Source organism: Lepidochelys kempii, chromosome 8 (genome assembly GCF_965140285.1).
Source record: "Lepidochelys kempii isolate rLepKem1 chromosome 8, rLepKem1.hap1, whole genome shotgun sequence".
In the NCBI taxonomy this organism is placed as follows: Eukaryota; Metazoa; Chordata; order Testudines; family Cheloniidae; genus Lepidochelys; species Lepidochelys kempii.
In genome coordinates this window covers 73,524,074-73,668,252 of record NC_136387.1, presented here as the reverse complement: position 1 = coordinate 73,668,252, position 144,179 = coordinate 73,524,074, and the positions used below count along the sequence as shown (strand labels likewise).

The 144,179-nt window shown below is 42.1% G+C and overlaps 2 protein-coding genes across 11 annotated transcripts in view; one reads left to right on the top strand and one right to left on the bottom strand.

The window, feature by feature from the left end:
• The window catches only part of ARHGAP29 (Rho GTPase activating protein 29), a 94,221-nt gene extending 68,269 nt beyond the window's left edge, over window positions 1-25,952 (bottom strand). For 3 of the 6 annotated variants that reach the window (XM_073357006.2, XM_073357012.2, XM_073357013.2), the window contains exons 1-2: window positions 25,803-25,952; window positions 22,368-22,713 (exon numbers count right to left, since the gene is read on the bottom strand). In XM_073357006.2, the coding sequence (XP_073213107.1) occupies window positions 22,368-22,629 (262 nt within the window). In that variant the 5' untranslated portion in view covers window positions 22,630-22,713; window positions 25,803-25,952. Of the gene's footprint in view, window positions 1-22,367; window positions 22,714-24,244; window positions 24,509-24,894; window positions 25,316-25,356; window positions 25,604-25,802 lie in introns of those variants that run through there. The other 3 variants (XM_073357009.2, XM_073357010.2, XM_073357008.2) reach the window with 3 other exon arrangements.
• A 41,201-nt stretch (window positions 25,953-67,153) lies between these two features.
• ABCD3 (ATP binding cassette subfamily D member 3) lies at window positions 67,154-137,639 on the top strand. Of its 5 annotated transcripts, XM_073357002.2 has the most exons (24): window positions 67,237-67,320; window positions 67,630-67,736; window positions 95,022-95,058; window positions 106,807-106,905; window positions 108,712-108,800; window positions 111,980-112,049; window positions 113,082-113,179; window positions 113,400-113,523; window positions 116,675-116,731; window positions 120,777-120,919; window positions 121,284-121,353; window positions 125,625-125,694; window positions 125,828-125,925; window positions 126,020-126,111; window positions 126,851-126,942; window positions 127,035-127,107; window positions 127,799-127,862; window positions 130,049-130,126; window positions 130,234-130,299; window positions 130,408-130,497; window positions 131,177-131,296; window positions 132,641-132,745; window positions 134,171-134,227; window positions 135,801-137,639. In XM_073357002.2, exons 2-24 carry the CDS (start codon window positions 67,654-67,656, stop codon window positions 135,876-135,878), a joined length of 1,953 nt encoding a protein of 650 aa, XP_073213103.1. In that variant the 5' UTR covers window positions 67,237-67,320; window positions 67,630-67,653; the 3' UTR covers window positions 135,879-137,639. The 5 variants fall into 5 exon arrangements, with proteins under 5 accessions (XP_073213102.1, XP_073213104.1, XP_073213103.1 ...); XM_073357001.2 differs by lacking the exon at window positions 67,630-67,736 and having other exon boundaries at window positions 67,154-67,320; XM_073357005.2 differs by lacking the exons at window positions 67,237-67,320; window positions 67,630-67,736 and adding an exon at window positions 80,538-80,651.
• Window positions 137,640-144,179: the final 6,540 nt, after the last annotated feature.

Here is a 144,179-nt window from a genome sequence, read left to right as displayed (position 1 = left end):
TTGATGCAAGGCAGCTTACATCGAACTAGCTGTGCATCAACCTGACTCCTGCAAATTTAAGAACAAGCTATCGAAATGTAATAAAAACCATGTATGAAAAGATTCCAGAGGACGCATTACAGTGTATTGATTTCAGCACAAAACAACACTAAAATAATTCATGGACAAGTTTTCAAAAGCATGGTCATCTTAGGCATGTACATGCTTCAATATCATGCTTGTGACATTTGCACAGGTATATGCATGTATACTCAAAGCTAGGATCACACAGAAGTGTGTGTACTTGAACATTTGGCCCTCATTTTGTCTATAAAATTTAACATGTTGAAGTGTGTCATTTAAGATCTTTAAATAATTTTTGAAGATAAGGCTACTGAATTTAAGTGATATGCAAAGACAAAGGATTGCATTCTTCTGCACTTCTGAATGATCTATAAGAAGGCCTGAACAGTTTGCTTCTGTCCACAAATCTCCTTCTGCTCCTTTTTATTTTATAAATATCATAATTATCAAATCTAGCATTCCTAGAAGGATCCAAGAGCTGGAGGGAGTGTTCTCAAGCCTCAACTCATTGAGGTGGGGATACTTGAATATTTAACAAATCGTTTCCCCCAACTGCTTGTCAGCCTTTTTCAATTAAAAAAAATTAAAGCAAAAACAAAAAAAAACCCCATTTGACTAAAAATCCTTGCCCACCCAGCTGGTCAGGTTTCAACTGTTTAACCTCCTTTGGTGTTGGTCCCACTAGCTGTTCAGTCCTCTAGCAACTACAGGAAAGTAAAGATCTACTATTTTTAACAGAATAGAGAGGAACTTTAATAACTAATATTTAAAGTCTTCTCTGTACATCATGAAGATGCAAAATATAAATAAAAATACCCCGCCCATCATTTTCCCCATTTTTGCAGATCATCTTTAAGTGCAACAAGTGTAATATAACCTCTCTAAGAGTGCATACTGGTATTTTCTTGATGAAAATATTCTAAGTAGGGCTGTCGATTAATCGCAGTTAACTCACATGATTAACAAAAAAATTAATTGTGATTAATCGCACTGTTAAACAATAGACTACCAACTGAAATGTATTCAATATTTTGGATGTTTTTCTACATTTTTATATATATTGTATTCTGTGTTATAATTGAAATCAACCTGTATATTATTCTTGATTACAAATACTTGCACTGTGAAAGAAAAAAATAATATTTTTCAATTCACCTCATACAAGTACTGTAGTGCAATCTCTGTGTCGTGAAAGTGCAACTTACACATGTAGATTTTTTTGGCTACATAACTGCACTCAAACACAAAACAATGTAAAACTTCAGAGCCTACAAGTCCACTCAGTCCTACTTCTTGTTCAGCCAATCGCTAAGACAAACAAGTTTGTTTACATTGACAGGAGATAATGCTGCCCTCTTCTTATTTACAATGTCAACAGAAAGTGAGAACAGACATTTGCCTGGCACTTTTGTAGCTGGCATTGCAAGATATTTACGTGCCAGATATGCTAAACATTCATATGTCCCTTTGTGCTTTGGCCACCATTCCAGATGAAATGCTTATGACGCTCGTTAAAAGAAAAATGTGTTAATTAAATTTGTGACTGAACTCCTTGGGGGAGAATTTTATGTCCCCTGCTCTGTTTTACCCGCATTCTGCCATATATTTCATGTTATAGCAGTCTTGGATGATGACCCGGCACATGTTCATTTTAAGTACACTTTCACAGCAGATTTGACAAAACATAAAGAAAGAACCAATGAGAGATTTCAAAAGATAGCGAAAGCACTTGACCCAAGGTTTAAGAATCTGAAGTGCCTTCCAAATCTGAGAGGGATGAGGTATGGAGCATGCTTTCAAAAGTCTTTAAAGAGCAACACTCCAATGAGGAAACTACCGCACCTGAACCACCAAAAAAGAAAATCAACCTTCTGCTGGTGGCATCTGACTCAGATAATGAAAATGAACATTCGTCGGTCCACACTGCTTTGGATTGTTATCTATCAGAACCCGTCATCAGCATGGACGTATGTCTGCTGGAATGGTGTTTGAAGCATGAAGGAACATATGAATCTTTAGCACATCTGCCAGGTAAATATCTTGCAACGCCAGCTACATGAGAACACCTGTTCTCATTTTCAGGTGACACTGTAACAAGAAGCAGGCAGCATTATCTCCTGCAAATGTAAACAAACTTGTTTGTCTGCGTGATTGGCTGAACAACAAGTAAGACTGAGTGGGGACTTGAAACCTCTAAAGTTGTACATTGTTTTGTTTTTGAATGTAGTTATTTTCTGTACATAATTCTACATTTGTAAGTTCAACTTTCATGATAAAGAGATTGCACTACAGTATTTGTATTAGGTGAATTGAAAAATACTATTTATTTTTGTTTGTTTTTTTTACAGTGCAAATGCTTGTAAGCAAAAATATAAAGTGAGCACTGTACACTTTGTAGTTTGTGTTGTAATTGAAATATATTTGAAAACGTCGAAAACATCAAAAAATATTTAAATAAATGGTGTTCTATTGTTTAAGTGCGATTAATTGCACAATTAATTTTTTTAATCGCTTGACAGCCTTAGTTTTAAGTTGTTCTTAAAGACAGATATGTAAATTATTTTAAGTCAACAAAACTGAACTTTCCCATAAAAGTTTATTTTACATTTTGAACATCCACATGTGCTCAAGACACACACCCCTACTGACTGTTGATCTTAGACTCTATAGCAACAAGTGAACATTTGGTCTGAAGGAATGCAGACTATGTGGCTGGGTGAGGGGAAATAGTATCAACCACAAACCAGTTTGCTAATCAAAGGGTCCATTTGGTTGTTATTTAACTTTAAAACAAACAACAAACTAGTTGAAAGAGTAGTATTTGATATCCATAATTAACAATCTGCATTAGACATTCTGCAGCCAACTGTACAGACCCAAAAAAACAACTTCGTTGGAAGTGAACTTCACAATTTCTTTTGTTTTCTGAGTAACAGATACAGCAGTATAATTTTTCCATACATGTGATATTTTACAGTTAAGATAAGGAGTTCTGCAATGAGCTAGCAATATTAATATGGCAATTATTTCCTGCCTAGTTAAAGTTTTGGTCGCAAGATTATTTTTTTAAATACACTTATTCTTGAAACTCCATCCCCATCTTCACCTATTTTTGACAGTTCCATACCACTTTCTCTTTGACAGCCATTTAGAAATCTATATATATGTCACACAACACACCTTAAAGTGAAGTTAAAAATGCAGGCACATCAGTGGTTTGACGGTATATTACCTTTCAAGAACGTTATTGTTGATAAAAATCCAAAAGTTAAAAATCCAGAAAACAAAGTTAGCAAGTTCTATGCCTGTGTGTGTTTTTTTAAAGTGGTCTTAAGGCCTGCTGCCCAACAGATGAGCAAGGAACTCTGCTCCTCTCTAGCAGATCTTAGGAGCCTGATGAGTGTGGGAATATCTATTTGGTCTGATGGCTATGAAGACTCCTATTAGCCACCTTGTAAAGGAGAGTTCTGATGGTGCAGATCTGAAATCTACAGAAAGAACCCTACTCTCACGAATCTCTATAAGGTTCTAAAGTCTGAATACCCAAGAGTCTGCAATAAATGGGAAAATATGACAAGCAGGATGCTTGGGAGTCAGAACTACAGGTACTTTGCCGGGAAGGGATGGCAGACCACCAAGAGGGATATTAAAGTCTTAACTCACATTCACCACCCCAGGTTTAAGTTAACATGAGTTCAACTATTAGGTACAGTATTGGTGCTGCAGACCCCAGAATCACTGCAGGCCAGGTGGTCACTCATACATAAGGCTACGTTTTAGTCACGGGTATTATTAATAAAAGTCATGGACAGGTCATGGGCAGTAAACAAAAATTTACAGCCCGTGACCAGTCCATGACTTTTACTAAAAATACCCCTGACTAAAACTGGGGTGGGGTGGGTGGGTACTGCAGGTGCTTGGGAGGGGGACACAACCCAGGGAAGTGCTGCGGGTGCAGGTGGGCGCAGCCCAGCGAAGCAGCGCGGGTGCTGGGGAGAGGGTGGGTGCTGAAGAGGGGGGTTGGTGGGACTGGATCAGGCTCCTTACCCAGCTCCTGGGCAGCAGCAGCCCTAGCTCCCTAGAGCTCCATGTGCTGCCTACGCTCCGCTCCAGCCCAGGCCCCGGTTCTGCAGTTCACATTGGTTGGGAACCATGGCCAATGGGAGCTGCAGGGGTAGTGCCTGGCTACCAGCAGAGGCTGCATGTGGAGCTGAGGGAGAGGAGCCCCCCCCCAGGTAAGCAGCGGCCCCAACTCCCAGCCCTCCCACACCTAAACTCCTGCTGATGGGGAGAATGTGTGTGGTGGGGGAGGGGTGGGGAAGGGAGGGGGAGATAGATAGAGAGGCATGAGACTGCCCCAGCAGCAGGCAGTGCGACTGACCTGGGGACTGCCCGAGCTGCTCAGGCGGCTCCTGGGCCAGCCACACAGGGCTGCTGCAGACGTCACAGAATCTGTGACTTCCGTGACAAACACAGAGCCTTACTCATACACAAATGCAGGCAAATGCATTTAAACATACGGTTAGTCCGTTATGGATTAAGTTTGGGCAGCAGTTATGGAATATAAAAAGGCATCTGAGGCACCATGTTTCAAACCCAAATTAGTTTTTGGTATAGCTATAAAACCATCAGAGAAATGAAACAAACTAATGATCCTAGAAGTGATAACACTAATAAATATTGCTGTAGTTCAAGAGCATCTCTACACTGCAATCCAAGACCCATGACATGGCTGCGGTTGGCCCAAGTCAGCTAACTTGGACTCATAGGGCTTGGGCTGTGGGGCTATAGAATTACAGTGTAGAAATTTGGGCTTGGGCTAGAGACGGGGTTTTAAGTCCCAGCAAGGAGGGAGGGCCTCAGAGACAGGCTTCAGCTGAGCCTGACTGCCTACACTGCTATTTTTTGTCCCACAGCCCAAGCCCCATGAGCAACTGTCATCTGACTTGGGCTCTGAGACTCAATGCCACGGGTTTTTCGTTGCAAAGTAGACATACTCCAAGTTGCCAGAGTCCTGAAATTCTGCAGTTATTGTAAGAGGATTCAACCATTTAATGGTAGATGTTAGTTTATTTTTCCCCTTTGTCCAGTGTTGTCCACCATGGCAGAATCAACATGCCATTCTTTACCTCAATTATTATGACCTTTCCCCAAGATACATGAAGGTTTCTTAATGAGCAAATGAACTGCTTAGGTATATGACAACATTATTTTATGCTCCTGTGACCACCGTTAAAGATAGATGCTCTCTAATAAAGTAATGATTTACTTTCTGTACTTCCGTAAGTTTCTTTAAGAATTTAATATAAGATATGATCAAAGAGGAGGTCAACAATGGCAGTCTTAAAACAGTCTGAGAGGCAAGAAATGTAGCTTATCTTGCCTCTCGTGAATTGATATGCTGCCTCCATAATTGCTGCTGGGAAAATTCAACACTTGGGGGAAAAAAAAAATATATCAAAAAAAAAAAAAAAAAAAAATCAAGAGCTTGGCTCAGAGCAGCTATCCAAGTTACCTGCCACTCTCACGCATTCACATCCTCAGTTGCGATTCAAGGGACTCTCAGATGTCTTCAGACCAATCCTCTTATTGGGAAAGCAGTAGCTTTCACTGACATGCCAGAACTATTCAATTTGAAAGGCACTGACCAGAACAACAGATCTGAAGATGTTTACTAAAGGAATACAAACTATTCTTGATATTGTAACAAGTGATCATTGTATTTTCTCTTTAATTAGCCCCTGCATACTACAGCTAATGGTTGCTGTCAGATTCCTGCATTGATTCAAGATAGGCAGGCTTTCCAGTCAGCAAGTCTCTAGGAAGCAAAATGTGGAAATTTATGTTTTGGTCTAAGAAAAAAATGTCCGTAAAGAAACAAAGTGGAATGCAACAATGATACTACAATATTTTAAATTTGATTAAGACACTGACCACAACAGGACCATCAAGGCCAAGAACTAAAGGGGATGCAGGAAGCAGGGGATCTTTCATCTTTGACTCCAAGGCTTCATCTACACTAGATTAAGAGTGGGAAGAGTTTTAGAGTTGGTAGCACTAATAAAAGGTTTTCAGACCTTAAAGGGGCCCAATTTTTCAAAAGAGCTGGACATCCTCACTCCGAAAATCAGGACTCAGATATCTGAAATTAGGCAGCTCTCAAAATGAGGCACTCAATCACTAGTCATTTTAAAAGTCCTGGTCCCAGTGTAACTAGAATGCAGGATTTCTAACCAGTGTCATCCAGCTGTACAGATGCTGGATCAATGGAAAGTCCTAACGCACATGCTCCTTTATGGAAGTCATCTTCCCAGTTCCCAAACACAAACAGGAAAGTAGATGCTCTCCCTCTTATATTATTTCTTTTCCTGCCCTGCAAAACCCATCTTGTCTTCCACTTGTTTGGGGGCAGAGGCATCCATAGGCATCGTTCCCTCATGGTTGATCCAGCAACTCCCATAACATGGCACCTATTCTGCTCTGTCTGACTGAACAGGAAAGAGCCATAATTGGTGCTTTAATCTCTCTGGCAAGGCTGTTTGCTCTGCTCTGCCCTTGGCTGGCTGTATGACAGCAAGCCAAGACATCTTATAGAGTGCACAAGAGTTGTGATCTGCACATATGTAAGACACTTGATTTTACATCAGTCATAAAATATGCCAACCTTGACCAAGGCAACTCCGCAAATACCCCAAATTAACACTCTCACTTTTCACCGGGACATAAAATACATGAGCAGAAGAGGTACCTTCCTATATTTCCCCTGCACTGAGAGGAAAATAGCCCCTGTGCAGTGCCATACTTTTCCTAACAAAGTATTTATTCTGTTACATATAAAAGAGGAAAGCCTGCTACTCATTCTGATCCGAAATGTAACAACACACTTCTTTCCAGCGCTATGGACTCAAGTATTCCAGTATCTACTTCAATGGTAGCTAGTATCTGAGACCAGGGCGTTATCAGACTCTTAGGCCTGGTCTACACTACGAGTTTAGGTCAAATTTAGCAGTGTTTTCTCGATTTAACCCTGTACCCGTCTATACAATGAAGCCCTTTTTTCAAAGTAAAGGGCTCTTAAAATTGATTTCTTTACTCCACCCCCGATGAGGGGATTAGCACTGAAATCAGCCTTGGGGTACTGTGGACGCAATTCAATGGTATTGGCCTCCGAGAACTATCCCAGAGCGCTCAGTTGTGACCGCTCTGGATAGCGCTCTCAACTCAGATGCACTAGCCAGGTATACAGGAAAAGGCCTGCAAACTTCTGAATCTCATTTCCTGTTTGGCCAGCGTGGCGAGCTCACCTGCACAGGTCACCATGCAGAGCTCATCATCACAGGAGACCATGCAGCCCCAGAATCACTGAAGAGCTCCAGCATGGACCAAATGGGAGGTACAGGATCGGATTGCTGTATGTGGAGATGAATCCGTGCTGGCAGAACTCCGTTCGAAAAGATGAAATGCCAAAATATTTGAAAAAAATCTCCAATGGCATGAAGGACAGAGGCTATAACTGGGATCCGCAGCAGCACCGCGTGAAAATTAAGGAGCTCAGGCAAGCCTACCAAAAAACCAGAGAAGCAAATGGCCGCTCTCGTTTAGAGCCCCAGACATGCCGCTTCTATGATGAGCTGCATGCCATTCTAGGGGGTGCAGCCACCACTACCCCAATCCTGTACTTTGACTCTGTCCAAGGAGTGGGAGGCAACACGGAACTGGGTTTTGGGGGCGAGGAAGATGATGAGGAGGAGGAGGTTGTAGATAGGTCACAGCAAGGAAGTGGAGAAACCAGTTTCCCCAACAGCCAGGATCTGTTTCTCACCCTGGACCTGGACCCAGTACCCCCCGAACCCACCCAAGGTGGGCTCCCGGATCCTGAAGGTGGAGAAGGGACCTCTGGTGAGTGTGCCTTTTTAAATAGTATACATGGTTTAAAAGCAAGCGCGTTTAATGATTAATTTGCCCTGACATTCGCAGCCAGTACAGCTACTGGAAAAGTCTGTTAACGTGTCTGGGGATGGAGCAGAAATCCTCCAGAGACATCTCCATAAAGCTCTCCTGGATGTACTCCCAAAGCCTTTGCAAAAGGTTTCTGGGGAGGGCAGCCATATTTCATCCTCCGTGGTAGGACACTTTACCATGCCAGGCCAGTAGCACGTAGTCAGGCCAGTAGCACGTAGTCGGGAATCATTGCAGAACAAAGCATGGCAGTGTATTGTCCCGGTGTTTGCTGGCATTCAAACAACATCTGTTCTTTATCTCTGTGTTACCCTCAGGAGAGTGATATCACTCATGGTCATCTGGTTGAAATAGGGTGGTTTTAGTAACTGGACATTCAGAGGTGCCCGTTCCTGCTGGGCTGTTTGCCTGTGGCTGAACAGAAATCTTCTCTGCTGTTAGTCACGCGGTGGGGGGAGGGGTGAAGCCATTATCCCAGAGAATTGGGGGGGGCGGGGCGGGGGGTTAGTTGAGTTTCTACTGCATGTGAACCCGGAAACTGCACCCCCTTCTTTTAAACTGCCAACCCATTTTTAATGGCCAACCCAACAGCTACTTCGTATGGGAAATGAGGGCGCTACTGTTTGAAACTATTCCCACATGTTATGAAGGTTAAAGAAGCCAAAAAACTGTGGCTTACCATGGCTGCCTGCAAGCCGAATTCTGCTGCCCGGCCCTGTGCGAGTGATCTCTCACACCAAACTGGCATACCCTCAATAAGGCAAAATGCAACCTTGTAATGAAAGCACATGTGCTATGTAATGTTAACAGCAAGGTTTACCGTGAAAGAGTGTACCCATTGTTCTATAAAATGTGTCTTTGTAACTACCACTCTCCCCTTTTTTCTTTCCTCCACCAGCTGCATATGTTTCTCCTTCCCAGAGGTTGGCAGAGATTAGAAGGCTAAAAAAACCACACTTGTGATGAAATGTTCTCTGACCTCATGCTGTCTTCCCACACTGACAGAGCACAGCAAAATACGTGGAGGCAGACAATCTCAGAGTGCAGGAAAACGCAATATGACTGCAAGGAGAGGTGGCGGGCTGAAGATGGTAGGTGGCGTCAGCTTGCTGAAAGAGGGCAAGAGTCAATGCTCAGGCTGCTAGAGGATCAAACTCATATGCTCCAGCGTATGGCTGAGCTGCAGGAAAGGCATCAGGAGCACAGACTACCGCTACAGCCCCTGTGTAACCAACCGCCCTCCTCCCAAGTTCCATAGTCTCCTAGCCCAGAAGCCCAAGAACGCGGTGGGGGGGCCTCTGGCCACACAGCCACTCCACCCCAGAGGATTGCCCAAGCAACAGAAGGCTGGCATTCAATAAGTTTTAAAGTGCTGTGTGGCCTTGTCCTTCCCTCCTCCACCACCCCTCCCAGTGCTTCCCTGCTCCATCACCCCTCCCGGGCTACCTTGGCAGTTATAAGTAATGCATAAATATGAAGCAACAATGACTTTATTGCCTCTGCAAGCGGTGATCGAAGTGGGGAGGGGAGGGTGCTTAGCTTACAGGAAAGTAGAGTGAACTGGTGGGGGGGGGGGTGTTGTTCCATCAAGGAGAAACAAACAGAACTGTCACACCGTAGCCTGGCCATTCCTGAAACTGGTTTTCAAAGCTTCTCTGATGCGCAGCATGCCCTCCTGTACTCTTCTAACTGCCCTGGTGTCTGGCTGCGCATAATCAGCAGCCACACGATTTGCCTCAACCTCCCACCCCACCATAAAACATCCCCCCCTTACTCTCACAGATAATGTGGAACGCACAGCAAGCAGCAATAACAATGGGAATATTGGTTTCGCTGAGGTCTAAATGACTCAGTAAACTGCGCCAGTGTGCTTTTAAACACCCAAATGCACATTCTACCACCATTCTGCACTTGCTCAGCCTATAGTTGAACAGCTCCTGCCTACGGTCCAGGGTGCCTGTGTATGGCTTCATGAGCCATGGCATTAAGGGGTAGGCTGGGTCCCCAAGGATAACTATAGGCATTTCAACATCCCCAACACTTATTTTCTGGTCTGGAAAGTAAGTCCCTTGATGCAGCTGTTCATACAGACTAGAGTTCCTGAATGCGAGCATCATGTACCTTTCCCGGCCATCCCATGTTGATGTTGGTGAAACATCCCTTCTGATCCACCAGTGCTTGCAGCACCATTGAAAAGTACCCCTTTCGGTTTATATATTCGCTGCCTTGGTGCTCCGGTGCCAAGATAGGGATATGGGTTCCGTCTATTACCTCATCACAGTTAGGGAATCCCATTGCAGCAAAGCCATCCACTATGACCTGCACATTTCCCCAGAGTCACTACCCTTGATAGCAGCAGCTCAGTGATTGCGTTGGCTACTTGGATCACAGCAGACCCCACAGTAGATTTGCCCATTCCAAATTGATTCCCGACTTACTGGTAGCTGTCTGGTGTTGCAAGATTCCAGAGGGCTATTGCCACTCACTTCTCAACTGTGAAAGCTGCTCTCATCTTGGTATTCTTGCGCTTCAGGGAAGGGGAAAGCAAGTCACAAAGTTCCATGAAAGTGCCCTTATGCTTGTGAAAGTTTCGCAGCCACTGGGAATCATCCCAGACCTGCAACAGTCTGTGCTTGTTTCCCGGGCCCAGAATCGGCATTCCCCTCCATGAACCTGCCCAATTGACACCATGATGTGCACACTGCAGGGGCCCGTACTTTATGAGATGTCTATGTCCATGTCCTCATCACCCTTGTCACCGCGCTGCAGTCTCCTCCTTCTCGCCTGGTTTCGCTTTTCTTGCAGATAATGGTTCTGCATATCCTGCTGGATAACGTTCGCAGTGTTTAGAGTACTCATAATTGCTGTGGTGATCTGAGTGGGCTCCATGTTCCCAGTGCTATGGCGTCTGTGCTGAAAAAAGGTGCAAAACGATTTTCTGCCGTTGCTCTGCCGGAGGGAGGGGCGACTGACAACATGGCTTACAAGATTGGCTTACAGGGAATTAAAATCAACAAAGGGGCTGGCTTTGCATCAAGGAAAAACAGAATGACCCCCTCAAGGGCAGAACTCAAAACTCTGGGTTTAGCAGGCCGTTGATTTCATGGAGGGAGGGAGGGAGGGAGGGAGGGAGAGAAGGGGGAGAAAATGAATACAAAACAAATCTGGTCTATTTCTTGTTTTGATCCACTTCTTCTATCTTTATAGATCTTATTCATCTGCAGATGGTGCAGTATGACTGCTGGCCATCATCATCTCCTCGCTGCTCATTAGAAGACGGTGCAGTACGACTGCTGGCAGGACTGAATCACCATGAGACGAAACTTAAAAGGGAAATATCCTGGCCGAGTCACTCCCATGTTTGCCCAGGCGCCCTGACCGACCTCACAGAAGTTGGCTAAAAGAGCACCCTGGAGTACGGCGACGATGGCTACCAGTCACTGTCTGCTGCCAAAAGGCAATGAGCTGCTGCTGTGTAGCAATGCAGTACTGCGTCTGCCAGCACCCAGGAGACATACGGTGATGGTAAGTTGAGCAGGCTCCATGCTTGCCGTGGTATGGCATCTGCACGGGTAACCCAGGAAAAAAGATGTGGCATGACTGTCTGCCATTGCGTTCACGGAGGGGAGGTAAGGGGGGGGGGGCTGATTATATGTACCCAGAACCACCCAGGACAATGTTTTTGCCCCATCAGGCATTGGGATTTCTACCCAGAATTCAAATGGTCAGCGGAGACTGCAGAAACTGTGGGATAGCTACCCACAGTGCAATGCTCTGGAAATCGACAGTTGCCTCAGTACTGTGGACGCACTCCGCCGACTAAATGAACTTAGAGCATTCGTGTGGGGACACACACAATTGACTGTATAAAAAAAGCTTTCTACAAAACCGACTTCTATAAATTCGACCTAATTTTGTCGTGTAGATCAGCTCTTAGAAGCCATACTGCAGATTTTGATCTTTAGAGACATTTGATATTTAAGGGTGACAATTCTGTTTTGTAGTTATACAAGAAAGCAGAATTCCAAGATACTACATTTCCATTTTAGAGCATAACTACATACATTACTTAAAGTGACTGGAGACAGGAAGAAGCTATGATGAATCCAGAAAAAAAGAAACCATTGTTCATTAAAAGAACCTAGAACCATTCATACAGCATATAAAACTATACTCTGAAGTTCACTTGTTACTCTTCGAGGTAAGAGTTGTTATTCTACACTCGAAAGTACATTCAGATATATTAGAATTAAAATCTAAGCACATAGTATAGCTAATTCAGCATTTTAATACCCAGACGCAAATTTTACCCTTGTAATTACTCAATGTACCATCAGGATACTGATTAAAGATGCAAAACAGTGAATTTCAGAAGGTATAGTCACGAAAGAGCAGTGCACTACACATTTCTAAGCAGTTAAAAAGGCTGAAATGTAAATCCATCAACTACTACATCAAAGCCAAAGAGCAAAAAAAGCACTTCTTCCTTCTCTAATTTGATACAATTAAGGATCGCTATTGTAACAAAACAAAACATGGTTCTAGTAGAGTTTCCTGAACATTCTATATAAGCCAAGTTAATGGAACTGGACTCACACTAGGAACAGCTATAAGCACTCCCACCTGGTCTCCTGAAGTCAAACTGATGGGGATCAATCTAAATGAGATAATTCAGAATGATGTCACCAACATAGTGCATGGTGGGGCATATCACAACAAAACAAAATCATAGTAGCACCAATCTGCATAAGTTTTTTTTTTATTTTAAAAAATAGCATACTGTATGAATTTGCAAAGTTAAATATTTTGGAATTATTTTGGTCAATATTAAACTTTGCAAGTTCTGTCCCATACTTTTGGTTCCAAAAGGTGAGAACATTCACTTTAGTGGCTATACATTTTTCCTTTACAGAATGAACAAGGTGGCTTTTTTTTTTTTATCTCCTGGAGAAATTGGATAATGTAGGGCAATCACTTCTTTTCAGGAGCAATCAATCCTGTGCCTCTAAGGAATCCTATTCTGTCCTCCCACTTGCTCAGCATGTGAGAAGCAAATGGGCTAGTTGCATGGGTTACATGAGACGCCTTCAATAGGTGAAAACCACCAAATTTGGTTCCCAATAGTACAGCTCATCACCTTTCTCAGAGTCTATTTGAGACTAAGGCATGGATGAGAGCAAACTGGCTGAAACTCAGTCCAGACAAGAGGTGATGTTGGAGGGTTGAGAAAAGCAACTGGATGGTATAGTAAAGATTATACTTGTTCCTCTGGACCAAAGGGGTGTGTCTGTAATTTGGGTGTTCGGGTTAGATCCCCTGATACCTGCTTTCAGAAGTAGCCAGAATAGTCTTTTTTCATTTAAGCTCATTGATTAGGAGCAGGGTGGATAAAAATCAATGATTTTTTTTTTTATACAATGCTTTTTGAGGGCGGGGGGTGGGAGAGAACCACTATCTAAAGATACATTATAGCTCCAAAACATGTCATCATGGAATAGTGATTATAAATTCTAATTCTACAGTATGAGAATATATTCATGTAATGTTTAAGAAAAGTTTTGTAAATGAGTTCCAATAGTCCATGGATTAGGGACCCAATTTTATGGGGTTCCAGGGGCTTCTGTATAGATTATTTAGGTTAATCTTTCTATCTACCCAATGGGACTCAGTGCTCAGTCTAGAAGATACCATCAGAGATGCTTAGTTTTGCAGTTCTCAAACGGTGGATTTGTGTCTCCAGAGATAACATGTTGTTAACAGCAAAAATGTTTTTAAATAAAAATAAATAATATAATATATAGATGTGAGAAACAACAGACCTCAACCCTACTGTCCCTCTGCAAATTCGTGTACACAGAGTCAATCCCTTACCTCTCTCTAAAAGTGCAAAGTTTCAAAAAGTTCAATGAATAGAAGACAGTTGGGGGCAGAATAGATCTGGACAAGAAGTCTGGAGATAAATGGGAAAGGGGAGGGACAGGCAGTAGAAACAAAAGTGAAACTGTTTGAGCAGCATATTCCAGAAGTCTTGAGGTCTGAGTGTAGCCTTCATTGATTTGAGATCTACCATACCATTCTCTCATTAGAAGGGAAAACCTATAATGGCAGCAGGACATAAAAGAGACCCAGTTTGGGAGTATTTTAATGAAGTTCCTCTACCTGTGGGTAAGACAGGCATGTGTGCAAAATGCAAACAGTGCAACAAAGAAATGCAAGGCCTGGTTGCCTGAATAAAACAACATCATGAGAGACGTTCCTTCTCAGGAGGAAGCTGCGTTGAAGATGATGAAAGGAACATGTCTGAACATGCAGGATCTTCAGGTTGATAACAACCAACAAGAATGTGTTTTTATGTAGAAATTCATGATTAAATTGAGTCTTCCTGACTAGTGATTTAAATTATGATTTAAATAAATTTGATTTAAATCAAATCCACTCTGATTAGGAGATTGCAGTCTTCTCTCCCAGATGCAGACCTCACTACTATGACTCATAACTAGGTTTGACAGAATTTAATTTTGACAATTAACTTTTATTTTAAAGAAATTTCTTCTATTTTTAACCACTTTAATGTTTACAGTTGCATGAAATGAAAGGGGGGTTTGGACAGTGCTGAGAGCAAGGCTGCAGAGAATTCCCAGAACCAACAGCGGGGCTACAGGGGGCTCATTTTATGGCTGAAGGGCCCAAAACACCCAGCCACAAGGAGCAGGGGAGACTGCAGTCCTGGCCAGTCAGGAGTCTAAGGAGGATGAGTTCCCTGGCTACAGGGGAGGCCACCTGCTGCTGAATGACTCCTGCCCAGGTACGGCGCCTGGACTCCCAGATGGTGAGAGGGTGAAAGAGAGCGCACACAGCTGCAGAGGGCTCCCTGTGCTGCTGCAGTACTGATGACACCCGATCCCTGCAGGCACAATTGCAGGGGGAAGGCTGCACTTGTGCAGGACTGCTACCCATACATTTTTTTCGTCAATTTCAGTGTCTCAGCTGAAAGACACTTACCAACTTCCATTTCAATCAAATTCTGCCAAGCCTACTCAGAACATTGTCAAGCCAAGATCAGATTACTGCAATGTGCTCTGCTTGTGGCTACATATTAAACACATACTGAATCTGATACAGAGTGCAGCAGCCTAACTGTTAAAAGACATCTCTCACTTGTGAACCTACAATACTTGTGCTATGTGAATTGGTCATCTGCAGGTTACTAGGTGTAGCTCAGTGCATTGGGCTCCACCTCCATCCCCACACTACACAAAAAGCACAACAGGGAGATTTTCAAAGTCAAAGGACAATCAGGCATCCAATTCTCATTGATCTTTAATAGGTACCTGACTGCCCTATGCCTTTGAAAGTCTCCCCCTAGGGGTCCCAGAAGCCGCCTACTCAAGAGATCGCCACCCTCTCCAGGCATTACTGCTGCAAGTTACAGTCTGAGGAGGCAGCTTTAGGACACACTTCAGGGCTGACCACCATACAGGTGCTTTTGAGAGAGGGATGTGACTTACGTGTGGGTCATTTTTACATTTGCTAAATGGCCTAGTGAGTTATTTTTTGTATTTAAAAAAAAAGTGTTTTGCTGTGCTTTTAAACTCTTATTAAAACTGTCTGGAGTTTAGGCTTGCCACCTGTTTTGGTATGTTTTAAATGTAAATAAAGAAACCTGAAATTTGAGGCACCACTCAAGTAAGAATATAGCATCTCCACTGCTTGATGCACCTCTAAGTAACCAGATCTGGTCCCAGTAAAGATGCATAGAAAAGGGTTACTTATATTTTTTTAATCACTAGAGGAAAGGGATTCCTCTAGGTCACTAGTAGACTTTAGAGTGTCCCAGGAATTCAAAATGTAGTGTGATAATTTCAAATTAGATTCACAGCAAATACTGAATAGCTCATGTGTCCATTTTCATCCCATTGTGTAAGAAGAGTGTTGATGTCTTTATACTGGGCTGGCCCATTATTTTGATTCCCTCAATGCAGGAGAAGTATCTTTAACCTCACAAGACCCTAATGCAACTGACAGTGACCGTAAGGGATGACGGAATCTATTACTTCAAGACACCTGGGAAATGTAGGTCAAATCTGGAGTCTGCTGTTTCTGACAATACCCAACAAGGATAAGGATGCCTAAGCCTCATTTTGAGCTATGTGAGAACAGCTGTTTTCACCAAGAGATCTACTAACTTTGATTAATGTAATTTAGCCAAAATAGATTCAGTCTTGAAATTCTTACTCAAGTGCAGAACTTAGACCAGGGGTCTCAAACTCAATTTACCTTAGGGCCAGTGCCAGTCCTCAAATCCTCCCAGTGGGCCAATAATGTCACTCATGCCGCCCAGAACTCTCCCCCCCAAAACTCCACCTCCCAAAGGCTCTGGGAGGGAGTTTGGGTGGGGGAGGAGGTCTGGGGTAGGGGATTGGGATGCAGGCTCTGGGAGGGAGTTTGGGCGCAGAAGGGGTGAGAGGTTGGGCTCTGGGAGGGAGTTTGGGTGGGGGAGGGGGCCTGGGGTGCAGGGTCTGGGCTGGGTCAAGGGTGGGGGTGCAGGAGGAGGGGGTGGGGTTGCAAGCTGTGTGGGAGGAGGGTGGAAGGGTGCAGGCTCTGGGAGGGAGTTTGGGGATGGGAGAGGGTGTGTGGGAAGGGGGTGCAGACTCTGGGAGGGGGTCGGGGGTGCGGCGTGACGCTTACCTGGGGCTCTAAGGCGGGGCTGGCCAGGGGACCTCCTTGCACTGTGCCCCCAGGCACTGCCCCTGCAGCTTCCCATTGGCTGCAGGGGCACTTGGGGTGGGGGCAGTGCGTGGAGGCACAGTTGTGCCCCGCCCTGGGGCCGCAGGGAGGGGCCAGCAGACACGTGGAGCAAGCAGGCAGACGCCACTCAGCTACGCTGCACTGCTGGAGCCCCGGGCCATTTTAAATCGCCCCAGGGTGGGGAGAGCACCTGGGGGCAGCGAGCGCCCGGGGGCTGCAGGTGCGGCCAAGGGAGAGACCTGGCCCCAAAACTGCTGGAGCCCCGTGGGCCACATTGAGACCCCCGACTTAGACCGAGACTTTCCCCTTTAGCCTCACTGATTTATTATCTGGCCAGAGAAACAGAGAAAATTGATCTTTTAACAACTTATGGACAATGACAGATCTTGGAGTTGGGTAAAGTCCCTCTCAGGGAGAACCTGCTTCAGCTGATCCTCCCATCTCAGGAGCACAACACTCACTTTGAACTTAATGCCTGGAGTCAAAAAGAAGGGGTATTCAGAGAGAGGGATAGACACCGGTTAGTCTGCATACTTATTTTTTTTTTTTTTTGCCTTATAAAGTTTGACGATTGTGCCACAAGAGCTATTCAAAACCCTCTTCTGATGAATTTAGAGTGAAGGCTCCATTTTTGATCCACTCAAACAAGCTGCCATTTTCAGTTTCTCCACAGAGGTAAACTATTTCTCTAGCTTGGTGCCTTGGGACTTAAAAAATGGACCAGGTATCTGCTAACTGGAAGACTAAACCTACTCAATAGAGGCAGACACAGAAACAAGAATGGGACCAGTCCCACCAGTGAGGTCCCTGGGCACCACGCTGATGAGCATATCAGCCCCCCAGAACCAAAGCTTCCGAAAAGGAAAGAGGCCTGAGCTTACTTCCCCCAACTGTTGTAATTTTTCTTGACAGGTATCCCCTACTCTATGGCTACTAGGCTGCTATGAAGGGTGGAAAAGAAGTCCAAAATTACTCTACTCTTTCCCTCAACTACCATTTTTTGGTTCTTCTTATTCCGTGAAGAACTCCAGAGGCTAGCTAGCAGTGCTACTGCTCGCAAAGCAACATGAAACTGACATGATTCAAAAGTTTCAAAGCCTCCCAAACAGCCATGCACTCATCAAAGTCTGGTTAACATTGCCTTGGTGTATCACACCTGATACAGCTATGAACCAGAGCGAAAGTACAAAAGCTGTCAGCATGATCAGAAAAATGGCACTGGATAGTTTACACTCTGTTCATGAGAGAACCTACCAAGCGCTATCCATAAGCACTAGAAACAATTTTGCAAGAGATAAAACTTCCCACTCCTACCAGCGGAGTGGATTTCGCAAACTCTATTTAAGTCTCACTTTATCTAACAACAACAATTGCTAGATAGGACAAAGTTCTGACTAAAGCTTATTAAAAACCATGAAGAACAGTACTGCAGAGATTGGCCAATGACTTTACCTTAGGTTAAAAGCAGCACTCTCCCTGAAGTCCAAGCAGCAAAAATACATCTTTTAGGAAAGTCTGTATCAAGATTCATTTAATCAGTGCAAGTGGAAATGCCACTGCAGTGGACATAAAAAGTGAGAAGACCCAAACACATAGCATTCTCCCCTCTGGAAATCTCTGCAGTTCAGTATTCATGTAATTATTTATTGACCACCAGTATGTTTGCTGCTTTACAAAGCATTAGATAAAGTCCACATTCAAAAGGAGTTTATAATCAGACACAAATACATTCTTCAATGCAAGGTAACTTACCTGAATAGTTTACCCAGGAGTACACCACTAACTCAGAAGAACCAGAAAAATGATAAAACTGAACCATGGAAAAAACTGCCAAACACTTCCAACAGGGAAAATAAATGCTAATCCAGTTGGAAATTTAGGACCTATTGAAATCAATGAGACTTTGGATATTGACTTCAATGCGAGAAGGGTCAGCCCCTGAAGATTAGCTGAAGCAATCCGTGCCAGATCAGGGTACTGGGTAAGTGGAGCCTCTGCGTTATATAACCTTCCTCCTTAGGCCAAAGCCTGCAATATTAGCACTAACAATAACAGCTGCAAAAGAAGTTGCCGATCTGCATTGAAAAGGCAAAATATTTATGGAGTCAAGACATCACACTTAATAGAATCAGGTAACGTTTGTCAGATAAATGAAGACTTGTAGGTAAAACACAGCAATGTTGAAGTGGCAGAGGCCAATGAATGGTTGCTTGTTATCAACTTAACATACCTATGTATGCTACTGAACACAAATTTTTGTTTGGCAAAATTAACATTTTGCCCAGGTCTGCCCTTCCAAGAGAATTCTGGTACTTCTTAGCTTATAACTTATTTTAACTTTTCAATGCAAAATTGAGAGATCCATCGGCAGCAACAGGGGAAATAGCATAAAGTACCTACATCCAGTGTCTTTTGACTTCCAGTATGAGATCATCAGCCTTTCCATGCACAACATGAGGTTGTTCTATTGATCGATGTGCATCGATCCACTGTATGACAGAGAAATAGTTGACAGTACTACAGAAAACTTCAGCAAGTAGACTTTGGGTTCTCTGAAAAACTGAAGTTTTCCAAAGGATAAAAGTCTGCAAAAATAAAGCAGCTCTTCTCATCCTCTCCAGGAAGACTGGTAGAGAACTGGAGGAGGCTCCTTAGGAACTGGGGCTCCATAGTACAATACTGTGGTTGAGTGCAGTACATAAATTCAGACAAATGGCTTCAGAGAGCCTGGACACAGCAAAGAAGAGCATGTAGGATGGTACACACTGACCAAGGTTTGCCAGCTGTCTGCTGGAAGCCCTTAACCCAAGCAGGAGGAGAGACATTGACTTTGGTTGCCCGCTTTTAAGTCACATTATGAGGTCACCTGAGGAAATAGAAAAAGCAGCAGTTGAGAGCTGCATCTCCAACTGTGCGGTTATGTGCTATAAATGCAACTGCCTGTCCTCAAGGGAACAATGTTTTGGTGAATCTAGGCACAGACGACCACATTTTTAGAAGGTATTTAGGCACCTTAGGCACTTTTGAAAATCTCAGCAGGCACCTATATACCTTCAAAAGTCTGGCCCAGTGATCTTAATTAATCTCTGAAGACAGCATCATTTTGAAGAAAGTTACACCAACACCTCCAACAGATTGCTTTACAACTGTTTGAAGGTGAACACAATTGGAAAATTATAAATTAATTGCAGCTTTACTGCTAGTTGGAAAGATATGATTTAACATACTAATCATGAAGTCCTGTATCCTGACTCTGGCAATACTAATACCAGACAATGCAAAGGAAAGTTTCAAATGTATATATATAAAAAAATGCACCAAGTCACTGAAGTAATGATATCCAAAGAAGTCAGGAGAAATTCCTTCCTGGCCCCTCCAGTTGATTGTTTTACACTCAAACTTGAAATTAGTTGGATAATTTCAGAAGGTGGTAAATCATAAAATATTATTAGCGCCAAGAGTTATCCATTCTTTTATATGTAAACAGTTTGTTGTCTCAGTGACCTCCTGTGTCAGAGATTTCTACACGTAAGTTACATGTTGTGTGAAGTTGCTTTTCCTTGTTTACACTGAAATTTGCCAGCTGCTAACTTCAGCCTAAATGCTGAGCCAATTTATTGGTCAGCAGTACAAAGAAGAGCACCTCAGTTTGAAAGAAAGTTTGCCTTTGCATTATTCATTTTCTGAGATTCTTATATTTACTGTTATACACGTTCTTAGTCTGTGTTGATATATTTTAGACAAAGTGTCAAGTAACAGCACCCAATAGCTGCAGAAAAATTTTAAAGAGCCATCCTTTTTAAAGATTGTTAATTTCATAAAATGACAGAAGTGAAAACAGTTTAATAAAGTCAGTGTGTGATCCAGACTAAAAGGAGATTGCATAACCTACCTTCCACACTATATCTTGGGGCCTTTGAGTTTATTTATTAAAACTGCCTCTGTGGCTGCTAGAATACACTTGTGTTCTTGCAGTTGTTTCCTGCGAACTGTCCATTCAGATATTAAGAGGTGCCAGACAGACATGTTTGACCACATCAACCCGTGTGTCTAGCTACAGTGAACCATACTGACGCTTAAGTCAGTATTAGGCTTCAAAGTTACCTGTACATTTAAGACTTGTTCACCACTTTTATGGCGCAACTCTTTCACTCTAACGGCTTTCTGGTGCAACTCTTTCACTCTAACGGCAGACTCAAAACAGTATATTGTTTACAATATGGTGGCTATAGTCACATCCTGAATCTCTTTTTTTCCTGTCTAAATAAAACAGATTCTGGAGGCCACCTCGACATAGGTGGGAATACCTCAAATGACAGTAGAGTAGCATTTTCCATTCCGGCTTACGTTTATTGTCTTTGTTTGTGACCAAAGGCAGTTATTAGGGTGATCCTAAGTCCTCTAACCCAGAAATCCTCAGAATATTTATGTGAGAATTGTAACACTGATCCAAAATCTAAAAAGAGTAAGGTAGAGGACGCCCCACGCCACAGATACAAATATAACCAAAGATCAGATTTAAGAAATCATAAGCCACATTAGCAACAGCAATAAGATTTTTTTCAAGTGGTTTCTCACCGAGAAGCTGCAAGTATTAGACCATATCCACAAACTAGCTCTAGCTATTGTACAGACTACTGTGTCTACTAAAAGTGTTTAACGTGCTACAGGCTTCATGAAAATCAGGACTTCAATGGATTTTTCCTTTCCTAAAAGTAGATAATTAAGTCAACTTGCTCATTACAAGTCTAGAATGGCAACTAAGAGAAAAGGGGACAATTGGATGGTAGTGGTGGAAGGAGGAAAAGGAGTTGCAACTATCTACAGGTAAAAATGGGTGGTGGGAAAAACTGCTATTAGCAGTCAATGGATCCCATACCAGACTAGTTTGGACATAGCTCTTATAGTATTAACAAGAGGACCCCTCTTCAGAAAAGCTTTCCTGCTGTTAACCAAGAAAAACTGATAGCATTTCCCTTTCAGGAAAAGGAAAAAAAAGTGATGTGTTCCAAGGGGACAGACTAAGAAAGCAAGTTTGTAGTTTTCACCTGCTAGCAGAAGATGGTAAACAAATACCTTGGCCTGGAAAAAGCGAGTGTTACAGAAAAGTTAAACTCCATTAAAATTAGACCTTTTAAAGCTCCATTCAAATTATTAACACATGAGCCTATTAAACAGTAACAATTGTAATAGCATGGAAAACTGGATCTTGGCCAAAATATCAACAGTATTCTTTGTAATTACAGAAACATCAGTCAGTTGTTTAAAGGACTGATTTAAAGTTTAACTATTTTTCCAGTGTCAGTTCAGCCAGTCTGATGGGAACCAGACTTTCCCCTCCTCCCTTTTACTCAAGTCTTACCAACTGTATCAGCTCTATATGTTATGTCTCATTAGGAAACAGAATGCACTGTGTTTGCTGAGGAAACGTAGCACCCAAAGTAACATCCACCACTTCCTGTAATCATGCAAGTATTTGGCAGAAAGAAAAAAACACAAGTAAAAACCACAGTAATGCTTGCTTCTGTTCCTACTGAGTACAGCTATGTGTGTGAATTTCAAATCAGCTAAGAAATAGGATAAAGCAGTTGACGCACCTTCTGAAAGAATGGCTTCTTTCAAATACAGTAGCACATCTGCAAATTTTCTGACATCATTCACCAACTGCATGATGTATTCTGGATCCACAATAGGACTGTCATAGCAATCAGAGTTGGAGCTAATACTGCTCAGAGAGTTGCTCTTGGTGCTGCGCCCCATTCCCCAGTTTCCTGAATTGGCGATGGTGAAGAAATTGGATGTAGACAGTCGGGCTAATCCCAAACCACGCTTGTTACTTCCACCGTTCTGTCGCAACATCCCAGCTGATGCAGTACTTATAAAATTCTTGCAGCTAACATTCAATGTCACTTAATGTCCATTTGAAAGGCCAAAGACGAAGTCCTTAAAAATAAGGGGGGGGGGGAGAGAAAGAGGGTGATATTTAATGGAAGAACAACATTTAAAAGGTAAAACTTACATATTTTCATGCATTGTCAGTATTTTCAATGTTAAGTTGTTGGATATTGAAACATTTAATAAAATAGTTTTAAACTCCTTTGATTATAAGAAGTTATAAAGCAAATAACTAATGCTAGCATTACCTGAAGACCAGGTGGAGGTGGTGCATGAAGGTAGTCTATAAGCTTTGTCCTGGAACTACACAAACTAATTTCTAAATTTACTCCAAAGAACTGTTCTCTTTCCTGAACACATGTTCATGAATCCCTAATTGTAATAAACTCTATAATGCATACACTGAGGCCGGGTCTACACTATAAAATTTTACCATGGCTGAACAGTTGCCAACAACCATGAAAAATTGGCATAATACTAAACAAAAACACATGGACCACTAGGCCATGTTCAATACCATTTCAGTTAATAAAATTGTTGGTTACACATGGTAAAATTTCATATTGGCCTACCAGAGTTCGATGGAAAAAGGAAAACAGTCTGAAAAAGACTAAAATTTAATTGCAACATGGGATTTTAAGCCAACTGCCATTTTTTTGTTTTTAATAACAGTAACTCACATTAAAAACACAAAGGAAGGCAAAGAAGCTACTGAGATTCCAAAAATGTAACTTCTTTAGTGTGTCAGATATTGAGATTCAATCTGTAAAACCTACAGGAGTTAATTTCAGGGAGTTCTATTTTATTTTAGTTTTAGCACAGCACTTTTTAGCAAGTTCACTCCCAAAGAAAGTTTATACTTTGGAATGAATAAATTGATACAACTAAGGAGCCATCTGTATTCATTTAATTTAAGAAAACCAAAGTCATTCCTACTTCATTGTGCCAAGTGAAGTAATTCACTTCAAAGCATAAGCCTCCAGGAAGCAAAATCAGGTATGGCTCCATTTTGATAAATGACTATCCGCTCAACACTAAAAGAAGAGAATTTATGTTTACAATGTATGTTTAGCTCAGAGGAAAAAATTGTAAACTGCATTATAAAGACTTTGAATTGCAGAGATTACAATACATTTGTTCGCACCTCAGTGAAGCTGCTAGTTTAACTATTTCTATTATAAACATGAGAAAACAAGAATTTATTATAACACAATCGTAGGTATTTACTGCAGGTTGAAAGCATTATTGCATACATTTTTAATAGACAATCTAAAGAAGCCAGTAACTCCTCTGTTTTGAATACTCCCACCATATGTTCTGACAGATAGTATTCTCATGCATTTCCATTACTTTTTTCCATTTTGTTTTAAAATTACCAGGAATAATAAAGATGAGGAAATTACATAAAAAAAATTATGCTACAGCATTTTGGTCAGATGCTTAAAAAGAAAGAAAATTTAGAGTTTAACTAACCCAGTTTAACTGCCTTGATAATATTTGCTGTTTTGAAGTAGTACGAATAATACTATAACAAAATATATAAACAATGCTGAAAATAAAGTAAGTAATTCCAACATACCTATATTAATAGAAAGCTGCTAAAGTGTGTGGAGGAGGTGATTACAGGTGAAGTTTACATTAAACAAACATACCGTTGAGCAAAACATTTGTGCAACCTTTCTCAGTTCCCATTCCCTACCCAGAAAGCTACTTTGCAATCCTGTCTTTCACATAACCAGTCCCCCTTGATATGACGATGCTTTTACATTTCCCTCTTTTGAAAATGTTTTTCTCTCCTCTACTATTGTGTGACTAACTCACACAAAAAGGGAAAGATAGCAATGACTATTCAGGGGTCACAGTAAGACATATATAAACACTTTAAAATACACAAAAATTGAAAGATACAAATGAAAGAGATTATAGAAAAAAGTAATATTAGGAATTACATATTTATCCCCTTCAGTCAAATTTTTGCTGTAGATACGCTCTTCTATTTTTTCCCTCACTTGTACTGGTCATAAGACAGAGGGAGGAGGAAAAAAAAGAGTGTTCCTCACAGAACACAGGTATTTCATTACTAGAAAAAGTTTTTTTTTAGGCTAGAGTCTCTTGAAGGAAGTCCAAAACAACTGTTATAAATATCTCCAGACTTCGGATAAGAGCAAGTAGTTCCCATCACAACCGCCCCCCCCCCCGCACACAAAAAAACCCAATACACACACACACCCCAGACCAACGATTTCAGAAATCTGCTCTCTCAGCACAATTTTCTCTCGCAGGCGATAAAGTTCCTTTACAGGGTCACGTTTTGAAGAGTTCCTTTGGAGCGAAAATCTACAAATCTGTTTTTTAAAGGGACAGTAAAAATCTCTCAACCCGGATTGTTTATAAAACGCAGCCAGAGCACACAGGAGTGCTGCCGTGCAGCTTCAACTGGGCCCGATTACAGCGAGGGTTTGCCTCCCACACGGAATGTCTCGCATTCCTAGCAGGACTCTGTACGGCAGGCAGGGGCCCCCTCGACCAGCCGATGCAGCCCGCTGCCAACTCGCACGTCCTCGCTCTCCTGCCCAGGATTTACATACAATGGAGAGGAGCCGCTCTCGCCGCAAACACACCGCAGGGGACGGGGGAGGCTGAGCGGAAATGGGCGCAGGTAGCAGCCCGCCGGGGGGGGGGGTGTCTCACCGGGGGGCGAGCCGAGGGGGACGGGGCACTTCATGGGGCAGAAGACTTAGGGGACGCTCCTAGCCGCCCCTCGGTCCCCTTCGCTGGCCGCAGACACGGAGGACGCCCCGAACAGAGGGGCCCCCAGGCGCTGAGCCCAGAGCGGATGGGGACGCAGGGGGAGACGGGCCCGCCCCGCCGCGGGCGCACGTCGCCCGGCAAGGACTGGGAGCGGATCGCGGTAAGCCCCACTCTCGCGGCGACAGCCGAGTCCCGAAGCCCCTCAGAGCCGCCTGCCGGACCCCACTCCCCGGACCCAAGCCGCGCCCCCAGCTCCCCCGGGCCCGCCCCTCGCGGCGCCTGGCATGGCCCCTGCAGCCCCATGTGGGCGCCCAACGCTCCGGACCGACAGCAGCCGCCCGGGCCGGACACCGGGGGCGAGACGCGCTCCCGGGCGGGGTCCTTACCGGGCTGAGCGGGACGCCGTGAGATGGCAGCAGAAGCGAGTCCCCGAGCGCAGGCAGCAGTCGGGCCGCGACGGGCCCCTGCGCATCCCTCCGCGCTGCCCATTGAACTCGCACCCTCCGGCCAGCGCCGCAGCCGCCCGGCCCCCGACCGCTCCCGGCCCCGCCCCCTCGCGCCCGCCCCCTCCCATTGGGCAGCTCCCTATCAGAGGCGGGGCAATGGAGCAACAGGTTGGGAGCGGGACGGGGAGCGAGGACGCGACGCTGAGCTGGCGGGACTCAGCGCCGCCCGTGGGGGACGGGCCCGCCCTGCCGAGAGCACCGCTCAGAGGGGAGCAGGCAGGGGGCGGCGTGGCGTGTGCCTCCGCGCGCCAGGCACTACGCCGGCCGCCGCTACGCCGCGGCGTTCAGCCCGTAGCCCCATGCAATGGGCCAGACGGCAGCGGGCCGGGCGCGGCGCGGCGCGGGGCGGCGGCGGTAAACTCGGGAAGCCGGTGGCGAGAAGCTCGGGTGTGAGGGGGCTGGACTGGGGCCGCTGCGACTTGCGTGCAGTGTCACAACTGAGGGGGCATGTTCATCCCCCAGGTGAGGTCGCCGCCCCCACCCACCTCACAGCAATACTAGACGGTCGTAAGAATCTGTTGGCCTCTTTCCAGCCACAAGTTTGCAAACCCAGCCACAATAATAATAATTACTGAAAAAGCCACGTTGTGCAGCAAGCCCCTCATCAGGCTTCTCCATTCCCAAGCCAGGATCACCGTCATCTCTGCTGTCACCTCTGAAGCCTGACTCTCCGAAGAGAGGATGCTGGCATTGTTTCAGTGCTGTCCCACTCCTCCTACTCATTCCTGATCTCCATTGGGGTGATGGAGACATGGTTTTCTTCCTTCTCTCTCTCTGACCATCACAGTACAGATGCCTTGGCGCTGTCCTCAGTATTTCAGGTGGCATTGATGGGTAAATCCCAAGAGTATGGTTTAGTTCCTCATAAAATAATCAGATTTTCCTGACTGCCTTGGGCCTTGCTTGGGGCTCCAGCCCTTTTAATTTTTTTCCCTGGTACTGATTAATGGACTAAATGATGCTGTATTCAGCATCCACTTGGACATTTGGTCATCGGCCCACCAACAGTTCAGCCGCAACTGGATTTTCTTGTTGCCCCTGTTGGTCATCGCTGCCAAAATGTCTGCCTCATACCACCAAGCATAACTGGAAAACAACACTGCCAAATCACCAGGAGAAAAAAAAAAGCTGCACCACATGTGATCGTAAGGAGATGTCTTCTGAGACGCTGATGAAGAATTGTCTTGCTACATCAATGGAGAAGAGGTCAATGCTATGGCGTGTACAACACTATTTGTTTGGAAAAGGGGCTTCCACAAAACTTTACCCTAGGCCTATAAAATTCAGAAACTAGACCAGACAGACCTCCTAAGAATTAATTGGTGCACTGTTGGATAACAATGGGAGGAGTATTAGTACTATGCAGGGTACTAAATTAGCATTTGTTATTTATGCTGGTTCTGCATTAGTGTATACTGGGATGGAGGAGGACTACAAGGTGGTTAGCCTTGCTTGAAGCAAGTCTACTCAAAATGTTGGTGTGTGTGCCTGGGCATTGTTGGAATCATAAAGACATGGTATATTGCAGTCATATTAGGAAGCTCAAATAGTGGTTAACATACCAAATTTCTCCAAAAAAAGAAAAGGAGTACTTGTGGCACCTTAGAGTCTAACCAATTTATTTGAGCATAAACTTTCATGAGCTACAGCTCACTTCATCGGATGTAGCTCACTCCTTTTCTTTTTGCGGATACAGACTAACACGGCTGCTACTCTGAAACCTCAAATTTCTCCAGTGTATACAAGGCTTCAGACAAGAACTTATTTTAATGTAGCAAACTACTATATACAAATATAAGTTAAATAAACATTTATGTTGCAAAGTCAAGCACTCAGAAGTTAGGAAATGTGAGAATTAAAGCGGTCTGTGCCAGGTTTACTTGTGAAGAGTTTAAGTGGTTTGCCCAGCATCACCAGGGAATTCTGTGGCAGAGGCAAGGATAGACTCCAGTCTTCCAGGGAAATATTCAACTTCCTAAACCACAAGAACATCGCTTCTGTTCCTGTAATTCCCTGTCTCATTCACTACACATCTTCCAACATCTGCAGCATATTATGTCAGTGTCCTAAAAACAACAACTTCCTTGACTACACAACCCTGATTCATCACCAGAGCATTGTCCTTCCTGTGCTCTGAATGAAGCAGGGGCATTTTGGAAAAATATTACGTGATCATGTAGTTAGAGACTGTATCATAATGCATATGCAAAAGATAGCCAAATTAATATTGCATGGACAACTTTAACTCTAGCATTCCCTAATTTCTGAGTACTTGATTTTTCAATCTTAATTTTCTTTTAATGTTTCCTCATGTGGCATAATATTGAAACCCATATGGTAAATCAGCGAGTTTGTAACCTTTAGATAAACTGCACAGACCTCTATCACTGGAGCTAAAGGAATAACGGATAGCAAATATAAATTGTCATCCTCTATCTGGTCCAGTGATTAGAGGGGAAAGACACACATTTTGCTAGTAGTGACAGCTATTTGCTGACAACAGAGGAATGTTTGGACTTAGGAATTTTGGGGTAAATTCCAGGGTCTGGAGGGGAGTGTGCCCTAGTGAGCACACTAGATCACTCCCCATTTTACCCCCACACAAGCTCGCTCTTCCAGTCTCAGTCCTAATCTCCTGGCCTAACCAGTCCAAGTCTCCACCTCCCAAAGCTCCTCATCCCAGTTCCAGTCTCCTTTTCCAGGCTCTGAGTTCAAGGGCCAACATTCCCCCCACCAGGGTAGTCAATTATTTTTGCCAAGGTCCAAATTTTTTGGTTAAGGTATAGTCAAGGTCCAGACTCCAGATAATATATATATATATATAAACTCCAACAATAAACAATAATGATAATAATAAGTAAATAAAAAGATGTTGGGGTCCTTCCAAAAGCATCTGGCAGTCTGGATCTGGCCCATGGTCTACCTGTGGACTACCCCTGCCCCACACCCTGGTGCCCAGTCCCAGTCTCTCTCCCTGTGCTCCTCATTCCTGTCTTTCCCCCTTGGGGCTCTATGTTGCAGTCTCTTTGCCCAGCCAGTCTCAGTCTTCCCTTGCCAGCTCCTCATTCAATCTGTCTTTACCTCCATTCCCACAGACTAGTGCCCAGTCCCTCACCTCACCTGAACCCTGGTCTCCGTTTCCTCCTCTGGCTCCCAATCCAAGTCTCCTTGTCCAGCAGTCCCAATATCTCTCCCCAGCTCCAAGAACCAGTCTTCCCCCAGGCGACTGGACCCACTCTACTCCATCCATCCTCCCCCCATCCTCCCTCAAGTCCCAGCTCCTCATCCTGTATTTCAGTCAGTCTGCTTCTGACTCCTCCATGCTGCCAGGGCACCAGCAGGGGGAGCACTAAAAGCACAGGAGAGATCGTCTTCCTCCTCTCAGTTCCTGTGCCAAGTACCACAGTGGCCACTGGCTGCTGAAAGGAGCAATTGAAGGGAAACTCCTGTTCCGCCATTGCAGTCGTAGGCTGGAGCATGTTCAATATAGGTGGAATCTTCAGAGATATTAAGTTGCCAGACTTTAACAAGTCTCTACTGAGCATGTACAAAATGATTTTTTTCAGAACCTTATAACTAAGCCAAATTTAGGCAAATTGTCATGGAGATGACAACAAAGCTAGCCCTGCACCCCTGCCAAATTTCAACTCCCTGTTCCAAAGCATGGGGATGCTAGTACTCAACAAAATTGTTGTAAGAATTTTGTTTAATTTGGGCAAAACAACATATTCTACCCTAATCTTATTCTCAGAAATGGTTGAACTATTTTAATTGAAATTAAAAACAAAAAACAGCCTGAGGCAGACACCCAGCATGGAAAATTCAAGCCCAAACAACAGAAGTTTGGCAAAGTTATAAGCAACTGGAGGGAAAAAAGGGGTCTTGTAATGGGAAGTGTCAGGCACACTTAACTATAGGAGGCATTACCAGCTCCAGCCGTAATAATGGAGCCTAGAAAAATTAGAAGAGTGACATTCATAGATTTGTGCAGAATCAAATTGTTTTGGTTAGAAAAACCCACTCCAAATATGATGATCCTGTGGCTGCAGCGCGCACTGTTGAACTCTGTGGACTGTGGTCTGACACTCCTGGAGCAACAAACCAAATTATGACATTACTTATCTCTCTAATTAGCAGTCCATCAGCATACGACAAATAACAAAGTCTTTGAAATCACTTAATAACAATAGTTTTACTGGGTTAAATTTCAGCACTGTTAATCAACATTTTGTTTCTTTCCTTTCCTGTAACCATTTGCCTAACTATATGTTAATGTTAATTTATAAATCCACTAAATGGTTACAAGCTATCCAAGTCTGCTGATACTAAATTTAGAGAAAAAGCAAACAAAGAAGAACAATGCAATGAGGTTCAAAAGGATTTGGATAATTCAGGGGATTGATCCAGCAGATGCCAAAATCATGGAAGGGTAAACAACCGTAAAGTAATTTAGTGGAAGAGCAAGAAACCAAGTTAGGGAATATGTGCTAAATGCTACAATGATCCATCATAAAATAAGGAAAAGGACTTGAGGAATTATGGATAAGTCATTGAAACCATCAGTTTAGAGCACAGCGGTAGAAAAAAAAAAGGCAAACAAGGAATTCCACCTTTATTCACCAACAGATAGGACCCAAAAAATTTGAGACTGTTACTCTCTAAGGCCAGGTCTTTGGATGGTTGTGGGGGAGATGCCACAGTGAGGGGCAAAATATATATTTATTATCATATTTAGCCATGATAGGCTACATAGAACTAGTGGCCCTGAAAATCATGAATTGTCCCTCAAAGGTGATGCAAGGCTAGAGGTATTTTGTGAGAAATGCAACTGGACATAAAATGACCCAGTCTGCAATCAACCTCAGATAAAAGGATTGCAGTGTATGTGGCCAGTGCTGTGTTTCCAAAATTTTAACAAGTCATTTCTCAAAAATGTTACCCTTCAGTTGGTGATCAGCTGCAAAGCCGGTGGATGGTCAGGAATAGGAGGAAGGATTGTGTGAAGCAGGCAAATCCCAGCACCTCCTTCAGTTGCCAGAAGTTCCACTGACTAGTATAACTCACTCAATTCCTGTCTTTCAGCTGCCACAGCCCTTCAGAATCCTCCTAGAAGTACCATTCCCTGCTTTAGTTATTGCCCTTAACATTAAAACAAAGTGCCATTTGGACACTGTGCTGATCAGCTTTTGTTACCTTTATGCCAGATAAAACAGTTATGAAGCAAAAATTCCACTCTAGGTTAGCAACGAAACTGATATTTCACAACGATGATGAACATGGATATGGTGGCAGCTACAAAATATGCCTTTTTAAGTGTGAAAAAAGATCCATCATATCTTTTTACAATAATTGAAGAGGGGTCTCTATAGAGAGATGGCTTGTGGCAAAGGTTAAAAAAATTAATAAATTGAAGAAAGAACATATGGTGCTTTTAGTGTTAGGGGAGATCAGGTGATGAAACAGGACTCTTAGCTTTTGTGCCAATCTCAAAAATGTTGTTTGGCATCCAAAAGCAGTTTTATTGCCAGAGCTCCCAATTATGCTGGGGACTGCACTACTATATCAGTAACAACTGCTTTTGGATGCCAGCAAAGGCATGCAAAGATGGCTTTTGGATGCACAGATTTTGAGCAATGTAACTATTCTGGTTAAGGGTGTGATATTTTTATCAAAATAATTACAGTATACTAGTACAACCCCTGAATGCAATTACTTCCTTGTAAAGGTTCTTTATTATTCCCCTCTAGTGCGGGAATAAACTGTTGGTATAATGCATCCTTACTAGGAGGTTTGTAGTGTTTTAACTGTACCAGTATAGTTAAAGCAGTATGTCATAAATAGAGAGAGAAGGGGAGCGTAAAATCCCTCCTTGGCAGCTATACTGAATCGCCTTACCTGTAAAGGGTTAAGTAGTTCAAATAACCTAATTGGCACCTGACCAGAAGAACCAATGAGGAAAGAAGATATTTTCAAATTTGTGGGGGGAAGGTTTTGTTTGTGCTCTCTCTTTGTTGTTCCCTCTCCGGATGGAGGGAGAAGCCAAGCAGGTACAACGTCTCCTGAAAATATAATCCATCTAAATTCACAGAAATTGTATGTAGGGCAAGGAAATGCATTAGATTATCTTTTGTTTTAGCGTGTGAATTTTCCTATGCTAGAGAGGTAGTTTTATTCCTGTTTTTGTAACTGTGAAGCTGAGCCAGAGGGGAATCCTCTGTGTTTTAAATCTTTTTATTACCCTGTAAAGTTACCTCCCATCCTGATTTTGCAGGTGTGATTCTTTTACTTTTTCTTTATAATAAAGTTCTTCTTTTAAGAACCTGATTGTCAGTGTCCTGAAGACAAAGGGTCTGGTCTGTACCCTCATTGCTTAGGCAATTGGTTGGTATATTATTCTCAAGCCTCCCCAGGAAAGGGGGTGAAGCAGCTTGGGGGGGATATTTTGGGGGGATAGGGATGCCAAGTGACCCTTCCCTGAATTTTTGTGTAAATCACTTGGTGGTGGCAGCAATACCGCCCAAGGACAAGGAAAGGAATTTGTGCCTTGGGGAAGTTTTAAACTAAGCTGGTAGAATATAAGCTTAGGGGGTCTTTCATGAGGGTCCCCACATCTGTACCCCAGAGTTCAGAGTGGGGGGAGGAACCCTGACACAGTACACTTTCTGTGTTTAGGTAAAGCTTTAGTTTTGACTCTATTACAACTGAAAAACTAGTTTAAATTGGGCCCCTGATTTAAGTTGATGTACCCTCTGGAAGACCTCAGCGTACCCTCCGGGGTACATGTACCACTGGTTGAAAACCGCTGTAATAGAGCCATACTACAAATAGTATTATGTAATCCCACTCACATATAACCCAATCCTACCATCCCTTACTCACTCAAGTAGCCTTTGTCAGAGGGTGGCTGACCCCTGTAAATGAAGTAGTCCATCACCCCTGAGCCAGAACAGATGCTCCCAGTTTGGTCAATTGGGAAGGTGGGGTAGCACCCAGAAGCTATAAACGTCCAGGAAGTGATGCACAGGGTTAGAGAAGATTGAGTTAGTCAGGGGAGGATGAGAGTGGTTAGGGCCTGGAAACTATACAGTTCCTAGGAGAAGGCAGGAGGAAAATAGTAAGATGGCTTCCTGGCTGGTGTCTCCAAGCCAGACAAGCAGTGTCGGAGGACCGAAAGCCAGTGACCAGCAGATGGAGTTCTTGTCTCTAAGCTGGAGACTTGGGGATGAGGGCTGAATGCAGGAGAGCAGTGGAGGAGTTTACTTGCCAACATCTACTGTTCTGGAGAGCTGAACCTAGAGGAACTGTGACTCCAAGGGGAGTGAAGGATGTTTCCCTAGTAAAGATGATCTCTCAGCAGAGAGACTGGGGGACTTCCTGCTGGGAAGAGTAGGATGGAAGGTCTGGGGGGGCTATCCGAGTATAAGGACAGGAGGGGATTGCACTGGAGAGCTAGGACATGAGGATGTGCTCAAGAGCTGTAGTGGAAAATCAGGATATGGTGAGAGATGCCAGAGATAAACATTGCATGTAGTGTTTAGACCATGGTAGTAGAACTTCTGTTATGATTTATATATGCATGGAACTCTTAATAAATTAAGCCCACAAGGGCTACCCTTAAACATGGTGGACTATTTTTTGGGACTCTGGAGGAGGAACCCTGTGCTAGGTGTGCCTGTCATACTGTGGCCTGCTGATAGAAGGTGCTCCAGTTGGGGTTGCCCAATGACTTTATCTCACAAAAGTAATTGCAGTGCCAGGATTGCAAGATCAGACTCATAAGACTTTCAATATCAGCTCAAACCAGGTATCTGTGATGTCCTTCATTATTCAAGAGGTAGTGGCCAACATGTGACACTCAGGAGAAAGTTGGGGGTTGGGGGAGTGAACAGGTAACTCACCTCAGCAGTTGTGCAAGGATGTACATTGTGGGAAAAGGCAAATCCTCCCTTAAACCCTGCACTAGTTCTTACTTCTAACAGCTAATCATCCTTTTTAGTTGGTGGCTCTTTAATGTGGTTTGACTAGGATATTGGGTAGAGCAGTTCTTCTGAATTGCAGACAAATACATCAGTGTATTGGCATGCAGGAAAGATGTGTGTTCTATCTCAAGCCAAGTTTTTATATTTTAGCAGGTGCAGAATCAGGATTATTATGTCCATTATTTCTAGTGCAATGGTAGCCAGAGATCCTAGTAAGGATCTAGATCTTATTGTAGAAGGTCCTATACAAAACATAGGAAGGTAAGTATCCTCTCATAAACGGTTTGTCATCAATGAAGAGTTAACTCAGGCTCTTACTCAAGAGTGCTTTCAATCTGGACTAGCTGGGGGTATGAATCAGAGCAACGGTTCCATTTTCAATCAGGTTGGTAACCCATCTACTTTGCAGTGAGGATGCAGTCTAAATTACTTGAGTGCTGATGGTCCTCCAGTGTCTTCCCACAATTCTGTCTATGCATCCAGAAGGACAGGTAAGTTTTAGAGACAATCCTCTATGCCAATGTGGGCAGCCACAAACCATGACACACATTGCTGAGGACTGCAAAATAACTCAACATCCTGGAGATCTTCATGCCTTGAACATAATTGATAAGAATGCTATGGCTTGGCTTGACCAGACTGCATACGCCAAATAATAAATAAATAAGTTCTTCCACAATTCATTGGGAAAAAAACATACAGAAAACCATTGCATGTGCCCCAAGAAGTCCTAGGTACACACACAAGACAGCACACTAGTGAGGATGCAGTAACTCAGGTATGACAGTGTAGTGTGATAGCTCACACTGGGCTAAATTAACTTTCATGCTCAGACTCAGGTACCAATCATCTGGGCTAACTCTTTAGTGACAACATACACAAATAGCTTGTAATCTAAGACCATGATCCTGCAAAGACATTACAGAAGCCTAACTGCATGCTGAAAGTAGTTCCAGACCTCAGCTGGATTATTCACTGTGCAGAAAGTTAAGCATGGGTGTAAATCTTTGCATGATAAAGACAAGCAAGATGTGAAGTGTTGGGGAGAAGGATATAATCAAATATGTAAAAAGGGATGCTGAAATCCCTGCCAAGAAAATATTTTATTGGTAGCTCTATAGAAGACAGAGCTGGTGTTTCACCAAGGAAGTAGAATTGTATTTTCAGCTGTTTGGTCACGATTGTAACAGCATCATCCCTGTCATCTCATGACTACTGTTGAGTCAGATAAACAGATAGTGGTATTACTATTTTCAGAGAGTATTCATTGTGGGATTGCTCCTTAGAAGAATTTTAAATGGTAAAAGCAGCACCTCTGAAAAAATCACAAAGTTGCTACTCCAAAAGCAATGCTGTCTTGGCTCTCTCTTGTTTTGTTTCTGTTAGTTTGAATTGCGATGATGAATTTGACTAGTCTGAGGACAGTAGATGCAATGCTGATGTCAGATTAGAATAACATGGGAATAGAATCTGGTGGCCTCAGTTTTAAATGAGATCTTTGTTGCTTAATACTATTATTTAATATTTTGTTATACAACTTGAGCCAGCTCCTTTATACCTTACTGAAGTAAAACTGTCATAGATTTTAGATGGATTTCTGCCTGAACAAGTACAAGATCTGGACCATTATTATTAACTAATGTACGGAAATCAAAGATTATTTAATAGAACAGGAGTGAGTAAATAAAATTCATACTTGAAAACATGACTGGGAGCATAAGAAGGAGTCAGAAGAATAGGGGAGGATAGCAAGATAGTGGAACTAATCCATTTTTGGTTAGTTTGCTTGAATTAATAAATCCAATTTGATTCCAATGGGCCTGATCCAAAGTCAATTGAAGTGAATAGGAAAACTTGATGTAGTTTCAAGAAATGTACATGGCATAAAAATATATTGAGTATGAATCTATTCTTTTTTGAATAGTGCAGTAATTAAAACAGATTTTTGAATGGATTTTATGTTTAAATGGACAAAAATTGCATTTGTATGCCTCTCACTAGTAAAGTTGAAAATTAACTCCCCTCAGTTCTTGATTGATATAAATTGATAGGAATGAGATATTAGTTCTACAGCATTCTTAAAATAGCAAAAAAATAGTTGTATTCAATAAAAAAACCCACACAAACAAAAAACCAATTGTTTGCTAAATAGTGTTAACATTTTGTCACTTGTACACCAGCATCACAGTAAACAGTGCGGTTTAAAAGTGAAAAGAATAGTTTACAAACTCAAGCCTACAAACTCATGTTAAGGTGTGTTTTTTTAAACACAGTAGTAGTAATATAACAGTGGTTAGAGGCCCGAGTCAAGGATCAGAGTCCTAAATGCCCCTTAACTTGCCCAAGCCCAACTGTGGGATGCAATGTGTGATGAAGACCCAAAGTGAGGGGCACAAAAGTGTATTTATGCAGGAAACTTAAAATCCTGTGAATTAATTCCTGTAGTATAATGAACTATTGTTTAACCTCAACCTTTATAAGTCTTTATTTTTATGTAAGTTCAACAGTTAAAGTGAGGACACAATTTATGTAGAAGATAGGTAACTTTTGGATCGAAATTGATGACATGCTTCAGAATGAGGGAACTGAGAGCCATAGGGTCCCGATTGTGCTAAGTGCCGTATAAATATTTAGTTAGACATGTCCTTTCCCCAGCTTACAACATTAGGTCCCTATCCTGCAAGATGGTCTCTGGATAGATCCCTGTACCTTTTCTGAGCAGGTGTCAGGCCTTAGTTAATGAGAAGGTGCAACAGTTGGATGCAATGATCAGTCAGGTTGAGAAGAGGGTAATGAGTAATATGACCTTGTTTATGGAGTAGTAAAGTGCTTTCCAGAACAGTTTTTAAAACTTTCATGTAGCACACTATAGCGTGTTCAAAATTAACTTAGCTTTGTGCCAAGGTAGACATGGCTTCATTCACAAATCTTAACAAATCTTTGTTTAATTTCATTTGGAATTTAAAAGTTATAATAAAAACAAATGATCTAAAATACAATTCCCTTAATAGAGTTTAAAACTTGCAATGGCTGGGAGGTAAGACTTCACTATTTGCCACTGGGGAAAAAAAATGATTTCTAAGGACCTCTGACAGGTTAGCAAAGAAAAGCATTTAAAGAGTTTGTGGGAGGTGGTTGTGCTACATCAAATAATTGTCCTGCTTCACAGCCACACAAAACAATACAACAGTTAGTTAGTTTAGGGTTTAAAGGGAATTTTATGGTCTATTGTCACATACACTAGAAAAGGGTTAAATTGTTCAGATTACCCTTCTCCCAGGTGGAACATAAAACCACACCTTTTCTCCTGGGGTGGAAAATAAATATTTCCCTTGTCTTCACTGTGATAACAAGCCCCAACAAGGAAAATCAGGACACATTCCTTCCTTGCTTTATAAGCAGTCAATTGATTGCTCCCAGCACATTCCAGATCTGCTAGGAAACCTTAATTGTCTTCACCTGGGGGCCCTTGCCGGAATTCCTGTCCACTACTACAACCTGATGGAATGGAAAATTCTTCTCTTTCTCCCAATCCCTCACTGCCAAGTCCTGAATTGGGTTATACACCCCGCTCCACAGTCAAGTGTAATTCCATAGCTTCAATTATTATGTAAATATGTGTGAGCTCTGTAGGTGCAAATGGCTCTCTAGAAGTACATGTTTATAGGTGTGGTAAAATATTTTGAGTACAATTTATCATCATAGATTTAGAACTGATAAAAGATAAATAAGGGAATTTTGACCATAATGGGGAGAGGTGATAGGTGAGGTTATTTAGTTGTTGATTTTATAATTAATCGTAGTTATTTCATACAGAGTTGTCTGAGGACAGAAACAACTAAAGGCTATTTTTGCTTGTGGTTTTGCAGAAGTACAATAGAGCATGACAATGCACCATTTGGTGCACACTATTATTGCAGAGAGTAAGCCAAATCTCTCAAAGCCCTCTCCACAATCCAGACACCAGTTAATCCTTCTCATAGGATGGATCTATAAAAGACCAAATTCAGTTCTCTGAAGGTGTGAGTTGTCTTAATGGCAAAAAAAATCACACAGAATAATTTGGGGGAAGTCATGAGATCTAAATCACAGTGGAATGTAAATAACTCTGGAATCAGTAATGTACAAGACAGTTTATACTCATTTCTAAACAAAACTAGAAAAAGGGGATAACGAGCAGACTCCAGTATACACACCTAATCAAAGTAGCAGATCAGGTAGTAGTCCATGATGAGTCTTGAAATTCTCCAAGAACTCAAAGCCTGCCAAGGACAAGGAAGAAACCTCTGGGGCTGATCTTGATCTCATGCTGGTTTTACACCATATATGATTTTACTCCTGATTTACACCATTGTAAGTCAGATCAGAAGTAGGCTCACTATTTTTGAGATTCTCTAAATTTGGAACAACTGCATTTTTAGAAGCTCTTGTCTGTTTTTCCTTTCCAGATTTAGTTATATAACTGTTTGTGATGGCATCAAAGTGGTATTAATTATTTGAATGAGCAGTTGTATTGAGCATATAGCATGGTCTTAATATATTGCTTCATGGAACACAACTTTCAGAGACCAGATGTGTGCCTGAAATGCACAGCTAGAGAATAGGGTAAAAAAAAAAATCTCTTTTGCACACTAACATAACTGACCAGTACCTGAGGGATGCCACAAATAGATGAGCAGAGCCCAAGACAGATGCACAGACAGTCTTGTAAAACTGTCATGAGAATGAACCAGTCCAGGCACAAAATCTACTCGCTCTTACAATGATGATGAACCATCAAAAGTTATTCACCCCATACAAGCAGAATTTTGCAAGGGCATGGCATGGGTACTCTGGCAGAATGGCATACAGGTGCCAGCAGGTTTGCAGCACTATCTGACCTTTACTAGAACAGGCATGTTATGGAAGATGCAGGAGTTGGAACTCTGTGACTGAGCTTGGAGCTCTACCCCATGCAGGACAATCAACAGGAAATAGGATTAGAAATAAGAAGGTGGCAGTAGCTCTGAATTCCTTACAGAGCCTGGTAGACTTCATATTATGCTGTTGCATTCCACAGTCTGGAATGGTATGTTACTCTCCATTGTACTTCTTGGATGATCAGAATGGAATCAAATTGTCAGCAATGGAAGCGGACCGTCCAGTGGTCATGATTTATAGTAGAATTAACCAAATAAACAGGTAGGACTAAGGTCCTAGTGCACAATTGCAGGAAGTACAGATAGGAATTTTTCAGAAAAAAAAATCTATCATTACTATACCAGTGCAGCTCCACCACTGGCGTTTTAACTATTATATAATCTAACTCTGCACAGATCAGATTTAGGAAACATTGTTATGAGGAATAAAGGCTTTGGAATAGCTTTGAAAACAACTGCCTCCACCTAGAAAAGCTTTCTGGCATTTTGTGTAGGTACCTAGAAGTTCTCCAGGACAAATCCTGGAGATACCTGTTGCCAGCATAAGCTTCAGCATAAACCATACCAATGAATAACAGTGTCAGCTCTTTATTCAGGCATCCAGTTGCATAAGAGAGTAGATGTTGACAAAGCTTTTGACAGATATTGCAAGCCCAATATCTTTGGGACCATATATATTAATGTTATGAATGTTTATATATCATTGTGGACTGATGTATCAGAATTTGCAAGATTGCAAACATGTGGATTAGCAGTGAATGGAGGGAACTGATAATATTAATGTATCCACATTTTCTTGCTGACTGGAAGTCTGATTTTGGTTCAGAGCCTCAATCAACAAATTGGGGCGACATTATAATTCTAGGAGCCTTATGTGACAGTAAGTGGATAAAATACTTCTGAACGAGGAAGGGCATCGTGCCTGGCTAGGACATCTGGAATGAGTTCTTTATCCTGAGTTTGTCTGAAACAGCACACTCTGCAGTGATTTCTCCAAAGTGCAGATAGCAGACAGCAATGCAGCTAGCCCTGCTCAATTGATTGCACTAACTCTATCCCACAATGCAATGCCTTCTGGCTTCCAGTGAATGTTCTGTACTAGGGTCACGTAGTGTACTGTGTCCTTTCCCTAAGCAATCTATGGGTCAATTCTGCCTTATATAAAAGTGTGTTTCTACCAGTTGATAGGACTTGATCCAATGCCAATTAGAGTTAATGGAAGGCATGGCCTTGAGCCAGTTTTTGCTTCTTTATGGTGGATATTAGAGGTGTTTTTTCTGGTTTTTTTTTATACTAGAAACTCAGATGTTATTCATCCTCACTTTCCTGAGAGATCATAGATGACTGAAAACACCATGGGATCATGACATCGGCAAAACCATGCAGGTCCTTTTAAAAGCAGCAAAACGATGCACTCACAACAGTGAGAAAATTAAAACATTGACTCAAAATACTCGTGCTCTCTTGGGAAATGTAGCCTTTGGGTCTCAGGCTAGTTCTGAACCTCACCACTCAGACCCATTTTGAAGATGAAAGAGGGTCAAAACTGATTGTCATCTTTAACTTAGTGAGTGGCAGAAGGGGGGAACTAAAACAATGACGCTTTAAATGCATAAAATGGAACTGAATGACCAGAGAAGCTTCTGACAACTAAGGAGCAGCAAAAACAAACAAGTTTATTTTGCTTGTGCTCATAAAAAACAAGATGGTCAAAATGGAATTAAATGTGATGGGGGGGGGGGGAATGACAGTGAGAAATTAAGGACATTAGCAATTCCACCTGAGCAAATCTTGATAGTCTTTTCAAAGACAGATCAAACTGTGAATGGAATGGGTTACACCCTATAATCCTGAAAGAGATGGCTGAGAAGATTACTGGTGTATAATGGATACTTCTGATGGCTCTTTGGAGAGGGGGGAGGAACTCTTTGAGCAAGACAAAGTACATGTTCTATTCACTCAGAAAGGAATTACAGTAGGAAGAACCAGGAAATTAAAGACTAGTAAAACTGGCCCTGGTGGGACAGATTCTAGGAGCATTAGTAAGGGATAAAATCAGATAATATTTGGAGCAGTATGAACCCAATAAATTTTCTAACTTTGATTCATAATAGGTAAATCTGATCTGACTTGGTGATAATTTTTTTCAAATAGATAATGTGGATCAGATAAGATTGAATGATCTACTTGAATTTCAAAAAGATGTACTGGTCAGTATCTATTTATTTTTAATTTTTATATTGCGACCCCTCACTATAGAATCTGAGCTCCATCCATGTAAAATCCATAGTAATAGTAAAATCCCTAGTGAATTTCATGGAATCTCTTGCACTTCTCCCTTTTCAGAGTCAAAACACTGCTTGGGATAGGTTTTTTTGTTTGTTAGTTTTGCTTGTTTTTTTAGGAGGTGGCAGTGGAGGGGTTTAGGAATAAAAGGAGTAGTCAAATAGTGAACATTACTCATGGTGAAAAAGCAACATTTCCTAAAGTTGGTCAGACTCGGGATCACCTAATCTTTTGAAGACTGTTCCATAGCTGGATGCCCTTGATCGAGAGTGCTCTGTCCTTAGCTCTCGCCTGCTTCATCCTGAGTTTAGTGATCTCTGCATTGTCTCAGAGGAGTGCAGTTGTCACAGCAGTTCACAGTTCAAAATTTGGCCTTCAGTGTAGCTGGCATTTGATCCATTTTTTGCTTTGAAAATGTGCACAAAGGCCTGAAACTGCCATTGGAAGCTGACTGGGTGCCAGTGGAGGGACTTGAACTCACACCTGATGTACTTAGGGTGGCCTGAACCACGGAAAAGGGGTGCAGCTGCATTTTATATTAGCTGGAATCTGTGCATCATCTTCACATTCAGTTTTCAATACAATGAGTTACAGTAATCTAGCAAGGAGGTAACAAATGCATGGATTACTGTGGATAGGTCCTCTTCTGGAATGAAAGTATGAAGTTTCTTAGCAAGCCGTAGTGAAAGAAAACATTTTTTGGAAAATGACGGTACCTGGTCATCCAAGCTTAGTGAGGAGTCAAACAAGATCCCAAAGCTTGGCACCACTTTGACAAATTAGGACTTCATGCCTTCAGTAGAATGCCCTTGGGCATTTATTGGAAGCATTTTCCCGGCTTCATTTTGGTCTTGCCTGGGTTTTGCTTGAGCCAGCTACTTTTCACCCAAGGGCTAATTTTTTGTAGGCATTCTAACATTTTGCAAAGGAAGCACTGCACACCTCAAGAAAGGTTGCAGTTTTGGTCAACCAATGTGACCCTCCAATACTAATTTACTTTATCATTCCTTCTTCATAAAATCCTTCCTCATTTATTTGTTCATTCTCAATATTTTATATATTATATGCACTCCTCATCTCTCTCTCAGCATGACATTGTTGAAGAGCAGCACTGTACCAGATTAAATTAAAGAAACAATCGTGTTGGCTGGTAACCATTTTGTTCGCCAAGTTTCCACTGCATGGAGGAGTTTAGTTTGAAAGAACAGTTACTACTACCTTTGCCTTTTCTGCACATAAATAAATTCAACATGGTTTTAAAGAAAACAGTTTGTAATACACTTTAAAGCTAGCTAATTGCTCTGTAACAAAAATGAAAAGTATTTGTGTATAGTATGCAGACGTTTAAAGAAACATGGAAGGGTAAATTTAATATAGTTTTTTTATTCTTTACTTGTATTATAACACTTTATTATAATGAGAAGAACTTTAGAAATGTAGGGTTTGGTACTACAAATCTTAACTCAAGCATGTAGTCCATAAGGATTACATGATTGAGGCTGGGTTTGTGGGTTGGGGCTCGGTTTACTTGTAACTGGTTATTGCTTGTAACTGGTTATTGCTGGGCTTACATTTTGGACTTCTTGTAGTGAAAATAGATTAGTACATTTCTTTCTAGTTCTCATCAGCTTCAAAAGAGTTTAAAAATCAAACAAAATACTGGTTCCATTTGTTTTACTTAGTAACAGTACCATAGGTTTTGTAAAGCTTTTTTTTAACCCCCCCCCCAATCTAAATTTTCTATCTAAGCTATCTGACAATGTCTCTTTAAGTAGATGTGGTCCAATTTCTGAGGGCTGCATAAATGATTAATATAGTTGTCACTGTTTATAAGTTTGATTATACTATTTTCTTTTCACTTCCTGCAGCTATAAACAGAGTAGATAAATCTTTTAGAAAAAGTCTTAGTTTATGCAATTAACATGTTTTATGTTTTTGTTAATAATGTTATATTTTTATCTACGTTTTGGAAAATAAAATTGTAATTTTTTTTGAAGTCAGGAAAGCAAATTAAAAGCTGCATGGTAGTTCACAATGTCAGGAGCTCAACAACCGGGAAGCCTATAAAAGCATGCCCTCAACTAATGGGTTTAATACTGGTGTTGATCACTTCCTTTACCATTAGCTTTTTCAAATAACTATTCTCAGATTCCCTTTGAAAGGTTTACAAAACTAAATTGCTGGCACCATCCTGTGGCACACTCAGGAACTACATGAATTTTGGAAACAATCCTGCTGCTGCTGTAACTGACTATGGCCTTTCCCCAATGAATGTCTAGAATCCCGTAGTCATGGGATTTGTGTCTTGCACTCAGCCTCGCTGCCCTTCCTTGTGACCAAAGGTCACACCAACTACTCATCAGAAGAGGAAGCTCATTTACTGGCTGCTGGCTGAGAGGAAGCTTTCTCTCGTACCATAAGTGGTAGCCTGTGACCCTCTTCCCCCTGTTACAGCGTTAAACTTGACCTGGGGATTGTCCCAAAAACAAAGGCACCCATGACTATGGTTTTCCAGATGCAAAAAAACATTGCTTATTTTTTTGTCTAGACAGGTTCTAATGTGGTTGGTAAAATCTGATATTTTTCTTAAAGGCTTATGGTATACTTTAGATAGTCTACAGATGACGTGACTTGTTAAATCCTGATCATACAACCAATATTACTCAACTGAAATTCTGTCTTTGACTTCTTTGGCTGCAGGATCAAATTGTTATTTTCTACACTTTACATATCAACCCTAGGTTTCTTTTCAAAATGATATTTATTTTCATAATATGATACTATGAGGTTACAAAATTTAATTTAAGTGTTTGTCCTAAAGTAATTTATGCAGTTACTTTAACATTTATAGAGCCCCATCTTAAACATATTCAACTTGATTGTAAAGTGATACACCTGCCACTTTCCAGGTTAATACTACAATAATTTACAATATGACAGTGCTTTGCTATTGAATCTTTTCATATGAGATGCACATATTGTATGATGTTGCAGCAGATATCATGTTATGCACACTCACTTGGTGTCTTTTACAGCCCCAGCTGATTATAATACTGTAATTCTTTGAGTCCCGGTTTCCCCATTTGTCAAACAGAGATAAATTAGCTAAATTCACAAAGAGGACTTAGGCATTGCAACACTAAGCATTGGACTGCTACCCATCTCTGGCTCACCTCTCCCCTTCACTATCTTTGTGGCACCTTTTCTTTCTCTCTCCAGCCTCCCAGCATTCCCTCTTCCTATTTTTTTTTTTAATTCTCTCCCTCTTCCCTCTGAGATCTTAATTACTTCTTTCTTTCCCTTCCACACCCCAGGTAAGATTAATTTTTCTCCTTCTCCACTCCCAGATCCCACTTCACCCAAAGGTCTGGAATCCTTCCTCCCCCCAGGTTTTGGCTCCCCAACAATGGGGCAGCTGGGGTCATTGTTCTGGTTTCTATTGCTAGACTGTCTGACAATCATCCTCTCCTTGGCCAGCTGTGGCTCAGGTTTCTCTCTGCCTTTGCTGCTTCCTCTGTGAAGTCTGAACATGGAGAATTGAGGAGAGCCTGGGGAGGAGCAGAGACAGATTGTAACTGGGAGAGAGAAGACTCCTTAGTAATCAGAACAGCTGCCTCAAGCTGCTAGGATGGGACAGCAGGACAGGTACCTCTGCTGAGCTTCCATCCTGAAGGTCATGTGATTTCAGGGCTGGGTGAAGTAATCTCTGTACAAACTGCAATGCACTTTAGGACCCTTTAGGTTGAAAGGTACTTGTAATGGGATGCCTTTAGAGTCTTTCTGCTAACTCACCCTGGAAGCCACACCAGGAAAATCCTCTTATTTCCAACCCAGGATTGTAAAAAGATTAATAATTTCTATGAACTAGGGTTAGGACCAGAGAGTTCTTGCAGAGAGAAATATGACCAAGCTCAGGAAAAAGTTTAGGATTAGGTTTATGTTTCTTGTTTAATGACAAAGGCAAACTCCAGGAAGGCTTGACCCACAGCCATTGTGTGATTATTGTAGTAGGAACAGGGTGGGGATACTACCTGCTTATTATATTATTTATTTTATGTGCTCTGCACCCATCTGAACAGTGAAGAGGTTAAACCAGGGGTGGGCAAACTTTTTGGCCCAAGGGCCACATCTGGGTATAGAAATTGTATGGCAGGCCATGAATGCTCATGAAATTGGGGTTGGGATGCAGGAGGAGGTGAGGGCTCTGGCTGGGGGTGCAGGCTCTGGGATGGGGCCAGAAATGAGGAGTTCAGGGTGTTGGAGAGGGCTCCAGGCTGGGGTGAGGTGCGGAGTGGTGGTGAGGACTCCATCTGGGGGTGCGGGCTCTGGAGTGGGGCTGGAGTTGAGGTGTTTGGGGTGCAGGAGTGTGCTCAGGGCTGGGACCAAGGGGTTCAGAGGGGGATCAGGGCTGGGGTAGGGAATTGGGATGGTGGGGCGGTGGCTCAGGGGTGCAGGTTCTGGGCGGCGCTTACCTCAAGCGGCTCCCGAAAGCAGCGGCATGTCTCCCCCCTGGTGGCTTTGCTGCACGCTGCCCTGTCCACAGCACTCCTGCACTCCCATTGGCTATGGTTTCCAGCCAATGGGAGCTGCAGGGGCAGCGCTAGGGGCAGTGTGTGGAGCCCCCTGGCTTCCCCTACATGTAGGAACCAGAGGGGGGACATGCTGCTGCTTCCGGGAGCTGCACAGAGCAGCCCCCGCCGCTCCTTCCGGTGGCTGCGTGGAGCAGCCTCCAACCCTGCTCCCCGGCTGGAGTGCCGGAGTGGGACAAGCCCCAGACTCCGCTCCCCAGCGGGAGCTGGAGGGCTGAATTAAAACGACTGGTGGTCTGGATCTGGCCCTTGGGCCATAGTTTGCCCACCCCTGGGTTAAACTCACTAGGGTGAAGGAGGAAATCCTTCCCTACACTATAAATTTTGATTTAGCTGTTGGGCATGAAGGAATGAGCCTTCAAGGGATAGCAATCAGAAGGGTGGGGCTTTGGGGGTGTTTGTGGGAAGGAGTTGAATGTCTTTCCACACTGATTACAGAAGACACATCACCATATGCTATGAACCTGAAATCTAGTATTTTTTCCCGCTAGAAAGGAGTATGCTGAGCAGTTATTTTCCTCTAGTGAAAGAAAGATTGATGTATTTATTTTTCCTGTATGAGAGAGAGCAAGGGGTGTGTGTGTGTGTGTGTGTGTGTGTGTGTGTGTGTGTGTGTGTGTGTGTGTGTGTGTGTGTGTGTGTGTGTGTGTGTGTGTGTGTGTGTGTGTGTGTGTGTGTGAGAGAGAGAGAGAGAGAGAGAGAGAGAGAGAGAGAGAGAGAGACCCTGCCAAGAAGGAAAGGAAAAGTTGTTTGACACTGAGAAGTAAATCTGTCTGCTTTGACAGCCTGAGCATGGAAACTCTTTTGCTTTTTTCCTGGCCCATCTAGAATAAAATTAGGGTCACTAAGTAGGGTTAACTGTTATTTATAACAACTACTAATAAACTCTTTATAAGGGAGAACTACCACTTTCTTGTGTATTTGGGCCCTTAACAGTATAGCTCAGAGGAACTGTAGAATTCTATTTCTTGAAATATTACTGCTTCTCTTTTCATTTCCTCTTTGAATTTTTAACAAATATTACTTGGTATAAATAAAAAAAACTAAGAACATATAAAATAGGGGCCCATTTAAAACTCTGGTAGCCTATTTCTGTAACTTTGACCTCTTTTGCTCTGCCTTTTTCCTGGATTGCCTTCAGTTTTGCTTATGTTCTGTTCACTCTTTCACATAATGAAATCTCTTTCTACCATCTCCAACAACCTCTTCCAGCCTTAATTGTTTGGCTGCCCTTCATATTGTTAATCATAACCTTGTCTTTTGGCTTCTGTGGTCTTGTTCTTTCATGTTTCTCTGACCACTCCTTCAGCATCTCCGCCGCAATTACTGCTCTCTGGCACTATCCCTCAGGATTTTTTCCTTTGTCCCCTTCTTTTCTTGTTCTATGTTATACTCCTGGGGATCTCCTCCATCCATTTGCGTGATACTGAAGTCTCGATCCCTATGTTACATAAATCTAGGTGTGCCCTTGCAGTGTCACATGTCACCAAATCTGGCTGGTTTTCCTCTTTCTATGACATTGCCTATGCAATCTTAATTTGGTCCTCTTATGTGTATGCATTATGATTACATGATCACATACTTTTTTTTACCAAAGGACTCCTGCTTCATTCAGTGAATGGGTAGTCATTAATATTTATTTTTATCCTCCACATTCAGTGTGTGATTCCAGGCCTTAAAATATTAATTTCCTTCTGGGTATTTCTGTGGTGTGCACATCATAATGTTTGTGAAGCACTCATATTAAAGAATTTATCTTCACAATACCCCTTTCAGATTCAATGGTATTATTGTCCATGTTTTACAGCTGGGGAACTGAGACAGAGAGATTAAGGTCAAAATTGTCTAAAGTGTCCACAGATTTTGGGTGCCCAAATTGAGACTCCTACAGCCTGATTTTTTAAAGTTCTTAACATTTTTATAGCACTTCATATGTTCAAAACAAAGCTTCAGTCAACTTCAGTTCAAGTTGCAAGAGCTCTAAACATTTATGTAAATCAGGTCATATGCATCTCATGTTGGGCATCTAGAAAATGAGGCATACGCAATTATGAGCCAACTATGAATATTTTAGTTTAATTGACTCACCGTAAGTGGCAGAGGAGGGATAGAATCCAAATCTCCAGGATGGCATTCAGCTTCCTTAAACATGAGACCCTCCTTTCTCTCCCACTGCAGTTCCCTGCCTAAGTCAACACACACCTTTCAGCTTCTATGAAAGCAGCAGGGATGCTATTTAGGGAGAGGGGGGAGGCACCTGTCCCCCCTGAGTTTTGTACCACAGCGGAACAGGGGTGTCATTTCAGATTTTGGTTGGGGTACACCCCCCCTCCCTAAATGGCACCCCTGAGGGCCAGCTCTGTGACACAGCATGTCAGGCTCACACTGCCAGACCCTGTACCCCTTCTCTGGGGAGTGACACCAGCAAGGGCTGAACTTTGCAGTGTGGGAGATGATCACCATGCTGCAGATGTCCGACAACGTCTGGTGGGAAGGCCAGAAGGAGAATGGGCTGCGCGGCTCATCCAGGGCAAGCTGCATGATTAGGGGAGAAGGGGCGCAGGAGGGGAATGCAGGGGTTAGGGGAGAAGGGGAGCAGGAAGAGAGAGGAGGGGTTAGGGGAGAAGGGGACACATGAGCATCAGCATAGGTACTAGGAGGGCAAGGGGTTTACAAGTGGGGTTATGTGATGGAGCATACATGAAATGTGCTAGGTGCTGTATGGATCTGTCATAAGGGACTGTGTGGTCGATTAGCCCAGGATGGGGTTGTTGCCTTCCCCAGACCCGCTGTCTGGCCATGCTCCACTGGCTGTGCTCATGCTCCCTAACCTGTGTGTAGGGCTGAGCCCTGGCAGAGCCATGTTGCCAGCCTGGGGCCTGGCCCTTCCCAGCGCTGGGGGAGAGAGGGCACCTGAGGTTAAGGATCTCATTAAAGTTGCTAATCACCAGTTGTACCTGACTAGAGGGTGTTTAAACAGTTTAAATAGACTCATCCCCGGCCAGGGTTTCTCTGTTGACAAAGCCAGGGTGCTGAGCTGTGCAGCTGTGGCTCTTGGGAGGCCTGGCTGAACATCTCACTGACACACACCCACGGGGCACTGCTCAGGCCACTCACAGAGTCATTGTAGTCCTGGGGCCTTTGCTGCACACAGGGCTGACCTCTGTCCCTTGGTGTTGACAAACCTTTGACCCTGACAGAACTGCCTGGCAGTGGCAAGGAGGAAAGGCCTCCTAGAGCCCCACATGGCAGCAAGTGCCCCCTGGCACTCAGCTTCATGGAACTGGGGAGTCCCAGGCTGGGATTCCAGCTGAGGGGGCTCGGGAGACTCAAGTTTTTCACAGCTACTGCTGAAATGATGGTCCATGTCACTCACACATGGATTTCAAATTACAGTGGCCAGCTTTTATTTGACCTTTTGTTCTGTTTGTAACAATCTTTTCTCTGCACTGAACAGCTCACTGGGCACTGGGATGGCAAAGGAGTAACTCAGGGAGGTTCTGCTCCGTTGTAACAGTTCCATAGCCATTTGGAACTGCCACATGCCACTGTGCTGCACACAACAGCCTTGGAGAGCTTCACAGCTGCAGCTGAGGCAGAACCCCCATCACTTGCACCAAAGCACCAGGGCCCTGATGCCTGAGCTAATGGACAATCTCTGCTATCTGTTAGCAGTAGGGCCCATGACAGCTATGGGAACCACGAGAGGTACATGGTGCATGTACACACCAGCTATTCATTACACACTTGCCTAGATAGACAAAGCTTGCCCTCAGAACCAGCTGTTCAGAACTTACTTCTGACATCAGCATAAGAAATCTCTGTGCACCAAGCGCTTCCACTCTGTAATCTCCTCTGTCTTTGCTCGGGCTTGTCTGAGATAGGATCTTGGGCCCTGTCATTCTCAAATCCAGAATTCTTCCCAAAGAGCAACAGGCCACTCAGTGGCTGTAGCACCCCCGCCTCATATGGGTCTTTATCCTGACCATGGGGATTGAAATGGACTCCTCCCATTCCCAAAGCACAGGTTCCTCCCCACCACCGAGTTGAATGAGGGTCTTAATGGTTTAATAGCAGGACACAGCTGACCAGTTCTAACTCAACCTCAAGGCTTGGGATTGGAAATATATTGTTGTATTATCTCCTGATTGTTCTAAACTTACATATAAACTTAAAATATGGCTTTAATTGGAGTGTGTGTGTGTGTGTGTATATATATATATATATATATAATTTCTTTATATAGGAATTAGATACAGTGCTCCTGTAATCTAATCGAAGTTATTATCTGCAAAAAAAACCTAGAGTTTTCAGGTGCCTAAGTAGCCCCTGGAATAACGGTTAAAGTTGTACCCCTCCCGCTAAAATCTGAATTGGCACCTTTGCAGGGGTCCTACAAACGCCAGCCTCATTCACTACACAACCCTGATTTGTTCACAGAGCACTGTCCATCCTGTGTACTAAGTGAGGCAGGACTCTTGTGGAAAAATTAGTAGGTGATTGTAAAATTAATTATTATCATAATGTATATACATAAAGGGACCAAATTAAGATTGCACAGCAAACCTTTATTCTGGCATTTCCTAACTTTTGAGTGTTTCATTTTTCAATCTTAATAGTCTTTTAACTTTTTTTTGTAATTTCCTACACTTTAAAAAAAGCAAATTTAAAAATAGAAATTCCATCTTGTGGCATCATATTGACACTCACAGAGTTCATAATTAGGATTGGAACATTTAGAGCCATCACACAGACTTCTGCCACTTGAGTTAATGGAGTAACTGACGGCAGTTATAAGTTGTCAGCCTGTATGTGGACCAGCACTAGAGGGAGATAAGACATACACTTTGCTGTAGGTTTCACAGATAGTCACTTAGAGCAGTGGAATGGTGAGACTCAGGATTGTTGGGTTCCATTCCAACCTCTGGAGGAGAGTGTATTCTAGTGGGCACAGACTCTTCTGTTTATTGCCCCCAAACTTGACTCCTTCTGTCCCATCTCCTCCAACCTGTCCCAGTCCTTTTTTTTTCTATCTCTGGCTCCTTGTTCCTTTCCCATTCTCCTTCCCTACCCAGTCTCAACTCCTTAGGCTTCTCTTTCCAGTCCCACTGTCTTTGTCCAGCCAGTCCTAGTCTTCCCCTCTGGGTTCACTGTAGTTAAGGTTCTGTTGTAAATTTCATTTCAATTTCTGTTTTATATTTTAATTATTAAATCTAGTCTCTAAATATGACACATTAACTCTTAAAAGGACAAGTGAATTTTCTATTTTTTTTTTCAGTAAAAGATCTTACTTCAGTGATAGAAACATTTAAATGCCCCTTAAAATTCCCCAACCCCTTTTTCTGGGTTCTCTAGCTAAACAACATTTTTCTTTGTGGCAAAAATAACAGTGGGCTACCTCAGAGGTTCATACAGAGTCTAATGTTGTTTTATATACACGGTTTCTCAATGGATAAACACCCATAAAGCACCTCAATACAAAATAAATAAATAAATACATGAAAAAAATTAAAAATCAGTGTTCCCCTCTTCTAGAGCTATTTATTTATGTAGGCAGTATCTCTGCTCCCTGACTTTTATCTGAAGGCTTATCTACACAGAGCAGGGGTGGGCAAACTACGGCCCACGGGCTGCATCCTGTCTGCCAGCCATTTTAATCCGGCCCTTGAGCTCCCTCTAGGGAGCGAGGTCTGGGGCTTGCCCCACTCCAGCACTCCAGGCGGGGAGAAGGGTCGGAGGTTGCTCTGAGTAGCTCTCAGAAGCAGCGGTGTGGCCCCTCTCTGGCTCCTATGCATAGGGGAAGCCAGGGGACTCTGCTCTGCATGCCGCCCCTGCCCCAAGCACCACCCCCGCACCTCCCATTGGCCAGGAACCGTGGCCAATGGGAGCTGCAGGATGGCACCTGAGGATGGGGCAGCACACAGCAGAGCTACCTGGCCATGCCTCCACGTAGGAGCCGGAGAGGGGACATGCCACTGCTTCCGGGAGCCACTTGAGGTAAGTGCTGCCCCAAGCCGGCACCCCTGAGCCACCCCCCTGCACCCCAACCCACTGCCCCAGCCCTGATCCTCCTCCCGCCCTCCAAACCCCTTGGTCCCAGCCCGGAGCACGCTCCTACACCTCAAACCCCTCATCCCCAGCCCCACCCCAGAGTCTGCACCCTTCCTCTCCCTGCCCCAGCCTGGAGCCCCCTCTCCTCATTTCTGGCCCGACCCCAGAGCCCGCACCCCCCAGCCAGAGCCCTCCCCGCCCTCGTGCACTCCAATCCCAATTTTGTGAGCATTCATAGCCCACCATACAATTTCTATACCCGGATGTGACCCTCAGGCCAAAAAGTTTGCCCACCCCTGACATAGAGCAATAATGTGGACCATGCGGATGTGATTTCTAAAGCATACTAATGTGTTGTGCGTTAATTAGTCTGCGTAGACCCTGCTGCTGAGCACTAAAGAACCCCTAGTGTTCTTTAATGTAGCCCTGTTTGAAAAAGTACTACGTATACATACAAAGAGAAACCCCAAATCCCCTGATTTTTTGGCATCTACATAGAACTCAAAAACTGCAGAAAATAAACCCTGAAAAATAAAAATAAACCCTGAAAAACAGAAGCCCTATTTATATATTTAATGATAATATATGTAATGATCTGGAAATGGAGGTGAGCAATGAGGTAGTGAATTATTTAGTTTAGTCAAGACCAGAGAGGTCTGTGAGGCAGTTCAGAGATCTAACCAAGCTAGGTGACTGGGTAGTACAATGGCAAATTAAGTTAAATGTTGATAAATACAAAGTAACGCATTTTGAAGGGGGAAAACATAAAGTACTCTTACACACCACATAAGGTTCTAAATTAACTGTATTAACTCAGGAAAGGGACCTGGGCATCATTGTGGACAGTTCAATGAAGACCTCTCCTCAATGTGCAGCTGCCATCAAAAAAGCGAACAAGATGTTAAATTCCATAAGGTATGGGATTGAGAATAATAAGAGAAAGTATTACAATATTTGTATAGGTTTCAGAGGAACAGCCGTGTTAGTCTGTATTCGCAAAAAGAAAAGGAGGACTTGTGGCACCTTAGAGACTAAATAAATAAATTGGTTAGTCTCTAAGGTGCCACAAGTCCTCCTTTTCTTTTTGCGAATATTTGTATATAAATCAATGGATATCTGGAATACTGATTGCCCCATCTCAGAAATGGATATTGCAGAATTTAAAGGGGGTTAGAGAAGAGACATAACTATTACGGGCATGGAATAACTCCCATATGAAGAGAGATTGGAAAAACTGGGATTGTTTACCTCAGAAAGGAGACATATAAGAAGGGACATGATAAAAGTATATGAAATAATGAATTTTATAGAGAAAGTGGATCAGGGATATCTCTGTCTCATAAGTATGGATGTGATTTTGTCATGGTAAAATTATGCATAATTCATGGTACTGTCATGGCAAAAAAATAATGCATGACACAGTCATGGTAAAAAAAAATTATTTTCATACTTTGGTCATGGTAAGGGCATAGACCATGCTGAGGTGCATTAAAGGTTTGTTAGTTTGCTTTGATCTAGTCCTCTTTGGATTAGATGAAAGTGTACTAATGAACTGTTAATGTGCAGCACCAGGGTGCACCAATGTACCACCTGCTCACCAACATCCTGAGAGCCTAGGACTACGAGGTCCAGATCCCTGGTCGTGGGAGCCCTGGGCGCGTGAGACCCCCACAATGAACCGGTGCTGAGAGTGTGCAGAGTCGGTTGGTGCTACGCCCGGCTTATGAGACAGCTCAGGGTGTCCGACACCATCAGGTGGTCCAGTGACATCTACACAGAGCACATCACAGGACACCGTCAGTACTAGGATGAGTAAATGAGACCTCCGGTCAGGGATATCACCCACTTTCTTCCCTGACGAACCAAGGGACACACCCCATCCATGTACCTATTTGCTACACCAATACTGACTTGGACTCTAAATTCATTCTATGGGTGACTTATTCACTGACACTTTAAAAACTACCGCACCCCAATCTGGGTCTATGCTGGTTATGTACTATGTATGTATCTTGTGAACCTTGTAACCGATACTTGTAATCTCTCATAACTCAAGCCTGACCCCAGATGTACAGTACCTTCCTTCTTAACTTGTGTAAACTTGATTTTAAACATGAACTGCTAATGTGCAGCACCAAGGTTTACATGAAAATTTCATTAGTTCGCTTTGGACTTGATCAAGGCAAACTATTAAACTGTTAATATCTGGCAGCAGGGTTCGTATAAATCAGGGTTGGCCAACCTGTGGCTCTGGAGCCACATGCGGCTCTTCAGAGGTTAATATGCAGCTCCTTTCATATTACTATGAAAGCTACAGGCACCAACTTTCCAATATGCTACCGGATGCTCACTGCTCAACCCCTGGCTCTGCCCCAAGCCCCAGCCTCAGCCCCATTCCACTACTTCCCCCAAAGCCCCCGCCCCTTCCCCTGAGTCTGCTGCACCCTTGCTCCTCCTCCCTGCCCCCTCACCCCGAGCCTCCTGCACACCACAAAACAGCTGATTGCGGTGGACAGGAGGCGCAGGGATGGAGGGTTAGGTGCTGATCGGCAGTGCTGCTGGTGGGTGGGAGACACTGGAGGCAAGGGGTGGGAGCTGACGGGGGGGCTGCTGATGTGTTACTGTGGCTCTTTGGCAATGCACATTGGTAAATTCTGGCTCCTTCTCAGGCTCAGGTTGGCCACCCCTGATATAAATGGCAACATTCATGGTCACAGAAGCTGGGAAGGGGCTCCTGAGGGAGAGAGACTAGCTAGCATGCAACAGCCTGCATGAGGAAGGACACTCTGCCCTGAATGGGCCAGATGGTTCCTCAAGGACTCACAAGGGAAGGGTGAGATAGGAAGTGTGGGATATTGCCATTTCAGATGTTTATTATTTTGTATGAGCTGTGCTCTCCTGTGCCTTATATAATTAAGTATAAAAGAGCATAAAAGTGTTGGACTGTGTTTAACTACTTCACAACTGTTGTGTGTTCTTGAAAGAGTTAAACTGTAACCCAGAAGCTTCACAACTGTTGGGCAATAACATAGCGCTGGAACTGTCTTGTGCTCCCAGCTTCCATCTCTACACCCCACATCATACCTGCTCCCTGCCCCTTCCTCCCCACTTGGCCCTGGCCCTGCATGCTCTGGTCTACACTTGCCCCTTGGCATAGGTGTCTTGTGGATTGGGGGCTCAGAGTAGGGGAGGTTTTAAGATGTGGGTTTATTGGGGAATAGGGCTTGAGGAAATGATGAGCAGGGGCAGGGTAGGGATGTGGGGCTTCGGGGAGTGCAGATATTTTAGGGGGGTGTTTATTTGGTGTGTTGCAACAGGGAGTTGGTTTATTTGGGGAGATGGGGATTGGTGTGGTAGTGAGGGGGATGGGCGGGTGGCTAAGGCAGGACGAAGTTTTATGGGGCTTGGGGTTATTTGCGGGATGTGAGTGAGTTGTGGTGTTTATTTGGGGATGGGGTAGCAGGCTCTGTATGGGTTTAAGCAGGGGCTAGGAGGTTCAGTGTGGACTGTGAGAGGAGGTCAAGGGGAGGTGGGTGAGCTGTGCGGGGTGGGGTGGAGGCTATGGTGGAAGCAGTGGAATGGGACTGTTAGCGCAGGGAGCTGTGTGGTGTGGTGACTGCACCTGGCTGTGTCTCGCTCCCTCCTCCACAGCCTCTTCCCTGTCTCCTCTCCTCCCTGTATCTTGCTCCCTCCCTTGCTGACTCCAGCTCTACCCTCAGGCCCCAGGGGAGGATGGATTCACCGCCACTGCACCAGGGACAGAGCTGGCTCGTTGGGTGCTGGCAGCAGCATGCCAGAGCCTCACATCACCAGGAAAGGTGGGAATGGGGCAGAGTTGGAGGAGGAGGGAGAGGATTGGGGAAGGAAGGACAGACTTGCCACCAGGCTCTGAGGACTCCCTCTCCTCATCCTGCTGCTGGACAGCCCGGTGGCTCAGAGCCAAACTGGCCCTCATGCTACCAGTGGCAGGGTTTCACCTGCTGAGCGTCAACCAAGCAACAGACACAAGCCAGGCAGCACAGATACCAAGGAGCAGCAACAGAAAGCGCAGCTGGTGGGTACTCATTGCTGCTGCTGAATGATATCTGAATGGCATTCTGGCATGTTCCGGCTTGACTACACCACTGCTGCTGGGTGGAGTTGTGGGAGAGGGCTGTGTGTAAGTAACTAGGGTATCTTGGGGGGTCAGCACTGGTTCTGGAGGCCTGAGGTGGGCTGAGAAGCCCCATTTCAGAGAAGGAGTGGCAGACTGAGTCATTGCCCAATAAATGTGCCAGAGGCCAAGGGAGGAACCACTGCTGAAGCCTGCTAAGGCTCTAGAAGTTTACCACTCCCCAGGGCACAGACAACACCCTTCAGCTTTCTCTGGGGGTGCTCCATCCCCACTCGGCCCTGCCCCGACTCTGCTTCTTCCCCCAAAGCTCCACCATTGCCCTGCCTCTTCCTGCCCCCACTCCGCCCCCTGCCCTGAGGTTCCACCCCATCCGCCTCTTTCCGCCCCCGCTCTGCTCCCTCCCCTGAGCACACTCCACCCTTGCTGCACCTCTTCCTGCGCCCGCTCCTCCCCCACCCTTCCAGGGCCTCTGGACCAGTGATCTGTTAGGTCACTCCAATCCCTGACTCTGGGAGCCAGCTTTACCCTGCTCTACTGTGAGAACCCCCACTCCCGGGTTGTTCATGCACAGACTCTAGCATGTAAGCTGCTCCCAGCTACCGCTGCTTGGATCGTGCAACCAAATTACACTAGCCAATATCTCCAGTCCCAGACACAACCCTAGGAACCGCCGACTTGCAGTGTCCATTTATGCTTACTGGATGCTGCAAGCTTATAAGAGTTCGTCAATTTAACAAAGAAATTGATATGTACCAGGCTTGTTATCCCAAGGGGAGTCTCTGACAAGCTTCAGATCAATCTCACTGCTTCAGGTAGAATAAGCAAACAAAATAACTACAAAAGAAGCATGTGGCTTCCCCCTGCTGCAGAAGAATCAAGGAGACTCTCTCCCATTCTCTCAGCAGTTCCTGAGACCTTACCCTTTCCCTTGGGGGTCCCAGCATAAAACTTCCTCCTGCTGCAGGCAAATACTTTAACCTGAGCTACATGGAAAAAATCATTAGAAGAAGCAGGTCGACTAGGAGGTGTTCTATTACCCCCACAGTCAAAACACTTTCTAAACTTTCCCACACCACATGGATTTTACCTAGTGATACGAGGAATCTGCTTTTGCCCACCCCCACAATCTCTGCCATTTGGCCAGATAGCATACTGGCCTTTGGGACCACATTCTGCTTAACCAGAGAGATCTGGGCCCCTGTATCCCTCTGCCCCAAGCACTCCCTGCCATTAATTTGGACAGCCTTAACATGCTCCATATCTCGTTCTGCAGAGGCTAATCTCACAAAACCAATATGACAGGTTTCAATTGCTTGGGGCGTTTCTGTGTTGAGGACAGCAGAACTAACGTGAGCTATTGGTTGCCTGCTTCCTACTAGCACTGGGCATTTATCCCTCTTCTGATCAGTGGAATTACACTGATAGCACCTTCTGGGCTCTTCTGCTTTTACAGGAGATTTGGGATGAGGGTTAGAGGAATGTTTTTAGGTAAGAATGTTTAGGCTCCCAACCCCTTCTCTCTTCCCGGAGCAAAATGGGATCGTCCCTTCCCACCAGTTTTGAACCCCTCTTTCTATTGCCTGCCCTCAATAGACACCTGAGTCTGTTCAAAGGCATCAGCTAAAAAAGCCATCTCACCCACAGACTTTACATCTTTATCCCATAGACACTGCTTTACTTCGGCCTTACATATGCTTAGGAAATGCTCTTGAGCAACAAGATCAAGCATTCCTTCAAAACTTGCCACCTCTTTACCCCTCACCCATTTTCCCAACAAATCTTTCATTTTGTTTACACTCGAAGGAGTGGGTGAAACTGGGTGAGAAGAGGCAGGGCAGGGGTGGAGCCTTGGGGGAAGGGGTGGAATGGGGGCAGGGCCTGGGGCACAGCTGGGGGTCAAGCAACCCCCAGCACTTTGGAAAGTCAGGGCCTGTGGATCAGAGATTTAAGATTAGCTTTCTACTCCTTCTTTCATGTACGTTGAAAGGTCAGAACTGACTTGAGATTTCAATGGTACAGCATAACAGCCCTTTTTTCTCTCTGATCCTGTTCACCTATGGTTCTGCATGTGAGCAGCAAAGTAAAATTGACAAGATCTTGACAAGATAACACTAAATTTCTTATTAATAAAATAGGCTTAACCTATTGATTATCTTGCAAACTATGTGTGACCCATACGTAACTCTATAGTTGGGATACACAGGAAAAGATTGAGGGCTTGGCTACACTTGCAAGTTAGACGCATTAAATCAGCCCCAGACGCCCTAACTCCTGAGGTGTCCACACTGGCAAGGCACTTAGAATGCCTGGACTCCGTGGCTGGAGCGCCCCTGGTAATCCACCTCCACGAGAAGCATAGAGCTTGCTGCACTCTGGCTGAAATGCCAAGATGTCAGTGTAGACGAGGTGTTCACAAAAAATGTGAATTAAAAATCTTTTAGTCATTTTGGTGCAAGTTAGTTTGTGTGACACTTTTACTGGAGGGGTGGTGGGTTAAAGGGGATTTTGTCAAAGTTAGCTTTAGTTAGTTGAGGGGATAGGTTAAAAACCCCTGTAGTGTGGGCACAACTATATCCGTATAAAAGTGCATTATACTACTATAATTATTCCTGTACAGGAATGGGAATAACAATACCAGTATAAAGCCATGTCTACACTAGAAAGGGTTTGCCAGCATAGCTATATCAGCAAACCCTCCTGGTGTAGGCCTAGTTTGCCAGCAAAAAAGTGCTTTTGCTAGTATAGCTAGTACTGTTTTGGCAAGCAAAATAAACTAGATTGTCCAAACAGCTTTCATGCTGCTATAATTGCATCTACACTAGGGTTTTGCTGGGTGGCACCTGCGGATGGGGCAGCGTGCAGCAGAGACGCCTGGTCGCGCCTCCGCGTAGGAGCCGGAGAAGAACATTCCGCTGCTTCCGGGAGCTGCTTGAGGTAAGTGCCGCCCGGAGCCTGCACCCCTGAGCCACCCCCTGCCCCCCAACCCCCTTCCCCAGTCCTGATCCCCCTCCTGCCCTCCAAACCCCTCGGTCCCAGCCCAGAGTGCCCTCCTACTCCTCAAACCCTTCATACCCAGCCTGGAGCCCCCTCTCTCACTCTGAACTCCTCATTTCTAGCCCCATCCCAGAGCCCACAACCCCAGCCAGAGCTGTAACCTCCCTGCACTGCAACCCCATTTTCGTGAGCATTCATGGCCTGCCATACAATTTCTATACCCAGATGTGGCCCTTGGGCCAAAAAATTTGCCCACCCCTGCCTTAGTCTCTGGCTAGTCCCCATTCTATGTTAATCTTCACTATTTTGCCTTCAGGGTGGTGCTTTGCATACCTGTTGTCAGTCTTCTCCTGTTCCTGACTCTTGGCTAGCCTGCTACTTCTGACTGACTGTATCAGGGAAGGTAGAGAATGCCAGATTGCCATTCCTATTCCCTACAGCCACTCTTAACTGACACACAAACTACAAAATATTCCTCTTTAAGGACATTTCAAACCCACAGTGGCTAGGAGTTTTCTAAACTACCAATAAATTAGCTGAACTTTTCCCAAGTCTGATTCCTTTCTTAGTTATTACAATAGTAACTGGTCATATAGGTACATGCTTCCTTGAAATCCTCAGCCCAGAACCCATCCTGAATAGCTGGGCTGAGAACTCTGTTCCACCTGTTTAACAGGAAAACCTCTATCCATCCTGTCTCTCTCACCCCCCAACCCCAACCCTGAGTTCTGGGCATGTTATCATTTTCATCCCCCACCAACATAGTATAGGCATTTTTGGAGTGAGGCGCAAGAGAAAGTGGTAGGAAGAGGTATAGGCAATCAAATGGCTTCATAGTGCCCCAAATTTTTTTCAGTTGGCCCTGCCTCCTGCACTCTTTGCATCTTCAGTGTGTCTGCATATGCCTTTTTCTGTATTGTCAGGCAGTGCACATATTTTTGTTACATTTGTGATGATCTAGTCCCTGGAATCTCATGTTCCTGTATAAAAGTAGAGTCAGCATACAGAAAGACAAAGCATGCATTTTCTGGAGTCAGGACTACTTTATCTACTTTTGTTTCTCTGCCACTGACTCACTATATACTTTGGACAAGTTGATAATTTCTCTGTGCTTCAGTTTCCCCATATGTTAAGTGAAATCTCACAACAATGTTTTGAGAAATAATGCATTAATATTTTAAGGGCATGAGATCCTCAGAAGAATAATGCTAGAGGTATTATTGTTGCCCCTCTTATTATTCAGGGCCATGCGGATGTTCCAGTTGGTAGCAGAAATTGATGCAGTCTGATATTTTCTTTGATGTAATCTTGTTTACGAGGAATGTACAAAGTCCTGCTTTTCCAAATGCAAGAACTACCAAGAACAAAAGGAGCAATTTCTTAGATTACAACCCTAAGCCTCTTCAGCCAGCAGACACAGAAGCTCTCTCTCTCTCGCTTTTTCCAGGATCCCAGTGTGTTCACCAACTACTGCTGGGCTTTCTTGGTTTTTTTTCCCTCTGCCCCTCTCTCTGTTCTCAATTTCTGTATGTTCCATCTTCCCTCACATGCAAACATACACCCCAACCTGGTGACACTAGCCAGTGGAACCACCTGCCCACGCAGTGCTAGACCTAGTGTACACTTAAAATTTTGATTGACCTACCTATGTCAGTCAGGGGTGTGAAAAAATTCACACCCCTGAGCACAACAGTTAAGCAGACCTACACCCTGCAATACATGCAGCTAAAATTCTTCCATCATCCTAGCTACCACCACTCAAGGAGGTGAATTACCCACATCGATGGAAAAACCCCTTCTGTCCATATAGGCAGCATTTACACTATGGCGCTGAAGCAGCATAGCTGTAGTCCCACAGCTGTAACACTCATAGTTTAGACATAACCCTAGCCATCAGTCTGAACAAGGTTGTAATTTAACCCATAACACATTTTCACCCAGCTCATAACAATACCTCTCCCTGGAGTGTTTTCCCCAGGAATTGAAATTAGGGGGGGGTGTCTGAATTTATGGGGGGGAGGAGGGAGGGACATGGTCAGGACCTATGAGGGGTGAGACCGTGAGGATGAAGGTGGGCTGTATGGCACCATAGTAAAAACTGAAAAATATTTCATGACCATTTTATTAGATTTAACTCATGTTTCAAAATCATCACACAAATTAAAGTTGGCTACTCAAGTCTTCTATGAAGTGCTACATCCACACCCTTCTTGGATTTTTGTTATAATTTTGCGCAACCTTGTTAATGAACTTCTTGAATGCAATGCGTTCATCTTTGGTGGCTTCTCGTGTGTCCGGTACTTCCATTCTTTCAATTGATATGCTCACTAGTTCATTAACATGATCAGGTAGAAGATGACTTCTTTCAGAACACAAAATTCTGTTCCATGATGAAAAAGAATGCTCAATTGTAGCTTTTGTGACTGTAGCATGAGATGAATTCCTACTTCTTTCATCCCAGAAAACATAGCATAAAGATTGGGTCAAGCCACTAGTCGTGATAAAAAAGAAGTTGAAGTCAAATCTTCATTCATTCGTTATATGATATTCCATTCTGTGTTCAAATTCTCTCTTCTGTCCTGAGCACATGGCAGTCCCATTGCTGGTAGTGCCTCACTCCACTCAACTGGAGGTGTTTTATAGGACAGGGATCTGTAAAAGCTACGCAGAGGTTCAGTAGAATCTAGAAGTTGCTGTCGTACATTTGTAAGAGACAAGTCTGTGTACTTTTTTAGTTGTCTTAACAAACATTTCTTGTCCTTTTCACGTAAGGATTCAGTATAAATGCCTTCATTAGTCAACTTCTGGACTGAAGTCTTTGCTTCTTGCAGTACTTTTTCAATGGATAGCTCTCTGATTGATCCAAATGTACCTTCTATTGCTGGACAGAGCTCTACTACTGTTGTAGCAGGTGCCTGCATGGCATTGTTTAATGACCCAAGTGGTTTCAATAGTAGACTTACAAGAGAGCCAATGGCAATAGACTTCTCTGAATGTAGGAGCAAAAGTAATCCACCAGCCTCACTACTTAGATCTATCCCATTTTGGTAGATACTTTTCAAAGCCAGTAACAATGGCTGGAGTAATTTTAAGACAACAGCCAAGGATCTCTCATGAGAAAGCCAGTGGGTTTTCCCAGGTTGGACTAATTTGAACTTCAGTCCCAGTGTATCTTCTGTATTTTCCAATATATTCAGTCTTTTTGGACTCTTGCTGAAAAAATAACATAACGAAGACATTAATTTTATAGCTTTTTTAATGTCTTTTGAAGAGTCTGCAGCTTGTACTAGTGCTAGTTGGAGTAGATGGCCTCTGCAGTGTGTATAGGAGAGATTAGGGTTACACTTTTCTCTGAGCAAAGCTTGTACTCCACCATGTCTTCCAGAGAAGTTTGCAGCTCCATCAAATGCACAAGCAGCCATCTGTTTGGGGTCCAACTGACAAGCATTTAATTCTTCTAAAATGTGGGTTGTCACAGATGCAGCCAATGTGTCTTCTATAACTTGAACATATAGAAATGCATCTACTGGCCTACCACTGACATCAAGATAATGTACACAATGACTTAATACTTGATGCCCATTTGCATCTGTGCATTCATCAGCCATGTACGCAAATGTTTTGAATGTGGTGAGAGAGTTCTTCACTTTTTCAGCTGTTGAGTCTTTCACTGTTGCACCACATCCTTCTAGCCAGTCAGTTGAATTTCTTGTAGAAAGATAGTGAGCATTTGCTGGTCTTGTTTGGAACCAGTGTTCAACTTCAGGATGAACAAGTGACAATGCACTTAACATTGGCCTCCAGTTTGCAGTGTGTGGTATCTCTTGCTTAAATAGAAAGTACGATGCCACAGCCATGTTTGTTCGCATGAACTGTGTTGTGTCTCCATCATTCTTAACAGCCTCATTAACAGTCACCGGTGTTGTACTTGGTCAGTGGAGACTCAAAGTTCAGAGGTGCTTTCACGTGAGTTCACCTCCCAGGTTGGGGGCAAGAAGGCACCTTACTTGTTCCTCCAGCTGCTCACTGTTCGCTCTGGCCACTGTTTGTTGTGCCACTGTTCACTCCATCGCTTTGTTGCCAATGGCTCTGCGCCATCACCTTCTGCTGCCACCTGCCACTGTGACCTCTGTGAGTTGGCCTCTGGAGGTTCCATCCAGCTCTCAAGGATTTCAGCTGAGCTCTCAGTGGGGGAACCTTGCTGCTAGTACAGACTGGGCCATCTCTTCCACAGAAACACTGTCTCACAACAGGTCTAAGCACTTAGACCCGATTATCAGTGATTTCAGCTGCAGTGGTCACTTAAGAAAACAAAAGACTATCTATGGAGCCTAATCAGCTCTGTCTTTAAACAGCAGAGAGGGTGAAATAGTACTTGTGACTCAGGCAGACCATCAAGCAAAACACCTGTCCCTACCCTCTCTCTTGATGCCCTCAGTGAGCAGAGGCTACATACAGTTCTACTGCCCTTTACTCATACAATAAAAATAACATTTCATTACCCCCCCCACCCCGCATTCAAGTGATTTGTAACCCAACCCCAGCCAAAATCTATCACTTGGGCAACACAGCTCTGTTTGCTGGATACCTAGGTAGATTAGGTGTAAATGTAAATACAATCTGGTCCTGAAGCCTTTCCCCCCAGCCCCTAGCTCATCACTAGCTGTCAGGGAGAGCTCATTTAGACTTTGCTTACAAATAATAATTTGAAATTGTTAGGTTGGCCAACATCACTGAAATGAATGCACTGACATTGTCCTAAAAAACAACAGCTGTATAAGGAAGCTAGCCTATGTTCATACTTTTCAAATCTATTATACTTTTTCAGATACACGTATTTTATCATACACTTTATATACTTTTAAAGTGTGTATTAATGTTTCAATTTCAATTAAAATGTCCAAACAATCACTAAATTGGCAATACTGCATGTAACTAGTTCACAAAACTGGGGGGGGGTGGGAAAATTCGGGGGGTGTACACCCCCCAAGGAGGGTGTAGGGAAATCCCTGTCTCCCCCACCCCTACTGCCCGCCTCAGCTTCACCCTTCATCCTGATGAGGCCTAAAATGGTGATGTGCCAAATTCACATTCCCTTTTTCCTACACTCAGGCTATGTCTACACTTGCAGCTGTAGAGCGCTGGGAGTTAAACCAGCCCTTGGAGACTGCAGCAGGGAAAGCACTGCTGTGTGTTTACACTGTCAGCTGCAAGCGCAGTGGCGTGGCCACATTAGCAACTCTTGCAATGCCACAGAGAGCAGTGCATTGCGGTAGCTATCCCAGTGTGCAAGTGGCTGCAGCGTGCTTTTCAAATGGGGGTGGGTGGGGGTGGAGCGTGACAGGGAGTGTGTTGTGTGTATGTGGGGGGAGAGACAGTGTGTTTTGGGGGGCAGAGAGCATGTCAGCATGCTGTCTTGTAAGTTCAGACAGCAGCAGGGGGAAACCCCATCAGCACCCCCCCACACACAAACATGTCTGCCTTGGCAGCAGCAGCATTCCACAGTAATGCTTTGCTTTGTGTACCGGAGCAGATAAACATGCCGACTGTCAGAAATGGAGCTTTGAAAGGGGATATCTGCATGCCTGCAGCTGAGTTCAAATCAATGACCAGACAATTCACATCTTTTGTTATTCCATGGCAAGGCTGTATGTAGCTCTGCTTTTAAACTTGTGCAACTTTGCATGTAGACAAGCTCTTTACATGCAAACAAGGCCAAAGAGAGGTTGACATTGGAAGATTAAAATAGGAACTGGAGTCAGAACTAGAAAATACGTTTCAGAACGAAACGTATTTCTTTGAGCTAACTTTTCCACTGCTTAAAAAAAAAATTCCCCACAATCAGTGGATAGAGACAAGAAAAGAAGAAAAAATCTTTTAAAATAAGGTGGTCAAACGTCACAGTGGTGAACGCAGTTTAAATACCACAAGTTCTAAGGGCAAAAAGAGAAAGAAGCTAGACAAGCAATCTGAAAGCTACAAAAGCAGATATTGTCTCAGATTACACACACTTGTTTTTGTACCTAAGGCACCACAGTCCCTCCCTGCTGCCTGGAAATACAGAGGCATGTTTCAAAGAGTACAGTTCCCAGCTAGGTGCCAATTTTTCAGCAGTTATTTAGGTGTCTAAATAGAAGTTGGCCTGTCATGTTCTGGGGTGCAATCTAGAACAATGAGGCATTGTATCACCACTTGCCCTGCAACGTAAGGTGCCTCATAGTGCATTGCTTTTGTAGCACTCAAACTGGGCCACTCATAAACAGCATGCAGGTCACACCCTGAGTATCTGGGTATAGCTACAGCCCTGGTCCAGCAATGCAGACTCCAGTGTCAGCAACATACCAGCCACATTCTGGCTTCCAGCAGCCTTGGTTACTACCTGTAGGATGACCTCCACACACGCCCAGTGCAATTTTCCCAAAAGCATGTGCTCTGCACTGTTCAGCCCTCTCCTAGACTGTTCAGCTATTAGCAGTCTGTTGCTCCCATAACACTGAATTAGTTTTGATTAAAAACTAAAACAAGTTTGTTTAACTACAAAAAGAGATTTTTCAGTGAGTACAAGAATAAGGTATTAAAATCAGAAATGGTTGCAAGAGAAATAAAGTTAAAACAGGTTTCAGAGTAACAGCCGTGTTAGTCTGTATTCGCAAAAAGAAAAGGAGTACTTGTGGCACCTTAGAGACTAACCAATTTATTAGAGCATAAGCTTTCGTGAGCTACAGCTCACTTCCTCAGATGCATATCGTGGAAACTGCAGCAGGCTTTATATATACACAGAGAATATGAAACAATACCTCCTCCCACCCCACTGTCCTGCTGGTAATAGCTTATCTAAAATGATCATCAGGTGGGCCATTTCCAGCACAAATCCAGGTTTTCTCACCCTCCACCCCCCCACACAAATTCACTCTCCTGCTGGTGATAGCCCATCCAAAGTGACAACTCTTTACACAATGTGCATGACAATCAAGTTGGGCTATTTCCTGCACAAATCCAGGTTTTCTCACATCCCCCCCTACCCCCATACACACACAAACTCACTCTCCTGCTGGTAATAGCTCATCCAAACTGACCACTCTTCAAGTTTAAATCCAAGTTAAACCAGAACATCTGGGGGGGGGGGCTTACCAAACTAGACTTGGTTCAAGGTAAAATCCTTATTACACGTTCCCAGCAACATTACTAACCAAATTCTCAGATCAGGAACTCCCCCAAAGTCAAACAGCTAGGCTGATTCCTTTGTCTTCTTAGGTGAAAGGGAGCAAGAGAAAGAGACACAGGTGTGATTTTGCCCCTCCCTTTTGTAGTTCAGTCACCTTTGAAAAGCATTTTCCTGAGGATTTCTCCTAAATAAAGTTCCATCCCACTGAGATGGCACAGAGTCTCATGGGGAAAGAGGTTCCGTGCTGTTGCTTGCTAGAATGCAGATCCATCTGTTCCTGCCCTCCTTCTTTGCTAAAGAATGGCCACTTGACAGGTGATTGTCAATCAACTTTGATGATACCTGGCTAGAGGCCTTAGCTTGTCCTTTGTCTTTGACTTGTCTGGGAAACACGACAGTCATAATTTCAGTTTATGTTCATATAATGTAGCTGCACATATGTCACCATGATAATATTGACCAGCGAGCTATTCATTTTCAAATGATACCTCACAAGGCATAGTTTGTACAAAGATTATTGCAATAGTGTGCAGGGTGTGAATGCAGGGGTGAAAATCTGGCCCATCTGTGCTGTTCCAGGCTCTTGCAACTACTGTGTCTTTATGAATGCGTCCACTGAACTCAGTTTCTCAGAGATAAGGTGCAGAAGCAGAGGCTAAGGGAAGAGCAGGGATTGGGTGAGGTGCAGAAGCAGAGGTGAAGGGACTTGCCCAGCAAGATGGCACTGGAAACCCCTCACTCGCACACGCCCATCCTCCGAATCTATTGCAAACAGCCGCGCCCCAGCCGCAGGTGAGGGGTCTCTCTGGGCTAGAGGGGAGCCGCCAAGGCCAGGAAAGCACTTCGTGGTCCCCTGTGTCTGCAAAGGGGAATGAGTCGTGGGGCACTCGGCCTAGGGCACAGGGGCCGAGCTGCCCCACGGCAGACGGGGCCCCCCCCCGCGGGGCCAGGCCGGCCGCATAACGGCAGCTCAGCACGCGCGCCGAGCACAGCCTGGGCCCCCCCCCACACCGCCTTTCCCTCGGAGCCTGCCTGAGTGACAGGAGGGGCTGAGCCCGCAGTAGAGGAGCCGGCCTGAGGGGGCGGGGCCTCTGCCCTGCCCCCCCCTCCCCGCTCCCGGCATTCCCTGCGTCAGCCTCCTTGCCTGGGCTCGGTGCGGGTCAGTCCCCCAGCCGCTGCGCTAGCTCTATGGCCGCCTACAGCAAGTACCTGACCGCGCGCCACTCCGTCGTGGCCGGCGCGGCCGCCTGCCTCCTGCTCTGCCTGCTCAACAAGCGCCGGAGAGCGGCCACCAGGCACGGGTAAGGGGCGGCCCAGGCTGGCAACGCCGGTCCCCGGAGTGGGGGGAGGGGAGAGAGGGGGTTGGGCTGGCGGGGGGGGGGGGGTGGAGAAGTGGGGGGAAGGGTAGTTGTGGCTTTTATGGAGACGGGAGGGGGGCGCAGGAGAGGCAGATGGGGTGGTTGAGGGACTGAGAAGGGGAGAAGTGAATGATGTTTGCGGGATGAGAGAGAGAAGAAGGGCAGAAGTAAGATGCGGAGAGCCCTGCTAGTCTCCCACCACCCCTAGGCCTGGCCAGGAGAATGCTGGGGTTTATTTGTCTTTAATTGCAGAGCGTGATCTCCTCCCCCCTGTGCATGACATGTTCTGCCAAGAAACCCCCTTCTGTTCGGCAGACAAAGCTGTCTTTCTCCCTCACCATTCGCTCTCCCTCAGTCTGGTAAGTGCTGCTGGAGAGAGAATTCACAGACATACAACTTTGAGAGTTAAGGTAAATTATATCCATCCTTAACAAATAATGGGCCCTGTTGCACAGAACGGTGATTGGGCTGTGAATAATGTACCTCTGTTCTATGCTATATGTTAGAATAGTGAAGTATGTTCCATCAATAAGAAATTCAGGGAGAGGGAGATCAGATTCTGTATAGGGTTACCAAGTTTGGTTGGACGAATTCCTGGAGGTTTCATCACATGACTTTATCTTTAATTCCTGTAGACTCCAGGACAATCCTGGAGGCTTGGCAACCCTAGTTCTGTAGCATATGAGGTTGAAATTTTGGTATATTTGTTTTCATATGTCATTGTGTTAACTAATCTGTGTAATTGAAGAGTGAGTTGTGTTATGAAGTTTTTCCTGTTGGGGAAATGTAGGAGAAGGTGCGTGATATGTTAGGAATGCATTTTAAATTCAACCTGCCCTTTGCTGTCACTCTTGCTGGACTGAGTAATTGAACATGTATTACAGGCATATGGCATACCTAACACCTACACAGTACTTAACTTCAAAGTGTTGAATAAACATAAACAAATCAGGATGGTGGATCTAGAAGATGAAATGGTTTGTAGCAAGATATACTGTAGTAGGTGTAAATAGCAGATTTAAGTAAGAATTTAGCAATGATTGAGCAATAACTCAATTTTATTTTGATAAGTGTCTTTCATACAAATGATCATAAAAGCTTCACAATATTAAAAAATTAATTGATACATTATATATTAAGAGCTACCAATAGGGCAGGTTCTGAAAGCTGCTTCATGATGGTGTGTTGCACAATGACAGAAACAGTAAGAAAGGACTCCAACTATTGTAGGAAGTTGTCAGTTTATCAGAATGACAGTAAAAATGGTATTTCTCAGGCTATTTTTTTAATTCAGCAAAATATGCCAAAGCAATTTGAGGTGAAGAGCCAAACCTGTGTTTCAAAATTAAAGGGTTTGGGGTCTTATAGGATTTTTGTAGTTATTTCTTTCGTTTGCTTGGACAAGTTAGGCATAATATTGCTGTGCTGATTTTGTTTGAGGACCTGGAAGTGGTGAGATTGGAGAGGCATTCAGGTACTACAGTCCTAGGTTTTCATACTGTACCTATCTAAATATATTATACTTCTGCTGCAAGTGGTAAGAAGAAGCTCTGTGTCAAAAAGATTTATTTTCATAGGTGTCAGTGAACATGTAGAAGTGGGAGTTTAACCTTAATTTAAGAGACTTGCATATGGAGTGTGTCATTGTGTGTGATGCCTTGGGTTTTGCCAGGTGTAACCCTAAAAATACTGTTCCTAATGATCAGTTATATACTTTAGAGAGGAGCCCAAATGCTGTTATTACAAGATGAATTAGAATGGTGTGGAGAGTGTACACATATCTGGGGAGAAGAGATTACTTCCAACTAATTAAACAGGCGATTTGAATTAAAACTGCCTGACCTAATTTGGCCTTCTTTCTGTGTCCAGACTGCCAAAGAAATTTTCAAGGCCCTTACAAATGTATCTTGATTGCTGTAATTTCATTCTCCTCACCTTTGACTGATACAACCTTGCCATCCTCAAATCTAATCCAAATGCTTCTGCTAAAATAATTTTCATTGCTTGTCACTTTGGTCATGTCATCTTCTCCTCAGTGTTCCTCCACTGGCTTCCTCTTCTCCAGTGCATCCAATATATATATGTCTCCTGTCAGTACTTTTAAGGCTCTCTACAACTTAGTTAGACCCTATCTAGTAGTTCTAGTATGTTTTTGTGCCATCATCTCCAGTCTTTATCACATATCCAGCCTGTCATAAATATAAGGGAAGGGTAACCACTTTTCTGTATACACTGCTATAAAATCTCTCCTGGCCAGAGGCAAAACCCTTTCACCTGTAAAGGGTTAAGAAGCTACGGTAACCTAGCTGGCACCTGACCCAAAATGACCAATGAGAGGACAAGATACTGTCAAATCTGGAGGGGAGGGGACAAAGGGTTGGTCTGTCTGTGTGATGCTTTTGTCGGGAACAGATCAGGAATGCAGCCTTACAACTCCTGTTAAGTTAGTAAGTAATCTAGCTAGAAATGCGTTGGATTTCCTTTTGTTTAATGGCTGATAAAATAAGCTATGCTGGATGGAATGTATATTTGTTTTTGTATCTTTTTGTAACTTAAGGTTTTGCCGAGCGGGATTCTCTATGTTTTGAATCTGATTACCCTGTAAGGTATTTACCATCCTGATTTTACAGAGGTGATTCTTTTACCTTTTCTTTAATTAAAATTCTTCTTTTAAGGACCTGATTGATTTTTTTCATTGCTCTTAAGATCCAAGAGTTTGTGTCTGTGTTCACCTGTAGAAATTGGTGAGGATTCTTATCAAGCCTTGCCCAGGAAAGGGGCTGTAGGGCTCGGGGGGGATATTTGGGGGAAGACGTCTCCAAGTGGGCTCTTTCCTTGTTCTTTGTTTAAAACGCTTGGTGGTGGCAGCATATGGTTCAAGGATAAGGCAAAGTTTGTACCTTGGGGAAGTTTTTAACCTAAGTTGGTAAGAACAGGCTTAGGGGGTTTTTCATGCAGGTCCCCACATCTGTACCCTAGAGTTCAGAGTGGGGAAAGAACCTTGACCTGGTGGCAGAGCAGTGGGATCATTTTGAACCAGAGACCATTTTGAACCAGAAGCACAGCAGGATTTTAAAAGGTTTTGTAAAAGGTGATTGCAGCTATAGATTCTGTCTCTCTGCCTGCGGGACAGAGCAGCAGGCATAACAAAAGGATTTTTCTGTAGGCTGAGAACAGCTATCAAGAAAAAAAAAGGTGGGGGGATATCAGGTTACAGCACAGCAAAATTGTACAAGCCAGTTTTTTCTTGTTTTGTTTTCTTTCTAATTCTCGGGTGTAAAGTTAGTTAAGAACAGAGAGGTTAGGATGAGAGACTGCACTGTTCAACAGAAGTTGGAATTAGCCTGATTTGAGGTTGAGGAAAAACAAAAGGAACATGAAAGGCTGGTAGAACTCAGACAGATGGAAATGGAGGCAAAAGAAAAATAAATGGCAGCCAAAGAAAAAGGGAGGCTGCCCACAGGAGAAAAATGGAGGCAAAAGGAAAGGAGAAGGAAAAAGAGAGGAAGCATGCACTGGAGATGGAGATGGCAAAGGCTCATCAGAATATATCGAATGACCTTAACAATCCTTCCCCAACAATCCACAAATGGGAGCGACTATGTCCACAGTATGATGAATCCAGTGATATTGCTGAATATTTTCTCACCTTTGAGAGACTGTGCACACTCCATCAAATTCCTGAAGCTCACAAGATGACCACATTGGTCGCAAAATTGACTGGAAGAGCTCTAGACGTATTCGGTAAGATGCCTATTGATGAGGCTTCTGACTATAATAAATTCAAGGATTTGGGTTTAAAGCAATTTCCAGTTACACCTGAAATTTATAGAGTAAAATTTAGAGCCCTTAAGAGAGGACCTGGGCTAAGTAATGTGGCTTATATAAACCAGATTCATAGATACTAAGGTCAGAAGGGACCATTATGATCATCTAGTCTGACCTCCTGCACAATGCAGGCCACAGAATCTCACTCACCCACTCCTGCGAAAAACCTCACCTATGTTTGAGCTATTGAAGTTGTCAAATCATGGTTTAAAGACTTCAAGGAGCAGAGAATCCTCCAGCAAGTGACCCCTGCCCCATACTACAGAGGAAGGCGAAAAACCCACCAGGGCCTCTTCCAATCTGCCCTGGAGGAAAATTCCTTCCCGACCCCAAATATGGCAGTCAGCTAAACCTTGAGCATATGGGCAAGATTCACCAGGCAGATGAAGGATCTGTTAGATAAATGGGTGAAAGGAAGGGGTGTAACTAGCTTTGAAGGAATGTGTGATTTGATGATTTAGGAGCAATTTTTGAATATGTCCAAGGAGGATATAAAACAGTGTTTAGGGGATAAGAAAATGGACTCCACAGAAAGTCTTGCTTCTTATGCTGATCAATACGAGCAGTCCCAGACTGCCAGAGACCTGGGGCAAACCGGAACAAAAGGGGTGGAGGGAGGAGAGAGAAACAGCCCTGGTCGCAGTTGGAGCAGATACCAGAAGGGACACCCTCAGACCACACCCTACTACCGGGGGCAGCCCAAGTCCCCAGCTACAAGCCAAGGAATACTCCAGACACCTTATCGTCCTGCCACACTGTTCTCCAGCAACCCACCTTGCCCCAGTGACCCATCAGCCGGACGATGTTTTGAATGTAATGAGCCAGGGCATGTAAAAGCCAACTGCCCCAAGGATCCCAACAGATTACAGTTCATTGCACCGGAATCACACCAGAGGTCCTCAGGCCCAGATGCCTCCCAGATACCCTCAGAGTGGAGGGAAACTGTGAGTGTGGGCAGGAAGAAGGTCACAGCGTGGAGGGACACTGGACCACAAGTGTCGGCTATCCGTGCTTCCTTGGTGGACCCCAGTTTAATCAACCCAGAGATCCAAGTGACCATTCAACCCTTCAAGTCCAACTCTTTCAATTTGCCTACAGCCAAGTTGCCTGTCCAGTACAGGGCTGGTCAGGAATGTGGACTTTTGCAGTCTATGATGATTATCCCATCCCCATGCTGTTGGGGGAAGACTTGGCCAATCATGTGAAGGTAGCCAAGAGGGTGGGAATGGTCACCCGCAGCCAGGCTAAGCAAGCTGTCACACCGAGCTCTGTTCCGGAAACTTCTACCAGGACCCGGTCAGAGGCGATGGAACCGGACCCCATGCCAAAGTCTGCAACAGCAGTAGTAGAGCCAGTCTCAGAACCGGAAACAGCGGAACAACCAGAACCATTGTCAGCACTGAATCCAGTACTTGCAACCCCAACACCAGAGGGCACCACTGAACCTGCACCGGCAGCAGCAGATAACCCTACACGAGAGGCTCAGCTGGAGCCTGAAGCCCAACATAGTGCACCAGCGGAGAGCGGTTCACAGTCAACGGAAACAGCCCCATCACCTGCATCGCTTCCAGAGGGACCAAGCCCAGGTCCACAATCCAATGAGGAACTGATGTCTCCAGCATCAAGGGAACAGTTCCAGACTGAACAGAAAGCTGATGAAAGCTTCCAGAGAGCTTGGACGCCGGCACGGAGCAACTCACCGCCTCTCAGCTCTTCTAATCGATCCAGGTTTGTTGTAGAAAGAGGACTTTTATACAAGGAAACTCTTTCTGGTGGACACCAGGGAAGACTGGCATCCTCAGAGACAGTTGGTAGTTCCAACTAAGTACTGAATAAAGCTATTTAAGCTTAGCCCATGATCATCCTAGTGGCCATGCTGGGGTTAACAGAACCAAAGACCATTTGGGAAAGTCGTTCCACTGGGAGGGAATGGGCAAGGATGTTTCTACGTATGTCCGGTCTTGTGAGGTGTGCCAAAGAGTGGGAAAACCCCAAGACCAGGTCAAAGCCCCTCTCCAGCCACTCCCCATCATTGAGGTTCCATTTTGGCAAGTAGCTGTAGATATTCTGGGTCCTTTTCCAAAAAAGAGACCCAGAGAAAAGCAGTACATACTGACTTTCATGGATTTTGCCACCCAATGGCCGGAAGCAGTAGCCTAAGCAACACCAGAGCTAAAAGTGTGTGCCAGGCACTAGCAGACATTTTTGCCAGGGTAGGTTGGCCCTCCGACATCCTTACAGATGCAGGAACTAATTTTCTGGCAGGAACTATGGAAAACCTTTGGAAAGCTAATGGGGTGAATCACTTGGTTTCCATCCCTTACCATCATCAAACAAATGGTGGAGAAGTTTAATGGAACTCTGGGGGCCATGATATGTAAATTCATAAATGAGCACTCCAGTGATTGGAACCTAGTGTTGCAGCAGTTGCTCTTTGCCTGCAGAGCTGTACCTCATCCCAGTTTTCACCATTTGAACTTGTATATGGCCGTGAGGTTAAGGGGCCATTGCAGTTGGTCAAGCAGCAATGGGAGGGGTTTACACCTTCTCCGGGAACTAACATTCTGGACTTTGTAACCAACCTACAAATCATCCTCTGAACCTCTTTAGCCCTTGCTAAAGAAAACCTAAAAGATGCTCAAAAAGAGCAAAAAGCCTGGTTTGATAAACATGCCAGAGAGCGTTCCTTCAAAGTAGGGGACCAGGTCATGGTCTTAAAGGCGCTCCAGGCCCATAAAATGGAAGCATCGTGGGAAGGGTCATTCACGGTCCAGGAGCGCCTGGGAGCTGTTAATTATCTCATAGCATTCCCCACCTCCAACCGAAAGCCTAAGGTGTACCATATTAATTCTCTAAAGCCCTTTTATTCCAGAGAATAAAAGGTTTGTCAGTTTACAGCCCAGGGAAGAGACGACGTTGAGTGGCCTGAAGGTGTCTACTATGAAGGGAAAAGCGATGGTGGTGTGGAAGAAGTGAACCTCTCCATGACCCTTGGGCGTATGCAGCGACAGCAGATCAAGGAGCTGTGCACTAGCTACGCGCCAACGTTCTCAGCCACCCCAGGACTGACTGAACGGGCATACCACTCCATTGACACAGGTAATGCTCACCCAATTAGGGTCCAACCTTACCGGGTGTCTCCTCAAGCTAAAACTGCTATAGAACAGGAGATCCAGGATATGTTACAGATGGATGTAATCCGCCCCTCTGAAAGTGCATGGGCATCTCCGGTGGTTCTAGTTCCCAAACCAGATGGGGAAATACGTTTTTGCATGGACTACCGTAAGCTAAATGCTGTAACTCGCCCAGACAACTATCCAATGCCACGCACAGATGAACTATTGGAGAAACTGGGACGGGCCCAGTTCATCTCTACCTTGGACTTAACCAAGGGGTACTGGCAGGTACTGCTAGATGAATCCGCCAAGGAAAGGTCAGCCTTCATCACACATCTCGGGCTGTATGAATTTAATGTACTCCCTTTCGGGCTGCGAAATGCACCCGCCACCTTCCAAAGACTTGTAGATGGTCTCCTAGCGGGATTAGGAGAATGTGCAGTCGCCTGCCTTGACGATGTGACCATATTTTTGGATTCCTGGGCAGACCACCTGGAACATCTACAAAAAGTCCTTGAGCGCATAAGGGAGGCAGGACTAACTGTTAAGGCTAAGAAGTTTCATATAGGCCTAAACAGAGTGACTTACCTTGGACCCCAGGTGGGTCAAGGAACTATCAACCCCCTACAGGCCAAAGTGGATGCTATTCAAAAGGGGCCTGCCCCAAAGTCAAAGAAACAGATCCAATCCTTCTTAGGCTTGGCCGGGTATTACAGGTGATTTGTACCGCAATACAGCCAAATCGCCGCCCCACTGACAGACCTAACCAAAAAGAAACGGCCAAATGCAGTTCAGTGGACTGAAGAGTTTCAGAAGGCTTTAACCAGCTTAAAGCGACACTCATGTCTAACCCTGTACTAAGGGCCCCAGACTTTGACAAACCGGTCCTAGTAACCACAGATGCGTCCGAGCGTGGGGTGGGAGCAGTCTTAATGCAGGAAGGACCAAATCAAGAGTTCCATCCTGTTGTGTTTCTCAGCAAGAAGCTGTCTGAGAGGGAAAGCCACTGGTCAATCAGTGAAAAGGAATGTTACACCATTGTCTACGCTCTGGAAAAGCTACGCCCATACGTTTGGGGATGGCGCTTCTACCTGCAAACCGACCATGCTGTGCTACAGTGGCTTCATACCACCAAGGGAAATAACAAAAAACTTCGTCGGTGGAGTTTAGCTCTCCAAGATTTTGATTTTGACATACAACACATCTCAGGAGCTTCTAACAAAGTGACTGGTGCACTCTCCCATAAAAGTTTCCCAGAATCAACTAACTATAATCTCTAATTATACTACTAACTACTAAATATTGTTAGTCTTTATACAGTTAGTAGTATATTTAGGGATGCCTGTGTCTTATTAACTCTGTTTTCCCCTAGAGCTCCAGGAAGAAATCACATCCAGTGTTTCACCCTATCTGTGATTGGGGGGGCGTGTCATAAAAATAAGGGAAGGGTAACCACCTTTCTGTATACAGTGCTATAAAATCTCTCCTGGCCAGAGGCAAAACCCTTTCACCTGTAAAGGGTTAAGAAGCTAAGGTAACCTAGCTGGCACCTGACCCAAAATAACCAATGAGAGGACAAGATACTTTCAAATCTGGATTGGGGGGGGGAACAAAGGGTTGGTCTGTCTGTGTTATGCTTTTGTCAGGAACAGATCAGGAATGTAGCTTTACGACTCCTGTTAAGTTAGTAAGTAATCTAGCTAGAAATGCGTTAGATTTCCTTTTGTTTAATGGTTGGTAAAATAAGCTGTGCTGGATGGAGTGTATATTCCTGTTTTTGTGTCTTTTTGTAACTTAAGGTTTTGCCTAGCGGGATTCTCTGTTTTGAATCTGATTACCCTGTAAGGTATTTACCATCCTGATTTTACGGAGGTGATTCTTTTACCTTTTTCTTTAATTAAAATTCTTCTTTTAAGAACCTGATTGGTTTTTTCATTGCTCTTAAGATGCAAGGGTTTGGGTCTATGTTCATCTGTAGAAATTGGTGAGGATTCTTATCAAGCCTTGCCCAGGAAAGGGGCTGTAGGGCTCGGGGGGATATTTTGGGGGGGAAGACATCTCCAAGTGGGCTCTTTCCTTGTTCTTTGTTTAAAATGCTTGGTGGTGGCAACATACGGTTCAAGGACAAGGCAAAGTTTGTACCTTGGGGAAGTTTTTAACCTAAGATGGTAAGAATAGACTTAGGGGGTCTTTAATGGAGGTCCCCACATCTGTACCCTAGAGTTCAGAGTGTGGAAGGAACCTTGACACAGCCAATTATCCCACAAGTATGTATGCTTATTTTCCATGATGGCCTTTTTACCTGATATAATCTTCCACCAAAAATCCATTCATCCACTTCCCTGTCCTCCAGACTTTTTCATAAGCCTTACTTCAGCCATGTAACTTTCACAATGTTACCAGTCAAAAGCTAGGCAAATGATGAGTTACACTGTATGCACCATTAGGCTACATGAAAGCACACTCTTATTACTGTTGCCTTGCCCTGCTTGCAGTCTGTCAGTTTCATTCACCTATTGCATCTTGTCATTAATTTAGATTGTAAATGACTTGGGGCAGGGATCATTTTACCAGATTTTTTTTGTATGGCCTCTGAGTTATTAAACTATAAATAATAATCAACAGTAAGCTCTTGTGCAAATCTCAAAAAATTATTTCGAAGTGTGTTGCACCATTTAAATCCTGTGGGGCTATTACACAAGGTGTATGTGTTTTTGGGGGTGGGGGGACAGAGTAGATGTGCTGGGGGCTTCTTGCTGGTCCTGAACAGATCTCTCTAGAAGGGGTAACGGACTAGAACTATGGATCTAGTAGCTGGGTAACTGAGTAACGGGTGTGGAAGAGTTGTTGCGTCTATTCCACCCTGTAAATTGGTCTTTTTTGTGGGTGGAATTCTTTCCTCTATGTAGCTTCTCTGTCAGTGCTGATAATATTGCTTGAGTGCAGGGAAAAGTGAATTTCACCTTTAAAAATTTCTGGACTTTGAAATCCTTTTGTTTGAGGAGTATCATGAAGGATGATGTAGGTATTGTAAGCCCTAATTTAGGAATCAAATTATATAAAATAAAGGTTAGAAAATCATTTTCTTAAGTAAATCAAGGAGTTGCTTGTTCGGAGAGCCAGAACACGTGTGTCTTGCACAAAGTGTCATAGTACCTATCCTAATTTTGCTTTATGCAAGGCAGTTGCAAAAATGTTTCTTCTCTGTCAACTTTCACCTGCTTGTTTGATGCCTTTGGGATTAAGGGCAAGGTAAAGTATGACTCAAGTCCTGTAGTAACATAAAAGTTCCTTAAGTAGTGTAATAATCATATATTGCGTATCTTAGTAGGGGAAAGGTCAGTTACTACCTTCCAGTTGAATGTGTCTCAACATTTTGTTTAGAAGATCCACAAAACTAATGAATGATGTTATAAAACTTAAAAGTGTAGTATCATTTAGGAGCATTTGTTCTTTTGCATTGTGATGCATTCTCCTAACCAAACCGTGCAGAAGTTATTAAAAAGAAGTGGTACAAAACATTGTTTTACTGGAACTACTCTGTTAGTATTCTATATTAAAACCTCTGACTGAAATATCCGTATAGTGGAATGTTTCACAATAAATTGCCCTGTTTTTCAATCAGTATTATCCTCTCAGACATGATTTTTGTTTATCCGGAGTGGACTAGACTTGCTTAGTTTACTTCCAGAGCTGCATAAAAATATAAGTGAAGTTGTGGCTTCTGTTAGAATTTTAAATTTAGACATATGTGATACATAGAAACTAGTCCTATTTGAGAGATTACATCATGCTGAAATGTTTTTTCCCCCCCAAGTACATCAATTAAGATTTGTTGATGTGAACAAAAATTATTCCAATAATTGTGGTCAGTGTCTGACAGCTGAAAATCGTTGCTTCTGTTAAAGGGACTGACTTAAAATCTGATTTAGCTTTTAAAAGCATGGGGTTCTATTCTCCACTGGCAGCCATTGAAATAAATTAAAAAGAAAGATTGGACAACCAAGAATGAAATCCTGCCTCAGTCCTTGCCCCATATCACCAGAGCTCAATAAGCAAGTTTAATCTTTTAGTACTTTGTCACAAAAGTCTGAATTTTGAAATGGCTATTAGTGTAATCAAGTAAATAATTGATACTGAAATAACAATTGTGTGAACCATAAAGTACATGAAAATATTGATAGATATATATAACCAGTGGAGATAACTCTCAATCCATATACCTACCATATACCTAGTATACTTAGTACATACTAACTTTATTGTGTCTAGGCAGAGATCTGTTTTGGTATGGTGTAATTATAATATCTAATTGCATACAAACGCATCCTGGGTGAAATTCTGCCCCCTGGAAGTCAATGGGAAAACTTACATTGACTTCAATAGGGCAGGAAGTTCCAGCATATATTTTGTCATTCATAGCACATCTCTTGGGATGTGTCCAACCAAAAAGAAGATGGAGTGATACAATTTTGCAAGATCTAAGAGCTCTCTCTATGTGAATTACCATCAGTGGGAAAAATATGCCCTTGACAGAGTGACCAAGGACCTTCAGGTAGAGACAGGGAATAAGTAAGCTGGTCATAAGCAACCTTCTTGTGGTTTCACTTTATTCTTCCGCTTGTGGTTAGAAGTAGTTACTGGGCCCAAACACCGTGTGATTTGTAATGTAACACAAAATGTAAAATATTTTTGATTTGGTAGTGGTCCCTGGTCAAAACATTCTAATGAGTAACTGTTAACTTTTAATTCTCTTTCTAGACATATTTCAGATTAATTCAAGGTGGTACTGGAAGAGTAGAATTCTTTGGTGTTTAAAGACCTGTGAATTCCAATGTAATATAATTATTGTATCCTTAAATAATTTGCCATACAAGAAGCAATTCATCTTTGAATATTTTACTTTTTGAGATTAAAACACTGGGCTAAGTGCTATTTTTGGATGCACTGGTGTCACCCTCCTTTTAAGTCAGTCACATCTGGGGGTAGAACTGGTAGTGACACTCTAGTTAAGGTTGCCTCACATTTTCCATTATAAGACCGTTTTGAGCTGCTTTTATCTTTGTAAAATTTAAATTGGGCTGAAATTTTTCAAGTTTGGTGTCTGCTTCAAAATGAATTTTTGTGGAAAGTTTCAGCTAAAATGGTTCAACTGCTTCTGGGAATGAGGTTGGGGAAAATACATAAGGAAAACAATGTTAAAAATGTTGACAGTTATTGAGACGTTTTGGAGCAGAAATGTAACATTTGATAGGGCGTTGCCTATTGTCAGGGATATACCTTTCGCTGTTCCCACGAAATCTGGCCAAATTTGGCCACCTTACAACTCCGTATGCAAATCAAATTATCACTAGAGTTTTGGAGGCCAGCAGCTAAATTTTCCAAAGATTCCCTCTGTACTGACCATACTCCATCTCCCCACAGCTCCTACATGCCAACAGGGCTAAGCATACTACATCCCAGAGTTACAAGAGCCGAGCAGGACTTTTCCTACATTTGCTCCTCCTGGGTGTTCAGTGGCACTGTAGCACCAGCAATGAGAACTGAAATCAAGGAGACTCCATACTGGTGCTCGGGTAGTGTGGAAAAGGAAAAAGGTGCCTACATGGAATGCAAAGGGGGGAGGCACAGAAGCTGCCTGGAAGCAATATGAGAAGAAGGGGACATGGACTGGAGCATGGAAAGGGATAGGATAGGAGCAGAGGGGTAGAATAGGGATAGGCTGCTAGAGTATGGGGCAGAATGTTTTATAACAGCGCTCAGCAACCTTTGCCACGCGGCCTGCCAGGGTAAGCCCCCTGGTGGGTCAGGCCGGCTTGTTTGCCTGCCGGGTCCTGAGGTTCAGCCGATCGCAGCCACCACTGGCCACAATTCACTGCTCCAGGCCAATGGGGGCTGCGGGAAGCGACAGCCAGCGCATCCCTAGGCCCGCGCCAATTCCCAGAGCCCCCATTGGCCTGGGGCAGCGAACCGTGGCCAGTGGGAGCTGCGATCGGCCAAACCTGCAGATGCTGTAGGTAAACAAACTGGCACGGCCTGCCAGGGCGCTTACCCTGGTGGGTCGCGTGCAAAGGTTGCCTATCCCTGTTCTATAACCATTGAGCACACTCCCTTCAAAAACCTGGAATTGACCCAGGATTTCTGAGCCTAACATTCCTTTGTTATCTCTAGCAAATAGCCGTGAAATTTACTGGCAAAACTTGACTTTTCCTCTAGATGGCCCAACCACTACAAGGAGAACAATTTACTAGTGCTATGGGTTTTTTAGCTCAAGTGGCAAAGGTCTGTTCTGTAGACCTGAAGGTCCCGACCCTGCTGACGACGCATAAGGTAGGGGATAAGCATGGTTCCATGATGGAATTTCTGTGTTTTCTGTTTGCTTCCCTAAAGGTTTAGGGAAATTAAAATCCAAAAAAGGCATTAAGAAAATGTTATGGTTGAAAAGTGAAACACTCAGAAGTTAAGAAAATACCAAAATTAAGGTTCCCTATACAGTAGTATGTGATCATGTAATTAAAGACTATATCCTAACGCATAAAACATCAGGAGACCAAATTAAGGTTGTACAGGCAACCTTAGTTTAGTCATTTCCTATTTTTTGAGTGTTCGACTTTGCAACTGTGACATTCTTTTAACATTTTTTAAAAATGTAATAGCTACTAATTTGATTGTTTCTAAAGTTATTTAAGAAATATAGTGCTTGGAAACTAATTGAATTGTAAACTCAGCAGAGCAGCTATGTAGCTTCTGTGAACTGCCTACTATTTCCGGGTGCTATATAATAAAAATAAATAGATTGGTCTCCTTTAGATCCCAGTGTTCTTACATCACTGTAAAAGCTTCCTTACAAATCAATATGGCCTTTGCTCGTATTACAAATACATCATATGATCACTTTCAAACACCTGCTGTAGTTCAGGTGAAAAGCAATATATACTCTACTGTTGACCTAAAACACACTTGGAGCCAGGTCCTCTTAGTTGAAAGGTAATGTATTATCTGATTACAATACTTATGCTCTCTGATTACCCTGTGATCAGCATACCACATAGAAAAAGAAGCCTGGAAAAGCAAAAAAATGTTCAGAACTTGATTACTCTAGAAATAAAATCTCTTAAAGAAACTTGATATTGATTCTAATGTTTCAGGTAATGAGAATTGTTCCTCTTTTTGTGTGTGTGTGTAGTAAAACTTGGTTGAGTAAAAATACAGCAAAAGAAATATATTTTACTTTTTGAGTGCTGATGGTTGATTGGCTTTGTACAAATGTAGATAATACAGTACTTAATACAAAGCCCCAGAATTGTGTGCTACTTTTGGTTTCTAGCTTACATATAAAATACATAATTGTCTCCAGTGAATGCTCTTTGGAAATAAGTGCTACTGATGTTACTTTTTAATAGTAAAATATGGGTATAGTTTAAAAGAAAATGCAATACCTATTGATTAGCAGTGTTAGAGAGTTAAACAATTAGTTTAAACTTTGTGCTTGTCTACATGGGGGTTTAATCCACACTAACTTCCGTTGGTCTGATCTGGAAATATCTGCATAAATGTAACACAACTCCTTGGAGCGCTCTAACTCTGCATTTATTGTGAACTTTGGAATTCTCATTCAATGAGTGCTAATGCAAATTGAGCACTTGATGCAAATTGAGCTAGTGCAATCTATTGTTTATGTGCACGAATTGCTGCCGCATGCTACTTTGATAATCATCCAGCAGCTATCCACACTGCATTGAAGATATGGATGACTGAACTGTGTGTTTATTGTGAGTCCTCCACTGCTCTGGGGCCAAGCTGTCCAGATGGCCCCTCCCCTGTTTAAAAGCTGGCTCAGTCTTAGGATTGGCTTATTTGCTCAATATTCCTCTAGCACCCTTTACAACATGCCTTGAGCAGTTGCTTAGAGCTGCTCTGAGACCCTAGATTTCATCGCCATCTGGGGAGAAGCAACGGTGCAGGAAGCTCTTGGGCCCAGCCACCATAATAAAGATGGGTTCATGGACATTGCTAGTCAGTTGTTCAAGAAGAGTCACAACCAGGATGCCTTCCAGTGCCAGATAAAGAGCAAACAGCTCATGAGAACTTACATTAAAACCAGAGATGGTAGGAAACTGTCTGGCCGTGGATATATAGCCTGTCCATTTTTTGAGGAGGTGGACAGGTTTTTTCATAGTTAGACCACTACTGAACCCAAGGAAGTTGTGGACTCTGCCCTCCTCTTCTCTCTCTCTGCCCCCCTTCCCCCTCCCGATTATTACATTTCCTGTGACTGCTCCCTGATTTTTTTTATTTAAAAATGCCGCCCTCCTTGCACTATCTAAAGGCACTGACCTCCCGCAGCGGTACCCTCCTCTTCTGGCACTGCAGCCCTAATCCTTGCCCTGTGCAGAGCGGAGGGGGCAGTGGGCTGGAGAGCAAGTCTGGTTTGCACTCACCCCACAGCAGTGGCTCCTATGTCCCACGGACTAGGCCTGCTGCCCTGCACTCACCTTGCAACAGCAGCTCCAGGTCTTGAGACCTGGCATGCGGGGTTGTAACACTGGTCATGTTTGCCCATGTTCCCCCTGTCATGACGGAGGGTCAGCTGGGTCTAACTTGAGTGGCATGTGAGCTGGTGCTGTAGGTCACAACACGCAGACAGGGGAGCTGGATCTAGCTCTGTGAGACAGGAGCCACAGGAACTGCTGCTGCAGGGTCGGTCACAGACACAAAAAAAGACACAGGCAAACAGACAAATCACTCTGACTTTTTTCCTGCCATGACAAGTGTCATAAATATAAAGGGAAGGGTAAACCCCTTTAAAATCCCTCCTGGCCAGAGAAAAAAATCCTCTCACCTGTAAAGGGTTAAGAAGCTAAAGGTAACCTCGCTGGCACATGACCAATGAGGAGACAAGATACTTTCAAAAGCTGGGAGGAGGGAGAGAAACAAAGGGTCTGTGTGTCTGTCTATATTCTGTCTTTGCCGGGGATAAACCAGGAATGGAGTCTTAGAACTTTTAGTAAGTAAGCTAGCTAGGTACGTGTTAGATTATGATTTCTTTAAATGGCTGAGAAAAGAACTGTGCTGAATAGAATAACTATTTCTGTCTGTGTATCTTTTTTGTAACTTAAGGTTTTGCCTAGAGGGGTTCTCTGTGTTTTGAATCTGATTACCCTGTAAGGTATCTACCATCCTGATTTTACAGGGGGGATTTCTTTATTTCTATTTACTTCTATTTTTATTAAAAGTCTTCTTGTAAGAAAACTGAATGCTTTTTCATTGTTCTCAGATCCAAGGGTTTGGGTCTGTGGTCACCTATGCAAATTGGTGAGGCTTTTTATCCAACATTTCCCAGGAAAGGGGGGGGTGCAAGTGTTGGGAGGATTGTTCATTGTTCTTAAGATCCAAGGGTCTGGGTCTGTAGTCATCTAGGCAAATTGGTGAGGCTTTTTACCAAACCTTGTCCAGGAAGTGGGGTGCAAGGTTTTGGGAAGTATTTTGGGGGGAAAGACTTGTCCAAACAGCTCTTCCCCAGTAACCAGTATTAGTTTGGTGGTGGTAGCGGCCAATCCAAGGACAAAGGGTGGAATATTTTGTACCTTGGGGAAGTTTTGACCTAAGCTGGTAAAGATAAGCTTAGGAGGTTTTTCATGCAGGTCCCCACATCTGTACCCTAGAGTTCAGAGTGGGGGAGGAACCTTGACACATCCTGTTTGCTTTTTTGACTGCTGCTGCACGCTGCATGGATGTCTTCAGAGTTCTCTGAAGACGTCCACGCAGTGTGCAGTGGCAGTCAAAAAGATGACTCCAAGATCTTTCTCCTGATTAGTTGTAGCTAAATTAGCCCCCATCATATTGTATGTATAGTTGGGGTTATTTTTTCCAATGTGCATTACATTGCATTTATTAACATTAAATTTAATTTCCCATTTTGTTGCCCAGTCACTTAGTTTTGTGAGATCTTTTTGAAGTTCTTCACAGTCTGCTTTGGTCTTAACTATCTTGAGCAGTTTAGTATCATCTGCAAACTTTGCCACCTCACTGTTTACCCCTTTCTCCAGATTGGTTATGAATAAAGTGAATACGATTAGTCCTAGGACTGGTTATGAATAAAGTGAATACGATTAGTCCCTTGGGGAACACCACTAATTACCTCTCTCCATTCTGAAAATTTACCATTTATTCCTGCCCTTTGTTCCCTGTCTTTTAAACGGTTCTCAATCCATGAAAGGAGCTTCCCTCTTATCCCATGACAACTTAATTTATGTAAGAGCCTTTAGTGAGGGACCTTGTCAAAGGCGTTCTGGAAATCTAAGTACACTATGTCCACTGGATCCCCCTTGTCCACGTTTGTTGACCACCCCCCCCGCCCCTCCCAAAGAACTCTAATAGATTAGTAAGACATGATCTCCTTTTACAGAAACCATGTTGACTTTTGTGCAACAATTTATGTTCTTCTATGTGTCTGACAATTTTATTCTTTACTATTGTTTCAACTAATTTGTCCGGTACGGACATTAGACTTACCAGTCTGTAATTGCCAGGATCACCTCTGGAGCCCTTCTTAAATATTGCTGTTACATTAGCTATCTTCCAGTCATTGGGTACAGTACCTGATTTAAAGAACAGGTTACAAACCATAGTTAATAGTTCTGCAATTTCACATTTGAGTTCTTTCAGAACTTTTGGGTGAATGCCATCAGGTCCCAGTGACTTGTTACTGTTAAGTTTCTCAATGAATTCCAAGACTTCCTCTAGGACACTTCAATCTGTGACAATTCCTCAGATTTGTCACCTACAAAAGATGGCTCAGATTTGGGAATCTCCCTAACATCCTCAGCTGTGAAGACTGAAGCAAAGAATTCATTTAGTTTCTCTGCAATGACTTTATCGTCGTTAAGTGCTCCTTTTATATCTTGATTGTCCAGTGGCCCCACTGGTTGTTTAGCAAGCTACCTGCTTCTGATGTACTTTAAAAACATTTTGTTATTACCTTCTGAGTTTTTGACTAGCTGTTCTTCAAACTCCTTTTTGGCTTTTCTTATTACATTTTTACATTTAATTTGGCAGTGTTTATGCTCCTTTCTATTTACCTCACTAGGATTTGACTTCCACTTGTTTTTTTTTTTCCATACTCCCCCTGCTATGGCATCTGCAATGGCTAGACCTCCAGGACAGGGCTTTTATCAGTGGCTGAGTAGCTGGCTAACCTGAGGGTGAAGAAACGGAGAACACAGGATGACATGTTTGGCAATCTCATTGCAGACTTCCTTCCCCCCCCCCCCCCCCCCGTTCTCCCAAATTAAAGCAATGGAGAGCTGGAGATTGTTTTTGCGGTCAGAGAGGGAAAAAGAAGAGCAACTATCCAGAGAGAGTTGCACTGGCCAAAGACACTGTAATTAAAGAGGGACAAGCAGAGGCAACTCCTAAAGGCAGTATGGAAGCAGAATGCTCTGCTGGAGTTCATACTGTCTGTTGGCCCCCTGTCAATCTAGTGCTCTCAATCAGGACCCAGACAAAATCTGCACAAAAGATGTTTCCCACTGTACCCCCACAGCCATGCTCCCTTTTTTTTCCCTGGTTCCAGCTCAGGGCAGCGAGCACAATTACATGTGGGAGCCCAACTCTTTGAATCATCAAATACCCCTATTAACTTTGGGCCCCAACACGCAACATAAGTACAACCCTACTGGGTCATAGAATATTAGGGTTGGAGGAGACCTCAGGAGGTCATCTCGTCCAATCCCCTCCTCAAAGCAGGACCAATCCCCAACTAAATCATCCCAGCCAGGGCTTTGTCAAGCTGGGCCTTAAAAACCTCTAAGGGTGGAGATTCCGCCACCTCCCATGGTAACCCATTCCAAAGGTCCATCTAGCCCAGTGTCCTGTCTTTCGACAGTGGCCAATGCCAAGTGCCCCAGAGGGAATGAACCGAACAGTGATAAAGTGATCCATCCGCTGTCACCCGTTCACAACTTCTGGCAAACAAAGGCTAGGAACACCATCTCTGCCCATCCTGGCTAATGACAACACCAGAAGGGAGAAGAATGAGAAGAGGCAGAGGCAAGAAGTATAGTTGCCTAAGAAATGGAGACACTCCCCCCCCCCTCCCCCCCCACAACACTGTTTAACTTTAAGACGTTTCTTTATTGTTCTAATCAGGTTTATTTTTGATTGTTTAATAAAAACTGTTAGAAATTCATTTACAAAGAATCTGCAGTGCATGGTGCAACAGAGCAATTTCCTGCAATATGCTTAAAAGACAATATTGTGTTAAGTTTATGTATTATTGTGGGCTAGGATTGTATGTAACCTCTTTAGAAGGGAGATGTGATAGATGTAAGACCTAGGAGTTCAGAATACTATATTGAAAATGTGCCAAACAAGTTAGGACCTTTGGGACAATAAGTGTTAAGAGGATTTTACTGGGGAATCTCTAGGCGGAGGTTAATGCAAATTACCCAGTTCTGGTTATGCAAAAACCTAGTCTTTTGAAGATGTGCCCTTAGAAAAGGATGAGTGTCTGCTGATTACCTGTTACAGAGGGCCAAGGTCAACAGCCCAAGCTATATAAAGAAATGGCTGATCTGCCCAGCCCAGGTCCTATTTCTAGATTTAAGAGAGATGAACTTGTAACCACAGGGAAACCCCACTTGTGGGTTTTGAAGGACTAAAAACCTACCAGAGCCATAGGTTGGAGTTGAAGTGACCTCTGGTAAGCTTTTTAGCATGTGTGTAGGTTGTTTTAATATTGTTTAACGTATCGTATGCAGTATATACTAAAACAAGATAATGTTTTTATATGTTTAATGCTTTTACCTTGAGAATAAATGTGCTTGCTTAGAAGGATCTGTGTTTAACTTATAACTGTGGATATAGTTGGTCATAGTCTTTGGAGAAAAAGCCAAGCTCAGGCATTGGCCTGTTTAGGCAGACTGGCTTGCTAGGGATATCACAGTGTAAATCAGGGAACTGTGAAGCATTAAAATTTCCAGTCAAAAGAGAGTGAAACATAGGTTTCCACACAGGAGAAGGCTGGGAGTTGGAAGCCTAAAGCAGGTGCCCTTAGTGGACTACAGAGGGGGAATACAGGTGCAGTTGCCCTGAAACTGAGATACTTGGTGTTGTCAGACGTCACCAGTGTGGTGCTCTGCTCTATTCAATGTTGATAACAGTCAGCTGCATGCATGTGTTCCCTCTGTGTGCTGCCCCAGCTCTGCAGATCACTGGCACAGCAGACCCCGAGAGAACGCCCAACTCCGATAAGGTACGAAGGCACCCAGCCAGGTTTATTGTCAAACAAAGCACAGTAATAGTTTCCAGCAGACTTTACAGGACATACTGCGAATATGTGCCCCCTGACAATGGACGCAGCTCAGTCAGCGGCGGGACACTCCACTGCCCCCTAGGCTGTACAGAGACACTGCCTCAGGGATGCATTCTTATAACAAACAAGTTACATATCGTTCCTGACGTATTGAGGTGCAACCTCTCTACGTAGCGAGGTGCCGCCTCTCACCTTGTACATGTTGGTTTGAACAAAACAACTCTATCCATCATATTACCCTTTTGCCCCTGTCTTTAGGATGGGTCAGCCTGTTACTTGTTATGTGTGTGGAATGTGCAAGTATCGGAATGTTCTGGTATCTCTAGTGTCCAGTACCTTTTAGGTATGTATATTTTTGCAACATCAGCCATTTCCTTGCCAACTTCTGTGAGCAGGGCCTGCCTCTAGCTCACAGCTTAACTTTGCTTTATGTTAGCAAAGTCTTGACCATTCATTTAGTTCAGGCCTTAGGCCTCATACCGGGCCTCTGATACAAGGGTTTATGTTTCAGGACTGTATCTTCCCACATTTGGTGTACACACAGAATTACTCCTGGGGGAATTTTGCACCACTGTGCAATACAGAAATGAAAGTTGTTTGCACCCCCACTCCGCCCCGAAATGGGATGCAGAGATGTTGGCTGCCACTAGGGTCTGCTTGACCCAGCAGAGCCCAGCTCACAAACAGAAGATAAGGCCAGGGATGGGGGAGGGAACTGGAGTGTTCCTAGCAGCTGCAGTTCCCAGCACGCACTAAAGGAAGGAGGTGGCGGAACTGCGCAAGAAACTCTGTGCAAGCCCGGTACCCAGCATCAGACTGTTTCTCCCTCTGGATCCTTGGGCTCTGTGGGGTAGAGGGTTTGAATGTCTGGGCTGGGGGCCGGGGGCCACAGTTGGCCTCTGGGGAGTAGGGGATGTGAATGTCTGGTCTGGCAGGGGGACGGCTGGGCTCTGGGTGGGAGGGGATGAGAGTGTCTGGCCCCCCGGCTGGGCTCTGATAGTGAGGGGGCAGAGAAACAGGGATGGGGCTGTCATATGGGTTTCTTTAACTCTCTACTCCTGGGGGAATTTTTTCCTGTATCTGTATTGTTACAGACATTTGCTGACAGGTATTTTTGAATAAATTACCAAAATAATTGAAACTGGTGTGTTATATAGAGTTATTTTGACAAATATAATTTGCAGAATTTTGTAGAATTTTAAAACGTGCACAGAATTTTTAATTATTTGGTGCAGAATTCCCCCAGCAGTAAAAAATGTAATTTTTGCATACAAAATTACAAAGTCACAGACACAAGCTAAAAGGAGTGCCACAGTGTGCTACTTCTACCACCCATAAAGGAAACTGCAATTCTTCCAATCCATTTCTCCTCTTCTTCCCCTCCCCATGGTTAACAGCTGGATGTACAGCTGTACACTTTCAAGCCTGATACTCAAAGTAAACTGTGGGACCATACCTAAGTTTTATGTGTATTCCAATGCAGAAACAAAGGCAAGTTCCAAAACACACTTACAAATTCAGGAAGTGGCTTTTCCTCCTGTAAATATTTCAGAACCAGTGTTTGCACAATACAGTACTTAAGTGTTTGATCTACTTGCATAGTTTGGAAGTGAACATGGTTTTTCAGGGACACTGGAAACCTTTCACCACTCATTTCAGAGCATTGCGAGTTGGTTTCTCATTGAAAAGGAAATCAATTTCATGGAGTCAGGTTACTTTCTAAATGTAAGTTATTTATTTATGCTGTATACACCAGTCCTTGAACAGAGGTCGTCACAAACAGCGTGAAGGCAATCCCCTTTCAGAAATCTCACTCCAAAAACTAATGCTTGGTTTGAAGGAAGCAACTGAAATATTGAGAATAGAGCAAACACTCTTGCTGATTGCAACAGGCCTCCAAAATAACTCTCATTACAAAATTAGCAACAATACATTTTTTCCCAGTCTGTACGCTGTTCGCATTTAAGAAAAATAACTTGTAAGACTAATAGCACCATCTGGTGACTCCTGCCATAATACTGTATCCCTCTTCTTTGGCCCACAATCAATAACAATTACTCTACGCACCACCACTGTGCCTCTCCCTGTGAACACTTCTTAATAGCAACATATTATAGTAGTTCACAAATCCAATATGTCAAACAGTCCTTAAATGATTAAAATTTTAAAGGACAAACATCACCCAAATCAAACCACATAAACTAGGAAATACAGTATCATCATACAGAGGGCAGAGTTAAAGTTGTCTAGATGGCTGCAATACCCAGTATTACAATAAGTGTTGACTTTTTTTGTGGTAAAGACTGTCTGGGTGTGTCCATTTGGGAAGTGTCCACTGTCTGGGTGTGTCCATTTCCATACTTCCTGATTTTTGTGGTTTTGAAGTGGGTGTTATTTGCCCTTAGCAACTGTAACTGTACTTTTGTTTGACGCTTTTGTCTGTTACCAACGTTTATTTAATTATAGACATTTCTGTGGCACTCATCACCAAAATACCTGAACACCTCACATCCAAATTATGTCAAGAAGATAGAGCTCTTCTTCCTTATCCATTTGACATTTCTCTACAGAGCAGAGTGAGGGTGAATTCCTTTTGTGTAGGTATAACTATTACATAATTGTTTAGGAAAGTCTTTTTTTCATATATGTATGTTGCACCTTGCTTTGCAAATGGTGAGATTGTGGCTTGACTTGTGTGCAACTTTGTTCCATAATTATAGACTCTTCATTCAGAACACCCTTCTCTCTGCCACTGCAAGAAGACATACTGTTAATTCCGCTTATTAGCAACTCCTCTGTTGCCAGCAAAAAGTTGCTATTATCCGGCAGTTACTAATAAATGGAAGGCCGGTTTGCAAGGCACCAGCCAGGGAAGGAAGTGCTGGGATGTGCCTTCCTTGGCTGCAGTCCTGCAAACCTGCTTGTGGCAGAGAACAGCATGGTGTGGGTCTGCACGCTAGATGTAGAGGCTTTCTACAGGAGTGGGAGTGTGGGACATTTGGAAGGGCTGCGCCATACTTCCTCTGCACTCTCCAGGAATCAGAAGTCTAGGTACAGTCCCCCAGCAGGATGCAGCCCAGGCTGTGCAGAGAGAGGTGCCACACAGCTCCAGCTTCTGGGCTGCAGCCCATTATCTCCTGTGTAGTCCCTATGTGTGCAGGCTGGTTTCCAGGGCTGCAGCCCCTGAAGGAAGTGCTGGAATGGGTTGAGCACTGGCTTCAGGCAAGTTTGTAGGGTGATGTCCAGGGAAGGTGCATCCCAACGCTTCATTTCCAGGTTGCAGCTCTGCAAACCTGCATGCCTGGCACTTCCCAGTGCTTCCTTCTCTGGCTGCAGCCTTGCAAACCTGCTGCAGGTGGGGCGTTTGTTCCAAAAATGTTAATAAGCAATATGCCATTGCCGATATCCAAATCCCATTGACGTTAAAGTCAATGGGACAGGATTCATAGAATCATAGAACTGGAAGGGACTTCGAGAGGTCATCTAGTCCAGTCCCCTGCACTCAAGGCAGGACTAAGTATTATCTAGACCATCCCTGACGGGTGTTTGTCCAACCTGCTCTTAAAAATACCCAGTGATGGAGATTACACCGCCTCCCTAGGCAATTTATTCCTGTGTTTAACCACTCTGACAGTTAGGAAGTTTTTCTTAATGTCCAGCCTAAACTGCCCTTGCTGCAATTTAGGGCCATTACTTCTTGTCCTATCCTCAGAGGTTAACATCAATTTTTCTCCCTCCTCCTTGTAACAGTCTTTTAAGTACTTGAAAACTGTTATCATGTCCCATCTGTCTTCTCTCCTCCAGACTAAGCAAACCCAATTTTTTTCAATCTTCCCTCATAGGTCATGTTTTCCAGACCTTTAATCATTTTGGTTGCTCTTTTCTGGACTCTCTCCAATTTATCCACATCTTTCCTGAAATGTGGTGCCCAGAACTGTACTCCAATACTCCACAGTACTCCAATTGATGCCTAATCAGCACGGAGTAGAGCGGAAGAATTACTCCAGAACCCATCCCTGCGGGACCCCACTTGTTATGCCCTTCCAGCATGACTGTGAACCACTGATAACTACTCTCTGGGAACGATTTTCTACCAGTTATGCACCCACCTTATAGTAGCTCCATCTTGGTTGCATTTCCCTAGTTTGTTTATGAGAAGGTCATGTGAGACCGTATCAAAAGCCTTACTATAGTCAAGATGTATCACATCTACCGCTTCCCCCCATTCACAAGGCTAGTTACCCTGTCAAAGAAAGCTATCAGGTTGGTTTGACATGATTTGTTCTTGACATATCCATGCTGACTGTTATTTATCACCTTATTATCTTCTAGGTGTTTGCAAATTGATTGCTTAATTATTTGCTCCATTATCTTTCCGGGCAAAGAGTTGGATGGGAGGGTGACACCCAGGGAGCTTGTGGTGGGGAATGGAGGAATGCAAGAAGCCACTGGTGTGCAATTCGCTTGGCCTACAAATGCTACAACATGTTCATGTTCTTCTGTCAGGACACTTTTTACATCACCATCACGATTTTACTCCTATCCAAATCTTTTGGGAATTTTCTGCTCCCTGCCTGATTTCTCTGTTACAACGCTTCCAGCCTCAGCTACATTCTTGGTTGCTGAGGGCAGCTGAACTAATATTCTGCCCTTTGGGTACCTCTTAGATGGCCCTTACACCTGAACAGTCATTTTTATTTACACTGGATAACACACAGTGCTTGGTTTCAGAGTAGCAGCTGGGTTAGTCTGTATCCACAAAAAGAAAAGGAGTACTTGTGGCACCTTAGAGACTAACAAATTTATTTGAGCATAAGCTTTCGTGAGCTACAGCATCCACGGTATGCATCCAATGAAGTGAGCTGTAGCTCACGAAAGCTTATGCTCAAATAAATTTGTTAGTCTCTAAGGTGCCACAAGTACACAGTGCTTGGTTTACGTAAGCAACTAAGTGTGTGACCCTCTTTGTATGTAAGAGAGAGGCCTGGAATAGTGGAGAATCTTTTTCTAAACCCGAATGTATTTGGTCACAATATAATGCAGTATTGCTCACAGCCACCACTCTTGCTATCTGATTTTGAGGGTATTCTTTGGCCTTTGAATCCACTGAACATGTAACCACAGTTCCTACAGAAAGCTTTACAATAAGATAATAGAATCTGGATTAGTGCCAGTGTGTACCAAGCTGAAGAAATGAGGCTCTTAAGGAGGGGAAAACAGAGAAACCAAACAAACCCTACAGCAATCAGCCTTTAGAAGTAAGTTTGTAACAAACATTCTGTGACACAGCTTTTTATCAACCGAATACCCTTATAGCTAAGACATACAACTTTTACTATTTAAAATGACAATGGATTCACTTGTTAGTTCTTTGTGTTATGTAATGGAATTTACATTTCTCTGGTTTTTTTCATTGTAGGGGTTGATTATAAAACAAGCATTTCCTTGTCACTGCTGTGAAGTTCATGGCATGTGTGACTTGTGAAACACTGAGCCTCAAATTACCATTGCTTCATCTCTCCTAATTGTGCTGTTGTGTCACTGGACCTGTGTACTGGTATAGTTACACCAGCAAAGCCTTCCTTGCTCTCCCTGCTCCGCTTTGCAGGTCTCCTCTTCCATCTTTCCCTTTTCCTCCCCTTCCTCCTACCTCCTCCCCTTTTATGTAGTTCAGTTCTCTTCTTTCTTCTGGTTGGGCCATGACACACATGGATCCTTCCAGCAGGGATTTGTTAAAACGTACACTTAGTGCTGGACCCTTTTTCAGTGCAGTCAGAACAGAGCTTTCAGGTGCAAATGTTGGAGGATGCTACTGTTGCCATGGCAGGATGGTTGGACACATTATAGGTACTTTAGTAGCCACCCAGCACAGACATTGGTGCTGCTTCTGGTGCCTGCCTCTTTTTGCCTGCTACTTCTGATACCCCATCTTGGGTTTCTGAGGTGACATCTGCAACTGCATGCTGTTACAGCCTCAGGGCCTCTGCTAAAAACTTATTTTGGAACTAATCCGTTTGTTGAGAGAACTTAATTTGGGGCTCTAAACTTTGAGCATATTTAAATTTATTCTGTGTACGTTCTGAATGTTTACCACCTTTCTTCCCGTCCAGTGATTCAGTGTTCTCATATGCCCAAGTATTCTGTTCTAGAAATATTGGAAAGGAAGTGACTTTGTACTTTGAACTCCTAATTAATGACAATTGTTAGTAAATGAGTTTTTCTTTAACTGTTTCGAGAAATACAGGAGGGAAAAAAGTTCTTTCAGAAATCTGGTTTCAAGAAGTCTAATTTCTTCTGTAAAAGGTTTATCTAAAATAATAATCTCTATTATAATATTGTTTGTAGTTACATGTCAAATGCCATACAAAACATACTGGTTCAGCCCCTGTATATAGGGTGAAACATCAAAGCTAAAATGACTGGATTTTTAACTTGTACCTGGGCACAGATCTCTCCATTTTAGTCAGTGGAGCAACTGCAGATCTGCTTGGAGAGTCTTCATTTGTTAAATGAAAATCCCAGCAATGTATAATATAGAAAACAACATATAGCATAAAGTCCCAGGATTAAGTATTTTACTATCACTGAGAGTGAAAAAACGTTGTAATGTTTCTGTTAAATACATAGTTTTGAAAAAAAGAGTGGTCTTATGGCTAAGGCAGTGGTTTAGAACTAAGAAAATAGGAGTTCAGTTCCCAGCTCTGTCAGACACTTGCTGTGTGTAAGCCATTTAATCTTTCTGTGCCTCAATTCCCTCTCTATAAAATGGGGGAAGATAATGCTTTCCATCCCTTATGGGTATTCAGAACATGACATCCATTTATTTGTGTAGGGTACTCAAATACAACAGTGATGGGAGTGCCTGGTAAAATGCCCAGATTTATATACTGGTAAATATACTTGGTAAATACTTTTAAGATTTACAGGTATGAATATGCAAAACTAATGGCAATGTGCTTAGAATCTTCGAAATCTGGACTAATAATTTCAGCAAATCAGTCCATGGTTTTTGGTAATTATGTGCAAGAAATTAATCAGACTTGTCGAACATAAGCAAAAACATAATCCTCTTAATCTTTTTAAAGATTATAGTGTCAGGTGAGACTTCTGATGGCTTGTTTAGTTCTACTGTACTCCTAAATGTAAACAAAATGACAAGACATTCTGAACTAGATTTGGTACAGGTGCATAAAGTGCACTTGCAATTCTCAGATTACATAAAATACTTTGCTGTATAGTGTATTGTACTGTACCATATAGATGCCACGTCTTTCCTGAAAATCCCCTTGCTCTTTTAAAACTTTCTAAAGAGGCCAAGATATTGCAAAATTAAGTACCAAAAAATGTTAGAAAAAAGCTAAGTAAAATCCTTTTTTCCTCCACAGTAAGAAAAATGAAAAACCAACATTGCAGAACAATGAGGTAATTATTTCTTATTTTTTATTTTAAATAATACCAATAAAATATGGTTTAGATTTAATTAATCTTCTTCTTCCCAAAATTGAACTTCTTGTATTCTTTCCAAATCTGAGCTATCGTAGTTGTAGCTAAGAGGATGCATAGATTTGTGGTGGTTGGTTTCTTGATTTTGAGTACTGGATTGTGGGGTCTTTTCTTTTTAAAGAAGGTACTGAAGCTTCCTTTTGTAAGGGAAAAACACAAAGCATTTTATAAATTTAAGTTTCAAAATGTACCCATTTTATTTATATCAGGCTTCAATGTCTTCAAATTCTTTAAAGGTTACTTTCCAAAGGAAAAAAAAATAGCCTTGTGCCTTTTTGCTTTGTCATGGTGCATAATCAAGGCCTGACGGGGTTTGTTTTGTTTGTCTGTCTGTCTGTCTTTCATTAAATGTTCAGGTCTTATGTGCCTGGGACAACTCCATGATCACTAAAGAAGTAGTAGAAGGAGTTTTTTAGCCACTCTAGAATTTTAACATCTATTAAACTTTTATGCTTTATTAACATTTGGCGGAAGGACATCTTACAGATTCAGCATACCTATCACTTAATAATATGCCAAGGTAGTCTGTTCTAGAAATATGGGAAAGAGAGTCTAATTAGTGATAGTTTTTGGTAAAGTGCTCTGAATTCTGGCCTAGACTAGAAATATTGAATGGAATAACTAAATGAACTGTAAATCAGTCAACCTACAGCAGTGCAAAGCCTTAATGTAAAAGCACATAAACTGTTTTAAATCCTGTTTACATAAATTTACCTTAAGTTGCTAGATCAGTTTAATTGTATTTTTACAACTTTTTCAACTGTAGATCAGCCCTGATATGTAAAGAAAGTACACGAGTAAAACTGGAATACCAGATTTGGCATTCTTGGTTTTTTTGTTTTGTTTTGTTTTTTTAAAAAAAGTGTTTTTTTTAAGGGCGGGTGGACCCTTGTCAGGCTGTTAATGCAGTATTAAGCAGCAGAAGCGCAAAAAAAAAAAAAGCGTACATTTTAGATAGTCTTTAACAAATATAAGGTCTGTATATTTGGGACCTTTATCTGTAGAGGCTGAGAGACATGAATTGTTTAGTTCCAAGATCATCTTGTACCCTAAGACAAGATAATTTTTAAAACCTTTCTATATCATTGTTTTTTCACTGTGTAACAGATAATTTAGCTATAGCAAAGGAATGGCTAGAAAGATTCCCGGCCCAGTCTTGCTGAATTGACTACAATGGGAGCAGGGTCCAGCCTCTTCGTTACTATGAATAAATGTTATGACACGAGAAAATGCCTTTGCTCTTGATAGCTAGGGACAGATCTTGGTCTTGTGTACATTAGTGTAAATCTAGTGCAATACCATTGGCTTTGATGAAGTTACTGCAATATCACATCACAGTAACCAAGAGAAGAATCAGGACCATTTTGTGGGATAGAAGCAGATTGTAAAATGCTGACCTTTTTGTATCAAAGTACTTTACAAACATTAAATTAACCAGTGTTACAAGTTTGGCAACATGTCTTGTAACAATCACTGCCTATAAACAGGTTTCAGAGTAACAGCCGTGTTAGTCTGTATTCGCAAAAAGAAAAGGAGTACTTGTGGCACCTTAGAGACTAACCAATTTATTTGAGCATGAGCTTTCGTGAGCTACAGCTCACTTCATCAGATGCATGCCGTGGAAACTGCAGCAGACTTTATATATACACAGAGAACATGAAAAAATACCTCCTCCCACCCCATTGTCCAGCTGGTAATTGCTTATCTAAAGTGATCATCAGGTGGGCCATTTCCAGCACAAATCCAGGTTTTCTCACCCTCCACCCCCCCACACAAATTCACTCTCCTGCTGGTGATAGCCCATCCAAAGTGACAACTCTTTACACAATGTGCATGATAATAAAGTTGGGCCATTTCCTGCACAAATCCAGGTTCTCTCACCCCCTCACCCCCCTCCCAAAAACCACACACACAAACTCACTATCCTGCTGGTAATAGCTCATCCAAAGTGACCATTCTCCCTACAATGTGCATAATTAAGGTGGGCCATTTCCAGCACAAATCCAGGTTCTCTCACATCCCCCCCACCCCCATACACACACAAACTCACTCTCCTGCTGGTAATAGCTCATCCAAACTGACCACTCTCCAAGTTTAAATCCAAGTTAAACCAGAACATCTGTGGGGGGGGGGGGGAATAGGAAAAAACAAGAGGAAATAGGCTACCTTGCATAATGACTTAGCCACTCCCAGTCTCTATTTAAGCCTAAATTAATAGTATCCAATTTGCAAATGAATTCCAATTCAGCAGTTTCTCGCTGGAGTCTGGATTTGAAGTTTTTTTGTTTTAAGATAGCGACCTTCATGTCTGTGATTGCGTGACCAGAGAGATTGAAGTGTTCTCCGACTGGTTTATGAATGTTATAATTCTTGACATCTGATTTGTGTCCATTTATTCTTTTACGTAGAGACTGTCCAGTTTGACCAATGTACATGGCAGAGGGGCATTGCTGGCACATGATGGCATATATCACATTGGTGGATGTGCAGGTATACGAGCCTCTGATAGTGTGGCTGATGTTATTAGGCCCTGTGATGGTGTCCCCTGAATAGATATGTGGGCACAACTGGCAACGGGCTTTGTTGCAAGGATAAGTTCCTGGGTTAGTGGTTCTGTTGTGTGGTATGTGGTTGTTGGTGAGTATTTGCTTCAGGTTGCGGGGCTGTCTGTAGGCAAGGACTGGCCTGTCTCCCAAGATTTGTGAGAGTGTTGGGTCATCCTTTAGGATAGGTTGTAGATCCTTAATAATGCGTTGGAGGGGTTTTAGTTGGGGGCTGAAGGTGACGGCTAGTGGCGTTCAGTTATTTTCTTTGTTAGGCCTGTCCTGTAGTAGGTAACTTCTGGGAACTCTTCTGGCTCTATCAATCTGTTTCTTAACTTCTGCAGGTGGGTATTGTAGTTGTAAGAAAGCTTGATAGAGATCTTGTAGGTGTTTGTCTCTGTCTGAGGGGTTGGAGCAAATGCGGTTGTATCGCAGAGCTTGGCTGAAAAAGGACACTAAACTTTCTAAACTACTACATGCTACAAGGGGCCACAGCAATGGTTCCCTCAACCCACCTAGCAATATTGTTAACCTATCCAACTATACTGTCAGCCCAGCAGAAGCAGCTGTCCTATCTCGGGGCCTTTCCTTCTGCCCCTCCTCCCCCACGAACATGATACAGTTCTGTGGTGACCTAGAATCCTATTTTCGACGTCTCCGACTCAAGGAATATTTCCAAAATACCTCTGAACAACATACTAATCCACAGAGACCTTCCTACCAACACTACAGAAAGAGGGATTCTAGGTGGACTCCTCCTGAAGGTCGAAACAGCAGACTGGACTTCTACATAGAGTGCTTCCGCTGACGTGCACGGGCTGAAATTGTGGAAAAGCAGCATCACTTGCCCCATAACCTCTGCCGTGCAGAACACAATGCCATCCACAGCCTCAGAAACAACTCTGACATCATAATCAAAAAGGCTGACAAAGGAGGTGCTGTTGTCATCATGAATAGGTCGGAATATGAACAAGAGGCTGCTCGGCAGCTCTCCAACACGAGTTTCTACAAGCCATTACCCTATGATCCCACTGAGAGTTACCAAAAGCAACTACAGCATTTGCTCAAGAAACTTCCTGAAAAAGCATAAGATCAAATCCGCACAGACACACCCCTGGAACCCCGACCTGGGATATTCTATCTACTACCCAAGATCCATAAACCTGGAAATCCTGGGCGCCCCATCATCTCAGGCATTGGCACCCTGACAGCAGGATTGTCTGGCTATGTAGACTCCCTCCTCAGGCCCTACGCTACCAGCACTCCCAGCTACCTTCGAGACACCACTGACTTCCTAAGGAAACTTCAATCTATCGGTGATCTTCCTGATAACACCATCCTGGCCACTATGGATGTAGAAGCCCTCTACACCAACATTCCACACAAAGATGGACTACAAGCCGTCAGGAACACTATCCCCGATAATGTCACGGCTAACCTGGTGGCTGAACTTTGTGACTTTGTCCTTACCCATAACTATTTCACATTTGGGGACAATGTATACCTTCAGATCAGCGGCACTGCTATGGGTACCCGCATGGCCCCACAGTATGCCAACATTTTTATGGCTGATTTAGAACAACGCTTCCTCAGTTCTCGTCCCCTAAAGCCCCTACTCTACTTGCGCTATATTGATGACATCTTCATCATCTGGACCCATGGAAAAGAAGCCCTTGAGGAATTCCACCATGATTTCAACAATTTCCATCCCACCACCAACCTCAGCCTGGTCCAGTCCACACAAGAGATCCACTTCCTGGACACTACAGTGCTAATAAACAATGGTCACATAAACACCACCCTATACCGGAAACCTACAGACCGCTATTCCTACCTGCATGCCTCCAGCTTTCACCCTGACCACACCACACGATCCATCGTCTACAGCCAAGCTCTGCGATACAACCGCATTTGCTCCAACCCCTCAGACAGAGACAAACACCTACAAGATCTCTATCAAGCTTTCTTACAACTACAATACCCACCTGCAGAAGTTAAGAAACAGATTGATAGAGCCAGAAGAGTTCCCAGAAGTTACCTACTACAGGACAGGCCTAACAAAGAAAATAACTGAACGCCACTAGCCGTCACCTTCAGCCCCCAACTAAAACCCCTCCAACGCATTATTAAGGATCTACAACCTATCCTAAAGGATGACCCAACACTCTCACAAATCTTGGGAGACAGGCCAGTCCTTGCCTACAGACAGCCCCGCAACCTGAAGCAAATACTCACCAACAACCACATACCACACAACAGAACCACTAACCCAGGAACTTATCCTTGCAACAAAGCCCGTTGCCAGTTGTGCCCACATATCTATTCAGGGGACACCATCACAGGGCCTAATAACATCAGCCACACTATCAGAGGCTCGTATACCTGCACATCCACCAATGTGATATATGCCATCATGTGCCAGCAATGCCCCTCTGCCATGTACATTGGTCAAACTGGACAGTCTCTACGTAAAAGAATAAATGGACACAAATCAGATGTCAAGAATTATAACATTCATAAACCAATCGGAGAACACTTCAATCTCTCTGGTCACGCAATCACAGACATGAAGGTCGCTATCTTAAAACAAAAAAACTTCAAATCCAGACTCCAGCGAGAAACTGCTGAATTGGAATTCATTTGCAAATTGGATACTATTAATTTAGGCTTAAATAGAGACTGGGAGTGGCTAAGTCATTATGCAAGGTAGCCTATTTCCTCTTGTTTTTTCCTATTCTCCCGCCCCCCCCCACAGATGTTCTGGTTTAACTTGGATTTAAACTTGGAGAGTGGTCAGTTTGGATGAGCTATTACCAGCAGGAGAGTGAGTTTGTGTGTGTATGGGGGTGGGGGGGATGTGAGAGAACCTGGATTTGTGCTGGAAATGGCCCACCTTAATTATGCACATTGTAGGGAGAATGGTCACTTTGGATGAGCTATTACCAGCAGGATAGTGAGTTTGTGTGTGTGGTTTTTGGGAGGGGGGTGAGGGGGTGAGAGAACCTGGATTTGTGCAGGAAATGGCCCAACTTTATTATCATGCACATTGTGTAAAGAGTTGTCACTTTGGATGGGCTATCACCAGCAGGAGAGTGAATTTGTGTGGGGGGGTGGAGGGTGAGAAAACCTGGATTTGTGCTGGAAATGGCCCATCTGATGATCACTTTAGATAAGCTATTACCAGCAGGACAGTGGGGTGGGAGGAGGTATTTTTTCATATTCTCTGTGTATAAATAAAGCCTGCTGCAGTTTCCACGGCATGCATCCGATGAAGTGAGCTGTAGCTCACGAAAGCTCATGCTCAAATAAATTGGTTAGTCTCTAAGGTGCCACAAGTACTCCTTTTCTTTTTGCCTATAAACACTGGCATTAGTTGATTGGAATAGTTCATTTGATGTTTAAAATGATCATCACTAATATTTTTTTCCTAATTTTCAGTGTTGAAATTAGTGTAGAATCTGACATTATAATCCTTTTTAAAAAACAAAAGCCTTTTGAAAGTTCAACAATTTCAGGTTTCTTTTTTTAAATAAAATGCACCTTTTTAAGCCAAAATTTGTATGTTTGATTTTTAAAGTACAATATAAAATAAGATGAGATTTCAAGAGTTGCTAAAAAGTAAATGTCAGTACTAGGCACTTTATGCTGCATAACCAAGGCCTGAAATGTTTTTTCTGCTTGTTTTTAATATTAGAAATTCATTTCCTTTCTAGTCCGGAAAGACTCTCTGTGACTGGAGACCTAGAGAAACTGATATTTTAAGAACAAAGCAAGTGAAAGTTAGGGCAGGGGAGTGATATTTTAGTCACTGTTTGGCTTTTTTATTAACAATGTATTTAATTTCAGTGACTAACACTTTAGTGAGAATGTATGTCTTCAAGATTTTATTCCACCCCTTCAATTAGTATGAGAGCTCATGATAAACATGATCTAGCACATCGTCCACCAAAACCAGAGAAGATGGGGCTTGACATTTATGATACTTCTAAACTGAAAAGTAAGCACACAAAATAAACAAAACAAAAAATAAAAAACAACTTTGGTGAAAAAGGAGCACAAGCCCAATTTTTAAAGAAATACTTTGCAGGGCACCTCTATTTTTTTAATGCGCTGTAATCAGTGTTCCCTTTAATTTTTCTCACCTAGGTGCGGAATGAATTTTGTTACGTGCACCAATATGGAGGTGATGTATTGGTGCACGTAACAAAATTCACGTGGTGGGGGTTGGGTCCAGGGGTTTGGAGTGTGGGAAGGGAGCTCAGGGTTGGGTGCAGGGGGTAAGGGCTCTGGCTGAGGGTGTGGGCTCTGGGGTGGGGCCAGGAATGAGGGGCTTGTGTAGGAGGATGGTCCGGGGCTACGGCAGGGAGAGAGGACTCTCTCAGCTCTCTCTCACCGCAGCAGTACCTGGGCCGGGGGCAGGAGAGGCGCCTTTCCCCGCTGTGGCAGTGCTGGGGCTGCAGGATAGGCGCCCCTTCCTCGGCCACAGCAGGTTGGAGGCCAGGCTAGGTTGGGGCCAGGGGAGGGCTGCTGCTCCCCCGTCCAGTCCCTGGGCGGGTTCCCTGAGTGCCTGCATGGCGCTAAATAGACTGGGACCTTAGGTTGTAATAGTTTCCAGAACAATTAAGCAACATTGCACAAAAAGCAATTTTTTCGTATAATTTCTGCAACATAGTCCTAGGCCGGTGTACCCTAGAGAAATTTATCATGCTAAAAAGTGTTTATTGGTTTTGGCCTGTTTGTAATGTGTTCTGCGTCCACAAGTAAATGTTCTCAAACAGTTTAATAAATGTGCTAAATACCATTTGGACTGTACTTGCTTACAGCAGGGCTGAATACAATGCGTGAACCATTGTCAGTGATAGTATGGACACAGGCTACCTGAAGTTCAAGTAACCCTCTTAATACTTCAGTGCACAGCTATTTTTTTGAAATCTCCAGAATGTCCTGTTTCTGGAAACTGTGTTGGGAACTGTGGGATGGGTATCCAGAACAGGTTGCAAGTGGAACAGTTTAGATCCATGCTAGTGTGGATGTGATGCAAACCTGCAAGAGCTGTTATAGACACAACAAACTGTATGCCATGAGTTCAGTTATAAACTGTTGAATTCTAGAGAGCAGAGAAGGCCTGAGAGTTTGGTCAAGCCAGTGGTCCAATGTTCATTGCTAGAATTTCTTGTGGCCTGATCTGTTGTCTGTCCACTGCCTTTGTAAGCCATGATCCTGCAAACATTTGAGTGCATGTTTAAATTTATGCACCACAGTACCCCCATTGACTTCAGTGGGATATCTTGCATATAAGAGTGTGCAGAATCGGGGCCTTACTGTTACTATATTTGCTTGATTTTTAGATAGATTTGCTGCTAATTTAAATTTACCAAAGGTAATTGAAGCAGATATTTATGAAGTCGTTGGGAGGTGAACTATCTCCACTTCAACAGATTAATCATTAATATTTGGAGGATTTTCTTGCCATGTTGTATTAGGAGGAGAACATCACCAGACAGACATTTAAATTGATTTATTTAACTAAAACAACATTATGTATTCTGGATTTTTTTCTTCAAAAGCAAACATATAATATTTTAACAAAACAAACATGAATTTTTTGAATTTAGTTAAACATTCAAGTTTTTTAAAATCAGGTTTGGTTTTGTTAAAATTGTTTTTAACTAAAATAGTTAAATGAAATTTTTCAAAAAAACAAAAATTAAACTACGTCAGCCAGGTCAACATGAGAAACATAAAATATTGGCTTCTGCAGCTAACTTAGTTGTCTTCACCTTCATTTTCCTGTTTGTTCATAATCTGGAAAAGAAAAACAAGCTTTCCTGCATTTTCAGGTCCCAAACGCTTTCTCAATTTGGAATGAATTAGTCCAAAAGCAAATATTCTTTCTACACTGGCAGAAGAAACTACTGCTGTTAAAAGTGAGATTATCACTTCAACAGTCTCTGAATCCAAGTGCTTAAATGACTTCCACTGGTGTGACTTTCTTTAAAACATCATCAGCAAACATATATTTCTTGTATGGTTCCCCCTTAGCTCTGAAGTTTACTATAGTTGCCATTGTGGAGGGATGATTGCTGGATGTCCATGTCATAGCCAACTCCTCTTCTTCAGCAGTTAAGGTTTGACCGTGGTACCGAGTATTGAGAATATTTGCAAGAAAACTATCTGAAGATAGTGCTTGTCCCATTCGTTTTTTTTAATGCTTGTAATTTAACTCTGTCATTGCATATTTCTCTTTTTAAGATCTCACTCAGTTCTTTCCAAATTTCAACAGCATCAGCAATAAAACAGCTATTTCCCTGCATTTTGTTCAACGCTACAGAAATAGGCTTCAGCATGTGAGGGAACTTTGGCCATCTATTTTTTCATAATTTTGTTCATGAACTGTCATCTGAGTAGGCCAGTTCTTGATACAGTGCTCAGAACAGTCCACTACTGAGTTCCGTTGCATGTCTTGTGGGAGAGTTAGCTTGGTTCCTCCCACTTTTTTCAGAGCAGCTGCTGCAAAGTGGTTGTTACGGAAGTATTTTGCAATTTCAACAACAATAGCCATTACTTCTGGAACACTGAAGTCTTTGGTTAGGAGGTGCATCAAATGAGCACTGCAACCGTATGTTATTAGCTTGGGACTCTCTTCTGAATAATTTCTTCTCATCTTGGATACATTTGCAATATTGTCTGTGACCAAGCTGTGTACTAGACATTTGAATTTTTTTCACAGTTTGTTATAGCTTTTACTGCTACTTCTTGTAAGTATTCTGCTGTGTGTGCATTTTCTGATGTATCAATTGTTTCTGTAAAGAAGACATTCCCTTCTTCTGTTGTCGCACAAGCACATACAACAGGTTCAGTGTGGACATTGCTCCACTCATCAAGACTCAGGTTAACAATTTTACCCTCTAGACCTTTTGCACACTGCTCAATTTCTCTTTCATACACTTTATCCAGCAATTTGCCTGCGACATCTGTTCTGTTGGGTGGACTGTCTTAATCCTCGTCTTAATGACTGTACCATATTAATGAAGTGTGGGTTCTCAGTCATCCGGAAAGGAGAGTTTGTTGCATAAACAAACGGCAATTTTTTCACCAGTTACCTATTTTTCCTGCCTTTGTAGGTTTTTCATTCTAGTGAGAGAATGGTATGGTAGATCTCAAATCAATGAAGGCTACACTCAGAAAGACCTCAAGATTTCTAGAATGTGCTGCTCAAACGGTTACACTTTTATTTCCGCTGCCTGTCCCTCCCTTCTCACATTTATCTCCAGACTTCTTGTTCAGATCTGTTCTGCCCCCAACAGTCTTCTGTTCATTGAACTTTTTGAAACTTTGCACTGTTAGAGAGAGGTAAGGGATTGACTGTGTACACAAATTTGCAGAGGGACGATAGGGTTGAGGTCTGTTATTTCTCACCTCTATAATTTATTTATTTTAAAACATTTTTGCTGTTAACAACATGTTATCTCTGGAGACACAAATCCACAGTTTGAGAACTGCAAAACTAAGCATGGTATCTTATGGTATCTTCAAGACTGAGCACTGAGTTGCATTGGGTAGATAAAAAGATTAACCTAAATAATCTGTACAGAAGCCCCTGGAATCCCATAAAATTGGGTCCCTAATCCATGAACTATTGGAACTCATTTACAAAACTTTTCTTAAACATTACATGAATATATTCTCATACTATAGAATTAGAATTTATAATCCCTATTCTATAAGGAGATATCTTTGAGCTATAACGTATCTTAATTAAAACTATCCTTAGACAGGTTTTTTCCTCAAAGGATTTTATCAAAAAAATCTGGTTTAAATTAAAAAAATGTGATTTTTTTTTGACTTTTTAAAAAAAATCATTGATTTTTATCCACCCTGGACAAACCTAATTTTTACTCAGTTCTGATGAGTCTTAAAATGAGCCTTTTGTCAGTATCTCTTGGTCTATATCATCTGTTTTAAGGTAACTTAAAATATAGGTAAACTGATCTGATGCTAACGGAGCCCAGTGTGGAAGATTACCGTATATACTCAATCATAAGCCGGTTCATATATAAGCCAACACCTCCCCCTCCCCCAAGATGGATAAGTAAAAATGGAAAATTTTTATGACCCATTCATAAGACGACCCTATAATTCCGGGGTCGGCAAACTTTTTGGCTCCCAGGCCATCAGGATAAGCCGCTGGTGGGCCGAGATGGTTTGTTTACCTCGAGCATCTGTAGGCACAGAGGTAAACCTAAGTAAACAAAGTGTCCTAGGACGCCAGCTGCTTACCCTGACAGGCCAGGACAGCAACTGGTGGGGAAATTTTTTTGGGGGGGAGAAGCTGGGGGTCAGGGGAGTAACCCCTGTGATAACCCCCCACATGACCCCACCCCTAGCCCAGGACCCCCGCATTCTCCCCATCCCATCCCTTCCCACCTTATCTGGGGAGGGCCAGGAGAGGATGTGTCTGGCCTGGCTGGAGCTGCTCCAGCAGGCTGGGCAGCGCTGCTGCAGCCTGCTCCGGTGGGCCAGACCGGGCAGTGCGGCTGCAGCATGTTCCCTGTGGGCAGGGTGGCACGGCTGCAGCCTGCTCTGGTGGGCGGGGCCGAGTGGCACGGCTGCAGCCTGCCAACCCCGGAGCTGAAGCTGCTTTTGGAGGCTGGGGGGAAAGCAGAGTGGCCAGAAGCGGCGAGACTCTGGCCCCACCTCTTCCCTTCTGGCTCTGCTGGCTGTGCTGCCTATCGTTGCTCCCTTTGTTGGGTGGAGGGGCTGTGTCCCACCTCTCCCTCTCTATACCCGTTCATAAGCCAACCCCCTTCTCTGATGCTTCCCTTTTTTACTAAAAAAATTCGGCTTATGAACGAGTATATACTGGTCTGCATTGCTTGTATCTATCTAGTTTAGTTTTTTATAACTCTTAATGTAACTAAGTATTGAACTACAGTTTTATAAATCATGGCATGTAATTCAGGTATGTTGTAACATACTTTAATTGCAGAGAAATGTCAAGATACCGCACAAGGCAACTTGTTCCTAATGTGGATACGACCTTTTCCCTATCTGCTTGTTGTAACAATTTAACTGAACACAAAAGACCTAAATTTTCTTGTCTCATGTTGTCCATGCTATGCAGAAAGAAGGGAAAAAAGAGCGAGCAGTCGTGGACAGAGTGTTCGTTGCAAGAATATGTCGAATCCTGAAAATAATGGTCCCTAGAACATTTTGTAAAGAGGTAAGCGTTGCCATCCAGTTACAAATAAAAATGATCAAACTTCTTAGTCATGTAGCTTTTTTTTGTAATCATAGCTCTGAAAACATAAATACATTGTTCTCTTACTTGTACTAGACTAGAAAAATAGCATGTCACTAGTGGCACATTAAAAAACATTATTTTTGATTAAATTTTAGAAATTGAAGTTCACAAGTAGATAATTTTAAAATTAAATAGTTATCTAGTCTGACTGTTATAACATAGGCCATGGAACTTTGCTTAGTAATTCCTGAATTGAGCCCAGTAACTTGTGGTTGAGCTGTAGAGTATCTTTTAGAAGGACAGCTAGTGCTGATTTACTATATATGATGGAGAATTGATTACCTTTCTTGGCAATTTCTTCCAGAGGTTAATAACCATCACTGTGAATCGTGATTTAGCTTTTGGGGGCCAAGTTCTGCCTACTAGAGAGCCATTTTGGCCAAAATCAATGAAGGTCTTCCTAGGAAAACTGCTCAGACTGCAGTTTTTTGCAAGATAAAATTCTTTGCTGTATGCACCAACCGGGGGTCTCCATACACCAAACTTGTATATTCTGTAAGCATCTGAAGATATTTTTGGAATGGAAGAATCAGTTGAACTCTGAACGAAAGTTCTGATGTACAGGCATTAGAGGCTCATTACAGATTGCATTGTTCGGCTTTCTAGGCTGAAAAGTTGCCCCTAAATGCTTAAATTTGGTACATAAGCTTGTTCCTTGACATGTCTACGCTTTCTCTCCATTTGTTAGAATACTTGTGTCATGTGTGGTGTACAGTTTTCAGTGGGTTATATGTAAGGCTCCGTGGATTCCGTCACCTACATGACTTCTGCAGCAGCCCAGTGTGGCTGTTCTAGGAGCCCCCTGCGCAGCTCGGACAGCCCATGGGCCAGTGGCTGCTGCTGGGGCAGTCTCGGGCCCCCAGCAGTAGGAGTTTGGGTGTGGGGGGGCTCAGGGCTGGGGATTGGAGTGCAGGTCAGTGCTTACCTGGGGGGGGGAATCCCTGGAACGGTGACAGGAACTCCCCTCCCTCAGCTCCTAGCTCCGCCCGCAGGCACTGCCCCGCAGCTCCCATTGGCCATGGCTCCCAGCGAATGGGAGCTGCAGAACTGGGGCTTGGGGCACAATGGAGGCAGCAAGTGGAGCTAGGAGCTGGGGTTGCCGTTTTTCCCAGGATCTGGGTAGGAAACCTGCCCCAGCCCCACCCCCCCACCCCTTCAGCACCTGCGGCGCCACCCTGGGTTGCACCCCCCCGAGCACCTGCAGCCCTTCCCCGGGCCGCGTCCCCCTCCTCAGCATCCACAACGCCCCCCGGGCCGCGTCCCCCTCTCCAGCACCTGTGCCTCCCCCAAGCACCCATGTTGCCCGCCCCCCATACTCAGGCCTCCCCTGAGCCCCCCTTCCCCCCAGTTTTAGTCAGGGGTATACAGTAAAAGTCACGGACAGGTCACGGACCATGAATTTTGGTTAACTATCCATGACTTTTACTAAAAATACCTGTGACTAAAACATAGCTGTAGGTATATGTAATAAACCATAGTAGCTTTTAGAATGCAGAAAAGTAACCTCTTCTTCAAAAGAGATCTTCCTGATAACAAGTGTAGTAATGGACTTTTGTTGTAGAAAACATTACATATTAGAATCTGTCCTATAAAGTAAGCAAAGTGTTTCCCTTAAAAAGGAGTGGAAGATTTCTACTTTCCTGATAATTTTCCATTAGGTAAACTTTTAATTTTTGTGTTATCATTACTAAACATTAATTATTTGCTTTGCTTGTTTTGTATTAGACAGGTTATTTGGTACTTATTGCCGTTATGCTGATAGTGCGCACATATTGTGATATTTGGATGATTCAAAATGGAACAGTCATTGAAAGGTACTGTAAATTATTTAAGTAGCTGCTTCTAAATATTGTCTTGTTTCTCATGTGAAATGATATTGTGATGATAGTGGAAGATAGGTTCTGTGATAGATATGAAATGTCTAAGCCAAATAACATGAAATGACATGATATATGAACATCTGCAACACTGATTAAATGGTGATATTTTAAAAAGAAAAACATAAAACTACAAATGTAGGACTGGAAGGGACCTTGAGAGGTCATCTAGTCCAGCCCCCCTGTGCTGAGGCAGGGCAAGGACACCTAGACAGGTGTTTGTCTAATCTTTCCTTCAGAGCCTCCAGCTAGGGTGATTCCAATCTGTCTTGGAAGCCTAGTCCAGTGCTTAGGTATCATTACAGTTAGAAAATTTTTCCTAATATTTAACCTAAGGCCATGTCTCCGCTACCACTTATGTCGGCAAAATTTATGTTGCTCAGGGCTGTGACATAGCTACCACCGCTCATTTAGGTGGGTTTATGATGTCGACTGGAGTGCTCTCTCCCATTGGCATAGAGCGGCTATATGAGGGGGCCATTTAGGGAGCTGGAGCAAAAATTGGGGATCGGTCCTGCTTTGAGCAGAGGGTTGGACTAGATGACCTCCTGAGGTCCCTTCCAACCCTGATAGTCTGTCTGATAGTCTGAGCAATCTTACACTGGCGCAGCTGCATCGGTACAGCTGCACCGCTGTAAATTCGCTAGTGTAGACATGTAGTGTAGGCCTAAACCTCCCTTGCTGCAAATTAAGCTGAATACTTCTTGTCCTACCTTCAGTCGATGTGGAGAATAATTGATCACCATCCTCTTTATAACAGCTCTTAACATATTTGAAGACTGGTAGGTCCCCCCCCCGGTCGTCTTTTCTCGAGTAAACATGTCCCCTTTTTTTTAACCTTTCCTCATAAGTCAGGTTTTTCTAAACCTCTTATCATTTTTATTGCTCTCCTCTGGACACACTCTCACTTTCCTTAAGGATGGTACCCAGAGTTGGACTCAGTACTCCATTGAGGCCTCACCAGCACTGAGTAGAATGGGACAATTACTTGATGTGTCTTACATACAACTCTGTTAATACATCCCAGAGTATTAGCCTTTTCTGAAACTGCATCACATTGTTCTCACTCATTCAACTTGTGATCCACTGCAGCCCCGAGATCCTTTTTCAGCAGTACTATCGCCTAGCCTGTTATTCCTAATTTTGTAGTTGTGCTTTTTATTTTTTTTCTTCCTCGGTGTAATACTTCACACTTGTCTTTATTGAATTTCATCTTGTTGGTTTCAGACCAGTTCTCCAATTTGTCAAAGTCGTTTTAATTTCTAATCCAGTCTAGTCTTCTAAAGTTCTAGGAACCCCTCCCTGCTTTTGCCACTAATTTTGTAAGCATACTCTCCACTCAGTTATCCAAGAAATTGATAAAAATATTGAATAGTATTAGACGCAGCACAGACCGTATAAGAAAGAGGATTTGATTATTTTTTTTTAAATCTGAGTTACATGATTCTAAAGTGGGATGCATTTTTTTAAATTGAAGTTAGCTCTTTCATACTGTAGATATTATCAGTCAATCTTTCTTGTTTTGTGGATATTGGTGTCTTTGAGGGCACTATCAGCTCATGAGATAGACATTAACTGTCCCTACAGAGAGCAATCCAGAATGCACTACTGTTGTAGTGTTCCCTATAGTAGATGGAAAAAGTCAGTTTTCCCATTGCAGTTGTGCAGTAATGTATTTTACGGTGCTTTTGACCTGTGTAATTATGCAGTCATTAAAGCAACATTATTTTCTATGTTCTCCACGACCACTGAAGGCAGGACAAGAAGTAATGGGCTTAACATGCAGCAAGGAAGATTTAGGTTAGATATTAGGAAAAACTTTCTAACTATAAGCATAGTTAAGCTCTGAAATAGGCTTCCAAGGGAGTCATGGAATCCCCATCATTGGCGGTTCTAAAGAAAAGGTTGAACACACTCCTGTCAGAGATGGTCTAGGTTTACTTGGTCCTGCCTCATTGCAGGAGGCTAGACTTGAGAACTTCTTGAGGTCCCTTCCAGCCTTACATTTCTATGGTTCTATAATCAGAAATATATATATAGTTGTTGAATTATGTACAATTTTATTTTTCTTGCAGTGCAATCGTAAGTAAGAAATTCTTTTTACATTTATAGCTTCAATCCCACTTGGTAAATAGTTGTTGAAAATAGTAGCATGCACATGCTCTACTGATGCTAAATATTTCATAACTGATGCAGTACTGATGCAATTTGCTTTTCATCTCAAAAGTTTTTGCCATAATAGATTTATTTTGAACAATTTCAGCTAATTTTTAAAAAAAACTCCATTGCTCCTATGTTTTCATATTTGTTTTTGCTTCAAAATATGTGTTTACTGTGGTATTTAAATTAAATGGTGGTGTTGATTCTTCCTTCTTGCCTGCCATCTCTCTAAAAATAAAAATCTATACTTAGTCTTTCTCAACAAACAGAGGAAGAAAAATAAATCTTGATCCTAAATGTAGGCTAACTGCTTGCCTAAAAATAAATTTACAATTCCTCACCCACCCATTTTAATGGATTGACAGATGGTCCTACTCAGTCTCTTTACACCATGTTCTGATATGGTTGCAAGTACTCATTCTCTTTTCCTGTCCATTTGTTTTCTCACATCTCATCTTCTCTGTTGTGTTTTTCTTTGTTTCTCTTCTGTGTATTCTCCCCCCCTCCTTTCTTATTCCTCTTTTTCTTTTACATATTTTGCTAACTTTTTCCACTTTGCACCTTCCTTTCTCTCTCCTCCCCCCCCCCCCCCCCCCCCGAAGGCAGTATGCTGCTGGGGTGAGTAGTGTCCTTTTGTTACCCAAGGTTACTAAGTGCCATGGGAGCAGGGAAGAGTATATGTGAGCTCCTCCTGTAGCCTCTAATGTTAGGGGTCACAACAAGAACAAGGAGAGAAGGCAGGTGGCTTTCAGTGAGCCACCTTCCACTTTACCTGACGTTGTTGTTGATACAACATTTGGTACTGCAGTTTTCCACAGTGATCCTTTCTTATACCCTGTTACCTCTGCCCTCCTGAACTAGTCAGGATCACCCATCTGCCCTCCCTGGTGGGCGGGTGTGTGTGTGTAGTACTTGCTTTCTCTCACAACTAATACGTAGCATGTGGTGGTTTGCAGTGCTATCATTGGTCGCAGCAGAAAAGATTTCAAGAGGTACTTGTTCAACTTCATCGCTGCCATGCCTGCTGTAAGTGCTTTTTTTTTTTTTTTTTTTTGTTAAAAGCGATTTAAAATATAAATTCAGAAATCATGAAGAGATTCCAAATGCATTTCTCAGAACTTTTAAAAGTAAACTGTTTTTAGAATGGGTGGTTTGATTTCACTTTCTGGTTGTAAGAAGTAGGGAAATATTTGAGTGCAGGTTTCTCTATTGGCTGCCTATTGATTCAGCAGAATTGTCTTGCCCTTAATTAATCTTTTAGACTGCTAGGTTTGTCTGTTGGAATTGATGAGTAATTTAAAATCCCTGTTGCCAATTGATGACAATAAGTTGTCAAGGTTTGTGATCAGGTAACTACTGGTACTTAAATAATTTAGTTTTTGTTTTTCAAGCAGATTCAAAATAAAGGTAAGATTTTTCACATTAACCATCTTTCAAAACACATAATGTTTTTAACATTCAGGGTTTTTTTTAAGTGACTTACAGCCTGTTCATATCTCCTAGGAATGCTAAAACAAATTGTTCTGGAAATAAACCCAGCACATTAAGGGGAATGATTCTCCCTAATTAAAGAAAAATGCAACCAAATTTTAAAATAGGCCAGAAAACAAGCTGATACAATTTTAAAGGTAGGGTGTGGGGCTGAGATGGTAAATACATTCTAAAACTGCTTATGAGAGTTAAATGTTTGGTTGTAACAATAAGACCAGTTTTAACTTTTATCAGTACTATAGTATGTATTGTTAGTACTCATTTGATGATCCAAAGCTTTTTAAAATTGAAATAGAAATATAGGCCATGATACCTGCAAATAATTATGCACTTGCTTGACTTTAAGTACGTGAATGGTGTCATTGACTTAAATGAGACTACTTTGGTGTTTAGACATTTGCAAGATCTGGGTCTTAGTTAATTTAAATCAATTTGTGTACAAAGTCTGACTAGGTAAAATTGTGTTTTGAACTTTTACCAATGTAAGCAAGCAATTTGCATGATCTATTTAATCCAACTGTTTTTGGTTTGTTTGTATTAACTTGTATTACTATTATTTATTCCTAGATCTCCCTGGTAAATAACTTTTTGAAGTATGGGCTAAATGAACTTAAGCTTTGCTTCCGAGTAAGACTCACAAAATACCTCTATGAGGAATATTTACAGTAAGTCATAACTTTAATGCTTAAAATATTAAAAGTGCGGTGTAATGTATCAACTGTAAAATAAATCCAAGTAAATATCAAATAAGAGATGGGATAGTTTGTGGAGTTTATAAATGTTCTGAAGTGGCTTTCAGCTACTCATTTAATACTACTTGAATCATTGATTCATTTTAGGTAAAACATAGCAAGTTTCTCAATCATTGTTTTGTTGATGTTTTAGGGCTTATACGTATTACAAAATGGGAAATCTGGACAACAGAATAGCTAATCCAGATCAACTGCTCACACAGGATGTGGAAAAATTCTGTAACAGTGTAGTGGACCTGTACTCAAACCTTAGTAAGGTGAGTTCCTTTAATAAAACTTTAATCTTTTATTAATAGTTGTCATTTGGAATCATTAAACACTGTGCAAACATTACAAGTGTCAAGGAATACAAATAGCATTGAATAAATGTATGGGTGATAAATCTTGTCAGTTTAGGAAGATCACTTTCATTTATGAATTATTGTATAGGATTGAGTCCACTTTATATCTAGTGAATTCATTTCAGTCAGTGTTATGTGAGGGAAATATTTTTCCTTACACAATGGTCTTTTTCCTTATTTGTGATTTTTTTCCCCCCCCCTTCCATGCTCCTTCCACAAACAGTAATTTTTTCCTTTTGGTTTTCTTTTAATATTCACCATTTTGAGAAGGTTGTGAGAGCACAGTCTTTTGTCAATTATTTAGTTTTCAAGGGAAAGAAAATTCTCATTCTTATTTGTCTTTTCTCTTTGATTTTAATATGTGAGTGGTTTGTGTTTCAGTGGTGGGGAAGGGTGAAATGAATAAAGAAATGCCCTCTTTACTTAATGGTTTCAGGTGTGTTTCCTAACTTTGGAGCAGGGAAGCAAAAGTGCCTATCCTGAAGGCAGTTTTGTAATTTAGTGGAGGAGTTTTTTTTATCGAAGTGTTCAGAAGTTGGCTCTATGTACAGAAGTAATTGGGTGGGTAAGTGAGCAGAGCTAGCAGGTTTAAAAATACTTATTAGGATGACTTTCTGTCCTTGAAATTACTCCTGCATGAAAGTTTGGTTGGACAATGCTAGATTTGTTGTGAATATAAACCTAATGCTTCACAATTTTATAATAGTGGTATCTAGTAGGGCATGTTTCATTGAGACCTGGTTGGATGAAGCAAGAGACTTTCACAAAATTGAAGATCAACAGAAAAATGTCTTTGAAACAGATATTTATCTTTAAAGGAACCAGTTTAATTTTATAGAAGAATATTCCCTTGCAGTATTTCAGTCCAAATATTAGAAAATGACTATAGATTAAAATGAAATATTCTTGTATATGGAATAGGTCATACAATAGGTCAGTGGTCTCCAACCTTTTTATACCCAAGATCACTTTTTGAATTTAAGGGTAATCCAGGATCTACCCAGTCCCTTCCCCGAAGCCGCCTGCCCCTAACACCCACCCCCGTCACTCGCTCTCCCCTACCCTCACTCACTTTCACTGAGCTGGGGCAAGGGGTTGGGCTTCAGGAAGTGGTGTGGGCTCTGGGTTGGGGCTGAGGGGTTCACAGTGTGGGAGGGGGCTCCGGGCTGAGCCTGGGGCAGGGGGTTGGGGTGCAAGCTCTTGGAGGAAGTTAGGGTGGAGGAGGGGGCTCTGGGCTTTAGCAGAGTGTTGGGGTGCAGGAGGGGATGCGGGGTGCTGGCTCTGAGAGGGTGGTTAGGGCTGGGGTTGGGTGCAGGAGGGGGTTTGGGGTGTCAGCTCTGAGGGGGGGGAGGGCCGCAGAGCCGCGCTGGCCACTTCCGGGAGTGGCGTGGGGCCAGGGCAGGCAGGGATTCTGCCACTGTGGCAGCCCCGCTGCACTGTCGGAGATCATGTTCGACTGGGAGAATCTCTAGGATCGACCGGTTGGTGACCACTGCAGTCGGTGTTCATTGCGCTCTATTTTTTTGTAGTCAAATACAAACACAGCCTTTGTCCTATGACATTTACTTGCTTAACCAAACTGAGTAAGATATGCAAAGTAAACAAAAGATGTTGAAAAGATTTTGAAAACTGTTTCATGAGTGGTACTGGTAACAAAACTAAAACTATTAGATATGTTTTCTTTTGTAAGAAAGAAGGAGAGTCACACAATTGATATATCTCTTCTTAAGATGTAGTTACCATGAGGTATGTGTCTATGGTTCCTGCTTTTAAGATATTGGTGTTTATCGCATAACGTGTACTCCTCTGTTTCTTTAAGTAGACACAGGTGGATAAGAGCATTCTGAGGGATACACAAATTACTGTAACTCTGTATGAGCAATTTTACATTGAATATGTATACAATCTCTGATGTAATATACGGCACTTTGAAAACATGCACTGGAATAAGAAATGCTTTTCCTGGTATGATCCATCAGACTTGTGAGATTAGAAAAATTCTATAGCTTTCATTTAGGAGTTAAAGATGAATATTAATAAAATAAATTAGAACATCATTATGAGAAAACAGTGACTTTTCCCACATAGTGTTCTAACGTACATTGGAAATCTGTTGGAAGTTACATTTTTTAAGTTCTTGTTTTCACAACTCAATACTAGTGATCCATTAAAAAACAAACAAAAAAGCCACCCATCAGTTAGATCAACTTATAGTATTTATAATGTTTTAAATTGCCATAAGTTAGTAAAACAAATTTTTTTAACATATTTTGATCAACAAATAACCCCTTTCAGTTTGGCTTCTATCTCCCATAACAACTGTCTGACCACCATGAGGACACACCTCGCAAGGGTGAAATTCTTCCGTCTGGTATATTACTGTGCCAGGGAGACCATTTTATGCTTGTGCAAGCAGCCAGCCAGGATGAATTCAGAGAGCACAAATGTGTTAGGCGATACACCTAGCTAGTATGTTGGGGATGTGAACTTCCTCTCCAAAAGGGAGGGCTTTCAGATTAAGGGCCAGTCTAGTATGTAGTAACTAGCATTCAAAATTGCAGTTGAGTTGCTGCAACTCAGAGAAGTGATAAACTGCATCAGGAGTGTCATGACAATCTGGTGTCATCCTGCCCTTTAAAGTTGAATGTCCCTTGTGCCATATGCATGGCCAGCTGTATGCTGTCACTCCTCATTCCAGACCGTCCCCACTCTGCATGATTGTTTCTAGAAAGGCTAGGATTTAGCCCTTTGTTGTTCAGTTTAACAAGCTTAAACCAAATTGGGAGGTATAATTTTTTAATGTACTCTGCAGGGTGTGTGACGATTAGTATTAAGCACACATGATGCCATTTTCAATTGCTGAGCAAAATATGTAGCCTAAATTATCAGGCTGTCTGGAATGTTGCTTTTTGTTTCAGCTTTTTGTTTAATTATGGAATGTAAACTTTTACAATTTTATGTTAACTGAAGTATGTACCCGATTAATATGCTACAAAATCTGATGATTTTACTCTTTATATCCATGTTTTCTTCTGTGTCTTCTAATACTAACTTTTTTCTGTTGCAGCCATTTTTGGATATAGTTTTGTATATCTTCAAGCTGACAAATGCCATAGGAGCTCAGGTAAATCTATTTTAAAAAAAAGTTTACGATGCTTGAAATAAATCTTTCAGTGTCTTAGCTATTATATCCATTTGGAGATCGATGAAAATCATACTCAGCTACTTTTAAATATACTGTATTCTTTCAGAAAATGGACATCTGTTTTCATACTAGTTATGAAGTGCCATAAAAGCTCACTATTTTGAAGGAAACAAAATAAAAAAACTGATATCTGAGAATTTGGAGGCTTTCAAGAGAACAGATGACTTCTAGAAAGACCTGCAGGTTCTTCGTTTCCTTTCATCAGTTGTACAAAAGGCTTTCATCAGTTGTGCAGTACCTTTTCTAGCTGGATTATGTCTTGTACCACAGTTGTTTACACTCTACAAAAACATATTTCCTATCTCTATAAAACCTACAACATCAAAGGGGAGCTGTTTGTTGTACAGGATTTGGGACAGAAGACAGAAATGTGAGAAGCAACATCTTAGACTTAATATAAAATTTAAGAGTCAGTACAAGCTCTTTTTAAATTATTTGCTTTATCTTCGCAGGTGGGAAAAAAAAATCCTCATACAGGCGTTTTGTGTCTAATTCTTGCTTCATTACTATTTGCTAGTCTTACCTCTGTTCATGAGTTGTAGAAAGATAAAAGAAGTTATACTTTACAGTGGGAGCCTAATTTTCTTTCAAGGAGTACTCCTTCAGCACACATCACACTTTCTTTTCCCCTGGATAAATGTTGCTTACTGATTTCCCATAATTTCACATTGAAGACTGCACCAGAGAATTCATAGTAGGGTCTATGTCTGTGCCTAAAGAGGGAGGAATGTATGGGGTTGTCTTAGAAACTACAGGTGACCTGCATAATTATTAAACTTCAGAATTGTAGAACATGTGATAGTCTCAAGTTTCTAGTAGGAGAGTTTCTTCTCAGTTACATCTGAGATAGCACATATATTTCTCTGTATTTAGAAGAGCAAATGGTATCATCTTGGATTCCATTATGCAACTGCTTTCAATGTTGCCTTGTTAACAAGGAATGCTGTGTACTGTACTTTTGCTATATGAAGGAAATGAAAGTTTTTTTTTCTTTGTGTAGGGTAACTGTTTTAGTAGTGCTAAAGTTGTAGTAAACCTATGTGACGATGCTGCCCGTGGGAACCAGCTGAGGTCGCTCAATTAGGGTGAACTGCAGACAAACCCCAAAAGCTGGTGGATATTTCAATACTTAGATATACCAAGCCAGCACAAAACAGCTTCTATAGTACCTCACTGGTTACTCAGAAGTCCAAACAACGCAGTTCCCTTAAAGTACCCAGCCTCAAGCCTCCATCCGGACACATAGTCAGATATGATGATGATTACTGAAAATCTTATCTCATCATACAAAAGAAAAGGTTCTTCCAATCCCAAAGGATCAGCCACCACACCCAGGTCCAGTTACACTTCTACCCCAATATAACGCAGTCCTCAGGAGCCAAAAAAATCTTACCACGTTATCAGTGAAACCGTGTTATATCGAACTTGCTTTGGCCTCAAGCATTTCCGTTATTAATAGTCACTTCCCACCCCCTGACTGACCCCTCAGAACCCCCAACCAATCCAACTCCCCCCCCCCCCCCGGCTCCCTGTCCCCTGACTGCCCCGACCCCTATCCAACGCCCCCATCCCCTGACCACCCTGCCCCCAGAACCTCCAAAACATCCAACCGCCCTTGCTCCCTGTTCCCTAACCGCCCCCCCCCCCCGACCCTCTGCCCCTTATCCAACCCCTCGGCCCTGGCCTGGCACCCTTAACATGCCGTTCAGACACGCTGATCCGCCAGAGTGCACAGCCCCGGCCCCCAGAGCGCTGTATTACTGCGTTATATCCGAATTCGTGTTATATCGGGTCACGTTATATCAGGGTAGTGGTTTATAACTTAGATCTTACCCACAATACGCTATTATAGCCAATTCTTATTAACTAAGCTAAAATTTATTAAGAAAAGAGAGTGTTTGTTAAAAGATCAATATACATACAGACTTGAATTCAGTTCTTGAGGTTCAGATACATAGCAGAGATGAGCTTGTAGTTGCCAAAAGTCCTTTTAGAAATAGTCCATAGGTTATAGTCCAATGTCCATATTCAGGGCGACTCCAGTCAGTGACTGGGGATCTCAATCTTTATGGCTTAAGGTTTCCCCCTCCTGAAACCCAAAGCAGATCTGAGATGAAGAAGGATCGGGTCCCAGGGTTTTTATACATTTCCAGCAGCCTTTTGGCCTGAACAACAGGCTTAACTTTCCTTCTTCTAAACATCATGGCATTTAGCACAGGTAACTTATCCATTAAACAGTTCAGCTACAGGTTACCACAACCTTCAAAGAGACATATAGACTATAATACTATTTCACTCCAGTGTCTTCATAAATGTTAAAAAACCAAAGCTATAGCAATAGACAAGACTTGTTTGCTTACATCACAAGACCTGAACAAACATCTACCCTTCTATCTCTAACAATGCAGACTTACATTTCAAAGCTCTAATCATTTACATATCTTCTTAACCTCCTTTAAAGTTTGGCTATGGTTCAGGTCAATCTGTGAGTTAATTAACTCTTTCTGGCCCTGTCACCTTTTAATGAGATATTAAATTACACTCATAATGTCATAACCTAAAATTAAAAATCTGTTAAATTAGTTAAATTAGTAAAATTAGTAAGTATTTTCCAATCTTACAAACTTTGTATATTAACAAAAATGTTCAGTTTCCAGCAGCAAGTAACCAGTGTGTGCATTGTTAGGTTTGGAAGAAGGGTAAGCAAGCTAGTTAAGCAGCAAATCTTTTGACTAATCATGGCAAACCTGTGCCAGCGTTAACATAAAATTTATTTTCAAATAAACCAAATAAATTCTTGCTGTTTTCAGATGGTTACATAATTTAGTAAGTCTATGTTAATGCAGTATTAACTATAAAGTAACTACAAGAAAAGCGATTTGATTTTAAAATAAAAAAAAAAAAAACTTCCATGAATGTGGTATGGCACGCTGAAAGTTTAACATGTTACATAAGCACCTTTTAAAATGTCCAGGTTCTAGCTTTGAATTGAAATCAGACTTTAATCCTTCTTCATTGTGATGGCATGACTTATACTATTTTTTCAAAGATTTTGAAGTTGTAAAATTATTGCTTAAAGAAATGCTTATCCGTTTTGGCTGAGTGAAGCAAGGTCCAACACTTGATGACATTCATCTGCAATGCCATAACTTTGGAATGCTGTGTCCGATCAATTACAAAATTCCACGGAATGTTATAGAAATCTATGGCACGAATTGGAATTGGTGCAAATTGGAATACTATTCCTTGATTTTCAGGAATATCAGGACCCCCAGACTAATCTCTCTGCCACCCGCGGCTGCTGCCTACATACATCAGAGCAGCAGCAGCTTAATTTGCTGTGTGGGAACAGTGTATGAAGTCTGGATTGCACCAGAAATAAGAGACTTTTAAAGGGAAGGATTATAGGGTGGGAATCAGAGACCTGAGGATGGGTGGGGGAATAACTGTGTGTATGGCCGGGGGTGGGGGGAGGGAGCGGGGAGATAGAATGGGGTTCCAGTGTGGATGGGGCAAGAGTGTGAGGGTAGGGGGGAAGCAGCAGGGACTGGAGGGATAGAGCGGTGGAGGGGGAGGAAGCAGGGACTCAAAGAGGACTGGGGTGCTGGTGGTAGTAGGGGAAGCAGGCACCTGGAGGGCACTGGACTTGGTGATCATAGGGGGAAGTGCTCCCCCTAACACACACACGGGGGGTGGGGGGCATAGAAGCAGGGATCTGGAGAGGGGAAAGCAGGGGGAAGAAATGAGCACCAGGAATGTGAGAGACAGTGGTATAGTGGGTAGGGGGACAGGAGTTCCTGAAATAGAGGGGCCGGTGGCACACAGGGAGCTTGGTGGCAGGAGGAATAGAGGGATGCAAGGAGCCTCTGGTGGGTCCAGTGTGCTTGACCTACAGAAGTTACAAGTGTGCAGCTCCTTAGTTCTAGAGTTTTTATAGTCCTGTCTTTTTCTTTAATATTCACAGGGTCCAGCTACCATGATGGCCTACTTGATAGTTTCAGGCTTTTTCCTTACACGTCTAAGGAGACCCATTGGCAGAATGACAATTGCTGAACAAAAATATGAAGGAGAGTACAGATTTGTCAATTCACGGCTCATTACAAATAGGTATGGATTTATTTGTTGAATAAATGAAATCTTTGTAGTATTGCAAGGTACTTACTCAAGTAAATTCTAAAAACGTACTGAATTAATTTTGAGGAAAATGTTTATATTTCTATGTGGACTAATTATTTAATAACTCCTATATCCATTATTTACTCATTTTAAAAGGCAAACTGTAGTTGAGATACTATAAAGCTCTGTCCTACAGTTGTCTTGTGGTAATATTGTAAACTCATCTTTGGTGAGAAGGTAATTAAAATAATGTCTTTTATTAGAGCTTCATTTTTATAGCTAACTTTTTCAGGCTGGTCGCTCTGCAAGGATTGTCTATATTAAAAATTAAATGAATTGTCTTTTTTTTTTTTAGTGAAGAAATTGCTTTTTATAATGGGAATTTAAGGGAAAAACAGACGATTCATAAAACCTTTCATAAACTGGTAAGAGAGCATAAAATACTTGATTATAGCTTAAATGCTAAATTTTCACTTAACCAAATTCTAAGGAATATTGTTATGGTGGTTCATAATGCTGAATTTGTGCTAGTCTTTTTGTTTTTGCCTCAATCCTTCCTTCAGCTGAAAACTGTATTGTGAGGGGGAGAAATCTTACTGCAAACGGTCTGGCACATATGCACCAAATTAATCGTAGCTTCTTAAAGTACATCTACACAAGGATAAAAGACCAGCACAGCCACTGCTGGCATGGGTCAGCTGACTCGGGTTGTGGGGCTAAATATTGCTGTGTAGATATTCAGGCTTGGACTGGAGCCTGAGTTCTGGCACCCTGCAAGGGTGGAGGGTCCTAGAGCTCAGGCTTCTGCCCAAGCTTGACTGTGCACACAGTGATTTTTCAACCCCAGAGCCCATGCCCTGCGAGCCCAAGTCATACGACGCAGGCCAGCAGTTGGTTTTTAATTCCTGTGTAGATATACCCTTAGAAATTTAACTATAAATTTTCTGGATTTCTAATGAGTTTTTTGTTAAACTCTGAACTTCTTAAAAAGTGAAAGTGTTGCTCATTCTTCAAGTTCGAAGATAACCAGTACATCACTGATTGATTTCGTTTCTGTGAACACGAGTGATTGATCAGGCCAATTTGAGCTTTGAACAGTTTGTGATGCACTGAACAAGAGATGCTGCTATGGGTTACTTGATTAACCGCGGACATGCTGCTGGTGTGAGATTTACGCTGCTGGTGCTTCTGCTCTATCTCAGTAGTTCTCTGCTTACAGACTGTAGCTCCAGTATGGATGACACTTTGCCAGGTAGAACAATCATTAGCAAGATCTTCCCATAACTCTGGATCAGTGTTGAAACACCTCAAAGGATAACTAGACTCCCTGTCTTTAAAAAGTTTCTTCTGGTCTCCCTGAGAGCGCTTTCTCTCCTTTAGCTCACCATAAAAGATCATCTTTGGCAGTCTCTCATCTGACATTCTGGTGACTTGGCCTGCCCATCTTATCTGTGACTTCATCAACAGAGTATGGATGCTTGGAATGTCTGCTCACAGGAGAACCTCAGTGTCTGGAACCTTGTCTTGCCATCTTATCCTCATTAGTTTCCTCAGACAACCCACGTGAAAGTGATTCAGCTTCATAGCATGGCATCTGTGCACCGTCCAGGTTTCTCATGCATACATCAAAGTTGGCAACACAATGGCTTTGTAGACCTTCAGTTTTGTTTGTTGACACATGCCTCTGCGCTCCCACACATTTGTATGTAGTCTGCCAAAGGCAAATTGCTTTGGCAATTCTGGTGTTGGTTTCATCATTGATGTGAACTGCACGTGACTGTGTACTGCTGAGATAGGTGAACTTGTCCACTGCCTGGAGGATTTGACCATTCACTGTGATAATAGGCTCTATGTAATGCTTTTGTGGTGCAGGCTGGTACATCACTTCTCTCGTCTTAGATATTTATTGTGAGACCAAAATTGCCACAAGCTGAAGAGAAATAGTCGATACCCTGCTGCATGTCAGACTCAGATTTGGCATTCAGGGAACAATCATCAGCAAACAGGAGGGTTACAAACAGTCATTTCCTGTACCTTGGTCTTTGCCTGTAGTCTCCTCAGATTGATGGTATCTGATGCCAATCCTGGTGTGTCAGTCACGAAAGGCATCTGTAAGCATGGCAGAAAATATCATACTAAAGAGAGTTGGGGCAAGCACACAGCCCTGGTTCACTCGATTGGTGACTGGGAATGGTTCAGATGACTCACCGTCGACAGTCCATAATGGAAGTGAGCATGCCATTATGGAATTGCTGAACCATTGTGATGAATTTCTCTGGGCAACTGAATTTTGCCATGATCTTCCAAAGGCCATCCCGACTGACCGTATCAAATGCTTTTGTCAGATCAGTGAAAGTCATATACAGGTTGGAGTTCTGTTCCAGGCATTTCTCCTGAAGTTGATGAGCTGCAAACACCTTGTCTGTGGTCCTCTGACCTTTCCTGAAGCTACATTGACTCTCAGGCAGGAGCCCTTGGTTCAATGTGTTGCACAAAAATTCTGGCAAGAATTTTGCCAGCTATGGACAACAAGGAGGTGCCGTGATAGTTGCTGCAAGATTGTCTGTTGTCTTTCCACTTGTACAAGTGGATGATGGATACAGCCTTGTACTCCTGAGATATAGTTCTTTGAGACCATGTTGACTGGAAACCTTCAGTCAATTTCAGAGTCACGTGCAAGTCTCTGCTAATATAGCAGACTTCTGCTAGTATAGCATCTGCACCAGGTACTTTACCAGTTGATAGCAGGTCGCTTTCGCAGTTTCAGATCAGCGTTGGGGGATCAGCAAGAGAGGTTGATATCAGTCAGGGGCTACCAGTCAATTGCCTCCTCACTAATAGGTGATTGTTGATTGAGGATATTGTTAAAATGTTCTGCCCACCTTTCCAGTAGCTTTTCTTTCACAATAAGCAGTGTGTCACCATTGGCACTCAGTATTGGAGATGTTCCTGATGACCTAGGCCCATAGATTGTCCTCAGAGTATCATAGAAGTTCTTCATATCATTTGAGTCTGCATAGGACTAAATCTCATCTGCCTTGTTGCTCAGCCATGAGTTTTACATTTCTCTAAGTTTGCAATGGACAATCCTTTTGATGTTTTTAATCCGTGTGTAGAGATACCCTTAGAAATTTAACTCTAAATTTCTTGGATTTCTAATGTTTTATTAAACTCTAAACTTCTTGAAAGGTAGTGTACATTGAAACCACTGATATGTGCCAGCACTTTAGTGGAGTTTGGTGTGTGTGTAATTTACTACATAAATTAGTTTTAGCACACAGTATGTAAACTTGCAAGACTGCTACTGGCCAAGTGAGTGATGATCTTACTAGTGAGGCAAGGTGCGTGAGGTAATATTTTTTAATTAGACCAACTTCTGTTGGTAAGAGACAAACTTTGAAGCAACACAGAGCTTTTCGGGTCCTGTAAAAGATACTATCCCATCTACCTTGTCTCTCTAATATCCTGGGACCAACGTAGTTACAACTACACTACAGTCTCACTAGTGTCATACAGAAGATGGCAGGTTTTGGAGCAGTCTTGAGGAATGTGCTATTTGGACCCTAATGAAAAGATGACATGTGCTAACTAACCTGTGTAGTAGCCCCTGTTAGTTAATTGAGTGGCTGCAATGCCAGTTTTGAGAGAGAACATGCATCTCATATTCCATAAAGAATGATAGGTGGTGTATTCAGCAAAGGAGTAGGATCAAGTGGGAAATATGAGGGAAGAACTGAAAGCTGTGGACTTTAATTGGCCATACAGAAATGCATGAGGGGTCCACACGCTGGCAAAAGAACATAATTTAATTTTTTCCCTAAAATTCTTGAATAGGCCCTCATCTCCCATCTTGATTACTGTGACACGCACACCCCCTTTGGACCTTTTTGACACCCATCTTACCTCACTTGGGCCCATTTAAAAACTGCCACTACGACTCTTTCTGGCCTGTTGTTCTGACTGTGGGAACAACCCCCAGTCTCTGAATCCATTCACTAATTTTGTTTCCCATAAGACCAAAATTTAGACTATACGTCCTCCTCACCTTGAAGGTTCTTCACTCTTGTTCCATTACCTATCCACTTTTGTTTCTTGCTGTCTGTCATCTTTGTTCTGCCAGTGACATGAGATTTTAATATCTCTGTCTACTTCTCCTATAAACATCTCCACACTTTTTTCCATTCTTCCTTGTAAGTGGTACATCCTCCTTGAATTAATCTGTGAAACTATTAGTCTTTTCATCAAATGCCTCCACCAGACCCACTTCTGTTGTGACACCTCCAAAAAAGGTGAACCAGTTATAGCTAGATGTTTTAGCAGTTAGGATTAGCTGATTTTATTTAATATTTTTTCATTTCCTGATTATTTGAAACTATAGCTAATCTATCTAACAGTGACCTTTATTTCACAACCCAGGTCCTTTATTTGCATCACTTGCAAACTTTCCTCTTATTTACTGTTCAGTTGTTTGTGTGTTCTTTCAGATTATATTGTAAGCACTTGCGGGGTAGGGACTCTATCTGGATTTGCTCAGTGCCTAACACAATTAGGTCACAATCTTTATTGGGGCCTCTTTGATTTACTGCAAAATAAATTATTTTTTTAGAATTAAATTTGCTTCTCTATTGTAATTGCAGGGCGCATGGCAAATATTTGTGTATGTTACATTTTTTCATATGTATTGTTTTTTTTCCAGGTGGAACATTTGCATAATTTCATCTTGTTTAGGTTTTCTATGGGATTCATAGATACTATCATTGCCAAATGTAAGTGTTTTCCCAATGCTAGTGGAATGTTTTTTATAGTACAAGTGGTGTTACAAATATTTTAATATGTGTTCATTTTATGTTCTGATTTTAACTTTTCTTGCTAGAAAACATTTACTTTTAAATATTGCAGACCTAGCTACTGTGGTTGGTTACCTGGTTGTTAGTCGTCCGTTTCTGAACCTAGCTCATCCTCGCCATCAAAAGAGTACCCATTCAGAACTCTTGGAGGTAAGTAATGCAGAATAGAAATAAGTAAAATATAATAATTGCTTGAATTTTGTTAGTTCACATAAGTAAACATAGTTGTATTTTGCTATTTAAGGATTACTACCAAAGCGGAAGAATGTTGTTGAGAATGTCTCAAGCTCTGGGCAGAATAGTCCTGGCAGGCCGTGAAATGACCAGATTGGCTGGGTAAGATTGATAACTGGTGTTCACAGCTGCTTAAAACTATTTTATTTTAGATATATGTAGTTCCTGTACTCCATAGCTGTTATTTATAAATGGATTGTAGTTTAAAACAAAACAAACGTGCACTCATTTTGCACAGTGCAGCAAAAATATAGACATTAATAAACATCTTATTGTGAGAATATTAGGGAAAATTAATGTTTTCAAGTACGTTGGTAATTTCTGAGCCTATTAGTGGTTGCAGATGTTTTGAATGTGAGATCAGCAGTGATGGGCAGTATGTAAGTAAACCATTTTCCATCTTAATGTAATGTTGTTGGGAGAATATTTTAATATGAAAGTTTTACCTTCAAGCTTAACTTTCTAAAGTGTTAAATATTTCACCATTTTAAGGGGCCATCTTGGTAAACTGCAGAGGTTAGAAGATTTCTTTATTGGAATTAGGAAGCTTTTAATGCAGTTCTAGAGCAAAATTGATTATATTCCAGAGTTTTGCAGTATCTGGTGCTTGAGGTAATGAGCCCAAGACATACAACAAAAAATAAACACGTATGTTTTGAAACAGGTTGCATTCAGAAAGTACTGTATCCCAATCACACTGCAAAAATGTGATTACAGTTCTTCCTTATTATGATTTTAATTTTGACAGTGTAGGGTACTTATTAGTAGTTTATTTTTGTGCGTAACAATAAAATCCTTAAAATGTTTCTGAAGATTAATTCTTAATGCATCCTTATTTTAGCTTCACAGCTCGAATTACAGAATTAATGCAAGTACTGAAGGACTTGAACAGGGGCAGATATCAGCGGACTATGATATCACAACAAGAGAAAGGTAATTATGACAGAAGTTTAATGCACAATACTCACACCTTGGCAGACATAAATCTAGTCTCTAATACTTGTTTATCTTTTTTAAAATTTAAGATGGAGATGGAACCCAAACTATTCCCTTGATACCTGGGGCTGGAGAAATTATCAACACTGATAATCTTATCAAGTATGTATAGAAAGTGTAATGTATAGAAAATATAAACCTGCTTTTTAGTCTTGCCTTATATCACTATTTTTAATACAGTTCATTACATATAACAATATTTTATATCCACTTCCTTCTGTACAATGTCTACAGAATTTTTCTCCCAATCCTCACTGCATAAGGCATTCTACAACCTTAGTACTCTCTACTGGTTCTCCAGAATCAATCTCCCTTCTGACCTGTCCTGCTGTCCCCTAGAACATGACTACCCAGATCATTATACTTCCTATCAGTTAAACTACATCTCTTACTAGAATTTCTGCATTGGCTTTCCAACGTTCTCTATATACATTTCAAGCCACTTCATCTTTGAGGCACTTGACAGCTATGGCTTGCCTATATAGTTGTCCCTGACTTTTTTTACAACTCTTTTAGCGCCTTTTAGAACCCTTTTAGACTTTTACAGTCTTTTTAGCCAAGTCTTGCTATAAATGCCAGGAAGAAGCTTTCAGTTAATGTTTGTCAAGATACCTCCTACTCTTCTTTAAATTAAAAAAAAAAAAATCCAAGAAGCAGTCCAGCTCTGGCCACATGCAACTCTGTACCTTCATAGCACCTGCTTGTGTTCTAGTATCCTGTTCTTCCACAGAGTTGACCAGTTGGTAAAGAACTATACGTCATAGTAGTAGTAATGTGTCAATTTTACCCATAGGTTTGATCATGTTCCATTAGCAACTCCTAATGGAGACATTTTGATTCGAGACCTTAATTTTGAGGTAAGTTCTAAGATATAAATCTTCATGTAACACTTCAAAAATGAAGGTGACTATTTCCCACAAACTTATTCTGTTATGAACAAAGAAAACAATCAAGAATAAGAACAAAAGATGTGTGTAGGATAGGGATACTGTCAGTGTGGTAATCATATTTTGTTAATTAACTCTGTTAATAAGATATTGGGCTATTAAAATGGATTTTTTCAAAATTGTATTCCCTTTTCACAGGTAATGCTTTCTTTATTTGTATACCACTTTTTAACATTTTTTGCTTGGCATTGGCACTGAAACTTAAAAACTGTTTCACTTTGGGCTCTCTAGCACTAGCATGATGTTGTGGTACTACACACTCACAAAACTTGTCTGGAAGTGTCTGTGTGTATTTCAACTTTTATAGTTTTAGAAAACCAGCAATTTTACCTATCTTTGGGAATTTATATGGGACTTGTTCAAATACCAGTGCTACACCACTGTATCTGACACAAAACGTACAAAAATGATGAATACATAGTTAATTTTTTGAGAAAATCTACATGAGTAGAAAGGAGTAAATGTTTGTAAATCTATTTGTAAATAGAAATGTTTTCATTATATTTAAAAGCGTTCTCCTCTTTTCTACCCAAACACACATTTTGGGTCTAAACTAGTTGAAAACATTCCACTTATGTAAATATGAGTAGAAATTACTGATCTTTTCCTTATCCTAGCATTTCTGCATCAACAAATATATTGCAGAAGTTTACACACAATAGCATGAATAATTTAACCTAAGACGTAAAGAAATCAGAAAACAAGTTATGGAGTGGTAGAGGGAGAAAGAATATGAAAAGAAAGTGTTACTGGATATTAGTCTGCCTAATTGAAGTGTTCTTTATGATAAAAACCTGTTTGTGCCAACAGTTGAAATAACAGAGTGTAAGTTATATGGTGTAAGATGGATTGTGTCAGCTCAGATGTACCACAGTTTGCCGTTTTCCTCGTGCTGTTTTTATACAGCATGTCCAATAGGTGGCACTGGAAGGTTTTTCCTGTGTTCGATTGTAACGATCGATTTATAGTAAAAAATTCATCATTCTAGAAAACAAAATTGCAATGCCATAGGTGTGCAATTAGTTAAGTAGAATAGTCAGTACCCAGTTTCATCTGATGCTTTGTTCCAGTTATGACATAAAGCAGGAAAAGTAAAATCCCATTATAACAATTATACTAATTTTATATTCTATTCCTGAAGACCTGATTATATTCTTTTGCTTTCTAGAATGTCATTATGGCATCTTGTAATTTTGAAACATCTTTAACTAAAAAGTTTGAATAAAAATAAGGCAATTTAATCCTATAAGTTCCTTTTAAATTGCCCATCAACATCTTTAGGTAAATTCAAGGCCGCCCCCCCCCCCCAAAAAAAATAAAGTTTGAGTTACGGTTAAAAATAAGAATCTGTAACTTCAATGGATATGCCTTAAAAAAAATCATAAAGCTAGGAAATTGAATTTCACGTTGTATTTTTACAGGGTATCCTTAACTTTGCCTGTGGGATGTAGTGTTTTAAGTTCTTAAAATTGTTAAATCTTGGCATACTTGCTCGAGGGGTACATTTGATGTTTAAATTAAGGATGCTTGTTAGATTGGTAGATAATGCTTGATAAACAAGATGATTACGTATTTATGCTTAATCTCACAAGTGTCATAACAGGCTTGACCATTTAAATTTTAAAATTCAGTGATTTGCCCTGAATCTTGACATTATTATATAGTGCCTACCTTTATTATGTGTGCTAAAGGCAGTCAAGGCAATATGATCCCAGCCCTGAAAGGCTAGTCTTCCAAGCAGGCAACCTGCAGACAAAAGTAGGGAAGGGATTTAACAAAAGCAAGATGATACTTTCCTTCTCTCCCTCCTCCTTCACTGTCTTGCCAATTTACTCCTTCCAATCAAACACAAAGCTTTTCAGCAATATTTTCTGCTCACCACTCTTCCTCCAGTGTAGCTTTCTCACTCAGCTCCCCCATACCAGACCAAACTGCATGCAGTCCCCCGACCCCTCCATCGTAGCACATGAAGAGGCTTACTCCAGTTTTGAGGTCTTATGAAGTCATGGTCTGGATTTTATAGGGCTGTGCAGGGATTATAATCTTCACATGGTGACCCATTTTCCTATTGTTTAATGTGTTGACATGTATTTTAGGTTCAGTCTGGTGCAAATGTTCTGATTTGTGGGCCAAACGGATGTGGGAAGAGTTCACTTTTCCGTGTTCTTGGTGAGGTAAGGAAATACTAAAATGAAATTTATCATTTTAAAAAACACACAACCCCCCACCCTAATTTTTTAAGAGAAATTTTCTTTCTATGACTTTTGTTTTCTTGTTGCAGTTGTGGCCTCTGTTTGGTGGATGTCTAACCAAGCCTGAGAGAGGAAAGCTTTTCTACGTTCCTCAGGTAAAGCAAAGTACCATAGTAATTGATAGTTGTATTTTTTGTTACCTCTTTATTTGATGACTGTTACATAGGTCTGTAATGCTGTAATAATTTGTAATTTAATCCCAGAGACCATATATGACGCTAGGAACCCTCAGAGACCAAGTAATATATCCAGATACTGTAGAAGACCAGAGGAAGAAGGGGATATCTGACCAGGTAAAAGAGACATTCTCCTCAATAACCATTATTTGCAGCCATTACTTTTCCTGATTCTTTGTAGTGTGGGATTATTTATACTTTAAATTTGTTAAATGATAGAGAAACCCAAGTCTGTTACCTGGGGACTCCTTCTGCAGTTTTTTTCAGAGGGTTTTTTCCCCCCCATGTAGATCCAAACAGGAAATGTTGATGGAACCATGGCTTCCCTACAGCTCTTTGCTTTGGGAGACTTCATAGCATTTTGGTTTTTCTCTTAATTCACCTTTTCCATTTTTGAACCTGATTGGCTGTAAGATACAAAGGTTCACCAAATCAAAGGTCATCAGTTGTGGCTTTAAACGTGCCACATTAATGGGCTGCTGCTTTCGCCATTTATCACATAACCTCTAGTATTACCTGCCAGCAGATGTCAAGGATGTCATGTGTCTGTTAATGACAGTTTCACTGTTCATTTAAACTTGTTCTGAAGTATCATTCATTTTTTAAGTTATTGGTATAGCAAGTAAGAACATTAGATTTGTTTACATTTTGAAATGTTATTTTTGGTACCAATATCTTGGGTGATAGAGTGATTTTAATATTTTATAGTATTATAGTATACTATACTAATCTGAGAAATTATTGCAACATGAAGTATGTTTAGGTGTATCTGTAAGCATTATTGTTTTGCTAAAAGGTGCTGAAGGAGTACTTGGATAATGTTCAGTTGGGTCAAATCCTGGAACGTGAAAGTGGCTGGGATAGTGTTCAGGACTGGATGGATGTGCTCAGCGGAGGAGAAAAACAGAGGATGGCAGTGCGTGTCTATCTTATACTTACTTGGAAAATACTGTAAATTAGTATAACTAATCTGAAACGTAGATGATATCTAGTCAGTAAATTTTTCTATTGCTTTATTCTTTAAAGAAATAATGTAAGGTTTTTATAATATTAGTGCTCATGAAAATAACTTAAATTACTACAGGTGGGCATTATTATTTTCACATTGTAATGTAGATTTCTGAATGCTTTCTTATCAGATCACCATATTCTTTTCTATTATGTAAGCTCGCCTGCTGGTAATAGCTCACCTTACCTGATCACTCTCGTTACAGTGTGTATGGTAACACCCATTGTTTCATGTTCTCTGTGTATATAAATCTCCCCACTGTATTTTCCACGGAATACATCCGATGAAGTGAGCTGTAGCTCACGAAAGCTTATGGCTCAAATAAATTTGTTAGTCTCTAAAGTGCCACAAGTCCTCCTTTTCTTTTTGCGGATACAGACTAACACGGCTGCTATTCTGAAACCTGTAAAATATTTCTTACCCTTGGAAAGTATACAAAGAATACTATAAAGTGTTCAAATTTTAAGTGAGGTTCAGTAAACGATGGTTAAAAAAAAATTCTTTCCCCTTTTAATTTTCAGTCAATAATTTCTGGTTAAAACTTCTAAGACTACAGTATTAGTTGTGATTGTTGAGAACACTTGACTTTCTACTAACAGCATTGATCATTATATATGTAAATATTTTGGCATTCATCCTTTTTCCTCTAGCAAAAATCAAGCCAGAATGATGGTATGGCAGTACATACACAACATTTCTGGGTTAATAAGTACCAGATAATTGTGGAAAGCTGCTTATGTGTTACACATACACCTAAGATTATATTCTATGACAAACTATTACCATTTTTTAAATTAAGTATTCATATTGACTGTGAGCTGCCTGTCTGCTAGAAGACAAACTGACAAGACAGCAAAGGAAATTTTCATTGCACACTGGCTGTAACTCGCTGTGCTTCAGTATTACTCAAGTCTCTGATTATTGCATGGTAATGTACATATTACTGTATCTGCTGAACACTTAGGAGTAATGGGATGAAATCACACTAAAATGTCTTTAAATAGCTTCATAGTTTTCATTTATGCCTTTTGCGAGAGAGAGGTAATGGTAGCACAAAAACTGACGTTTTTGAGCAATTGTGTAAATATTTCAAACCATTTGTTAAAATGTTTTTTATATTTCCAATAGATTACAATAGTTTCATCTCTTAAATGCTCATTTAGACAATAGGTTATGCTATTATAAAGATGAAGAAACTTGCATTGTGCTTGTGCTCTCTATTCACAAATGGTGTATTGTTTTGCATTCCAGATGGCAAGGTTATTTTATCATAAACCTCAGTTTGCAATTCTCGATGAATGTACAAGTGCTGTTAGCGTTGATGTAGAAGGCTACATTTACAGTCATTGCCGGAAGGTAAGTTTGTTTTGTTTCTGTTTTTTTTAGATAAAGAAAGAAGGCTGAGATGCATGTAAATTGTTCTTTGTGAATGTAATTTCTAATTTGGAAAATGTTAACTTGACGGATTGGTAAAACTGGACTGCAGCAACAATATTAGACATGATAATATTAAATTTCCAAAAACTTGATTAAAATGTGAAGTGGAATCTAGATAACACCCAAAACAATCTTATACTTTTCTTATGGAAAATAACCTTCTCAGCAAGGCCAACAAAACAAAAGGACTTGTAAGTGAACCTATTTTGGAGATAGGAGCCAGCAACACTAGGGGAACTTTCAAAAAGTAAATGAAAAGAAAGTATTTAAAAAAGCATGAAGTTTTAACTTCTTTCCTATTCCCCATCCTCCCCGAGAATTCTCAAAAAAAAAAAAAAAAAAATATTCTACCCTCATATGGGATGTGGTCGGAGAAATATCAAGGGGGTTGATTTCTTTTTGGGGAAGGGGAGAAGGGTTTGAAAATAGAGCTTATAATGGGAAACTCACTTTAAATTTAACTATGGAGCAGTGATGTCCTTGGAAAGGAAACAAACTCCTGCAGGAATTGAAACCTTTATCCAGATCTCTCCGTGGGAGCAGGAGCAGGCCCTAAGATCGTTTTATAGTAGTAATTTTGATGCTGGATGGGCTCTGTGCAAAAGAGCAGTAGTTATTTCATTGTTTAAGTACATTTACCGTTTGGCTGCCAGGTTGTACTGCTTTCTATTTTGAGGATTTACTGTTGCAAAGTGGCTGATAATGCATCCCTCTGGAAAATCAAACCCCTTGTCAGCTGACTCTTACAGAAGGTTAAAATTATTATCACTTTCATTTCTATTTGTTTTAACCATTTACAGCTTAACCATTCAATACAGTTGCAACTGTTGCTTACAGGTTATTTTAAAGGTGAATTTTTCATTGCATTTAAGAAGCACTTCAAGTTCTTAAATCATTAACATCATACACTTTAGTTTGCAATCAAATACATTAAAAACAAAATATTTGGAAATAATTTCCTCCTTTACTTACCTGCTAGGGCTCAAGTTCAGGAATTTGTTTTTTCTGCAAGAGCCTATGACATTGCTAACATCTAAGCATAGGGAGTGAATTTTTTAGTCTGATATTTTCAGCTCCTGCAGGAAAAACAGAACATTTAAATAAATCAGTAGGTTTAAAAAACCAAACCTAAAACCTCTTTTGTTTTTCCTCTAAAATGTGCAATATTGAGGCTACACACACATAGTATAAATGATTTAAGGCCTTAAAGCTTTTCTATTTATTAGTATGAGCTTTTAGTTTCATCTTTTAAAATGTTACCAAGTGTGAGGGATCGAGGAAATTAGTTGAGTTTGTCTTATGGGTGAAGTTTTACTTAATGTTTGTATTCTCTTCTTGCTATAGGTTGGCATCACACTCTTCACTGTCTCTCACAGAAAGTCCCTCTGGAAACACCACGATGTATGTCATTTTTATTTTTGTTGATGATTATGTATTTAGCCTTTTTGTGGGTATTAAATGGACTTTGAGTTCAGGTGCATTCAAATGTCTTGCCTTCCAAACGGACACACTCCTCTCAAAAAATAGTAGCATAGATGATATTTTCATAGTCCAGCAGCAGTATCTGAAGGATTCACAAAAAGCTGTTATGAAAATCTAAGAAATTTACAGTCCTACATTTCTGTTCTGAAGGGTTATCCATATAAATATTCAAAGTTAGTGTTTCTTCGTCTATGGACACTGATTAAAAGAGCCTGTAGCTAAACAATTCTATAAAACTTTTCTGGCGAAGGTGCCAATGCACATGTTTATAAAGGGCCTTTGTGCCATGCAAGATGTATTTTTAATTGTGGGGCTAATCCTTGTTTACTCTATAACTAAGTAAATTATTGGCTGGAATTTAAATTTTGTGTATGTGCGCTGAGGTACAATGAAGAGAACACTGCTATAAGTACAAAAAATAAATCTGATACAGTTGAAATACACATGGCTTTTATAATCCTATAAAATAGTTTTAGCAAACGTTTTCCCTTCCAGTTACAATAAGATATGATTACCCCCTAGAGGGGGTGTGTAGGTGGGGAAGCATAAAATCTGTGGATATTTTGTTCAGATAGGGATTGGGGAATTCAGTGTTCATGGAGATATTGGGTAAAGGAATGTTAAACATTTTAAACATGTAAAACTGTGATACATGTATTCCTTTTGTCCCCCAAGAAAAGGTATTCCTTTTCTCCCCTAAATTCTTTTTCATAATTTCATCTGTTATAGTCCTGAAGTGGACAAAATAAGGATTGTAATTAATAATTGAAGAAATCATTTTACTCTTAGAAAATATATAAAATTTGAAGCTCTGTGGGGATACTCCTTTGCTAATTTCCGTCCCCCAGCACCAGCCAAATCTTTAACAAAGGCCTGATTTTCAAAAAGCACATGCTTAGTTTGTGTATACAAAAATGTACATGAGGGAAGTCAATTGTCTAAGTCCACATTTCTTGGTCAAGGTATAGACTCCAGAGAAAATAATAAAAAAAACCCCATAATAATAATAAGTAAATAAAAATATTTTGGGGTCCATTCAAAAGTGTCTGGTGGTCCAGGTTTGGCCCATGGTCCGCCTATTAACTGCCCCAGTGTATACCATTTCACACCTAATTTATGCACACATTTCTGCAATTCAGGTATTGGTGTAAGTGACTCACTGTGTACAAATACCAGATTTATACACATAATTATAATTATGCATGCAAATTAGACATCTGTCACAACAAACCAAATCCCAGTGATGAGCAGTATGACCAACTAGCAGAAGATGGAGACAGAGCATATCCAAAAAATCATACAATGTTATTCCTCAAAGGCAATTGAATTGGGTAAGCATTGCAATAGGAGATCATCCTCTGACCAGTTGATTTAGGGTTTTAGTTTTTGTTCTTTAACAATTATTTGCTTATACAATTTATTATGATAAACAAAGCTAATATAAAAATATTTTTTGTCTTTTGGTTGATGATGTACATTTTTCATTCCACAGTTTTACCTGCACATGGATGGTAGAGGAAATTATGAGTTCAAGAAGATAACTGAAGATACAGTTGAATTTGGATCTTAAAATCCATAAAGTTGCAACTACTACAGAGACTGATAATTACAGAGAACATGTAGAAAGGAAAAGTACATAGCAAGATAAAACTACTTGGCTTGTTTTTAAACAAATTTAACTAGGTATAGGATAATCCAAAGCAAGCTATTAAGCATTTATTATTATGTAGGATATTGCTAATTGTGTATATGTTGGTTTAATTATTAATATGTACTAAGAATGTCCTTATTCTTGTGGTTTAAAACCTGCCTAAATTAAATTGGGCTTAAATCAATATAACCTGATTCATCTTGGGATGTAAACCATTTGAAGTCAGCTGATTTGACTTTTATGGACCTTCCTGTCCTTCAGTGAAGAACTCTGTTAAAATTAGGGTTACTGCCTCTCATGTTTCTGGCAACAATTCTGGATTTTCACTGTCTAGTCTATGCATACTTTTGAATTATCCCACATGATGCAGGATGTCCTCCCCTTCATAGCTATATCCTGCTATCATGTACAGTGCCAGACCTGGGTAGAGGCCAAGCTTTGTGATGGGTGTTGTATGTGCACTGTTCCTGGTGCAGGGTGGACTGAATCCAAGAGGGCAGGAGCCTAATTCCCTCTGCTGTTAAAGAGATTAGGCCTGATCCACTGTGGATCTCTAGGCCTTTTCAGCCTGTCTGTCTACAGCTCTCCTGTGCTTCTCACGGTCTCCCATTCTTCCCCCATTCGACAAAAGCAGTGCTGCACTGTGTTCGCCTCCTCCCGCAGAAAAGGCAGTGGAAGCAAATGGGGAGAGTTGAGAAGAAATTGAGATGGAAGGGAACTGACAGAAAAAAAATAATAGTAGTGAAAATGGTATTCTGTATTTCAGGGGTCAGGGTCCTTGACTATTTTTCATTTGGGGTTGTGTAGACACACATGACAGCTCTGGGAAGTTGAGGAGTATGATTTTAGTTCCCACAGCAATGGTGGAGGAGGGAGAATGATTAAAAGACCAATCTGCCTATTGAAGTCTTAGGAGTTTTGCCACTGACATTAATGGGACCAAGAATTGGGCCCAAAATGTATCCTTCTAAAGCACTTACCATCCCTCCATGAAAGCAGTAGCAGACTTTCAATTGTCTCAGTAGCAGACTTTCAGTTGTCCTCTTTGCTCCCATTCCTGGGAAGTGTGGTGATGGTGGTCTTCCCTCAGAGTCCTTCTTTGTCCCGCTTGTTAAAATAGGATGTACCCTGTCCAGCTGCTGTATAGGTTTGGGTTTTAAGAGGGAGCGATGATGGTAGCCTCTGTTTTGCTTTCCACCTTTTTATGTGATGTCTGGGGTCCCACATCTCAAAATTCATCAAAATTTGACTCCATTTCCTGAGGGGTTTTTAGGCAATTTTTATGTAAATTAGTAAATCGTATGACAGTGGTCCATGGACCACTAGTCCATGGAGTGCTGGTTCTTTCATTCCAACTGCCAAATTTTATTAAAAGACAGCTAAAAATACAGTAAATACTTTCTTAATATTACTTTTCCATGTAAACAATTACTGTAGTTGCCACATGATTTTAAGTGATCACAAATGCAAAAAGAGATGGTTTGTGTGATCAGGAATGGGAGGCTGGTGGTCCATAGGCCTATGTACAGTTATAGTCCACACTGTGAAAACATTTAAAAATCCCTGCCATACACTGATGTTCTGGTGGCTCTGTAGTGTTGCACACATGATGTAACATAGGAATGCACTACATGAAGACATGCACTAAATACACAATAAATGTGATCTCTGTACATCTTTTATCAAGGTTTTCTTTTTTTCTTTTTATATAATCAGTATACACTTGGGTGTATATCTTCCTCTTAGTGACTAATTCAGCTCTTTGAATACTGAATATCATCTTTCGTATTAAGATTACTTATTATTTCCCCCTTTTATCTTGAAACTTGAAAACTTGAGGTTATTACACTTCTTGCCCATACCACTCACAATATTAAAATACTTTTACATAGCAGAAGAAATGCCAGTGACCTCATGTCTTAGTACAGGTATCCACTGACATAGGCAATAAATTCAACAAGTTAAATAGCATCAATAAAACTCCAAAAGGCATGTGTTTGAAGCTTAACTGCATCCATGGATCACCTGACACTGAAATAAACTCTTTCATTCCACAAGATGGCAAAGTTAGCTTTTTTTTACCAGTTTTTAATTCAAATTCTTAAACACTGATATCAGACTAATTTATAGTGAAGCAAGTGGTGCTGCTATAGGTGAGATTATAGTGTTTTCATGATAGCCCTATATTTTCAGCATTTACCATAATGGCTGTTTTGTGAAAGTTGTCACCCAATTGCAACTTTTTTTAAAAAAAAGAAATGTTTTAGTAGCTTTTTAAAGAGACACAGCAAAGAATATTTCTCTAAATTGAAATATCTGTTTTTATTCTTTTGACTGGAGAGAAGTTTTCAGTAATGTAAAGTAGTGGATTTGGGATTTTTTTTAATGTATTATTGTATTTTTGACACTAACAAGCAGAAACCACTCAAAGTGCATTTATATATCCTCTTCTGCAGCAAGTTCAAGGGTGCTTTACAATTCAAAATTGATTAGAAACAGCACTGAGCATAAACTTTTTCAATTTTGCCTTAAAAACTAAACCAGATCCAGCTTCATAAACAAGGAGAAATGGGCCGGCTCCTGTAGTGTACTGAAGTCAGTTTGAGAATCAAGGGTCATCTCCTCATTTAATTCCTAAAAGCTATAATTTATATTATGGATATATTAAAGAATAACCTGGTGAGCAACTAGGAACACATAGTAAAAACAATTTAGAAAGATCTTCTAGACCACCATTGTTTAAAGGATTACATAACAGTACCTTAAAAGATAAACTTTTATTGTCAATGAAGAAATTTTTAATCCAGTGAGAATGATTGAATCTTAGTTCACTTATAAAATGGAGCTGTGGTATATGTTGGTTGTAGTCTTTTTTTTAATTGCTCAAGCTGGAAGTTTGAAAATAATGAATTATAATCATAGTGAGAATGAAAGTATTGATGAAATCATCTCCATATCCTCAACTATGGAGTCTCAAGCTGGTGACATTTCAAAATAGCACTAGTGGTAGTCAGAGATGGTTGCATTTCCATGGTGTTGGGAGATATTCCTGTATGTGTACATATTGTAGTTTGTAAAGCTCTCTGAGAAGAAAGACACTATATAAATGTAAGACATTTAAGTGCCTCTGGATTAATAAATCTGAAGAGAAAATTGCATTAGGCTTTTTATATTTGTTGATGGTGTAATTAGCAATAGTCTTGTGTAACAATACAGGAAAGGTAGATGTTTGACAAACCTAGAACCAATTAATGAGATTTTTGAATTCTTTGGGGTCAACTTTATAAAATTCTATTACATCAGAGTAAGAATTTCATACAGTCAGTCAGTCAAATGGTAATCAGTGTAAGTTAATGGAAAGAAGAGCTAAATGCTATAGGTCTGGGTGAGGTAATATCTTTTATTGGACCAACGTTTGTTGGTGAGAGAGAGACAAGCATTCAAGCTTACACAGAGCTCTTATGCAGGTCTGCCTAAGCTCAAAACTTGCCTCATTGACAGAAGTTGGTCCAATAAAAGATATTACCTCACCCACCTTGTCCTTCGAATATCTGGGACCAGAACAATACTTCATACAACATAGGTATGGGTGTCACAGCAAATAATTCTGGCATGAAAAGGATAAACTCCTTTTCATTTTTGCCAGGCTGTATCTGAAAAAAGGGGAAAGACCTAATTTAAAAAAATCAGAGACTGAGTGTTTGAGCCTTTGACTATATATCCAGAAAAGAAAATGTTTACATTTGGAAAAATAGCTAAGGAGTATGAGTAGTAAACTCCACTTAAACTGAACTGAGCTATGCAGACCAAAGCTCTATAGTTTAGCTCTATTACTTAAGCTGTAGAGAAAATAATTTTTACAGTCCTGTTTGGCTACCCTATCCTCTTGCTTCCTCAGTCTTCCTTCCCAGGGTAAAATTGTCCAGTATCTGAACATTTAGAGTATAGTTGTATGAAGGATGAACCAAGCTTTGCTCCATGAATTAATTCTAAAGCATCTTGTGATGTAGTTTACTTTTCATTCATTTTAATCTGATATACCTATTCCTCATTCTCTTGATTGGGATCTAGATCTTGAGTATAATCATAAGATTATAAAAAATGTGTTGTTTAGCCTTCTCAAAGGATATAGCCCTCTGTTAAAAAATTCCTTAACTGAGAATACCATTTCACCAATGTGGGATACGTATGTAGATTGGGGTGCGGGGAATACAAGATCAGGGCCTCGATTTGTTTTTGTTTGTTTTTTAACTGACTCTGCGTGGGTATCAAGGTCTTAATATGTGCAGCTTTTACTACAGTACTTGTTTATAAATTTCAGTTGTTGAGTAAATCAAGTCACTGCCAGACACAAAATCTAATTAAAACCAGTATGTGAGATACACTGCTCACATAAGACTAATAGTTTAATGGCATTGTTGTCAGACTCCCCTATAATGGTGTTGTGTTGATGGTCTTAGTGAAAACTTACAGTACTGGGGGAAACGCTGGAATTGGATCCTGCTGCACATATCAGAGAGAAGTGAAGTTGTAAGTTTTATTCCAAATTGCAGGATTGAGTTCGTATTTGACAAGATGTTACGGAACTTTAGTGCAAAGCAGTTGAAATCTTGATTCCCAGAGACAACCCTTAGAGATCACCAGTTAACCAGAGCTAACATTCAGGACCTGAAAACTGATCTATATGGTTGGACTCTTACACCCCTGCATTGTCCTCTTGAAATCAATGAAGCTTTGCATAGGCACAGAAGTCCATGTGCATGCATCTCACTGCAGGATCAGAACCTAAGACAGTCAGAGGTGATTTGTTTTTCATTATTTTTGTTGCAGTAGCACCTAGAAGCTTTAGTCATGGACCATTACGTGGCTTCAGTGTAAAACGTGATCTATTTGTAAAGAGCTACCCAAGATAGGCAGTCACCCAGTGCTGAGTCCCCGTAGCAGAGGACCATATGAATTGCAATGCCTGGATAATAGGATTTGATTTTTTTTAAAGTAAATGCTAATATTTGTGAAATGTGCCACAAAGGCACCACTAGAAATTGAGCTTTTTTGTTGAAAAAGCATGAACAAGCAGCAGCAGTGCAAGCTTTTCCAAACTACTTTCCACTGTGCCTCAGTTGTGGTCTGATGTGATCACTCCTAGGAATTGGGCATTTGTGTCCATTCTTTGGCACCTCTCATCATATTTTTACCAGGGATTCCAGCTGGTGTTGACAGTAGTTTAGCTTGTAATGTAGATGGTGCAAGATGCTAGTCATCACTATTACATAAAGTATAGTTGAGACTTTGTTGAATATAGCTCAAAGCATGTTTTGTCTTATGGCAGTGGTAGAAGGGACAAATCCATTTTATGCTAGCAGTAGAACCATTTTCAACAGCAGCGGATTGAAGGCCGGAGGACCAGTTGCTGAAAAACGTTGTCAGCACTGGATCAATTTCCTAGTGTAGACACAGCCTAAAACAACCAGCTCACTTCATACATGCCTTTAGCCAACTATCAGATAGCAAAAATTATTTCCTGGGTCAAATTTGAACGAATAACTTATAAGTGGGAGATGTAATTTCTCTTTACTAATCTTGTGAACAAATCCATTCCCTCAGTAAGACAAAGTTAACAGGCTATGTCTATGCAAAGGAAATTCACATTGATTCCTGCTGGGAATTTCACCAGTATAGATGCGGCCATGGTGGTAGCTTTAATCTTTTTATGTGAGTAATAGATTTTGTGCAGCTCAATATGGATTCTGATGCTAAATACCTTAAAATTTTTTGCTTTTGTAAAATTGTCTGATTTATTTAACACATGAAGTAATTTTCCCTTACAGTCTTCCTCCAGTTGACCTCATGGCACGAGACCTAGTTTCACAACATCAAGTTCATTTTCAAGAATCAAGTTTAAGGTCTCAACTTTATCTTCAAGATACTCCAGCAGCCTGGGATGAGCATATCTAAAAGACCACCTAAAGCTCCAGGATTAAGAGCATGGTCCACAACTCTGCTCCTCAGGCACAGTGGAACTTTCTACCACAACGTTTAAAGCTTGTCTGTGCAAGAGTCAGTGCTAACTCAACAACTATTCTGAAACTGTGGAATGAACTCCAGTAGGAACTGAGGAAACCTTCACCATTTTCTGCCCTTGTGTGCCAAAGGAACCCTCCCTCCTTCCTGCCCTCCCCCCCCCCCAAGAAACCCCCACCCCCCGAAAACAAACCACTCCTTACACAATTCTTCCTCAGGGAGAGGAGAGCATGAACTGAATGTAACAGTTGTTACTCTTGTTGCTTAATGCATTACTGCCAGGTGCTCAGATATTACATTCCCCTCCTTACAGTAAGAAAAGTATTCTATATATAGGATTTTAAAGATAAGTGTCAAATTCCCATAGGTACCACTTGAAGATAGTTTGTAGTATGAGGAGAATGGCAACGTAGTATTACACTATTAAATATAAGTTCAGTGCTACATAATAGGATGAAGTAGGGTGGTGAGAGAAGGAATAATGGTATCACACTCGTGTCTTCCTGTTTCTGTAACTCCATTCAGGAGGGACTTTTGGGCAGAAGTATAAGCCACCATTTGATAGTCCTTTCCATGAAATGCAATTAGTAACTCTTTAGAAGACTGTTTCCAGTCAAAACCATAGGGAATTTTCATTTCTACACAGTGTTTATGTCCAGAAAGAGGGAATAATAGCCTCAAACTCTGAGGATGGGGGGGAGAGGACAGATAAATTCAGTGATTCCTGGTTGAAATGCTGACTCTCTGCAGGGGGTGAATAAGAGCTATACACCACTTGAATCATGCTTTGAGCCCTCTGGTGGTGTATAAATGGTGTGCTGGCCCTCCTTTTAAATTGCACCACCTTTGAATGGCTTCTGCCTGAGAGCTGGAGCTGCTTCCCCAGAGCCACCCCAGATAAGAAGAGCAAGTGAGACTCACTCTCTTCCCTTATGCCTCTGGCCTGAACAAGCTGCATCTTTAGTGTTCCCAGTGCAGCATACAGAAATGAAGCAGGGATCCACAGATTATAAAACAATGGCCTATCATACCAGCTGCTGCTGCTTTTATCTTATAAACTCTTCAGAAGTTATCATTCTAACAGAGCAAAAGGTTTTGGGTAGTCTTTTCTTAAAGCCCTGGTTCTGTACCTACTGAAGGTATAAGGCTTTGCTACTGCTCCCATTGAAGTTATGGAAGTTTTTCCAGTGACATAATTAGGAGTGTGTCCTAAGAATGTGCTGTCAAAATCGTCAATAAATCAGAGTTTTAAGTTGTCTGTCTAAACATCACTTCCTCTCTCCAGTAATCAGGCTTGACTGCCATAGTGTTTGTGATGTCATAATCCTATCAGACCTTCTTGGGGTGGGGAGGATAGACCTCAATTTCTAGCATGAAAAACAAGCAGAAGAAAAAAGTATGGCTTCGTTTTTAAATAAAAGATAAAAACCCAGTCAACTTTTTCAGGCCTTTAAACATAATAAAGAAACCAAGAAAAAAAAAAAAAGGAGGGGACACACAAGGGGAGGGGACTTTTTTTTTTTCCCTCAAGGTCACTATTAAATGACTAAGGCTAAGATTTTGTCTTGGACATTTTTAGTAAAAGTCAGGGACAGGTCACAGGCAATAATGAAAAATTCATGGAAGCCGGTGACCTGCCCCTGACTTTTACTAAAAATATCCAAGACAAAATATCGGACCCTGGGCAGCTGTGAGGGCTGGGAACTCCAGGGCCCCCTACCACCCATGGGGGCTTGGAGCTCCAGGGTCCCCCTGTGCTGTCAGCTCTGAACTGTGGGACTTCCTCCTGCCACCAGCTGTGGCTCTGAGCTGTGAGGGTTCCTCCTGCTGCCAACAGCGTAGCCTCCAGGAGTTGCGGGTGTCCCCCCTGTGGTGGTAGGGAGTTGTGGGGGTCCCCATGCTGCCTGGAGGGAGCTCTGGGGGTCTCCTCTGTCTCCCGTGGTGATGGGGAGCTGTGGAGTGGGGGGTGGTCCTGCTGCCTTGCACAGTGGGGGTACTACACAGTTCCCTGCCTCTGCAAGCAGAGGGGGGCCCTGCAGCTCCCCGCGCTGGCTGAGTCACTGAGCTCTTTGGAAGTCATGGATTCTGTGACCTCTGTGACTAAATCCCAGCCTTATAAATGACCGATTTAAAACATCTCAAAGCCGTCCAGTATAATTTTATTCAGTCTTTCATTAAAACTACACAGTAATAGGCAGC

What these genes read in the sequence shown, in the direction of transcription:
- ABCD3 (XM_073357001.2), top strand. Translation starts at nt 67,208, where the DNA reads ATGGCCGCCTACAGCAAGTACCTGACCGCGCGCCACTCCGTCGTGGCC. An exon ending in CTCTATGAGGAATATTTACA is followed by an intron (nt 113,180 to 113,399) that starts GTAAGTCATAAC and finishes TTGATGTTTTAG; the next exon opens with GGCTTATACGTATTACAAAA. An exon ending in GATATCACAACAAGAGAAAG is followed by an intron (nt 126,943 to 127,034) that starts GTAATTATGACA and finishes TTAAAATTTAAG; the next exon opens with ATGGAGATGGAACCCAAACT.